The following is a 144,179-nucleotide window of genomic DNA, read 5'->3' as shown; positions in this document are numbered from 1 at the left end:
TCTTTATTTTCATTCTCAGTTAATTCTGAAGTCATCTTCCCTTTTTATACTAGATCAGAAGGTAAATCTGAAGAGGAAGAAAAAGCAGCAAACCTTTAACCCATCTCCCCCATTTAATTTCTTTTACAAATAATCAACCTCTGGTGAAATACTTCTATCTCCCTGCCTCCTTTCTGAGCTTCCAACTTTATAACTTAAGACATAAAAATTACATTTGCCACCATCCATACCTCAATGATTACAGATGCTATCGGCTGGAAAGGATTAACAATAATTGGTTCTGGGTCCAACTCAGCCAGACCACTGGTTCCATCGAGTTCAGCCTGCTCTCGCTCTCTTTGTTCTCTATTGTTTGAGGGAAAAAAATCGGAATTCCTTATGAGAAAATGCTGAACCATGTTTAAGAACATTTCCAATAGGTTTAAGGCTATTGAGTTCAGTAATTTAAACATCTGGACATGGTTTTGAATTACTGAGAGATTTTCAGATATCTTTATGCAGGTAACAGGCCACAATCCCCATGTAAAGATTAATTATTTGAATTTTAAAAGAAAGAAATGCTGACAGGACTTCCCTGGTGGTGCAGTGGTTAATAATCTGCCTGCCAAGGCTGGGGACATGGGTTCGATCCCTGGTCCGGGTAGATACCACATGACGCAGAGCAACTATGCCCGTGCGCCACGACTGAGCCTGCGCTCTAGAGCCCACGAGCCACAACTACTGAGCCCGGGTGCCACAACTACTGAAGCCCGCGTGCCTAGAGCCTGTGCTCCACAACAAAGAGAAGCCATCGTAATGAGAAGCCTGTGCACCACAACGAAGAGTAGACCCCGCTGGCTGCAACTAGAGAAAGGCTGCACGCAGCAATGAAGACCCAACGCAGCCAGAAGGAAAGAGAGAGAGAGAGAGAGAGAGAGAGAGAGAGAAAGAAATTTAAAAAAAAAAATGCTGACAAAATGACATTCCCTATGACTGAGTTCTTAACATCAGTGATGCATATTAATTATTTTTCTATGTAACAAAGGTTTATATTTATCAATTTATTAATTACCCTCCCAAACAAATGCTATCCTCTTCACTGATGTTAACCAGATAAATAAGTCCTGTTGTTAACCTTCATCTTAAGAGCTGTGTCTAGTTATATATCATAAATGAACTAGATAACAACTGTTGCTTTGCATAAGTAGAAGAGGCTATAGAAATAAGCTGCCCTATATCACTTAGATTAAATAAGTATTTCTATATTAGTTACTACTGAGAATTTTATTACTCTGTGATTTAAAGCTAATGTTGCCCCATAGATGAAGGTAATAAGTTACTAAAAGAAGCAGCTGAAGATAGAAACATAAGTATTGTAGATCTGCAACTAGACTGTATAACAATAGTATAACAATGTCAATGTTCATTACTATGGCACTTATTAATTAAGTTCTATGATGGAAAGATATATACTTTCATTCTGAACCTAGGAAGCCAAAATTTAGAGATCTGCAATTTGCTACTTCTGTGACCTTGGATATCTATCTGGATACCTGAGCCTCTGCCTTCCCATAAATGTGGATAAAATACATAGTTCATAGGGTTATTTCAGGTAAAGTAATATATGTGAAAGCACTCTGTATATAAACATACTTACAGGACAGTCCTTATTTTTTAATTTTTTTTTAAATTTATTTTTATTTTTGGCTGCGTTGGGTCTTTGCTGCTGTGCGCAGGCTTTCTCTGGTTGCGGTGAGCACGGGCCGCTCTTCATTGCAGTGTGTGGGCTTCTCATTGCAGTGGCCCCTCTTTTTGCTAAGCACGTGCTCTAGGCGTGCGGGCTTCAGTAGTTGTGGCACACGGGCTCAGCAGTTGTGGTGCATGGGCTTAGTTGCTCTGTGGCATGTGGGATCTTCCCGGGCCAGGGCTAGAACCCGTGTCCCCTGCATTGGCAGGCGGACTCTCAACCACTGCGCCACCAGGGAAGTCCCAACAGTCATTAATGTTACTCATTTATTAGTAAGCAATTTCAGGTATCTGGTATTAATATACTATTTTCAGATACCAATAATAGCTTGTTTTACTGTTTTTTCAAAAATATCCAAACCAACAAAAAATCCAAACCTATTAGATTGTATTTAACAATAAAAAGTTTTTTTTTAATTACTCCTGTCTAAATTTAATTATGCAGTCTCTGTTCAACAGAAGAGGACTCAGACCACAAGTGGCATGGCTAGGAGAAAGGAGGAAAGGCAAATGGGGTACCAGAAAAGCCTGCCATAACATGACCTGGAATATCTTTATGGAAAAAGTAAAAACTTGAAAAAAAATACTAATTAGATTTCTTTTACCCAACTCAATTTTTTTGTTCTTTTTGTTTTTTCTAAGTAGAGAAAAAGCAAAGAAGCCTTTAGAAAAGTATGGCCATATACTTTATTTTTATAAACACACGGAAGGCATATTTGTATGAATGACTGGTTGTACTGAGCTTTATATCATGAAAATATACACTAGAATAGAAAATAAAGATTCTCATAGGAACTAAAACCTCATATTGTTATCAAGAGAGACTGAGATGACTGACCTGCTCATGTTATTGAGCCCTTGAGGACAGAAGAGTTATCTCTCCAAATATTTTCCTTTAAGTCCTATCTCTGAATTAAATGAAAGATACCAGTAATCAGAGGATTTCCTTGACAACATAAAGGAGCACCTCACCAAGGGCAGTTAGTGGGTTCTTGCCTACCAGGCTGCAACTGTTAAAGCAAATGGAAGGCCAATATTACTTAGGTAGATGGAAGACCACTTTGGATCTCACAGGAGCTCACTTAGAAATCTTTTTGTTTCTTCCCTCCCCTGCCATGTCAGTGGCGAAAGAAAGAGAAATCTTGGGATTAAGAACTAAATTCAACTTCTAATCAAATCTGAGTACTTTCTTCTAGCATTAACATTATTATAACTGATTCTGTGGTAGAATTTACATAAACATTTTTTTTTAATTTAGAGTTTGCTAAACTTATTTTTTAAATTTCCCTTTAGGCAACATATTTTTAAAATAATTTTAAAAGCATGTTTTAAAACCTGAGATAGTGCAATTTAGTCCACTTTCAGACAAAACAAGTGTTGAAGATCAGATTTTGCTTCAGCTGGCTGATCCACTAACTGCTTACCTTCTATCTTTGCTGAGACTAATGAAGGATTTCTCAGTCTACTGACATATTCTTTGCTATGGGAAACTGTCCTGTGCATCACAGAATGTTTAGCAGCATCCCTGGCCTCTTCCCACAAATAGATGCCAATTGTGCTATCAACCAAACTTAGAACCCTATCAACCAAACTTGTGCAGGTCTACAGAAATAAAAAATTTACCTAGTATCTTCCTTCATACAAAAAGAGGAACCTAAATAGACAAAACTAAAAAAATTATTAATAAAAGTGTGGTGTTTTTGATTTTTCATATGCACTGTGCTACAAAATTAATCTACTTACCTTTCTTCTCGTAATTTTCGTACTCTCTCAGCCCGCTCTCGGTTCTCTTGTTCCTCAAGAGCACGTTGTTCTGCTGTGTCTTTTTGGATGCGCTCATTTAAGGCATCAAAGTCTCTTGCAATGATATGTAGCAGCCAATAAAGGCCTTTTTTAATGGACTTGTCAATTTTCTTTCCATATCCCAAGACTGCTGAACAAGGTTCCTTAAAAACAGCAATTTATTTGACTTAAACATTAAAACTAAAAGATCTCTACAAAAATTTATTGATAAACCATTAAGATATAATTACTGGCGAATCAAAATTAATTAACCCATTAAATTAATGATATGAAGCACCTGCTTCAACTTACAAAACACACCCTTGAAATGATCACTACATTAGTATGTACGTAGGAGTGGAAATATTTTATGGATCATATCTGTAAGTTTTGAGAGCGATTATGACACAAAAAGTTGACAGTTAAATTTTAAACAAACTCACTGACAAAACTGAACTTACAGAAGAAAAACACCCTTACTTATTAAAAATCGCAGAAAGTTTTAATTTGTTATACCAGGGAATTTATGGCAGTACGCATCTTTTTTTTTTAACATATATTTATTTATTTTTTGCGGTACGCGGGCCTCTCACTGTTGTGGTCTCTCCCATTGCGGAGCGCAGGCTCTGGACGCACAGGCTCAACGGCCATGGCTAACGGGCCCAGCCGCTCCGCGGCATGTGGGATCTTCCCGGACCGGGGCACGACCCCGTGTCCCCTGCATCCGCAGGCTGACTCTCAACCACTGCGCCACCGGGGAAGCCCTTTTTTTTTTTTGCTGCACCGCACAGCTTGTGGAATCATAGTTCCCCAACCAGAGATCGAACCTGCACCCTTGGCAATGAAAGTGCGGAATCTTAACCACTGGACCGCCAGGGAGTTCCCAGTAACCATCTTTTACGATTGACAGCCTAACAATCATTTTCTGAAACCAGAATAAATGATTAAATCCTCAGTCCATCTTCTCAAGACTGTATGATAACTCTCCTGATATAATTTTTTTAAATTCATTATAAACTTCCCCTAAGTATAAATTTTGTATTTATACTTTTACCATTTTATAAAATTTATAGCACGACATGTTTGTATAGCTTACAGGTCCTGTCAGCAATGTCTTAAACAAAGAGCAAACCTAAAGTCTTTGAAATCATGAAAGATAGCTTATAGAAGTCAGTAACAACTAAATAGAAAACAAATATCACTGTAATAAATAATATCAAATGAACAGTGAGAACTGTTAAAACACAGTGAGAACAGGTTAAAAAATTTTTTTAAAAACACTAATAAATTATTTTGTTAGCTACCTACCCCCTAATTGCTTATCACCTTTACAAAAACTAAGTTATACCGAACATAATTCATAGGGCAGAAGAACCCCCAAAACTTACTATTTGACATAAGCACTTGTGCTCATTGACCAGTTTTTCCAGAGACAGGCATTCAATCACATCAGCTTCTCCTAAAGCCCCTTCCTTATCTTGTTTATTTGCCAACCTAGAGAGACATAAGTAGTTTTATAGCAAATATATAATCAGACAGCCACTTAAAAGACGTTTTGACCATGTTCTTATTCCAAAGTTTTAACCCTACTCATTACAGAACATACTGGTTTTAGAGAGTAGTGTACAATTTATTTCTTCATTTTTCCTTTTTATTGCCGCTAAAGTAAGTCTGTAAGAATTGGCCTATAAAAGGGAAATCAGGTAAAGAGAACTGTCAAGAAAACAAGCAATAGGTCAACAGGCCAACAAAAAAAGTACAAATAGAAAAAGAAGTGGACTAGTTTCCACAGCACTCAGCCATCAATTCCAACTTTCACATTAATTATATCCTTCTCTTAAAATACACTGCATCATGATGTAAAGGCTCTTATCCCATGTCCTTTTCTTCTTAAATACAATCTGTATCATGTTTTAAATACCCAAATATTCATTCAGAGCTTGTATTATTTGAGCTCACCTGTATTTCCACCGTGTGAGTGTATCCACATAAATGTGCAATTTACTGGAGAAGTGAGGCCACTTTTATCTAATTTACTTAGCATAGCACTGTGCATAGAAAACCTTACACTCAATTAGGAACAAATTGAGGAACAACAAATGAAAAAAACAAAATAAGTTTAAAAAAAATAGGGGGCTTCCCTGGTGGCGCAGTGGTTGAGAGTCCGCCTGCCTATGCAGGGGACGCGGGTTCGTGCCCCGGTCCGGGAGGACCCCACATGCTGCGGAGCGGCAGGGCCCGTGAGCCATGGCCGCTGGGCCTGCGCGTCCGGAGCCTGTGCTCCGCAACGGGAGAGGCCACAACAGTGAGAGGCCCACGTACCGTAAAAAAAAAAAAAAAAAAGGAATTACCACAAAATACCACTATTTGCCTATCAGATGGCAGAGGTCAAAAAGTTGAATAAAACACTGTCTTGGTCAGGGTTTGATATATGTTTCAGGCAAATATATATTATTTAATAAGTACATAGTAAAATAAATCTAATGAACCCTATCACCTATCTTTAAAAATTATCAGTTTTGTACCATTCTTGCTCATCTACGTATCTTCCACTTCCCCCCATCAGTCATATCACGTCACCCCATAATTTAAAAATTAAAAAATATTACAATATCACTATCACACCTAAGTTCTTAAAAAAATTAATATTCCTCAATATCTTTTTACAAGTGCTATGTCCAAATCCAGATCCAAACCAGATACATATTACAATTTATTCTTTTAATTGTTTTTGAATCGGTATCACTCCCGACGCCAACACCTCCCATTCCTGCAACACTATGACCAACACTTCTTTTCCTCCCATGACTTCTATCTGTAAAACAAAACAAGTCATTGTTCTATAGAATCTCCCATGTTTAGGATTTGGCTGATATCTTCCTTATGAAGTCATTTAACATACACACCCTGTATTTCCTGTATCTAGTAGTTAAATACACAGGCTGGATGGCTTTCAAGTTGAAATATTTTGGCAAGCATATTTCATAGATGCTGCTAGTACTTAGGAGGCATTTAATATCTGAGTGCACCACTTTCAGTGATGGTTAAATGGATCCATGGATTCAGGCTGCAGTCAGCCTGATTTGTCCAAAATAAAGTTTTCCATTAAACTTTCATCTAATGGTTTTAGCAACCATTAATGACCTGTGTTTAATACCATTATCATATAAGTGGCTATAAAATCATGACTTTTTTAGTTCTGTATTCCATTTGCACTAACTAGCTGGATTTTTGCTAAAAAGTAAGTTTTCATTAACTACTTGGTGACTCAAGTACAATTCAGAGAAAAGTCAAGATAAATATTTGATCCTTTGCCTTCATTTCCTAATTTTCATAATAATGAACTGATGTCCTATTAACCTCCAAAGGTGATCAAGTTGCTTTCTTTGGTTTGTGGGAGATATCATTATGGACTCATGGATTTTTAAAATATATTAGATGTTTCAACTTATTATAGTTACTGTTCTTTTTGAGGCTTAAAGTTACCCATTTTTGGTCAGTGGGAATCCCTTTTGTGTTGGCTCCTGTTTTCTTTTGGTACAACTCCAAGAGTCTTTGATAGCTTCTTTGCTTTTTTGTAAGAAACAATGGTCCGGACCTGAACTCATCCAATTCCCTAAAGAGCCCTGGTTCCTTTTAGTATGAACTGGTATTTTAAAGACCACAATCTGGGCACTTCTGGACATTTATCGTTATTGACTTGCCATTGCTCCTAGACCATTTCAGTGGACAAAGTTAGGAAAAATATAGATTTTAAGAAAGAAAAAATTAAGTCATGAGGTCATACTGATTTTTCCATTTTAAATCAAATATTACCAAGTTTTTACTTAGCTTCTTAATTTGTATCTTTTTCCTTATGCTGAAAACTACAGTTCCTAATAACGCCATCATTAACTATTTGCTCTCTCCTATGAGTTTCAACATAATAATACCAACATTATTACTAAAAATAACACTACTTAATGCACATTAAGATCCCTTTGTGGTTATTCTTGTCTATAAGATATATCCCACAAGAGATGCAGTCAAAATACTGATTCTAGAATTATTTGAAGTAATCCTTCTCTGTGCCGTTATGCCACCATCAAGATACAAAACTAGGTTCATTTGTTTCAGGCTGCTTTTGTTTTTTAAAAATAGTTTTATTCTTTACGTTAAGATTTAATTTTTAAAACACTTATATCGTTCCAAATTCAAACTATAAAAACAAAATGAAATCAGAAAAAAATATTTTCCCTCTCTATCTCTTTTCCACTCTTCTTCCTAGTCTCCTATAGGTAACCATTTTCATTAGTTTTTTTTTCTTTATTGATTATTATACTATTTTTAATTGTGATTTACAATGTTTCAGGTGTACAGCAGTGATTCAGTTATACATATATATGTGTACATATAAATACTTTTCCAGATTCTTTTCCATTATAGTTTATTACAAGATATTGAATATACTCCCCTGTGCTATACAGTAGGTCCTTGTTTTTTTTATCTATTTTATATATAGTAGTATGTATCTATTAATCCCAAATTCCCAATTTATCCCTCCCCTCCTTCCCCTTGGCAACCATAAGTTTGTTTTCTATGTCTGTGAGTCTATTTCTGCTTTGTAAATAAGTTCATTTGTATTTTTTTTTAGATTCCACATATAAGTGATATCATATATTTGTCTTTCTCTGACTTACTTCACTTAGTATGATGATCTGTAGGTCCATGGTCCATCCATGTTACTGCAGATGGCATTATTTCATTTTTTTATGGCCTAATAACATTCCATTATTTATTTTTATATATACATATACATATATATATATGTATATATATATACATACCACATCTTTTTATCCATTTATCTGTCGATGGACATTTAGGTTGCTTCCATGTCATGGCTATTGTAAATAGTACTGCTATGAACATTGGGGGTGCATATATCTTTTTGAATTAGAGTTTTTGGTCTTTTCTGGATATACGCCCAGAAGTGGAATTGCTGGACCATATGGTAACTCTATTTTTAGTTTTTTGAGGAACCTCCATACTGTTCTCCATAGTGGCTGCACCAATTCACATCCACCAACAGTATAAGCGGTTTCATTAGTTTTTAATTCATCCTCCCACTGATTTTGTTTTTTTTAAATAATATAAACATGTACATGGGGGAAATGGTATTTTAAAGACCACAATTTGAGCACTATGGATATTCACTGCTATTGGCTGGTTACGGGGTGTTTATGTGCGTGTATCTCTACCCTCCTGTTCTTCCTCAAAAGTTAGATGCACTTTTGTGCATCACCATGCTTTTTTTAAAAACAGTAAATCCTAAAATTACTCTGAAGTAGTATAAAGAAATCTTATTTATTACTATACTCTTTATTAATGAACAAAATGTTCATTATATAGATGTTTCATCATGGGTTGTTCCCAATGTCTTGATTTTACAAAGAGGGCTGTGAGGAATAAAGTGTGTGAAGATGTTATTTCTTATTTTGGGAAAAGACTCCAGGAAGTAGGACTACTAAACCAAAGAATAAATACAGATGTTATTTTGATAGATATTATAGCAATGTCCCTCCTCTCACCCTCAAATCATAACAACTCAGGCAGAGAAAAAGGGAATGTAAGAAAATTTAGTTGTGTGAGAGAAATTTTATTTCTGATTTTTCCTACAAATATTTCACTCTGGTAAAAATTAATTTTGAATTGTTATATTGATATAATAAATAGCATAACATATAGTGCTGTACAATTTTAGTTTTTGATATGGAAAACTATGAAAGAAACTTAAAAATAGCAGGCATACTAAAAAGAAAGGTAAGGTGGCAGGTTTAAAGACATGAACTCTTTTCTGGCTGTTGTAGTTCTGAAATTTGGTAATTTTCTGAGTTAAGTTCTTGGAATTCCCTAAAATAAGATGGAATTAAATCATTTTAAAGTAAACTGAACAAAAAGCCTTTACCCAAGGTTCTTTCCATTCCTGTTTATTCCAAATTCCATACACTTAGCAAGTTTTCATACCTAAAGAAAACAAAGTAATCTTTGCTTAATTACGAACCCCCTCTTTTGTGAGTAATGTACTTTATATGTAATATAGGACTGGAACTACAGAGCCTGTGCCAAGTACATCTAGGCAGTTTAACAAGGACTTCCTGTTACCAACTAGCTCCACTGAAAACAATCTTACTTTAATCTAAAGAAAACGCAGCTAACAGGCAGAACTGGATTCTCCAGGGGTGAGGTAAGAAATTTGTTCTTCTCATTTGATATTAACAACAAAACGATAACTTTAACTTATTTGACTTCATTATGTGGCTTTCAATTAAGTTAACTAAATGAAAACCATACAGAAATTATCCTGTGAACTATAAGACAGAGACAAATAAAATTTGAATAAAACATTACAGATGGTACTCAGTTTTTCTCTCACAGGCAGGACTCTAACTGCGCAGGTGGAAAAGCAACAAAAGGAACAAGACAAAGGTAAACATACCACTCTTTTTTGTACTTTTTAATGTGAGACTTCCAGAGACTGAAATCTGTGACATTTAAAAAGAGCCCAACAGATAATTAAAGTTACCTGTTTTGCTCAGATTTGGACCAGGCTACAGGCAGCTAATGTGCTCATATATACTACTGATATGCTGAATGAGATCTGGGTTTAGAGTTCCTAGAAATAGACCACCATAAACAAAATCAACTTTTTATTTTATGTCCTTTAAAAAAATATCTTTTCATTTTGGAAACACTAGAAAGTCAGACCCTATAAAAACAAACTTAAAATTCTTCTATAAACAGACTAAATTACTCATAAAATGCTTGCTTTAGAGGACACTTTTCCATTTAATTCTGAAAAGAAGTTAATGCCCAATATGACCATATGTATAATGTTTAAAAATTTAAGATAATTTTCTACAAGGCCTTAACTTCTTCATTATAGTTTCCCAGAATCTTTAAAATTAACTTGAGGAAATTAAAAAATAATCTTGCTGTAAAAGGACTACAGTAAAATATCAAAGTAGTCAATTTTTTTTAAAGTACTCAATTTTGAAATGTTTCAGCTAGTGTACTGAAAGTACTTAAATTATAAAATTTAATATCAATATTACATTTGATTTGATAATTTAAAAAATTTAAGTCAACATCATTTAAATGCAACATACATAGGTAGGTCTGATACTTTCAAAATTAAACAGTGTATAGAGGCTTAACCAAAACATGTTTTATTTTTTGATATTTCTTCAAAGTTATTTTACAATTGTTATGTTAGATTTTAATATATAACCCATTTCAAATCAAAATAATAATTATTATTTATAAATGTTTTAAGGGTAAACTTGAAAGTTGGCTATGTAATACCTAGAACACATTATATTTGTGGCTATGTAGTTTTAAATTTAATATAAAAATAATTTTACATAAGTACAGCTTACTTTAATCAGATAAGTGAGAGTTCAAAATTACATGAGTCTTAGTATTTAAACAAAAATGGTCTTGTTACATTAAATGAGTTAATTTAACAATTAAGTTATTTACACTAAACAAAAAATAGAATTTAAAAAGCAGTGAAAGGCTGCATTACAAAAAACTGTCTGATAATTTAAACTTAGATAGAATTTACACAATTTGTAATAATTTTTTTTTAAGTTTGTTTTCTTCATTTAAGTAGCCAAAGAGGTGAATATTCCAGTAACAGCTGCTTTCACCTTGAACGAGGGAAATGTTGCAACATGTCTTCACACACAAAAGCAAAAGAATATTCTAGTTTACGTTAAATAAAAACTGGTTACATTTCTTAAAATATTTAATCATTATAGTAACTATAAAAAGAAATGTCTTAGTTTAAAAAATCTATAAATTTATAAAGTATCTATCCCAGGGCATAGTTCTTAAAGTACTAGATAATTTTTATTCATATTTCTGTTCCTGGAAATGTTCCCTGTCTATAATAGAGTGGAGAAACTTTTATTTGAGTCATACAAGTTTACTTTCGTATTTCCAAAAACAAATTGTCAAACTTGATTACTATATTTATAAATTAGTGTTCTTTTTGCAAATATCACATTTAAGCTCAAAGATACAGTTATTAACAGTAGAATTCAAAACTGTACAGCAAAGCAGTAAGTTAAACATGCTGAAAGATGGCTCACATTTGGATAGAACTCTTCGGATATTAAGAAAATAAATTTAAGGTAGAGAAAAGATTGCATAAAATGGTAGTATCATCAATTTCACTTGCCTAAGCAATTAAATGATTTCACAACTATGCACTTAATATTTTATGCCTTCTTGAACTCTGTCTCTTCCAACTTTTAAATTTTAATATGCTTAGATATGTCACTTTGCTTATAATTTATGAAGATAAAAGATTAAACAGTTAAATGGGAAATAGTTATACATGTAGCTGTGCGTATGTAACTACTGGAAAATGCAATTTATGTATAGCATGCACCTGAATACCTACATTAGGTCAGTTTCTGCACAGATGAATATAAGGATTTAGGGAACATTCTGAATTATGTTAACTCTGTAAAGATAATCACCTATGACTTTCAGTGAAGATGCACAGATACAGAAACTCCTCCTCTTGCTAGAAACGTAGAGAAGTGTTTGATATAATCTTAAGGGGAAAAAAAGACAAATTTCTAAACTACATCATTACATGTGAAGTAAGAAAGGGAAATTTCCAGGTGCCAGAAATGAAGAGGGAACACATTCATAGCCAAGGTGGAGAGTAGGAATTAAAGCTAACTCCATGGGCTACAAGAAGAAAACACTTTTATCTTAGAGGCTCGGGTTTAGAGTTTGTTCATAATAGGGAACTAAAACTGTGTTTCCTATATGAAATAGTGGACCAGAAAAAGAACAGCCTGTATACAGACACAGGAAAGTCTCTGTTGGCTTGTCCAGGAGTACAGCAGGGAGTGAGGGATTCACTCAGGCTACAAAATCACTACAGAAAATTCAGGCCCTTATTTATACTACCTGGGCTATAGAAATCACTAGAGAAAAATCAGGCCCATACAGTCAGCCCTATGTACCTGCAGGTTCCACATGCATTGATTCAACCAACCTCAGATGGAAAATACTCAGGCAAAAACCCAGAAAGTTCCAAAAAGCAAAACTTGAAATTTCTACGTACCAGCCACTATTTAGATAGCATTTACATTTTATTTACAACCATTTATATACCATGTACATTGTATTAGGTATTATATGTAATCTAGAGATGATTTAAAGTATGCTTTTAAAGTACGTAAAAATATACAGGAGGATGTACATAAGTTATATGCAAATACCGCACCATTTTATATGAGACCTAAGCATCCGTGGATTTTGGTCTCTGTGGGGGTCCTGGAACCAATTCCCCACAGATATAGAGGGAAACTGTATTTAACTACCTGGGCTATGATGGGCAAACTCCATGGGGCCCGAGTAGTGACAACCACAAAAACGCGGTTAAGAATGCATCCATAATGCAGGGCACTCAGGACATTCTTGTATAATATAATTCCCCACTGAAGGTAATCTGCTGACAAAGTTTACTAAATATACTTGCCCATCACCAAGAAAAACAACTGGTGGCCACAATAAACAAAAGGAATTATTTCTAAGAAACCAGAAATAACCTAATAATACAAAAGGATCTTGAACATAAATATATTTTAAATGTTCAAAAGAAATAAATGAAGACATACACCAAGATGAACACAGTATAAACTTTACAGCTGATTTTATATAAACATCATTAACTATAATATGCATGCTATGATATACAGCACTGAAAGGAAATCTGACTGTTTTTCCTTTAATATCAGTTAACATATAGAGATCTATAGAAAAAAAAGATTCAGAATATTTACTTTCTTTTTGCTACTAAATTTATTAAGATTAATGAATATAAAATACATATCAATATATTTTAAAGAGTTCTTTAAAGTATCTTTTATTCAAATATGAAAGGTGGTATTCCTTTAGGAATCTGTTATCCCAAGAACATAGAAATCCAGGATAAGACCACCTTTAGAAGGGAGAGTCAAATATCTTCATTTCCAAAATCAGTGACAGTAAAATTTACCTTCTCAAAAGCACTTTGCAAAAGTATACTGTGCTACAATATCAATTTTGAAATATTCTATTTCTTAAAAAAATGTTAAAATATGATGCTTCAGAAAAAGGCTTTTGATGACATTGTTCATTTATGTGTAATTAAAATGAAAAAAAGAAAGACCTAACTAGCCATAAGTATATTAGAGAGGGTTGTTTTGGGATTTCTTCCAAGCCATGCAACCAAAGAGAAAGTAAGAGACACTGTAGTTCTTGAGAACTGTGAAATTTAAAAATTGTCAGGCTACTTAGCATTAGATAAGACTTAAATCTCATGAGTAAAAAAATCAAAATCTGTTTGTTTTTGATACCTCCCTCATTTCTCAGCTAGGCCTCCAATACTATCACTCTTTTCTTTTCCCATATTATGAGGAACACAAGTCAATTAAAAAAAAACAGTACAACAAACATCATATCTGCTATATACATTATAGTTGTAAGAATTCATAGTAACAGGTTAGTATATGAATAGGAAACAGAAACCTGTGTACATAAATAGGAATGCAGTGTACCTCACTTCTTGTCTTATCTCTTTCTATGACTATGACATACAGCAGAAGAAAATACAAGAATCCCTATCTCTACATGGTGCCAAGGATAGGACTCAAATTTTTTTAGATTTTCCATGACACAGGTGTGTGGGATCAGAACCAATCATTTTTCTTTTTTTTTTTTTTTTTTGTGGGTGGGGCGCCACACGGCCAGCGGGATCTTAGTTCCCTGACCAGGGATTGAACCCATGCCTCCTGCAATGGAAGTGCCAGGGAAGTCCCTGAACTAATACTTTTTCTTTTTCTAAATTGTAACGTGCTTAATTTGGTCTGATTGTATGAAAAATCCTAATACAGCTGCTAACATAATTATTTTAGATCTAATATGCTATATTACCTACTGGAAGAACTTTTTTCTTTTAAACATAGCATTTATATTAACAACATAATACAATATTTGATACAGATCAACTTCATTTGTAGCATATTTCACTAGGATAATCTATATCTATTCACTATGAAATAAAGAAAAATAACAGATCTGCAGGCAAGTAGCTGTACATCTGAATGTAGGCTCTGCTACTTTTTAGTTGTGTGACCTCAGGCAAGTCACTCTACTTTTCAGATACTAAGAAAATTAGAGGAATAGTTAATAAAGTCAACATCCAAATAAGGGCAATTTCAAAGAAAACAATACAAAGAAAGTGGAGAAGATGAAGTTCTTTTAAAAGTTAGGATCCCCTCCAAAAGAAACCATAAGTACATGAATTTCCAAATTGGAAAGAGCCACTAAACATCTAGCAAATACATGCAAAAAGACGTTCCTAGGTCATGTTATTGCAAAATTTCAAAACATGAGGAAAAAAGAGAAAAGGCAAAGAATTTCATGGAAGGAAATTAAAAACAAACAAACAAAAAACCCCACATCTTATACAAAATATCAGGAATCAGATGGCAGATTTCTCAAGGGTAACAAAGAAACTTAAAAGAAAACACAGCAAAAGTTTCAAAATTCTAAGGGAACACAATTTCCAAGTAAGAATTACATCTGCAGCAAATATATCATTCAGGTGTAAGGACAGAATAAAAACATTTTCAGAAATGCAAGTTATCACCACACCTATGTATTAAAAGGAAGCTATGGTATGCCCTCAAATCAAGGGGATAAACCAAAAATAGAGATGAGGAAAGGAACGAGGAGAAAATACACAGAAGGAGAGAAAAATTCCAACACAACAGCTGTGTGGTAATCAGGTCAAGACAACAGCTGTGTGGTAATCAGGGTTCCAAGAAAGAAGCCGCAAAAGATAAAACAATAAAATGAAACAGAAAAGAATACCTGCTATATATACATTAAGAGAATATTTTCAGTTCAAATGAAGAGTTTTAGAATGAATTAGTGATGCATATGTACAAAATGAGGCAACTGAAAAACTTAGGTAATTAATAATTTCAAGAAAAATTTAAAAGTTACAAGGTTCTTGATCTGTGTAGTGGTTACATGGGTCTGTTCGCTTTGTGAAAAATCATCAAATTATACATTTATGTTTTGGGCACTTTCTGTATATGCGTAAATACTTCAGTGAAAAGCTTTCTTAAAATAAAAATATACATCTCCTAGCTCTATCCACTGAAAAAGCCTAGATACAGTGAAAAAAATTATTCTGAGAAAGGAAATATAACCCTAGTGGTGCTGGTATATATAATATGATTCTGGTGTGATTCTGGTATATATAATATGTGATTCTGGTAAATATAGTATTTGGGTAGTCCTAATAACGTAAACACATAATATTGACTATAACAAAAACTGTGATATAATTACATTGAGAGGAAAAATTTGAGGGAAGGATGGGGGTGTAAGAGAAAGTTAAATCCAAGAATTCCCTGGTGGTCCTGTGGTTAGGACTCCACACTTTCACTGCCAAGGCGCAGGTTCAACCCCTGGTCAGGGAACTGTCCTGCAAGCTGTGTGGTGCAGCCAAAAAAAAAAAAAGTTAAATTCATATCTTTCATAGCAAAGATTATTTAAAACTGAAAAAAGTGTAAACATCTACATAAGCAAATTATCAAGAAATAGGGAGTTTAGAAGCAACATATAGCTAAGGAGTTGAAAATGACTGCCTTTGGGAATGAGGAACTGGAAATAGAATGTGGTGGGGCAGGCAGGGGTCAGCTGTATATCTTCATAAGCCTTGAAGTGGTCTGACTTCTTAAACTGTGTATCTGTATTACTGATGAAAATAATCACATTAAAAACATTTTTAAAAGAAAAGGCTTTGTTCAAATCATGTAGGGGGGGAGGAGGGAAGGAGGGAAGGAGGGAAGGAAGGAAGGAAGGAAGGAAGGAAGGAAGGAAGGAAGGAAGGAAGGAAGGAAGGAAGGAAGGAAAGAAAAGAAAAAGCTTATGGCTATATCAAAAGCAACATGACATCCGTTTTAAACACTTCTGGAGGAATTTATTTTCAGCATCAATATGGTAATACCAGAGGGAGCATACAGATAAGGAAGTGATAAACACTAAACCAAACAAAGAACAGTATGGAGCTATTCAAGATAAATCATTAGGCTAACTGACTTTAGTAATTACCTCCCTCTATACTAGAAAGATTAGTCTTTATCAGAGGCATATAATAAATCATGGGTGGTAATTCTGCCTTCTCAAAGTTATCACATGAAAAAAAAGTTTCTACAATCACTTCCCAATGTTTGTAGGTGTTTTTAAAAATCTGTTCTAGCATAATCATCAAATATTTATAAAATACTGAATACAAAAGAGCATATAGATGATCCCAGCTTTACGTAACATATACATTCTAGGAAATTTATATTATACATCTTATAATGAAAAAAGCACTGGTCTAGCAGCCAGGAAGTTTGCATTATTATACCAGTACTACTACTAGCAAGCTCTGGGTAAAACACTTAACTTTTCTGATTTTCAATTTCCCCATAAGAAAAATGAGAAATTGATTAGTTAACCTCTAAGGATTATTTTTGGCATCAAATTATAATATTCAATAGATGCGGAAGAAACCAGGTTCACCTCTCCTTTGGAGAACAGGTGAGGACTACATATCACTACCATCCTCTTTCAGTTGGTCGAGGAGTCGCAAAGGAAAGTGACACGCATCATTTCAGGCTACAGCATTTTAATGTCTATGAGAGACTCTCCAGTACTTCCAACTGCGCTACCAGCCTACCACATTCAGAAAGGTGGAGCTTAGGTCTCTGAGAAACCAAGATGGGAACCAGTAGCCCCTGCTGACCCAACATGGACATGAAATGTGAATGAAAAATACATCTCTGTGGTTGTAATCCATCAAGATTTGGTGACTGGACATTACTGTGACATAACCAAGCATATCTTGACTGATTAAAATGGGACCAAGCGGAATTTTTCATAAACTGAATATTTAAAACTCACAAGAAATCCCAACCTAAATTAGTTTATAAAGCTAAAAATCTTTACAAGTTATCTCTTAAAATCTGAATTTTTATATTAAGGATTATATTAGGCTAATTACAATTAACTAATTATAAATAACTTAATTACATGAAATTATATATACATATAAATTCATCTGTTTATTATAATTTAAAAGGTGGGAAAAATATAAAAAATGATATCAAACTTTCTGCACGTTTAATTGGTTGCTCTAGTACTGAAATCTTTCTCAATTAAAACCACTTTGTTTTCACTTTAATAAAGGACTTAAAAAAATAGTATGCTAGGACTTCCCTGGTGGCACAGTGGTTAAGAATCCGCCTGCCAATGCAGGGGACACAGGTTCGAGGCCTGGTTCAGAAAGATCCCACATGCCGCAGAGCAACTAAGCCCGTGTGCCACAACTACTGAGCCTGCGCCCTAGAGCCTGCGCTCCGCAACAAAAGAAGCCACCGCAACGCGAAGCCCGTGCACCGAAGTGAAGAGTAGCCCCCGCTCGCCGCCACTAGAGAAAACCCGCGTGCAGCAACGAAGACCCAACACAGCCAAAAATAAAAATAAATAAAATAAGTTTATTAAAAAAAATAGTATGCTCACATGGTATTATATTTTCTCTAGTTTGCTTATTTCCTACTTGTAAGGACAAAGGCCAGTAAATGTCAATACTTTCCTAGAAGGTATGCCCAACACATGGATCAATATATTAGTGTTTTATACTGATCTAATTTCCTAACACCCAAAGTTTGCAATCTATATTGCCACCTTCTCATAGTCCTCCTTGACTAATCTTCTTTTCACAAATTTTCCAGGTTTAATATTATAGCTTATTATGTTTTCCCACAGATCTTAGTAAACCACTGGATCTGGTTAGTTGTGTTCCTAAGGTAAAGAAATTATTCTTTGCAAGTAAGGTAGAATACAGACAATGGAAAGGTGGGGAGACAGAGGGAATGAAATCCTTTCCCTACTTAGAAGTCTCTTATTTGCATAAATTGTACAGACTGAAGCTTTTTACTTTTAATATAGCAAATCAGTGGTAAAATAAAAGACTGCAAGCTATTTGAATTACATATTTAGATAATTTAAAATAAACAGCACAAAACTGTAAGTGCATTACAGGCAACAAAAACTTGCTGTTAAATGTTTCCAACCAGTACTTAAAATGCTCAGCAATACAGGTACACAGCAAATGTCTCTGAGTAAACTGTTAATATATATAAAAGACTTTTTCCATCAAAAACAGATTTCAAGGTCTTAGTATCCCTTGTGATCTGGCTTCTTTCCCAGCCACTTCACTACCTAATTGCCTCTTCTCAGAACTTATCTGAACTGGTCTCTATAGAGCATCTGATACCATTGAAGAAGGCTTTATAGCACAGTAAAGAGTGAGTCCTTCAAACTAGACTGCCTGAATTTGAATCCCAACTCTACCACGAGCTGATATCTTGGTAAGTTACTTAAGATCAGGTCTTAATGTCATCATCTGTAAAATGGAGACCATGGTAATACTTAATTCAGAGTTCTTAAAAGAACATACAACACACTTAGAACAGTGCCTGTCACATATTAAGAACTCAGGAAAATATGAACTATAAAGAGCTCAATATCAGAACTTGAATAAATAAGACTGGTGAAGGTGCTGGGAATACCAGAATGAATAAAGATCCTTGCCCTCATGGAGCTTGTATTTGGGGAAGAGAGCAGACAATAAAGTAAGATAAATAAGTAAAACATAGTGAAAAGTGCTAGGAAAAAAACTAAAGCTGGGAAGGGTGGTTGCAGTTCTAGATAGGGTGACCAAGGACAGCCTTACTGAGAGGGTGTCATCTCAGTAAGATTTAAAGAAGTTGGGGAAATAAGACAGCACTACATGGGGAAGAGCATTCCAAACAGAGAAGACAGCAAGTGCCAAAGCCCTAAGGCAGGATCCTGCCAGGTTTGTGTGAGGAATAACCAGGAGCACAGTGTGATTGAGGCAGAGGGAGGGGGAGTTGCAGGAGGTATGGTCAGAAGGGCAAAAGGAGAGGTGGAGAAGTCATATTGGACCTTGTAGGCTCTGGCTTTTCCTCTGAGAGATCACACTAAAGGAGGGCTTTAGGCACAGGAATGACATGATCTGACTTACATTTTAACTCTTGTTTCTGTGTTAAGACCAGAGGAGACGGGGATACAAAGGAAGAAACAAGGAGACCATGTAGGAGACTACTGCAATAATCCAGGTGAGAAAGGATGGTGACTTGAACCAGGGAGGTGGTTCCTGATGTACCCTGAAAAAGGGATTGACAAGATTCCCTGTTAGTTTGAATATAAGGGTGTGGGGGGGGAGGGGGGAGGGGGACACAAAACAGAGTAGTCACTTAGTCCAGAATGACTCCAAAGTTTTTGGTAGGGTGACTTGAAAGAAGACTGGAAGAAGAGACTGGAAGAGGTGCCACTTACTGAGATGGAGCAGCAGTTTGGGAGTTGGAAGATCAGGAAATTATTTTAGACACAGACATTCAAATGGAGCTGTTGAGTAGACAAGTGTTATGAGAACAGTCTAGACTTGAGATATAACTTTGAGTCATCAGCTAACGGACGGCATTTAACACTGTGAGGCTGGAAAACAACAGTGGATAAAAAGAGGACTGTGTGTGGAAGTATTCCAGTATTCAGCAGTAGGAAAGACGAGAAGAAACCAGGGAGGAGAAAATGATGAAGGAGGAGCCAAAGAGGCAAGAGGAAAGCCAGGAGAAACACTTAAAAGCGTTTCAAGAAGTAATGGTGGTTAAGTGCTACTGAAGGGTTAAAATCACCAATAAGTCCTGTTGCTTCTACCTGCAAAATATATCCCAGATGGTTCCCATTTATTCCATCTAGTTTCCATCCAGATCTCTCCTGGAGGTTATCAGGAAACTATTCTCTATACTGTGATCTTTTAAAAACATAAATCTTACGTCAATACCCTATTTATCCTTTCACTGTCCGCCACTGCATCTAGAATAAAATCTAAATTCCTTACTTTGACCTACAAGGGTCTTTGTGACCTGATCCCCACCTACCGTCCTGACTTCAGTCCTCCAGTGTTACTGCCCATATTAATTTCTATCTATATAAGCATTAATTTTGTTCTTAAAACATACCAGTCCTATTCACTGCCCTGGCACCCCATCTCCAATACTCAGGATGCACTTTCTTGGCTCTTCATCTTCTCAACATTTAGGTCTACACTCAAATAGCTCCTTAGAGAGGCCTTGCCTAACTGATCTATCAAGATCTAAAATTATCTCATTTATCTTTTTAATTGTGTATTGTCCATCTCCCCTCAGATATTAATTACTCAAGGACAGGTATTACTGAATACACACTATAGCACTTAAAACTTTGCATACAGTAAGCTTCAAAAATTATTTGACAGAATGTCAGTTCTTTAAAACCAAAGGAATATTATCAGGATATTTGTTTAACTTTTTATGTAATACAGGTATCATTTCTACAGTATCCTCGACTGGGTCATCATTCAAGAACATCTTGAACATCTCTAGTGATGGCAAGGTTTTTATCTCATGAAACAGTTCATTCCATCTTCAGACAGCTCTACTTGTGTGAAAAGTCTTCTTTATACTAAACCGAACCTCACTCCATGTAATTTCCACCCACTGCCCTTTGGAGTTACGCCAGGTAAGTCTAATCCCTCATATATACAGATCTACACATTTTAGAAAACAGTTGTAGATATTCCCTCGACCTTCTCTTTTTCAGAACAAATATTTCCATTTCTTTCAACAACTCTCCATATACTATGGTCTTCCAATCTCATCCTTTCCTTGACAGCTTGGAAATTCCCAATTTGTGGATTTTCATCTCATACTTAACACAGTCCCTCTCCCATTTGCTTTCACTAGCATAGAGTCAGTGGAACAAATATCTTTCTTAGTCAATCTAGACATCACATTATTATTCATGAAAGCATAATAACTATTCTGAGAGTTCTGATTAAAAGCTCAAAATTAACTAAAATCTCCAGTGATTTTTATAAGACTGCTATGAACTCAAGGGTCTTCCAGTTTATAGATGTAAAGGTGTTTTCTAAACAACTAGGTGCAATACTTTACATCTATCCAGTTAAACATGTTTTTGTTATTTTAGTATAGTGTTCTGTTCTATTTTAATTTTCAAATCCCAATTCTGTATTTCAACATACTAATGAACTCTCCAAATGTTGTGCCATCAACATGTTTGATAAGTATGCCTTCTACGACACCCAAATAACTGATAAAAATATTTGCATAAACATATCAAGAACTGAATCCCATAGCATAACAGCGTCACATTAGAGACCTTTTTCTCTAGTTGATACTATGTGTGGTTCAATGAGCTACTTGTAATTCCCTAACAGCTTCCTCTTATCCACAAAAATATCATGAAAGGCATTTTAAATGCCTTTCTAAAGTCAAGATGTGCTGTGAAAAGAAAGTATTTTATTAACAAGGATTTCTTTTTATTCACTTCATGTATATCACTATATAATTATGTACATCAAATTGATTCCATGAATAACTACCAACACAGCATACAATAAGTGTCAATATTATCAGTGTCCCCCAAATAAGATTTTATATATTCTCATGTTTGTAAAAACATCACTTATTATGAATTGACAAAAATTTTTTTCTAACACAGTCTGGATATCTTTGCAAAGGAATGCTAATAATGAGAAATCAGCATGATCAAACCAAGAATATGATTCTACATATATGCAATGGATAAGAAAATAAAGCTATGTCAAATAATGTGTTAGTCAATCCAGAAGCCTGAGAAATTCTGAGATAAATTCAACATTACCTATATTGCTTAAAGCTCTCATATGGAATCTGCCCTGGCACTATACTGGTTTTAGCTGAACTACACACATATAGCAAAATGAGTATGTTTTTTTTGACATTACATAGACCAAATTAACTGGGAACCGTATATTCAGTAATAAGGACACATTCAGAGTGACCTTTTAATCCTAAAAAGATATGGTCAAATCTTCCATTCTAAGATATAGCTTCCTAAATCAAGAAAAATCTATTCTGTGGCAGTATCGTGACACAGAACTTATTTGGGGGCAATTATTTCTCTATCACTGCTTACTCAGCTACTTTACTCAACTGTATGGGACTCATAGAAGCACTGCATTATGCAAAGTGATTTACAAAATATTTTACATTACTTTTGCTATTTCAGTGATCTTTATGAGGAAATTCTTATTGATTTTTCTAATTTTTAGTCATCTTTTCAGAAAACTAGGAGGATTTTTCCTGAGAGATAGACATAGCTATGTAAAGCCAACTGCTACTGGGAGGAAATACCAAATTTTTCTTTGTTCAACACAATCATTTTTGCTTTTAGGAGGACAGGGAAGATGAAAGACCGACTTCAAGAACTAAAGCAAAGAACAAAGGAAATTGAGCTCTCTAGAGACAAGGATGTGTCGACTACAGAACCAGAGGAACAAGGGGTGTTTCTGCAGCAAGCTGTTATTTATGAAAGAGAGCCTGTAGCTGAGAGACACCTACATGAGATACAAAAACTACAGGAGAGTATTAACAACTTGACAGATGATGTTCAAAAATTTGGGCAGCAACAGAAAAGTCTGGTGGCTTCTATGAGAAGGTTTAGTCTACTTAAGAGAGAGTCTAGCATTACAAAAGAGATAAAAGTCCAAGCAGAACACATTAACAGACGTTTGGATGATTTAGTAAAAGAAGTTAAGAAGTCAGAGGATGAAAACGGTCCATCATCAGTGGTCACAAGGATACTTAAATCTCAGCATGCTGCGATGTTCCGCCATTTTCAGCAAACTATGTTTCTATACAATGACACAATAGCAGCAAAGCAAGAGAAGTGCAGGACATTTATTTTCCGTCAGCTTGAAGTTGCTGGGAAAGAAGTGCTGGAAGAAGAGGTAAATGATATGCTTCATCAAGGAAAATGGGAAGTTTTTAATGAAAGCTTACTTCGAGAAATCAGTATCACTAAAGCACAACTCTCAGAGATGGAACAGAGACACAAAGAATTTGTTAATTTGGAGAACCAAATAAAGGATTTAAGGGACCTTTTCATTCAGATATCTCTTTTAGTAGAGGAACAGGGAGAAAGCATCAACAATATTGAAATGATAGTGAATGGCATAAAAGAGTATGTTAACACTACTAAAGAAAAATTTGGACTAGCTATAAAATACAAAAAAAGAAATCCTTGCAGGGTATTGTGTTGCTGGTGTTGTCCATGTTGTGGCTCAAAATAAAGAAGCTATTTTAGAAATTTCTCCAGCTTTAGAATGAAGGATGTCCCATAATTTAGTGTCTTGTGTCATTTTTCTTCATTTCATAGAGCCATTCACATACTTTCATCACTATTAAGTTATAATTTTCCCCTTTCGCCCTTACCCACTAGAGTTACAGAAATTTCTAAAGCAAGTGACATAAAACAAGTCTTCATTTATTAAACTAAAAATAGCATATTAGCTTTAAACTCATGGGTTAACAATTGAAAATGAGGTAAATGATCTTAAGTTTCTAGACAGGTATCAAGCTCTATTACATATTTTTGTAACTTCCAATGCCTTAACAAGATGAATGTCAGTAAGTGACAACTACTTAAACAATGCTTTAGGTTCATTTAAGAAAATTTTGGTAGTTAAGAATTGTATAAAACAAGAATTCAAGTGGTGCTCTATTAAAGCCAAATCAAACTAGAAGCTGCATCAAATCTTTTTTTTGCGGTACGCGGGCCTCTCACTGTTGTGGCCTCTCCCATTGCGGAGCACAGGCTCCGGACACACAGGCTCAGCGGCCACGGCTCACAGGCCTAGCCGCTCCGCAGCCATGTGGGATATTCCCGGACCGGGGCACGAACCCGTGTCCCCTGCATCGGCAAGTGGACTCTCAACCACTGCGCCACCAGGGAAGCCCTGCATCAAATCTTTTATGTTCAGATAGGTCAGTTAACTCAGTGGTCAACAAATCCTAAGAAAACCCAACTATGTACTTAATGAAGAGTCTAGTTGGTAACTAGGAGCTGCTTTTAGCTTAAGGCCTAAAAAGCTAAGTTAAGGCACTGTTTTCCCGAACTTGGGTCCATTCGGGACGCTGTATTACAGATTAAGAGGGTTGGCAAATAAAGTAAAAAATAAAAGGCAATGGTATGCTTGGAATTTTCTCCATCACTTTATTGTGAAGCCAGGCACTAGACCATGGGCTAGGGACACAGTCTGAACTCACATGGGGATAGAGTTTGGGAACTAACATTCTAGTGGAGAAAGCATATAACAAATACAAATATTAGACAATGTTAAGTTCTTGGCAGAGGTTTAAAATAAGGATGATAAGATATTGTCAGAGTGGCTTCTTTCGGCTGGGTGGAAAATATAGGTCTCTCTAAAAGGTAATGTAAGTGAAGATCTGAGTGATGAGGACAAGGGAAGCACATATTCCAGGCATATGAAACAAATAGTACAAAGACCCTGAGGAGGGTATAACTTACTCCATTCAAAGAAGAATGAGCAGTACAGTTGTATCATAGTGGGAAAAGAGCAGTGAGGTAAGAGATGAGGTTAAGAAAGGTCAGCAGGGGCTAGATGTAAAGCCCTGTAAGTCTGAAGTTTACAGCAAGCGTAATAAAGGCAAAGCTGTTTTGGGGCCTGGGAGTAATGTTATGTAATTTATATTTGGGAAAAAATCATCCTGTCTACTGTACGGAGAACGGGTCAGAATGGATTTGGGGCAGGTGAGTAGAGGACAAGCATATAAGTATAGAAAACAATTAGGCTAATGCAATAGTCCCAGTTAAGAGATGATGGAGGCTTGAGCTAGGATGGGAGTGGAGGTGGTGATGGTGGTAGCAGCAGTACTAACACTCAAGACTAATAAAAAAAAAAAAAAAATCCTTGCTATGTCCCAGCATTGTTCTAATAATTTTACAATTTTACCAACAAGAACACTGAAGTACAGCTAGGTTAAGTAACCTGACTCAGGTCACAGAAACTGTACACAGAGAACTGGGATTTGAACCTAGGCAATGTGATTGCAGAACCAGTTCTTAACTACTGTATACCAAGTTGTAGTGATGGAAAAAAAAATTAGACTAAAATGTGATAGATTTAAGATGTAGAATCTACAGGATACTGATTAGATTATGATAGCTTTTACTGAGATGGGAAAAGATAGGAGATGAATGTTTCAACACTAAGGGTGAGAAGGAAATCAAGAAATTCTGTTTTGGCCAATAGAACCTGAGATGACCATAAAATGTCAAAGTGGAGGTTTCTAAGGTATTAGCTACATCAGTAGGAACTCTTGGGAGATGTCAAAGCTACAGATTTGGGTCCTCTGAGTAAATAAACAGTATTTAAGGCCTCAAAAGTATATAGATGCAAAAAACTGCAAGCCCAGAAAAGAGCCTGGGATATTCTAAAATTTAGACTTAAAGCAGAAGAGGAGTTAACAAAAAAGACTAAGAAGGAACCATCGATGAAGTAGGAGGAAAATCAAGAAAAGTATGCTGTAATGCAAAAGTGCTAGAAGGAAAACAAAGTTGAGGAAATACTCAATTTTAGGTAAAATAAGAACAGCAAAGTGACAATGGATTTGGCAACATGGAGATAATTTGTTGACTCCAATAAGAGCAGTTTCAAGGAATTGTAGGAATGAAAGCACAAATGGAGCATGTTGAGGAAAGAGTGTGATATAAATAAGTACAGAATCCACTACAGACAATTCTTTCCAGAATTTTGAATAGAATACTATAAAAAGGAGTCAACATGTGAAGAGAGATGTAGAGCCAAAGGATTCCACAATACTTAAAGAAACACAAGAGCACATTCTGCTGATGGGAATGATCCAGAGAGAGAAACTCAGTATAAGAAAGGGGAGGAATAATATATTGGGTTGGCCAAAAAGTTCCTTCCATTTTAAAGTAAAAGTCAAAGACACATTTTCCATTTTTACCAAGAAATTTATTGAACAACATATTCACCATTTTGTTCCACTACCTTCTGCCATGTTTCAGGCAACTTCATAATTCCATCTTCCCAAAACTTTTTATCATTTTGGGCAAAGAATTGTTCCAGGTACCTTTTACAGTCTTCCAGGGAATTGAAATTTTTTCCATTGAAAGAATTTTGTAAAGACCTAAATAAATGGAAGTCCGAAGTGCAATGTCTGGTGAATATGGCGGATGAATCAGAACTTCCCAGCCAAGCTCTAACAGTTTTTGCCTGGTCATCAAAGAAATATGTGGTCTTGCATTATCCAGATGGAAAATTATGTGTTTTCGGTTGACTAATTCTCGACATTTTTGGTCGAGTGCTGCTTTCAGTTGGTCTAATTGGGAGCAGCACTTGTTGGAATTAATCATTTGGTTTTCCAGAAGGAGCTCATAATAGAAGACTCCCTTCCAATTCCACCATATACACAACCATCACCTTCTTTGGATGAAGACCAGCCTTTGGTTTGGTTGGTGGTGGTTCATTTCGCTTGCCCCACGATCTCTTCCATTCCACATTATTGTACAGTATCCACTTTTCATCACCTGTCACAGTTTGTTTTAAAAATGGAACGTTTCTGTTACGTTTAAGTAGAGACTCACACGCGGAAATACGGTCAAGAAAGTTTTTTTCGCTTAACTTACGTGGAACCCAAACATCAAAGCGATTAACATAACCAAGCTGGTACAAATGATTTCAACGCTTTATTTGGATATTTTGAGTATGTCGGCTGTCTCCCGAGTGGTATAATGTTGGTTGTTCTCAATTAATGTCTCGATTTGATCACTATCAGCTTCAACTGGTCTACCCAACAGCGGAGCATCCCAGCAAGAAATCTCCAGCACTAAACTTGGCAAACCACTTTTGACACATTTGATCAGTCACAGCACCTTCTCCATACACTGCACAAATCTTTTATTGCGTTTCGGTTGCATTTTTACCTTTTTTGAAATAACAAAGCATAATACGCCGAAAATGTTGCTTTTTTCCTTCCGTCTTCAATATTAAAATGGCTACACAAAAATTCACCAATTTTCATAAGTTTTTTTTTAATGCACCCTGATATGACAGCTGTCACACACAATCTAACAAAATTGCTTCGAATGAAATTAAAGACAACTAATAAGCGCTACTAGAGCCATCTTACGTAAAAAACCGAAAGAACCTTTTGGCCAACCCAATACAATAGTAGAAAGGGGTGGGATCTTGGACAGGAGCAGAAACACTTCTTCCATATTACAGGAGGGAAGACAAAGGAATAAAAGCAGATAACTGAGCAAATTTGGTGATGGGAAAATGAGAGAATTCTTATGTGAACAGGAATATGACTATATATGTGTATATATATATATATATATATGTCTCCTAACACTATTAAATAATTTTTAACTTATAAAATATAAAGAAATTGAAGAGTTTTCTACTGTGTCAGTTACAAGCATTACCAGAGAAAAAGATGTGTCCCACAGGTCAGCTTCAAATGTTTAAGGAACATTATAAAAAAAGATAAATTTAAAACTAGTGATAAACTCCCCAGCTAAATCAGGTGGTTGAGAGATATTTCTTCTGTTCCTTCTAAACTTGTGCTATATCCTTTAATGTAGTGCCTTACTGATACTTGTTCATAATTGTTCCTAAATTGTTTATCATGAAAACTGAAAATATCGAGTACTATTTAATATTCATTAGCATAATTATATCCAGATGGGTTCAGAAAATAGTAATTTTCTAGTAGCAGTTATATCTAAACATACTGCTTTTAAAGCAAGACTTAATCACAGAAAGATTCATAGTAGAGCAATATATCACATACAATTTTCATTGTTATATTTCAAAAGCACCCTAACCTAACCAACATAAACATATTTAATTAGCTGCTGAACATTTTGTTTATTCACACACAATAGGCACTAAAAGTAGCCATTTTTTCCTTAAAATTACTACCTTAAAAGAAAAAATTCTTAAGCATCGGAGGCACTCTATTAGGAATCTACTGGTTCAGAAAGTATGCAATAATTATTTTGAGCACGTGGGTTCCTATTCTTACCCACTAAGCCATGTCATTTTCTGTAATTAAAAGCTTCATGTAGCTTGAATTCACATATGCCACTTTAAAACTAGCTCTCCTAATTCATCTCTACCTAGACACAGCATATCATCAATAGTAACTATTCATATCCACCATCGCATGCACAGAAAACTAGTAAAGCACTGAATGAGATGCTTTAAATACATTATTTTAGAATTCACAGGACAACAGAAGTATTAAAATCCTTATTTACAAGTGGAGACATAGAAGCTGGGGAAGATTAAGTAACCTACTCAAGGCCTGGCTGACTTCAAAGCCCATGCTTTCCCCTGCACCAGTAGATCTCAGTTTCTGCTGTGCAGCAGAGAGATCTGGAGAACCTGTGAAAAAGCCAGAGGCATCCTTGGCCCCACCCTAAAAAATACAGCAGGTCTGGTCTGATGCTGATACAGGTGATCCCTGGATAACATCTTGCCGCCTGACGACACTGTCGACAGGTTTTTCTTCGTTATTTTGTTTTACAATAGAGTGTGCTGGGACAGGGGAGGGAAAGGATGGGAACCTCTACAGGCTCTTTGTGCATAAATTACCTAGGAAGTCAACCAGCTGAGAAGCTTTACTGTAAACTACAGCTGCTGTTAGTGAAGCTGGATGCCATTACAGACAAAAGGAAGCCCTCAGTAAGGAAATGTAGAGGTGAGTCAACAGTATAACTAAATGAAGTTGATGAAGATGACAGCTTGGTACGTTTGCGCTGAAAGAAAAGAAATCTTAAGACAATGGACCCTATAAATAAAGTGAGTAGGGGTTTCAGATGGTAAAAACAGTAAATTAAGGGACCCACCACTACAACTAAGATCAAGTGATTAAGTGACATAGGTAGTCCATACTTTCATACTTATGGGTTTCCAGAATTCTACAAAGGACCCAGGTTCTCCTATTTCTTATTGAAAGGTCTGACTCATGAAAGTCCATTTGACTCAAATTCTAAGAACAGTATTAGGATAACCCATAACCTAATTAACTTCTCTTGGGCACTTATAAGAAAGAATATGACTCAAAGAAACTTGCAAACTAACAGTTTCCTGTAATACTGTCTAGAAGAAAGGTGAGTCAAATAGGCATATAGAGGGTGGAGACAAAAGTCCGATATCAATAAAAAAAATTATTAATAATAAAACCCTGCTTATTATTTCTCCTAATATAAAAACTCACTGCCATGTTTTTTTTTAACCTCTTTGGCCATGAAATCCTTTAGGAATTTGATGAGAGCTAGAATCTACTCCCAAGAAAAATACACATGCACTCAGAATTGTGTATGTGATTTCAGAGGGTCTTGGGAAGCCACCCACGGTGCAAAGACCTCCAGGTCAAACTTTTTTTTACTGAAATGTTCATAACATCTAGCCAGATCATATATGAGATATTATGTTTTCTTCCCTGAGTGAAACTCCTATACATTTTTGTTGTGAAGCATCTAATTTGTGAGGTCTGACCAAAAGTTAAGTTAGGTCATATAACTCCACAGAAAAGCAGACAGTATATAATGAGAAAGTGGCATCACTCCAAGAGTTCAAGTATGCTAACACAAGTAGAATTGTTATTATCCTGGGAGGAAATTTTAGCCTATGGATCTCCAGAGTTATTTCAGTTATAAGTATTAGGAGATTCAACCACCAAAAATGAAGGGTAATTTACAATCGCTCTGACGGCAACTTTCAAGACTGTACTAGAAAGAAGAGATGCAGAAAGAACATGTGCCTTCTTATATAACATTGGTGTAACCTTGGGCTGCTGAAAATTTCAATAGGTTAAGATGTTTAAAATACCTCCTAGCTCCGCCCTTTCCACAAGGAATCAACAAATAGTACCTTGCATTATTAATGGAAAATTTCTACGGTGGATGTTGAGCTTAAATTTTGAAATTACTACTGATTTCAGTGCTACTTATACCACTGCAAAAGTTGTTTACTTTTTCTTTTGGAAAGGTCTTCTTTATCTGTCAAGACTATCTAGTATTAGAGCTTTTAATAAATAATTAAATTATAAATGGTTAAAGCAAGAGTATGTATGTGGTGGGGGGAATGTGAGGGTAGGTAATATAATTCATACCTTAATTAATCAGAGTAGAGGTTCAAGTTAACCTATAGTAGACATGAGAGAAAAAAGACTTTCTATTCTAGGTAAACAACTCAGCATGATAACAGAGCCAAATATTTGCATGGCATCCATTTTTACTTTCTTTAGAAGGAATACAAATCACTTTTACCTCTTTATCAAAATGGATTCTTGGCATTGACTATACTAAGGTCCACATTATAATACACAGCTGAATACAATCCCAGAATTACTATATTTCACAGTTACTTTTATTAAAGAAGAGTCATTTAACCACTGAGTCCAAAGAAGTAAAGTGACTTGTCAGGGTCATAAACAAATACACAACTTTTAGAATCCAGGTTTCAGATTCTCTGTCTTCTCTCTAAACCCATGTTTTTTCACCTTTTCACCATTTATTTCAGAGATTTTGACTGGAATATTATGCTGATTAAGCAGTAAATACTAGAGAACTGCCAAACAGACATTCCGAGCTAATAAAACACTGAAGCCTAGTGATCTACGACTCTGACCTTTCAAGAGAACCCTCACATCTGTGACATAAAGTGAAATGTGACTGAGGCTTCATTTGCAATGACACATGCTGTCAGACTGCTGTGCAGAATCAGGTCAGGCAGAGCTAGAGTGTCCAGGACCTGCTATCGTGGTCATCTACTCTGCTTCCCATAGCATGAATGAATCCTGCTCTACCAATTTGTAATTTCATGATTACAGACAAGATAATAATTCTTCAGGTTTTTTTCCTTCTGTTGAATGACTGAATCTTCTCAGAGGTCTGTTGTTGTCCTCTGTTTGCTCATTATTAGAGGGTGGGAAGAGAAAATTATCAAGGGGTTGAAGTGAGTTCTGAGAGGCTTTGTAGGTCCTAAATCAACTAGTTTAGGCTCAGACAGACAAGTGGTGATCGGTAGAAATTAGATGCCATTATAGAATTTCGCAGATGAGAGGTCCAAATGTCCGTGGGCAGGAAGGAAGCAGCTATGTGCAACAAGGAGGACTGTAGCCAGGCTCCTAATTCAGGTAGCCTCCACATCTCCACACCCACTAGCCCCTAGCACTCAGCTTACTAGGGCTCTACTGGACGCCCCTCCCACTTACTATCCAATGGACTTTTCAATGCCATACCTATTATGTGCTAGGTTCAGTTAAAACACAGACTTTCCTATCTGTGTGGAGCTATGGAGGCAACCTGAAGGACTCTGAGCAGAGGAAAAGTAAAATGATCAAATTTGGATTTAAAACAGAGCTCTCAAGTACTTTATCTATTCTTGCATTGTTTCACTTATTAAAGCATGTACCAATTTTGTAATTTGAAAAATATCAAATAAAGAAAAGGGCTCCTGCTAGCAATGTAGAGGAGAGCTTAGAGAATAGGCAAGACTGCTACCAGGGAGACTGGTTAGGAGAGTAATCAGTAACACAAGGGAGAAGTGAAGAAAGGCTGAAAGGAGGTAACATTAAAGGGAATAGAGAGGAGTAAAGAGACTCAAACGATATTAAGATAGTAACATCAAAAAGACAAATTAATTGTAGGTCAGAGAGAAAAAGGTAAACAGGAGAACTTCCAAATATGGGACTAGGGTGGATATTCAAGGTGGATTTATAAACAGAAAAAAGAGTGGGATAGAAAATTTTATGTATTATATGAACACTGCATACGTTACATGTTTTACAAAAATATGCACAGGAAACTCATCAAAATGATAGCAGTGGTTGGCTCTGCATGATATGTCAATCATTTTTTTTTTAACCTCATTCTTTCCTACATCTTCTAAATTTATTAAGAATATGTACTTTTTGGGACTTCCCTGACAGTCCAGTGCTTGGGACCCTGGTTGGGGTCGATCTCTGGTTGGGGAACTAGGATCCTACAGGCCGTGCAGTGTGGCCAAAAAAAAAAAAAGAGAATATTTACTTCTTAGTAAATTTTGTATATTTCTGAAGCACACACATCTCAAAAAGTTTACCTTTATTAATAAAAATTCTATGGTTGTAAAACTCCTTTGAGAAAAACTCATCAAATGGCAAACCATTCCATATTTCATAAACATATTATTGATCCCTAATTAATTCCCATGTCTTTGTGAGATCGCATTGACTATGAAATTATAATGGCGAGCAATCATCCTAGTTGTGAGTTGTTTTTTTTTTTTTTTTTTCCAATTCTGGAAATTCACTAGCTGAGAGAGGTGACAGAACTGAAAGCAGATATCTTGCTGACATTGGATTATTCAGTAAACACTGCAGACACAAACTGCATGCCTCTGCCTCAGGGCTTTGCCACATACATCTATCTGCATGACTGACTCTCTTACCTCCAGTGTCATGTTCTCAATATGACCTAGTATGATTATCCTAATTTTAAGAGTAACATGCCCCTGTCACCACCACCACCATAGGATTCCTGATCTTCTTTTACCTGCTTTGTTTTCAATATACTTATCACCTAATGTACAATTTATTTATTACATTTATTGTGTATCATCCCCTAGAATGTAAGTTCCTGAGATCATACATGGAGTTTTATTGTTTTTGTTCCCAAAGGTATCCCTATCACCAGAACAATGTCTAGCACACAGTGGATGTTCAATAAATATTTGTCGAATTAGTACATGTATGAATGAATAAATGCATGAGAGAATACATGAATAAAAGAATAAATTAAATAAATAACTATTGGGTTAAAAAAAGCACACTCAATTATTTTACAAATGAACATCAGTCATTAATACTTTTTGCTTTAGAAGTCACTGGTTCTATGCTTAAACATTTATAGAGACTAATTTAGTCTATGGGTTCAACAAAGTTTACTCTTTGTATACATATCTATTAAAATCTATTTCATATTCAATAAAGGTGAGAATTAATTATATATATATCAAATAACTTCTTTAATTAGTTAAATGTGTAAAAATTAAACAGTATAAGCTTAACAATAAATGATACAATAAAGTTTTACTTTTTGTAATCAGAGCTTCCAAACTGCCTCATTTAAAAATGTTCATTTATTACTGAGGACCACTGAGGAACTCTGTCTTACAATTTCTCAGTTAACCATGTGATAGGTTGCTTGGGGTTTTTTTTAATCGTTAGTAATGAAACACAAGAACGAGGGAAAAGGGACAAGAAGGCAAAACACACATTCCACTTACTCCAATTTTAAGAGCAATTTAAACTACTTTCACTTTACTATGTCTCAAAGTTATAGCACCATCTGGTGTTTACTATGCAGAAATGCTATGAGGGTGGGTCGTGCAAAAGTCCTTTGTCACTTAATTTTTTTTAAATGTTTAGTTAGCTGGACAAAATGATGCTAAGCATACAACTGAGTTGATAATGGCACAGATCACATGTTCAGTTCGGAAATATAGTAGTAAAAACTGAGAAATCAACATGGCATTAAAAGAATAAACCATCTAAATAACTTTCAAACAAGAATACTCTTCAAGAAAAAAAGGACAGAGGCAAAACATAAATAAGTTATTAAAAGAGGAAAATAAATTGAAAAACATTTTAGAACCGTGTTAATAGACCATTTTCAAAATCTGACAAAAGTAAATGATCACATAAAACAAAGAGTTTACATTTGAAAACCCAGGAGATCTAATTATAAGATTTCTTCATTACATAGCCTCTGTGCTTAACCTCTACAGATAGCATTATAATAAGGCCTTGGTATATTAACAACTCCCAGTAAATTACATACATTTTATCATACGAGGGTGTGACAATTTAGCTTATTCAGTATTTTGTAACTTGGGTAAATTTATTTAATGACTTAATGCTGCTGTCTCTACATTTACAATGACACCAACATTACTTACACCAATATAGGCTTTCCCGATATCCTAGGATGTCTTATCACTTCTGACATTGTCTCTTTTGTCTCTTCCATTCTCTCTTCATCACTCGAATCCACAACAAATATTACTCCGTAAGATTCAGCATAGTAATTCTTCCAGATTCCCCGAATTCTTTTTCCACCTCCCAAGTCAAAGATGGTGACTTCAAACTTTCCTTGTCTAAGGTCAATTTTGGAAAATCCAACGGTAGGTGCTACATCTTCAGGATACTCTGTTTCAAATGATATAAAAGAAAGAATCTTTAGACCTTAAATTAATAACACTAATTTAACTTCACAACTTAAATGACATAAATGTGTTATTCATCATACTCTAGTACTAAATAGAATGTTTATTATTTGCTTACACAATAAGCATTACATCTAAGCACATTGGTTTGGGGGAAAGGTAGATACTATAAAATATCCAACTAGAATTTACACTCCTTGCAGATAAGAATTTCTGTCTGTTTTTTTTGTTTGCTTGTTTGTTTTTATTGATATAACCCCAGTTCCTAAACTAATGCCCACCATATAACGGGTACTTAATAAGGATCTGTAGAATAAACAAATGAACTCTTGCCTTTAAGGCCACTGACTCCCCAAGTTACAAACAATAAAAATGTCAACCTTCAACACCACAGCCATCCCCAAGGACCATTACAACCTCTGTGGAGTTATAAAGAAAAACTAAACATTTAGAAAATAGTCTAGAACAACCAAATAATGGGAGAAGCTATGAAGAGTATAGGACCTTTCTTTTTTAATTAACTGAATTAAATCTATAATTGCAATAAAGAGACTTTTAAGGACAGCTTGCAAATACAAAGAGTAGATTTTATTTTCTTCTACAAGAATAGAATACAGGATATTCTCATAAATTTATAATTGAATTTCTTTGGACTTCTGCATATGACAGCACAAAGAAGAAGGTACAGGATGTATACAATTATAACTGCCAGAGAGGTAATGACAGTAAGAGATTAAAAAGATCACTAAGGTTCAAGACTTGAACTAGGAGCTGGGACCTAGACCTTAAAGCTCGGTAGGATTTAGACAGTCAGATGAGTGACCTAAGTAATAGAAATGGTAAAAGCAAGATGCACGCACAAGTTGAACACTGTAGTTGGAGCAAACCCTTAAGCCTGAATGTACAATGAAGAGGGTTCTGAAGATAGAGAATTGGGAGCCACGGAAGGTATTCTAGCAGACCAATAACATAATTAAGGTGACTTAAGTAGTCTTTCTTCAGATTCATCTTTGCAAAAGTCTCTAGAACGGACTGAAAATGAGAGTGATAGCCACTTTTTGGAGAGGTATGAAAATAAAAATAGAAGAATGGCAAGAGAGAACTCATGAAAGATTAACAGAACCAAGTGACTCAGTGGTTACAGAGAAGAGTTCAAACTTCATGTCTGTCTCTTCCATTCTCTCTTCATCGTTGGAATTCACAACAAATATTACTCCACTGTACTTTGTTTACAGCTGCACGGTCAATACAGTGGCCACCAAACTACATGAGGCTTTTAAAACTTAAATCAATTAAACTTAAATAAAATAAAAAAATTCTGCTCCTCAGTTGTTCAAGCTGTATTTCAAGTGCTCAAAAGTCACATGTGGCTGGTGGCCCACCCTACTGGACAGAGCCAATATAGAACATGTCCATCACTGCAATAGCTCTACTGAACAACACTGGTTTAGAAGGTCTTATTCCCACATTCAGCAAAACATTTGCTATTACAAAGATAAATTTGAGGGCTTCCCTAGTGGCGCAGTGGTTGAGAGTCCGCCTGCCGATGCAGGGGGCACGGGTTTGTGCCCCGGTCCGGGAAGATCCCACATGCCGCGGAGCGGCTGGGCCCGTGAGCCATGGCCACTGAGCCTGCGCGTCCGGAGCCTGTGCTCCGCAACGGGAGAGGCCACAACAGTGAGAGGCCCACGTACCGCAAAAAAAAAAAAAAAAAAAAAAAGATAAATTTGAGAGGCATTTTCTGTTAGGCTTAGGTGTGACAGAGAAACAGACTTGCAATGTACCATTCCCTTTCAGCAAGCATCTTAATGCAGTTTACACAGCTCTCTAGAAAGTTAATAGACATCACAAGTCAAATTTTTAAAAGACCTGCCTTATCTAGAAGGAGAAAAAGGCAAGTTTAGAAGCAATATAAGCAGCCATATATTCCAAAAACAGAATTAAACTAGATATTTAAAAATGTGGATCTAGTCCAGGCCAGAACTGGCTTCACAGTTAAAATAGGCAGCTGTCTTTGAGTATGATTTGAAACGTACCCCCAGGAAATTATCAGTGAAAATAAATCAACTATCCTGAGGAAGGGATAAGGGAAATAACACGTACAGAATACCTACTCAGTACCAGGACTTTGTTAGGCATTAGAATGCAAAGATGAATAAAAAAGGGTTGCTGTCCTCAAAGAATATCCAGTACAATTCAGAGAGAGCTGTGTTATTCCCATTAATGGGAATAACACAAGAACCTATATGTTCTACAAACAAGTCTGGAGAGCACAGTGTGAAGGTATTATGAACTGCACTTTTATGTCCCTGCCAAAACTCATCTGTTGAAACCCTAATCCCCAATGTGATGGTATTTGGAGGTAGGGCCTTTGGGAGGTAATTAGGTTTAGGTGAGGTCACCAGGATGGAGCCCCCATGATGGAATTAGTGCCCTTATAAGAAGAGACATAAGAGAGCTTGTTTCCTCTCTCTCTTTCCACCACATGAGGATACAAGTGAGAAGATGGCTGTCTGTAAACCAAGAAGAGGGCCCTCACTAAGTACCCGACCATACTGGCACCCTGACTGCAGCTCCTAGCCTCCAGAACTGTGAGAAATACCTGTTGTTTAAACCACTAAGTCTATGGTATTCTGTTATAGCAGCCCAAACTAAGATGGAGGGCATTCAAGAGAAAAAGGGTAAAGAGGAGCTAGAAGTGAGTCATGGCCTAGAAAGCCTTCAGAGAGGAAATGAAACAGGAGTAAAGTCTTAAAAGACAAAAAAATTATAACAAAGAAGGGAGAATAAAATTCCAAGCAGGGGAACAGATAAAATGATGGCACTATTCCCAGGAAACCAATTCATATTAAGTAATTTTTTCAAGGTTACATGGTAGACAGAGCCAGGACTCAAATTCAGGTATTCAGGACTTCAAAAGCTGTTTCTTTTGATACATGGAACACCCTCCCCAATTTCTCTATTCTTTCCTCTGGCTCCTACTCATGATTCTGTGTTTCAAGACTCAAGACTAAATGTTCAGGTTACGACCTTTTCGGTAAATCCTTCTCTGATGATTCCTTCCTACTTTCAGTATCACCTACACCATCTATTGTAATATTCTGTGTTCTTGCTGGTCTCCACAATAGGCTATACCTTCCCAATAGCTGGTAACTATCTTTGTATCCTTAGCACTCAGTACAAAGCATATAACTGCTCAATACTACAACACCAGACTGCTAGGACAGCTGAAGCTGCTATCGTTATGTCCATTCTTCCATATATTTACCCATCCATCCATGCTTATAATCATTTATTGAGGGCCTGTTGTAAATCAGGCATCATACAAGAACCAGGCGTTCAAACACATATGGTCCCTAATCCTGAGGATTTCAGTAAAGCATATGTGTTAAGACAATGCCTAGAAAGTTCAAGATAAAATGAAAATATATAATCAATAACTATTTATTGAGCTTATGTTATATGCTAAGTACTATGCAAGGTCCTAGATATACAAAGATTAATAAAATTTATTAATATTTTCTGATCTTATAGAGCACTTATATAGATGGAAAAAGAAGAAATATATACATAAACAAATAACTACAATATAATAAAGATGTGTTAATGTCAACAATGCTAGGGACCAATTTACACAAAGAATTTTCCCACCCAAAATAACAACAGTTCCTTAGAACTATTAGGAAATAATACTGGAAAGTCAGAGAGTCCTGGATTTTTTAGCTGAGCACATGGCTGTTCAGGATAAAGAATGCAACCCCCAGTCTCTATGGCAGCTAGGGGTGGCCATGAGAACAGGTTCTAGATAATGTGCTGGTGGTATACTGTTAAATGTTTAACTGGCTTTGGAGGCTGTGGAACTCTGATAGGTAGTGTTTTCCAATTGTCATGGTGTAAATAATCCTGCTGTGGACTATTTCAAATTACCAATATGAGGCACCTGAACATAGAGTTTGGAGGAGAAGTGCCTAACTGGCTCTCGTTGCCTGATATGAGCCAATAACAGCAAGTAGCAACCAGCTCTGGAACACCACGGGTTCTAGCTAATGGCCTATGAACTGCAGTGATGTGGTGGCTTCTGGTTCACATACTTTAAAAAAAGAGAAGGACAGCCTCCCTTTGTCCTTTACTTCTTCCTTCCAGCTGAAATGCACATGTAGTAGTGAGACACCTTGGACCAGGTAGGCAAGGGAGAACACTAGGAATGGCAAAGCAAACAGGAGAAGGAACTTGAGTCTCTAATACCAGAGAGCTGCTATGCCAGCCCTAGACTACTTTTCCCTGTGCTGTAATATGAGAGAGAAATAAACTATTTTATTAAACCACTGTTATTTTAGGCTTACTTGTTAGCACAACTGAACCTATATCCTATTAATGCAATCACTTTGACAGCCATGAAGAAGAGAAGCTGATTGAAGGAAGTGAACCTCAAGATAGGGAAAGTACTCTTAGATTAGGAAGCTATAATAAAATTATATTATATTGGACACAGACAACGGCAACACAGTAGGAGAGGAAGATTATCTCAAAAGAAAGGAGGAAATATACAATAAAATTTTTTTTTAATTTTTTAATAAAAAACAAAACAGAAATAAGCTAAGAGAAGCCATGGGAGAAATGTTTTAGGAAGACTGCCTACTAAGGCATGGCCTGAACTGGGACACCAAAATAAGTAAAACTGCCCTTGGGGAATTTATAGTCTGGAGAGGTAGAGTAATACATAAAAAGAGGGGCAATTAAGTAGCTATACAAGTAGATACAGATAAGAGTAGACATAAACAGAGGATGTGGTCAATTGTACTGACGGTGGTAAGGGGTGAGGGCAGCAGGAGATCAGAAGAAACTTCATAAAGAAGGAGACTATAAGACAAACAAGCATCTTTAGAGATAAGTAGATAACGTCTTTAAGGATAAGTTGATATTCTCTTTAATAAGGCAAGTGGGAACAGCATAAACAAAATCACAAAGGTATCAAAAGGCTCAATTTGAAAAACTTCAAGTCGTTCTATATAACTGGAATCTTTAAAAAAGAAAAATGGTAAGAAATCAGTCACTGGAGTAGGCTGAAGAGTAAATATGAAATGAAAAACAAAAACAGAGCCAGAGGGGAGCTCAAAGTTGAAGGCAGCTTTGACTTTTTGTTCATGATGTGACACTTTGAAGATTTTCTAAACTCAGAAAAAGAAACTAATGGAGGTGGGATTCAGAAGAAAAAGGCCTGATCGAAAGAGTTTGTTCTAAGTACACACAAATAATTAGACAGTCTGATTAGCACATTCCTGGATCCTGCTCCCTTGAACATAAGGCTTTGAAGGAATGAAAGAGAAAACGTTTAGATAAGGTTTCATGGCCTGCAGGCCAAATCTGGCTGGCCACCTGTTTTCACATGGCCCTCAAGCTAAGCATGTGTTTTACATTTTAAAATAATTTCCAAAAAACCCCAAGGATAATGTTTCATAACACATCAAATTTTAGGGTCTATAAATAAAGTTTCATTGGAACATGGCCACGCTCGTTTGTTTACATATTTTCTATGGCTACTTCTGCACTACTATGTCAGAGCTGTGTAGCTGGGAAAGGGACCATATGACTCTCAAAGTCTAAAATATTTACTATATGGATCTTTACAGAAGAAGTTTGCAAACCGTTGGTTTAGATGGTGACAGTGAGTGCTTTGCAAGGATATAACCTAGGTGACAGCATGAGGGGTACAAAAAGGCTTTAGAAGCCTCCTCAAACAATAATATATAGTTTGCAACTAATTGGGGGTGACAAAATGTTTTTCTCCAACAGCAAATTTTTCAAGGTGTCAATTTTCTTTCATGAATTTCCATAAATAAAAGCTCCCTATCTGTCATGCATGATATCTACTTGCAAAATCCATTTTCAGGAACAAATATATGTTAGGTTTTCTCCCAATTCATACCCTCAAGATGCCTGGCTCGTGCTACATCTTCTGGGTACACAACAAACTCACTAGTATAGTACCTCTATATTGTAGTTACAAAGCATTAAATTAAGACTAAATAAATACATCCAATGAGATGTAATATAAATGACATAAAACCCTTTAATGTATCTTTAATGTAACTGTAAAAATTACACATCATGTTGAAAAAAAAATCAAAAAATGCAAAGAGAACTGTGCTGGCTAACTGTATTTCTACCTCCCTTTCATTTAGCTGTAGCCCTGTGACTAAATTCTGGCCAAGAAAATGTAAGTAGAAGATAGGGATCCTTAAAGGCAAGGGCATGTCCTTTTTTTACTTTTTCCTTCCTACTGGCTAGAAGACAGCTGAGATCCCTCTTAGCTGATCAAAAACCTCGAGGAGCCTCTGCATTCATTCAAATCTGAAACATAACAGCTGGTACTATTAAGCCAGAGTCTATTCACCACATTAGCCTCAAGTATACTAAGAATATAAAGTAATAGAGTACACAGTATATGTACCCAATGAATATGTAATAAAGCAATTTAAATAAATAAATCAGAGTAATTTAATAATAAATTTTTTCAGCTTACCTCCTTGGATTCCCTTTGCTGTTGCCGTTTTACCAGCATTATCAAGTCCCACCATCACAAGAGTCACCTTTCTTAAAACAATAAAAATTAAAAAATCACTTTGAGTCAATTAAGTATTGAGGTAAAAATAAAAGCAAATTCATTCATCCAAGCAACACTTAAGGAGCATCTATATGTACAAGACAATCTGCTGGATGCTAGGGGGTACAATGATGAATAAAATATATATTCAAAAAGCAAAATTCTTGAAAAATACCTGTAAAGTATCATCCTTTTGTTCACTAAGCAAAAAAAAAAAAAAAAAGGGAAACTGTACAGTAGATAACCTGAAGGATAGAGAAGAAATAAGGGAAAGAAGAGAGAAAGCAAGGAGGGAGATAGATCCTAGCATGAGTTATCTATCAATCATTCTAAAGACTCAATTTTCTAGTTAACTGAAGTCTAAGGATTAGCACAAATTTGTTTTTTCTTGTGAAATTACATAAGAAAAGAATGATTGTTAGGTTCTTGACACTACTAGTATGCTCAACTGTTTTTATATATGCAGCACCTTACCAAGTATAAATCTTAAACATAGTATAGTAACATGATTATTAACCTAAGCGCTAACATATTTTGAAAGAGGGTTCCTAAATTATAAAGCTTAAAATGTTTCTGATGATATAGCTAAACTTCACAGAGTTAGAAACAAAATACAATCCAGTTCAATTTTACTATTGAAGAAACATAAGTCCAGAGTCATAAGATAAGACAATGAATTGGTTACAGTCAGAACCAGAACCTAATTCACCTAACTCCTACGAACTTCTCAAAACTGGGGCAGGTTATAAAGGAACAAACCTACTATACTGGTCCTATTATCTCAGCGATTCACTCCACCACTAAAGCTCATTTCTGTTCCAGGCTTAACTACTGCTTAGTATAAATGATGAGACCATCTATTAACACCATTTTGGGAATATAGAGAGAAAGCCACAGCATAACTGGGCCACATTCCCATGGGGTAGAGTCAGGGTTTCTACCAAGTACAGTCATTCTTCACTGGCAATCATTCCAAGAAGGGTTAAAAAACAGAACTTAGATGGCAAGAAAGGGTGTTTTTTCATCTGTCTAGGCCTGGCTTTCTTGGATCTGGACTTCTTTATTAAACAAACAGTTACTGACCATCTTCTGTATACCATACACCAGTGTTCTAGGTACCTGAGATACACTTGTTTATTTAAATAACCACAACAACAATGAAAAACAAAAACTGATAGAGAAACCCTTCCCTTATTAAACTTACATTTTAGTTACAGGAGACAAACAATATAATACACATAAGAAATAAGTAAATTATAGGTTATATCATACGTTAGTGGTGATTAGGTACTACAGAAAAAAGAATAAAGTAGAGCAGGATATGGATTGTAGTTTTACATAAGGTGATCAGGGCAGGCCTCACTGAGAAAGAAGGTAAAGTCTGAGCAAGGCCTTGAAGGAGGGAGTTACTTATGCAAATATCTGGGGCAAGAGAGTACAGCTGGGGCAAAGGCAAGGAAGCCAGTGTGGTAAAACCCAGTGAGACAGGAGCAGGGAAGAAGGACAGGAAGTCAGAAACGCCATCAGAAGCCAGATAACGTAGGGCCTTGTAGGCCATGGTGAGGACTTTGGTTTTTGTAAGTGAAATTAATTTACTCTTCATGTTAATTTCCTTTGTTATCCAGGAGCCTTAGTCTTTTGTAAATGCTTCAACCATCCCTATATCCACCATGAAGAATAAACGAAAGTACGTCTCTGCTCCAGTCATTGGTAAGTCACAATTAGCATCCCCACACCCCATTCCCAGTCAGTCAGTGGTGGGGTCAGTGGAAATGCCAAAGAGGCACACAGCAGATTATGAATTACGGATCTGAGGTAGAATGTGAGGTCTGGGTACTTCTATCCACAGGAAAGTTTTACCTGTATTATCAACTTTGAAAAATGTTTACTTCTTATGGAAGCTTTGAGATATGTAGAGTATAACTCTACTATTTTGTTTGAAGAATTCATAACTTCCAAATATCAAAGAACAAAATTTAAGTACAAAATAATTTCTTAAATAAAATATAATAAATGACTATCCAAAAAAGATGGATTGTATAGCATTTAAACAATATTTTGGATAACTGAAGTTACTAGATATATAATGAATTAGACCATAATAGTAAAGCTAATTCAATTGCTCATTAACAATTTATTTCAAGATCTACAGTGCTTCAAACATCACCATGACCAAAACAATTACTTTTGGGGAACAAATCCCCATTTTCTGCTTGTTTGCATCACTTATTCTGTAACTATTGATTAGGCACCGATTACACAGTAGCAAACAAACATCCACAATCCCCAGCCATCATAAACCTTAGAGCCTAGAAAGAAAAGAGGCATTAGAGATTTATGTGTGATGACTGTTGTAAAGGGAAAGCACAGGCAGGCACAGGAAGAGATAGCAGCTGACCATGCCTATTCTAGAAGTCACAGGAGACCATACTGCAAACATATATCAACTGAGTCAGCAGTTCCTAGGAACATCATGGATCCTTTTCCCATCCCTTATGAGCCAGAGTAAAAAATCTCAAATATACCTTTTTAAGGAAAATGGCCCTTCATTCTCTACTACAAAGGTAGCATTTTATGTTTCCCCCGCTCCATTCTTGTCAAGATTTCAGTTAAAAAAAAAAAAAAAATCACTGTCCAAATAATTACTTTTACACACTTTGAAACATTACTCTTAAAGCAGCTATCAAGGAAAAATGTTAGATTTTACCTTAAAAGCTTTCTTTTTTTAAAACAGAATATTAGGTTCAAACAAAAGAAGTTCTTCAAACATGAAAATCACTTTGGAAAATTATAATCATGCTGAGACTGGCACGAAATAAGTCTCTCTGGATTTCTATTTTTATTTTGACTACACTTGCAAGTACACAGTTAATCTTTATGATCATTATGCCATATACTTGAAAACACAGCTTTAATTAAATATTTGAGGTAATTAAAGCCTTAATGAAAAAACATAACATTAGCAGTACAAATGAAATCACAGCATGAATTACTGCAATGCCTGATAACAAAGCATTAAATTTATACTTTCAGAATAGAATGGGTTTAAAAGGCTAACAATCACCTAACACTCAAAATTCTATGGAACTCTTTAACCACTGAATATATTCAATCTAACACATTTTAAAATGTACATGTCATTATAACTTTTAAAAATAAGATAAATTATCACTGATTGGGAACAGTTTGGCTGTGATGCTATGTAACAACAGAGAAATAAAAAACTGTTTTTTAGTCTTATGATTATTGATCAAATACACTAGTCCTTCAATTGAAAAAATAATAAACAGTGTTATTAGGTTTATAGTGTCTAGAAAGTTGACACTAGCAATAAAAGCAATCATTTAGTCATTTGGTCAGGCAGTAATTCAATAAAAGTACATAAGGCATTTGAGTACTATGGACACAAAAATGCCTGAGACATCATTTCTATCCCAGAGTGCTCATCATCTAATGAGAATGACTAAAATGTAAACAAATATTTGTACATTATGACACTAAGACAGTTTAAAATGCTTATCGATATATACAAGACGCTAAAGGAATACAGAGCAAGAAGACTTTATTCAGCCTAGAGATACAGGAGAAGGTCTGGGAAGCTTCTTACACAAGGTGATGATGCCTCAGCTAAGTTCTTAAAATGTAGAAGTTTGCCGAGCAAGGGGAAGGTGAAAATAGGAGGAAGGATGAAGAGGTTCCAGACTAAGAACACTGCCTGAGAAGACACCACACCAAGGAGGTAAGAACTGGCAGGGTGCTGAGTTGCTGAACCCAGGCATTAAGAGCACATCTCAGGAAAGCAGCCTTAAGCAAAAGGAGAACACGCTTGTTACATTCATACACAATCACAACTCAATACAACTGTGTATTGAGTCTAAAAGGAACCCGATATACTTCTACTTAAGGAACCAGTATCATAATATAGGTAATAATGTGACCTTCCCAGAAGTTGAAAGTGATCACTTAGCTCTTATTACAGTTATCCCTGAGTCTTGAATTATATACCAAACTAGAAAGACTGACATGGAAGGACTCTATTGTAAGATGTACAGTATGTTTCTACTAGTAACAAGTAACATATAGGGATTATGGGTATTCTGATAGATAGCCACAAACTTGGTGTTAGAGCAGGCTGTGTTCAAATCCCAAAATTGCCATTTCCAAGCTATATGACCTGGGACACATTATTTAACTTCTCAGAATTTCATCAGTAAAATGGGATAATAAAAATATCCATCCCATAGGGATGTGGTGAAATTACATAAGACATGCAAGTAAGGTGCACAATGCTTGTGGCACACAGTAAGTGCTCAACCTATAGCTGTTCTTATTACAGAATAAAATTCAAGACAGGGAGTCTACAAATGAGACCAGCGAGATGGGCAGGGACCAGATTATAGAGGAGGATTAACGGGTTCAGTTTTGCACATGTCGACAGTAGTGCTTGTCTCACAATGAAGTCTGAAGCTGGAGGAGAGACCTGGACTGGGATTATGAGACATATACGTGGTAGTTAAAACTATAAGAACAGATGAAAGAGCACAGAAGGAAGAAGAGCCAGGGGACAGGGGACACAGAACCCCAAGAACCTTTGAAGAAACCCTTAAAATTGTAGCCAGAAAGAAATGACACCAAAGAAATGGCAGCGATGGGAAAAGTTTCCAGAAGGGTTAAGAGATGAACAATATCAAATACTACAAAGTTTTGTAAAATAAAAGTATCTTTTTGGTAATTGCCACAAATTAAGTACCTCAGAAATAAATGCTCTCAGCTTTTCCCAAACCCTGCAATACCAACGCTTTGAATTTATATGGCGTGTCTTGATAGTTCAAAGCTATTTTACCCTATCATTTGTCTTCATGCTGTCCCTGCAAGTAGAGCAGATACAAGTTACCCAAGGTTACAGTGCTAATAAAAATTAGTTAACAGCAGTTTCCATGGGAAGTTTAAAAACAATGGTTTGTAAAAATAATAATTATTATTTTAAAAGGCAACTTGAACCATCTCGTTTATTGTAAAATTTACTCACATTTATACACACACACACACACACACACACACAGATACAAACCAGATAGCCAGGTAGTCTGGCTCATTTTCCTCAAAATATTTTGGAATTTTTTCCCCACATTTCAGTCTATCACAATCATAACCTACTTCCTAGAGCTAAGAGAAGGTAGATTACCTAGTAATAGGTAGATTACTAAGGTTATGAATTGCATGTTGTTAATAAAACCTAACCATGATGTTAATGAAAATCTAACAATGGCATTTTTCTGTTTAAAATCCTTAAACAGAATCAAATCCAAACTCTGCAGCCTCTTCTTCTGCCACTCCCCAGCAAGCCTTTAAGGCTGGGGTTTCCCCCAGTCCTTCTTGACCATGCATGTTAACACAGCAAATAAACCTTAACTTTTTCATGCAACTTTTCATACAGTCTTCTCGACTAGAACTTGTCTTAACTCTGCAGCCCCAGGATCAAATGTGCTGAGCATACATCATGCATCTTTACTGAATGAAACAACAGAAACATACTTTCTGATCCCCCATTTACTAAGTAAACACTAAGTAAAATTAAAATATATAACTTTAAGTTGAGAACACACTATAATGGATTTAATTTATATAAATCTTCACATCAAAGTAACAGTTCAATATTAGAGAATGTTATTAAAATTACCTATTTTCTTACATCAAACTGACTGAAGTTTTCTGAATAAATTTACATGCTTATGGTTTCAAGGTAATAATTAACAGTGAGAAATATTTTTAAAACTAAAATAATTCTGAGTTTAAAAAAAAAAGTAGGGATTGATTAAGAGAGCCAAAGACTGTTTTACATATTTTATCTCAGGGTCCCTTTTTATATAACAGATATAGAAATTAATATGTCTAAAATATAAGCCACATAACATTAGCATTTTGAACTCAGAAAACATTTGTATTGTGAATCTTTTCTGAAAGACATTATTACAATCTTTTGAACATTTACAACTCTAAACTTCCTCATCTGTCAACTAAGGAAGACAATACTTCAAATGAGATAATTACATTAAAGCTATTTCTAACTTCAAAAATGTTATGCAAGTTAAAATAAAACACTTCACTGAAACACTATGAAGCAAAATTTAACACATCAAAATTAATATTTATTACTTAAAATATTTAAAACTACATGGAGCAATTTAACAAATAACAAATACATATGAAAAGGGACTTGGGAATACTGTTTTATGATATATGTGTGAGAAAACAAAAAACCTACCACAAAAAAAATTAATACAATGAAAAAGTTTTACCAAAAACATTTATGGTGCGATTTTATTATACAAATGCACTATTTTCTGACATTTTAATTCAGATTGTAGAGTCCAGGATAATACTGCATCAAAATAACTCCAAATTTATGAAGCACCTGGACTGCCCTGGTGGCGCAGTGGATAAGACTCTGTGCTCCCAATGCAGGGGGCCCAGGTTTGATCTATGCTCAGGGAACTAGATGCCACATGCATGCCGCAACTAAGAGTTCACGTGCCACAACTAAGGAGCCCGCCTGCCACCACTAAGACCTGGTGCAACCAAATAAGTAAATAAATTTATGAAGCACTAAAAAGAGGGCAAAACTTGGGGTTATATGTTAGCTTTGAAGTCCTGATCAAGTGAAATTCTTAGTATCAGTTTGTTCATTTCTAAAATATAAAGGGATAATGTAAACTATGAACTTTAGCTAATGATATATCACTGTGTTCATCAATTGTAACAAATGTACCCCACTAATGAAAGATGTTAATAATAGTGGAAACTAGGTGGAGGGAGGGTATATGTGAGCTCTCTGTACTTTCTGCTGAGTTTTTCTGTAAACCTAAAACTGATCTAAAAATAGACTATTTTTTTAATTGAAAACTAAAATAAAATATAAAGGGGTAGAATCAAAATATCTCTAGAGCCCTTTCCTAAAATTCTGAGATTCTTACTATGAATAAACAACAAGCTGTAGGGGGATAAAAAGAAGTGTAAGATATTCCAGTTCTGCCCATGGCACATCAGATAATCCTTGCTAATCTGTATGTACAGCTTAATTAAGAAATTAAGAACCAGCAATTTCTATAAATAGTCTAGGATTTACAGTTATATTTACTTAGACCAAGAAAGATGGCTAATAGGGTGCTGTTTCCCCACTGAAAAAATTCCTAGCAGAGATAACATACCACATCATGGCATGTTTTACCAGATACCATACTGATACACAGAAAGCACCAATCCACATTGCTTACTGTGACATGTGAGCCTCTTCTTTTAGACTTGGCCACAGTGAATAACAATCTACTAATAAACTTGAATTAAAGCATTGGTAGGCTGAATTGTGACAAGGAAAAACACAGATGGGTAAGAAACTAGTTTTAGCTAGTGGTTACCTCAGGGAAGGGATGGTATGAGACAAATAAGGTGCAGGGAGCTTCAAGGATTTATCCATTTCTTCAGAAAAAAACTGAAATGTGATGACCAAAGGTTAATATTTGTAAAACCTAGGTAGTGAGCACATGAGTACTTACTATATTTTTCTTGTTCTTTAAATACTGGTAAAAATATGTTTTTACTATTTTAAATTATACTACATAATTCTTGCTGCCAAAATTAGTTCCTTTAAATTGATGTTAATTTTCTGCCTCTCTAGGTGGGCTATTCCTGAAATCATGCTCCTGGAAAGCATAGGAAGCACAAATTTCTTCAGGACCCAGGTAAAATTACACCCTTTCCAAAATTCTGCTTCCAACCCTTGCTAGAATCTTGGAAATCATCTTTAAACTCATATATTCTATCCTATGTTATATTACCATTTCATCAACTAGATGCTACTTGGTATAAATAATCAGAATTCTGAGTATGTAAATGATAATATGTAAGGGTGAGGACCTGCTGACAGAGTCCAGATATTTACTGAGAACCATGACTTGACAGACCTTGTGCTCCGTGCCCTGGATGAAGGCTGCTCCCTATACACAAAATAAATTTCAACAGAGATTCAAATGTTAAAAATTAAAACATAAAAGTACTAGAAAAAAAAGTATAGGTGAATATAATCTTGGAGTGGTGATGAACTTCCTAAATATTACACTGAAAGAATGATATATTTGAATTAAAAAAATTTAATGTTTATGCTTCAAAAACCATCAAAAAATTTAAAAACATAACAAAAGAAAGAAAAATATCTGCAACATATAGTAGAGTGAAAAGGTTACTAGTATAAACACTTAACAACTCTTTTAGAAAAATCAATAAGAAAATGGACCTGTGCCAATAGAAAAACAGCAAAGGGAATCACTGGGAAATTCTCAAAAGAAAAAATACAAATGTCTAAGGGAAAAAAAATTTTTTTTTGATGTTGGGGGTAGGAGTTTATTAATTTATTTTTATTTATTTTTGCTGTGTTGGGTCTTTGTTTCTGTGCGAGGGCTTTCCCCAGTTGTGGTGAGTGAGGGCCACTCTTCATCGCGATGCGCGGGCCTGTCACTGCCACGGCCTCTCTTGTTGCGGAGCACAGGCTCCAGACACGCAGGCTCGGTAGTTGTGGCTCACGGGCCTAGCTGCTCCGCGGCATGTGGGATCGTCCCAGACCAGAGCTCGAACCCGTGTCCCCTGCATTAGCAGGCAGACTCTCAACCACTGCGCCACCAGAGAAGCCCGGGAAAAAACTTTTAACCTTACCAGTAATCAAGAAAATAGAAAATAAAAGCAGATAACATTTCCCCCATAACCTGGAAAAAATGAAAAAGTGATGGCTCCTATTTTTTGAGGAAAAAAGCACTCTCTTAACACTGCTGGTAGGAGTAGAAACTGGTTTAAAAAAACAAGAAGCCTTTCTGAAGAGCAATTTGACAATATATATCACACACCTTAAACTTTTTCATATAATTTGATCTAGAATTCCATTTCCAAAGACACTTATATAAGGGTGCTCACCAAGGCATTGCTGATAACAGTAAAAAAAAATTTAAACATTCTAAATATTTAATAACGGGAATAATTAAGAACACTTTGGTGAATCTATTCAACACATTACTCTGCTGCTATTAAAAATATGTTGAACGAAAATATGTAATGATGTAAAATGATGTTAATTATACATTAAGGCAAAATAAATAAATAAAAAACTATGAAATAGCACTTTATTTTCTCATTATTGTTTAAAAAAATTTACATGTATGTAAGAGATTCTACACCAAAATACAAAAAATGGTAATCTCTGGTAGGTGACATTGTGAGTTAACTTAAATTTGCCCCTTTCTGCTTAACTGTGCTTTCAATGTTCTACAATAAACATGCATTACCTTTAAATAACAATAAATATACATTACTTTTAAATGTTTTAATTTTTTTTGAATTTTATTTTTTTTATACAGCATGCTCTTATTAGTTATCTATTTTATTAAATGTTTTTAAATAACAGCAGCTCCTGTCCACAAGACATCCTGTATGACTAGGCAAACTGAATAAACATTACAATACATGGTAAGTAGAGACCAATACAAGAGGCTAATAAGCAAACACAATGCAAGGTAAAGAATCTAGGCTGGAATTCAAAGAGTTTCCTGAAGGAGAGAATCTCCCAAGTGAGATTTAAGTATGATTAGGAACAGTCAAAAGAGAGAAGGGCATTCAGGGAGGAATGGAGGGACTAGAGAACTTAAATACCCCAAACCTGGAATGACAGGAAGAAAAAGAATGGCTTATGATGAGTCCATATAGCCAGGCTCGGGTCAAACTGCAAGTATTCTGAAGGCAATTAGGAAAGACTTAAGGTTTAAAATCAGCTGCATACTAAAAAGATCATTGACAGTATGGAGCATTAATCAGAGGGGAACAGTGGAAAGTCTGTCAAAGAGATCTGGGAGAGAAATAATGGAAACCTTATCTAAAATGGAGCAGTGGGTATGCAAAGGCTGAAAGAGTGCAAGACACACAAATCGTATTAAGTAGGTATAAACCAAAGGATTTGATGATTTGAGATAACAAAGCACAAAGAGGTATGCAGGATTACTCTTGGCTTCTGATGTAGGTAAAAGGAAGGCAGAAGCAATTCGGCATGAGAGAAGATGTAAATTCAGTTTTGGATGTGTTTGGATTGAAGATTCTGTGGTAACTGGATATGTAAGTCTTAAGTGGTGGATGAGTGTTTGCGTTGGAAATATGGACTTGAGAGTCAATGTTGAGGTGGTAGCTGAAGTCTCTCTATATGGTGCGACTGACCATAACGGGAGAATAGGTAGAAGAAGAAAAGAGAGTTGAAGACAGAACCTGAAGCAAACTTGGGAGTCAGATGAAGAAAGGCTAACTGGCAAAAAGAGATAGAAAAGGAAAGAGGCGGAAAGGTGAAAAAATTTTAAATTCAGGAAAAAGAAATAAGAGAATTCCAAGAAGAGAGTGATCTTAAGTGTCAACTGATGCCAAAAGATTGAAAAGCATCCATTGGATTTAATAACCAGGCAGCGTCTGGTGTAGCAAGAAAAACTGAAGGGTCTGGGTGAAAGCCTTCTACCGCAGGAAGTTAAGGAATGCTTGAGAAGGGAGGAAGCTGAGAAGGTACCACTCATACATTGCCAATTGTTAAGTGTGGAGTAAAGGGAAGGAGGAAGGGTAGTGGCTGCAGGGACAGGGTTGTTTAGGATGGTAGACACAGAATAACAACCTCCCAAAGATGTCCACATCCTAATTCCCAAAACCCGTGACTATGTTTTCTTACGTGGCAAAAGGAACTTTGTAGATGTGATAAAGCTAAAGGATCTTGGATGGGGAGCTTATCTTGGAATATCCAGGTAGGCCCGATGTAATTACAAGAGTCCTTCCTTATAAAAAGGAAGCAGGAGCGCACAGATGAGAAAAGACATTATGATAAGACGTTATGATGTTGGCTTTGAAGATGAAGGAAGGGGGTCACAAGCGAAGAATGCAGGCAGCCTCTTTCTTTGCTGGAAAAGGCAAGAAAAACAGATTCTCCCCTAGACCCTCCAGAAAGTATGCAAGCAATCCTGCTGACCCATTTTAGACTTCTGATCTCAGAACTGTAGGATTATAAACTTGTTTAAGTCACTAAGTTGATAGCAATTTGTTACAGCAGCATTAAGAAACATTTAATTTGGTTTATTTTTTAGGTAAGAGAGGCTTGAGCATGTTTACATACTAAAGGAAGAACAGAAGCGAAGCTCTGAAGACAGAAGAGAGAGAGATTTTGTATTTTTGATGATAAAATTGGACAATAAATTTTTGGATAAAAGTGTAGGTTTATTCTTGTATCCCAGAAGTTCTTTCTGTGATCTCTGACTGAATGCTGAACCCCTAAAGTTCCCAGGAAATGGGAAGAAATGGAATTAAGTGCACAGGTGTAAGAATTAGACTTGGAAAGAAAAAGGAACCCTTCTTCCACTAACAGAAAGAGAGCAAAGGAAGGTTATCTATACTGATAAGTATAAAATGAATTGAAGAAGGTAACCTACTAATCAGCACTTATCTCCTAAGATCAGAGGTATTATTTACTGAGTAACTACTATGTGCAAAGCATCAAGTACTTGCATACATTTTCTTTCTCAAAATGTTGTAAAACAAAAATTATCCACACTTGACTGGGGGGAAAGTGCCAAAACTCCTAAGATTCAGATGCAAATCTGTTTGACTCAAAACACTATATTGAGAAATCTGGCAGACACCACAATAACCAAGTGACCAAGGTTAACAGCAGCAGTAATAAGAGATATCAAAATCATGTACCCCTTGATATGACGTACTGAAAAGGACATTTCACCTCCATGGTATTTCCTTTACCCATTTATGCAGCAACATCTTTGTAAGGGGTATTCTACAAAACAATTGACAGGTACTCTTCAAAGTCTCAAGGTTATGAAAGACAAGGAAAAACTACATAACTATTATAGATTGAGAGAGAACAGAGACACAACAAAGCAATGTGGAATCCTTGATTAGATCCTGGACAGGGAGAAAAAAAGCATTAGATGTTAAAACGAGTGAGCTCAGAATAAAATCTATAATTTAGTTAATAGTACAGTACCAAAGTAAATCCCTTAGCTTTGATCACTGTATTATGATCTCAAAATAAAAAGTTAAAAAAAAACACTATAGTGCACTGCTTCTACAGGAGCAAGCCACTTATCTGTGAGTATAGCTTTTAGTCTATTCAAGGTTAATTTTACATAGCTGCAGAGCCTACGTTAGGTTCTGTCTGGTGGTTAACAACAGCAGATACAGTGTTCCTGAATTCCCTAGCATCCTGGTCTGACTCCTGACCTAGAGTGGTACTTTTAACTCTTGACCTCTGACTCCTGCCTTGTCCCTATCACACGTTCTGAATATGCCATCTAATCCCTGATCCCAGTCCCTAGAATAATATACTCGTTGGGAGAGGATCTAAGTGAGAACAGGTGGGTAAATTCAAAGGGTGCAGTATACAGTAGTTAAGTCAGCAAAGTAATCTCAGAACATAGTGTATTAATAATGATCATCTTCTCTCTTACACACACTCACTTCTCACACTTACAAACATATCTTCATAAAATATAAACGTGGGGGACTTCCCTGGTGGTGCAGTGGTTAAGAATCCACCTGCCAGTGCAGGGGACACGGGTTCAATCCCTGGTCAGGGAAGATCCCACATGTCATGGAGCAAGTAAGCCCATGCACCACAACTACTGAGCCTGTGCTCTAGAGCCCGTGAGTCACAACTAATGAAGCCCACGCGCCCTAGGGCCCGCGTGCTGCAACTACCGGGCCCACGTGCTGCAACTACTGCAGTCCGCGTGCCTAGAGCGTGTGCTCCGCAACAAGAGAAGCCACAGCAATGAGAAGTCCACACACTGCAACGAAGAGTAGCCCCTGCTCGCCGCAACTAGAGAAAGCCCGCGCACAACAAAAACCCAATACAGCCAAAAAATATATATGCATATATATGTATAAAAACATGAAGAGGAATCTCAATAAGGAACAGCACAGCCTAAAACTTAAAAAATACAGAACAAATACCTAAGCTCACAAAATTTGATATATTTTTTAAATCAGCTTGCTCACCTCTTATTTATTCCAGTAAATGGACTACTTCCTTAATATTTACTTAAGGATTTGCTAAAGAGTAATCAAACTACATAAAATACTATGCAAATATTATTCAGCCACTATTATGAACCAGGTATTGAACAAAGGTACTTAAAAGATAAGTGTAACCCAATTTGTTTTTAAGTCCTTTGACAGTAGTTAGCTCTATCCAACATTGAGAGATTTTACCCATGTCCTTCATATTATGCCATGATCTAGATCAGTGAGGTCCAATAAAAATACACTGCAAGCCACACATATAAGTTTAAATTTTCCAGTTTAAATTTTCTAGTAACTGCCTTTTAAAAAATGAAAATAAAAGGTGAAAATAAAGTACATATTATATTTTATTTAATCCAGTATATGCAAAAGTTATCATTTCAGCATGTAATCAAACTGAAGAAAAGACTGATAATTTACCTTTTTCCCTTCTGCATATTAAATCTTCAAAATCCACTTTGTATTATACACTTACAGCATCTCAATTCTGACTAGCCACATTTCAAATGCTCAACAGCCACATGCAACTAGTCACTACCCTATTGGACAGCTCAGATCTTGATGCTACTACTTATTAAAGAAGAAAATAAACTGAGTTATAGGGTTAAATTTCAATTCTGCTTTATTAATCAAATCCAGTTATCTGTTCTACTTGGAAATCAATACATCCTCTGTTCTCTGAACTCTGTCTTTTCTTTAATCATCCCAGAGACTATTATACTATAGCTACTGGGAGAAGCAAACACAAAGAATGATAAATTAAATTGAAAATCCCTTTGGAGTGCAAATTTTTTGAGTGTTTTTAGTTAAAAGGACACATGCTACTACTGTGCTCTCTTACAAAAATAAAAATATATTTTTTAAAATATAAAAAATATATTTTTTAAAAACCAGACATAGAGAAAAACATAAAGGGCCATCTATTATGAACCCTCCCATCTTAGTAGAGACTGGGCAATCAGACCAGAACATGATTAAAACAAATTAAATCAGAGTCTACACACCCAAACACATCTTTGACTCTTAAAAGTTGATCACATCACTTATATCTAAAAGATTCACATCCATTTAAGAGTTAATAATGGGAGAAGAATTCAAAAGTTTCATTTAAAGCAAATTTCCAAATATAGGCATATAGTTTTCCTTATAAGTGTAGCTTTTCAGAACCATTCTTTAAAGGATAGTTCACCCTTATGGCAAATACTTATTTGAAATGCTAATGATTGAAAAACCCAAAACTTTTGCTATAATTTACCCTTGGCCTAATTCTAAAGTAGAATTATAAAAAAATCAACATTATTTATAAAGACCAACGAACTTAAGGTTTCTTTATTGGTTGAGCAGCTCAATTTTAAAAGCATCATTTTCACTGACTTCTTCCTAGCATAGTGCCTGGCACATGGTATTTTCTCAGCAAATCAATGAATAACAAGTAGCAGGCTCTAAATATTAATACATCTAGCATTCAAAATGAAACATCAAGAAGTGGACTCTTTCAAATAAAGGGCTTAATCTCATATAAAAATTGAAGCTACACTACAGTTAAGAACACTTTCCATCAGTTATTCTCATTTAATACAAAACTCCTAAAGCATAAATACTATCATTCTCATTCAATATGAGGAGGATGGGGCCAAAAGTGGTTAAGTCATATAATTATTAAGTAGTGCAGCCAGATTTCAAGCCCAAGTTCTCAAACAAAATGTGTGTGTTGGTAAGGGGTTTGTGGATGTTATGAAAACTATATTCCATTCTTCCCTATTAAAAAAAAAATTCCCATTACAAAAGTTTCAGAGGAAAAATATACACAATTCCACACACACACACACAAAATCCACGACTTTTTAAGAAATTAGTACCCATTTAAATTATAACAATAATAAGCATTACAGACGAGAACTTAATTGCAACTAAACATTAAGTCTACGTTCTCCTATCGCTCCCTGAGGGGATATATCAAACTGGGAGGGAAAGCATCCCCTGCGGCCTGGGAGACTCGTCCAGGCGCAGATAGGACAGGCGGCGCCCCGTCCTACCCCTGGGGCGCAGCTGTCCCCCTCCCCTAGGAAGACACCCGGCCAACCGGCTCCAGCCTACCTGACGGGCTCCCGCCACCGCTTGAACCAGCTGCAGCAGTTGGCCATCAGACTGAACATCCCAGGCCGCTCCTCCCGCCACCTCCCATCCGAGCCCGGAGCGGAGATGGGCCGCTAGTTGTCCTGGGCCGAGTCTGGGGGGCCGCCGTCGCTGCGAGGCGCCCCTGACGAGGATGAGCCCGGAGGAGAGGCCGGGAGGGAGGTGAGGGCGGTCAGTCCGAGAACCTAGGCCAATAACCGCGCCGACCAGCGAGCGGAATACTGCGCTCCTCGCCCAGGTACAGCGAGGCCGAAGGCGCAGTTTCACAGACCCGGGAAGGGTTTGCGGGGCCGACCAGAGAAAACCCCCGCGTCAACGTGCTGACGTTCCTCCCAGGCGCGGAAAGCCCTCCCCAAGCACCGCCCATGGACTTCTCCAATCAACATTCGACGGCCCGCCGCAGAGGGCTCTGAGTGGCTAAAGCGGCCCGGCTCCCCGCCCCCGCCGGAGAGGTGGGAGGGAGAAGGGGGCGTGGTCTTGTAGACTGATGGGGAGGGGGAGCTGAAGGTGGTTCTCGTAACTAGGCAACGGAAGCGTCTAGAGATGAGTTGAGGCATTTCCGACAGATCTTAGGCTAAGACCGATCTGCATACCCATCCAAACTGTGTGAGAGTGCTGCACCTCGTCTGTCTCCAGCCCCAACTGAGATCCAGAGATCTCAGGTCTTGTGCATGTTTTGTTTTGTTTTGTTTCATGAAGCAAGGATGAGGATCCTGTGGAATTCCAGCCAACTCTGGCTGCACAACTACAGAAACAATACACTGGGGCAATTAAGTTAAGAACGAGGGGAAAACTCATTTGCTAACTATCCAATAGTTCAGATGAGAGTGAAGTTTTAATCTCTATAACGTTTATTGCTGTTTGTTACATAAACTGTGAAATGGAAATTTATGATATTTGTTGTGTGTGGGGTTGTTTATAGAAGAAATAATATGCTCATTGTAGAAAGTGTGAAAAAGGCTGAAAAAGGAACAAGATGAAGAAAATGAGATCTCACACTCACCACCCAAAGATAACGTGTTAATATTTTGATGTATATTCTTTCCAGGATTTTTAAATACATAGATTGCTAGCTATTTGGTTTCTGCAAGATGGAGAGCATGATCTACTGGCTGTTTTGTAACATGCTTTATTTTATTTAAAGAGATATGTAATATCTGCTTTTCCTTTATATTGTTTGGAAATAAGTAAATGACAAGTACATTCCTATAGAAAAAAAAAGAATGCATTATATGTAGGGACCCGTGTGTCCATTTAGTCTCCACTTAAATATATATTTTCAAATCCTGGTAAAAGGAGAGAGGGCCCTGGGAAGCCCAGTGTATCCACGAGAAAATAATGGTTTGGGATTAAGGTAGATCTAGTTTTTAAATTATTTTCTGGGCTTCCCTGGTGGCACAGTGGTTGAGAGTCCGCCTGCCGATACAGGGGACACGGATTCGTGCCCTAGTCCGGGAAGATCCCACATGCCGCGGAGCGGCTGGGCCCGTGAGCCATGGTCACTGAGCCTGCGCGTCCGGAGCCTGTGCTCCGCAAACGGGAGAGGCCACAACAGTGAGACGCCCACATACCGCAAAAAAAAAAAAAAAAAAAAAAAAAATTATTTTCTGTCTTTTACTAATTCATGTAACCCTAATTCAAACACATATACATCTCTTGCAGCTTACTGGCTCTGAACTCAAGTACCCTATCTGTAAAATGACAATGAAAATACCTACTTTGCAGGGTTGCTAAGGTGATGAAATGAGAGAAATAAAGCTCAGGTGCAATTTCTAACAAATAATAGCAGATTTTTGAAGTTGGTGTCACCTGTCCCATAAATATTTATGGTATATATCCCCCTACCTCTGTCTCCAAACTGCTAGGGATCTTGTTCACTATTCTCATTGTCCTGCCTTGATAACTTCAATTTTCTTTCCAGTTGCTCAAGGCTGTATGACCTCAAATGGTTTTCCTAACTAAACCGGCCCTTCCTCATCAGTGCTAGACTGTCTCTGCCCAGACTGTCCTGTCCAGACACTATAATACCTCTGTAACTACATTTAATATAGTTAACTCTTCTAAAATTCTTTCCTCCCTTGGCTTTTCACAATTATATACTCTTATGGTTATCTTCTGATCTCACTGGTTATTCCTCTTTCATCTTCCTATATGTATTCTCTAAGATCTGGCCTTATCCCTCTGTTTTCCCTTTTAAAAAACATGTTCTCTTGGAGGGTCTAATAACTATTTCTGTGCCTGAAGAGCCCTACTATACTTACTATCCTTGAGCATTTCTGGAACTATACTCAACCCCTGTTCTACTTCATGTCTTCCTTAATTCTGTTAGTGATACATTACCAAACATTTCTGGTACCAACATACAGTTGGTCAGTTAGTTAACTAGCTGACTATTAGTTTTTCAATATATTAAGTGGTTTGGTAGACATATGTGCTGCTTACTATTTCCAGTTCTCTTTTTCACATGTGATAGTTATTCCCACAGTCACATGTGATAGCACATGTGATAGTTATTCCCACCTTCTTGAAGTCATGGGACCTGCTTTGTTCAGTGAAATGTGAGTGTAGTGGTTATATCACTTCTTGGTGAAAGCATTTAAGAGCTGGTCCACAATTCTCCATGTCCTATCATCCCTTGCAATGGTAACTGTGGAAGCCTACTTTAACTCTGAAGTACTACAATATAAAAACAGCACGGGGCTTCCCTGGTGGCGCAGTGGTTGAGAGTCCGCCTGCTGATGAGGGGGACGCGGGTTCGTGCCCTGGTCCGGGAGAATCCCACATGCCGCGGAGCGGCTGGTCCCTTGAGCCATGGCCGCTGGGCCTGCGCGTCCAGAGCCTGTGCTCCGCAACGGGAGAGGCCACAGCAGTGAGAGGCCCGCGTACCGCAAAAAAAAAAAAAAACAGCATGGGATGCTGAGCCAACACATGGAAGACAGCTGCCTAGAGAGTCCTGTAGTAGACTTCCTATGAGCAAGAAATAAACGCTTGTTTTAAGCTGCTATAATTTGGTGGCTGTTTGACTACAGTACAACCTAGTTTGTTCTGAATGAAAAACACAATCTTGCTGTCATCATCCTAATTAAGACTCTTGTTTCATCTCCCAGAGTTTGTTGAATTTGCATCCTAAGTGTCACGTGGTTACTTTTTTTTCTCCAGTTTTATTGAGGTAAAATTGACAAATAAAATTGTAATATATTTGAAGTGTACAATCTTATGCTTTGATATATGTGAAAATGTATGTATACATGTATACGTATATGTATACATTGTGAAATGATTTCTACAATCAAATTAATTAACACATCCACCACCTCACATAGTTACCTTTCCTTCTTTCTTCTTTTTTTTGTGTGTGAGAATTTGCTACTCTCTTAGCAAATTATACTGTATTCAATACAGTATAATTAACTATAGTCACCATGCTATAGGTTAGATCCTCAAAACTTATTCATCTTATAACTGAAAGTTTGTACCCTTTTATCAGCCTCTCCTCATTTCCCCACCCCTCAGCCCCTGAAACCACCATTCTACTCTCTGTTTCTACGAATTTTACTTTTTGAAAACTCTACATGTAAGTGATTACATGCAGAATTTGTCTTTCTCTGTCTGGTTTATTTCACTTAGCATAATGCCCTACTGCCATACATAAATGTGCAACATAGATAGATAGATTTCACATGTTCCTTATCCATTCACCTGTTGATGGACACTTCGGTTGTTTTTTCCATTGTTGGCTCTTGTAAATAATGCTGTAATAAATTTGGGAGTACAGATGTCTCTTCAAGAGAGTGATTTCATTTCCTTTGGATATATAACCAGAAGTGAAATTGTCAGATCTGCTGACTGGGAAATAACCTCACAACATAACAGCTGTGAGTTGAGTTTTATTCAGGACTTACTGAGGACTGTAGCCCAGGAGACAGCCTCTCAGATAGCTCTGAGGAACTGCTCTGAAGAGGTTCATATATATATGAATTTTTTGGCTGGAAAATACATGTAGTCAAGCATACATCTTGGTAAAAGATTACTGCTAATCACATAAACATATATCTCCAGTTAAGGATTTTAGTGCTCGTCTATATATGGGAAGATGCAAGAATCTGGGGTCATTGAAATTCTTCCTTAGATACACTTCTTAACTATCTAGGGGCCCATAGATCCAAAACACAGACCACTTTATCCTGAATTCCTTTCAGCATGTATTTGTAAGTCAGTGAGTGTAGTGGCTAATGACTTGATCCTTGTAGAACTGGAATCGTGGGCAACACTCTATGTTTACAGATCATATGGTAGTTTTATTTTTAATTTCTTGAGAAACTTCTGTACTGTTTTCTATAATGGTTGTACTGATGTGTACATTCCCACCAACAGTGAACAAGGGTTTCCTTTTTTCCACATCCTCGCCAACACTTGTTATCTCTTGTATAAATGTTACTTGGTTTCTAATCTGATCCATTTTGTAAGCATTTAACAAATAACATTCTTAAAGTACAACCATAAAAATCACTCTATCTAAAGCAAACAAACAAATAAAACAAGACAGGTCCTCAATGCCTGTGATTTAACTACTTTAGTATTTGTTTGTTTTTACAAAGCAAATATTAAAAGATTATTGTAGAAAAGTAAAATACATAAATCAGCAAAAAGAAAATGATCCATAACCCCACGACTGAAAATGATCACTGTTGATATTTGGGCATAAATATTCCCATATATATATATAATTATATATATTATATATATATTATATATATATTATATATATATATTTTGGCTGTGTTGGGTCTTGGTTGCTGCACGTGGGCTTTCTCTAGTTGCAGCCAGCAGGGGCTACTCTTAGCTGCGGTGCACGGGCTTCTCATTGCGGTGGCTTCTCTTGTTGCGGAGCACGGGCTCTAAGCACATGGGCTTCAGTAGTTGTGGCATGAGGGCTCAGTAGTTGTGGCGCATGGGCTCAGTAGTTGCGGCTCACGGGCTCTAGAGCGCAGGCTCAGTAGTTGTGGCACACGGGCTTAGTTGCTCCGCGGCATGTGGGATCTTCCTGGACCAGGGCTCGAAGCAGTGTCCCCTGCATTGGCAGGCAGTTTCTTAACCACTGTGCCACCAGGGAAATCCCCTCCCAGACTTATATTGTTAAACTGAATTTTGTTGAATGTTTATGTACCAGTCACTGTTCTAGGCACCAGGAATATAGCTGTGAACAAAACATTAAAACATTCCTGCCCTCATGGATTTTACATTCTAGTGGTTGTTGACTGAAAAAAAATGCACAACATGCGAGTTGCAAGTTAGGTTTTATTGGGAGCAAAATGAGTACTATAGCCTGGGAAAGAGCGTCTCAGATAACTCTGAGGCACTGCTCCAAAGAGGCAGGGGGGAAGGTCAGTATTATATATGACTTTAGTGAAGGGGGGTACATGCAGTCAAGCACACATTTTGGCAGAGGCTTGCTGCTAGTGACGAGGAGCAGATGTCACTGTTAATGATTTTTACTGCTTTTCTAGATATGAGAAGATGCAAGAATTTGGGCTCATAAAATCTTCTGAAATTATCTAACTATCTGAAGGCCTGTTCTGTCAGTTTTTCCCAGAGCACAGAGTGCCTCACTCCTGATTACCCGGAACTCCTTTCAGGGTGTGTTGAAGGTCAGCGGCTGCAGTGACTAGTGACTTAATCTTTGTAGAGGCAGATGGCTAGTGCCAATATTTAGTTGACATGGTGGAGAGAGATGAGGATGCAGATAATAGACATAATAAGTAAATGGGACAATATATCAGTAGAAGATTATATGGAGAAATGTAAAACTGGGTGAGGGAATGGGATTAGAATTAGGACTAGGAAAAGGGATTAGATTAGCAGTTAAATTTTGAATAAGATTTAATGGCATATTTAAAAGTATACTGAAAACAAATTTTGGCCAAGTGAAATTGACCAAATGTTAATCAATATTGAGCTAAAGGCAAAATCATCTTCACAGAGTGAACTTATGCAATAAATTAAAAACTTGAAAATTTTATCCAAAGATGTATTATTAAATTTCATTTTAAACATTTCAGGGTATTGTTTTTCAAAGTTCAACATTACAGTGTAGGTAGGACACATTGACAACTATTATTAGCACTGTGATGTACATTTGTAGTCTTAAAATGACTTAAAACTTCACATTCAGTTGGAGTCTTTGAAAGATCAAGATTTTTCTTTTAGGTACCTTGCATTTCTCCAACATTTCTTTCTTCATACTCTTTATATTTTTTAATGTCTGTATGGGAGATGATTTGTTATGAATGCTGTTGATTCATGATTTTGGAAGTTTTCACTCGTGAAATTTTGAGAACTCAAAATTGATATACTACTTCTAATTCTTCCTAACAAGTGAGGAAAGACTCATGGCCTAAATGCATTTAAATATTCAATAATTAAATATAGTATTTAAAGGTCGTTTTGTTTTATGTTCTGATTACTAGCCCACCGAACAATTCTACCGAGATTAGAATTATATTTATAATTAAATCATTTGGGGTGGGAATAAAGTGGTGAATAGATTGACATGTAGATTCAGACATAGCAAGAAGGAATAGAATTTAAAAGAGGGAAGAATATGGATATATTCAACAATTCCTTTGCAAATTTTCTTAGAAAAAGTGACTCTAATATCAAATTCCAACCACCTGGATCATAAAACCACAGAAAGCTAGAGCTGGAATACACTCTTGAAAGATCATCAGCCTATTGACTTTCACTCACACACATAGGAAATCAATTGATATTGTTCACTGGGCAGAAATACTGGAATGATAGTAGTAAGTGTGCCTTAACTATGTGCTACTCTTTAACACACTAATTGCTTCACGTGTGTTATCTCTTTAAATTCTTCTGTCAACACCGTGAAAACCTACTACTATCTCCATTTTACGGATGATACAACTAGTAAGCTGCAGAGCATTGCCATTTGAACCCAGGCGGTTTAGCTCCAAAGGCAGCCTTAAACATTAAGTAACATATTTCAAATGCACTGCCTAAGCACAAAAAAGCAGAGGTAACACGCAAAAACCAAAAACGAGCTGTTTGAAGGTGATAGAATTTGATACATTCTCTTTTTTCCCCAAACATTTTTTTTGCTATAGTTCTTTTACGCTATAAATTCAAGAACAAAACAAAAATGTAGACAATCAAAACTATCACATTTGATTCCATTATCTCTGTTCTCTGTAGCCTTCCTAGAGTTCTCATTTCGCTTCTAGGTTTTGGTTAACATCTTCATCCCCAATGTCAGTCTCTCAAGATGTTTTCCTTCTAAGCCAGGTCTGAGTCCTCAAAGTATTCTTGGCCACTCAGCCTTCCACTCCGGCTCGCTGGAGGTTGTGTTTTGCGTGTGTGTGTGTTTTACTGCGTTTGCTTCCCCTTTTCCTTGGCAAACTTCACATTGCGGACACCGAAACGAAACGCTGGAGTTTGGGAAAGGGCGAGGAGGATGTCTCGACAGTGTTTACTAGGCCTTCAGCGCTCTCCCTGAGCCCTGCCCCCAGCTCCGAAAAGAAAAGCTTCCAGGAAATGTCCTTGTTATCACTTCCCCGTCGGGCTGGGGGCTGGGAGCGGGCCGTCCCCTCCGCCCCCGGCTCGGCTGCTCTGCGGGCGCGCTCGCTCGCAGGCGCCGCCGCGCCGCAGTTTTCAGACAGCGGCGCTCCAGTCGCAGCCTCGCGGCACGCCGAGCGCAAAGGTCCCCGCCGCGACGCTCCACCGTCCCCGCCCGCGCCTCCGCGCGCTTCGCCATGAGGGTCCTGGGTGGGCGCTCTGGGGCGCTGCTGGCGTGCCTCGCCCTAGTGCTTCCCGTCTTGGAGGCGAACTGTGAGTAATTAATAGCGTCTTGTCTTCTTCTCTCAGCATTGCCAACTGAACTCCGAGCCCTGCTGGGAGGATTTTCTTTTCTAGAGCTGCAGCCTCCTAGAAAGTTTCCAGCAAGTGCTTCCATCAGCCGTGGATCTAGCGGGCAGTGTAATGGTTGGAGGCAGGGTCAATAGTCACCCTGCTCTGGGAATCAACTGTTGCCCTACAGGACAGATTCTAGAACAAGAGTGATACTAAATATCAATGAAGGAATTAGAACACGTACCCATTTGCCCCAAACAGTTGAAGTTCCCAGTCATAGGACAAGGATGAGCACATTACAGTATAAAAGTAGAGAGGAAAGTCAGCCCACTCTGTCTTCTCTTTGTACTAGCTCCTGTCCCCAACCAGCACCCCCTGCTGCAACCTACCTCCGCTCTGCAGTGCCTGGACTTTGAGCTTGGTTTCCTTATCTCAACATTGACACACGAATTATTTGGGGATGAGTGCGGGTTTGCGTAGCAGTACGGAGATGTCATTTTTTTAACCTTGAAATCAAAAGGACTGTTAAATATTGTAGTTCTCAGATAATTTCGTACTGAGGATTTTTGACGGAGTGCCACTGATCTGAGGTCGTCGCATGAGTTCTTTGTACTTTTATCTTTGTGTTTCCTGTTCTTTATGTTCCCATGCCTGGATTCAAAGCAGGATATTGAGTTCTCTCTCTCTCTCTCTCTCTCTCTCTCTCTCTCTCTATATCTATATATATATATATATATATATGGATATCAAGGCATTTAGTACATCTTAGTTGTCAGTTAATTAGTTTGTTCTTTAAAGGTTAGGCATGCTCACTGGTGAAAAATGCTTACTTGTGCTATGTTTTATTCTCAGGAAATGGCATGGGAGAGATAAACTCTGAATTACACCATAGCTTTTAGATTGGTTAAAGCTCCAATGTAAACTTTCCAAAGATGACAATGTCAGGAGACTTAAGTAGGAATTTACTAACATTCTACTAGGTTTATTAGTTTTTATTGGTTACAGATCAGGATGAATGAGGTGTTTTAAAATTCTAATTTAAAGGCTAAAACAACATTTGTTGATTTTATATTAAAGATGCACAATAGCAGAATTTCAACATACAAACCTCTATCATTAAGCCTATATATAGACCACATACACTAACTCATTAGGTATATAGTTCAGTAGGACAAACAAGTATTTGTCTGATAACCAGTGTTTTTATTTTTTAAAATATTTAGTCGTTTATTACACACCTGCACTTCTGACCTAGTATACTATGAACATTATATTACGTATATTTAAATGAGTTTTTAAAGGATAAAGTCAAAATAAATCTGAACAGTAGCACTGGTGTTTTCTTTCTGTACCTTAATGAATTATCTTGCACACTCTCCTGGAATGCAATCATTCCATTTTGGAAGTCACTAAAATATTCTACCAGAATGAAATGAAAGTTCATGAAAGTGAACACCAACAAAAAAACACTGAAGAGAGAAAAGAACATTTGGAAATGGAGAGAAAAAATAATCACAGAGGGGATAATTAAAACATGAAAAACTACTGGGTCTAAATAACTGGTAAATTATAATCAATATGAAAAGACTAACATAGGAAATAATGTGAACATCACAGGGCAAGGTGTTGGGAATAACACTTAAACATATGGAGTATGCTCTCATCACAGAAAGGTTTTTATTGACCCCTACACAGACTGAGACAGCTTCCCTATTGGGAAATATGATTTTAGAGTGTACAAGTGAAGCCAACAAAATACAGAGAATGCATCCTCCAGAGCCAACCATGACCTTCCCATCCATGGGAGCCTAGAGTACGTTTCCACTGATAATCATTTATGGACTGGACGGCCGTGCATTGTCCTCTCAGGGGTCTGCTTGTTGAACTCTGTACCAGAGAACAAGGTTGTTAATTGTGCTTACAGAGAAATATATGGGTAAATACATAAAACATGATAAGCAGTGTTTTAGAGAGAAGAAAAAGGCACAAATGGCTTGCTACACGTACTGCTTGTCACCACAGGAATTTGCTAAACCCTTTCTTTTTGTAGAGATTGTTACATGTTCATGGAATCTAGGCAGAGTTAAAAAGTGATGTGTGTGTCTGTGTGTATTATACAGAGATAATCAAACCATACATATGGAGAAATCTTGTTATATATAGACACTGATAGTGTATATAAATTAGTTCTTTAATTCTAGTTTAATTGGATTAAAAATCATTTCTGGTTTACTGATGAGAAAACCGAGATACAGATGGAATGTGTTTACTCCCTAAGATGGTAAATTTGAGATAGAATTAGAATTCCAAATATTTGATTTATTGTTTAGTCCATAGAAATACAGTCACTATTTAAAGAAAAAGTTTAAAAATCACAGCTTTAGGTTTGAGAGAGTTGAGAAATCATCCAGTTCAACTTTTTTGCAATTGTTCAGAGATGTGAACTGACTTTTCACACATGCTTGTATCTATATCTGTATCTATATGTATATGTGTATCTATCTATCTATAGATTTAAAACTTATACTGCCTATATATTGTATACCACACTAAAGGCTGTGTGAAGAAAAATAGAAGAAAGGGGATGTCCCCTTTGGCTGTGCTAATTTGGCCCTTTCCAGACTTCCACTTCTGCTTAGGTGCAGTCTACCCTTGACATTACTGACTCATATTTTCCTTCTCTTTTTTGCTTTCCTCTTTCTGGAGAGATTTTATCAAGCTTACGTTAGAGTTGGGGTTGGTGCTGGAAGAGTTAGAGACGATATCTGATGTACAGCATCATCATCATCAACAACACCATCATCAACAGCAACAACAACACCCTATGCAGTATTCTCTTGCCATTAATCCTATCTAGGATATACAGTCATGCTTTTCATAATAGACCTTTTCTGTCCACCAAGTTCAATATCCTCTTTAATAGCTAAATGATCTATATGCATATTTAAACTTTCAAAATACTGTGAAAAAAAACATGAGAAGCCTGATAATACATATATTAATTAATCTTTAGCTACAAGCAACAGTAAAGACTCTTGCTAACTAAAGCAGAAAGAAAGAAAGAAAAAGAAAGGAAGGGAGAAAGAAAGGAAGGAAGGAAGAAAGGAAGGAAGAAAAAAAGAGGAAGTGAGAAAGAAAAATAGAGGAAAAAGAAAGCTGAGTGGATTTATTGGAAGACCTACTTAATGGCATGTTGAATAACCAGGCCTAGGGAAGCCAGGGACTTGGGCATTTAGGTGATCTATATAGTGGGAACTCATGTGCTCACTATGTGAGGAGCTGCCATCAGATGACTCAGTTCTAACTGCCTTCTAGTTCTGTGCATACCTGTTCATGATTGAATTCTTAGAAAAGAGAGCCTGATTATTTTGGCTTAGCTTGTTTCTGGAGTCCTGTGGTTGACAGCTCCGTAGAATCAGGTGGAGTGCCAGAAGGACAGCTCCCACAAAGGAATGGATCTTGGGAAGGAAGCAGAAACAAGAGAAGTCTACACATTCCAATTACTGGCTGTACAACATACACACATGCCCTTCTTTCCATGAACACCATTTGAAAAACATTTCAAATATAATGCAGATATTTCTAATATAATGCAAATAACTAATGTACAACAGAAAGGACCTCCTCTTCAAGAGATTCCAGTCACCACACTCAGAGAGGAAGGCTCAAGGCTACCATTTCCTAGTTTAGTATCACCAGATGATGTCCTTGCCTCCTCTAGTTCTGTCACAATTCTGTGTCAATGTGCTGTGCTCTATGGATGAAATGATACATTGTAGTATACCAACACATCCTATATTCCAGAAAGTAATTTTAAAAAGACAAGCAAGGGAATACAGGTACTGGCTTTAGGGCTTGCCTGTCTCTCTTGGTTTGAAGCTAGAGCTGGTATTTATGACTTCTTCCTTCACTACCGAATTCATATGTCTCTTGCTTTTAGGCAGTTCCTCATGTGTGATCTTTTTGTCTACTCAATGAGATGTACCACACCCTTATTCAGGAAGAACCTGAGCCCTGTTGTTCCCACCTATGGATGATTGTATCCATCTCTTCTTTACAATTTCTATTGTGTATAGTAGTCATCCTGGAGAGGCAACACTTCTAACCCTGATTTGTATGTGGCAACTACACTATTTTGCCTTGATTATTGTCATTCCAGCATAGTTCTCTCTTTTTTTCCAACAGGAGTAAAGAACTTGAAATGGCTACATAGCAGTCTCAGCTTCTAATTCAGTGGAAAATATGTTAGGTGCATATTGTGAGAAGAGCCACAACTGACAATCATTAAGTGGGCCATTCTGCCCCCTTTTATAATTAAGAACCTCCCTGATATGGGGCTATCCACTTGGAACACAAATATTCTCAGCTCTGGGGCAATTCTTGCCCAAACTTCCTTGTTTCTAGGCCTAAGATCTAACTCTTTACAGGTCTCTGAACAACTGGACAGACCAGTTGTAACTATTGAGAAAGTAGCAAAGATTCTGATCTCTGATAATTTCTCATTCTAAGCAAAGTGGACAATGAGAAATAACTGCTTATCTGTCCGCCCCTTGTGAAGATTTTATTTCTCCTGTGCTCTTCAGGATCACCCTTGAGAGAGGCTGTAGTTCATTTCTGGCTGTAGCTTTGTAGCATGTCTACCTCTGGCTCATGTTGGTACATCACACTGAGGTATCTTTTCCTTTTCATTCTTGGTTGTAGGCCTTTCCTCATGAGTCCATAAAGGGAGGTGGAGGGAGGGAAAGAAGTCAGGAGAATGAGAAACTGGCCCAGGCCACTTAGTGGTGCTTTAGGCTCATCCCATTCATACCATTTGAACATTTCACAATTGAACTGTGTCTCAAGAGTACCCTGATGTCCTATGGACCATTTAAGCCCAATTAGATCTGATGAGTTACTGGCTCGGCTACATGACAGACTGTTTGAAATGAACTTTGAACTAGCTAGAGAGCATTCTCTTATTCTGGTTTCCACCTGCACTTGGCAGCTTTTGGACTCATAGTAAAAAGCTCAGAGTAGAACATCTAAAAGTGGAATATGCCTCAAAAATAAGAGGTCCATCAAAATCTATTCTTCCATCTTAGTAATGGACAGCCAGGTATATAACAACTTGTTTCTCACTTGAGCAGGAATATTCCGACATGACCAGATTTTTTTTTTTTTTTTTTTTGCAGTACGCGGGCCTCTCACTGTTGTGGCCTCTCCCGTTGCGGAGCACAGGCTCCGGACGCGCAGGCTTAGCGGCCATGGCTCACGGGCCCAGCCGCTCCGCGGCATGTGGGATCTTCCCGGACCGGGGCACAAACCCGCGTCCCCTGCATCGGCAGGCGGACTCTCAACCACTGCACCACCAGGGAAGCCCGACATGACCAGATTTTTGCTGAAAATAGTTCAGTGCTCTTAGGCCTGGGGAAGGAATGAGAAGGAATCATAGTTTTAAGATTGAGTCTGATTGGGCCTATAGTTTCAGGACAGAACTCCCTTTATCAACTGAGCCCCATAATCCTCAATTCTGAACAGCATACCTTAGATCTTAGGTGTTTTGATCTTAGATCTTAGGCATCTAATAATGAATAAAGTTTTGAGAGTCTTTTTCCTTAGTGCAGTTACCCAGTACATTTATTTTGCTTTGGAGAAAACTAGGAGAAAAGTTTACAGATGCTTCCTCAAGGGCGTCTTTCTTCTCCTTCATTCAAGAGGTTCTGTATTCATCCACTAATTCGACTGGTAATTAAGGCGAGGTGGTGATTTCTTTGTATTGTGACTATACAGCCTCTATTTGCTAACCCAGAGAGTTTGGGGTGAAAAACTCAGTGAAGAATTTGTGGGTTGTCTTTCCATCTAATTTTGGGAGAGCTTTGCCTGTTAATCCTTTCTCCAAGATTTGATCACTGACTTTGATTCAGGTCAGTACAGGCTGCTACCTAAGCTCAGCCACCCAGGTTCCTCCCATCCCACCTGAGATCTGGGAGCCCATTTTCATTGCAGCCCCTCCCAGCAAGATTTCCTACCTAGGGAGAACAGCCAGTACAATGCTTTTTAAAAATTCTGGTGATTTCCTCAATAATCTATGATAGTCATGAAAATATATTCTTTTCTTCTGTTAGGGAGTAGGGTGGGTAAGTGAGGAGGTGAACAGGTAGGAGTCACATGAACAATTCAAGCCAGAACATCTGACTCCTATTCTTTCTTTGATATTATGTCAAGGAATGTCTGGCGTTTCAGTGTTGTTCAGTGTGTGCCAAGATTTTGTCTGTGATAGCATTAGCTAACCAAACCAGCTGTTAGAACTGAAGCTGGGGCTCTAGCTAGCACATGGAACAAAATTAGCAATATTAATACATTCAGCCTAATTCAAAATTATATATGCCTTGAGTATTAGTTTTCTATTGTTGCGTAACAAGTTACCACAAACTTAGCATCTTAAAACAACACAATTTATTATCTCATAGGTTCATAGGTCAGAAGTCCAGGCACAAGTTCAGGGAGCTGCTCCAGGTTCTCACATGGATAAAATCAAGGGGTCCACCAGAGCCGAGATCTCATTTGAAGCTTGGAATCTTCTTCCAAACTCACGGATTATTGACAGAATTCTGTTTCTGGCAGCTGTAGGACTCAGGCCCTCAGCTGCTGAAGGCACCCACAATTCCCACCATGTGATCCTCTCCACAAAATGGCGGTTTGCTTCTATAAAATCAGTAGGAGGCATCTGCGGCTGCTTTTTGTCTCTTCTATTTCTGAAGTCTGAACCTGGTGTACAAGGCTCATGATCTGGAGGCTTCCAAATCTTTTCCTCCAAATGAGCTTTCCCTGCCCCTCTTCTGAAAAATGGTCCTTCTCTGTCCTCTCTCCCTTGTGGTCTTTTCATATGCCAGTCCTCCTTTCCTGACGCGCAGGCTCGGTGGCCATGGCTCACGGGCCCAGCCGCTCCGCGGCATGTGGGATCCTCCCGGACCGGGGCACGAACCCGCGTCCCCTGCATCGGCAGGCAGACTCTCAACCACTGCGCCACCGGAGAAGCCCAGTCCTTCCTTTTGAAAGACTCTTTCTCTTTATTGTCCTCCCCAACCATACCAGGTGATCTGTCCTTAGCTTTCTCAGACTTTAGGATATTTTATAAGATTTTGTTCCTTTTTTTTTTGGATCATGGATTGATGTGTGATAAAGGTTTCTAAGGTCTTTACTTCCCCATTTATATTATAGGGTAATTTAGAAAATTGATATTTTCTTGGTGCTATTCTCTAATATTTAAATATATTTAGGGCTTTTTTTTCATTCTTTTGCTTTATTGTTTATTTTATTCAAGGAATAAGCTGAAGTACTCTGTCTTATCTATGTGTTTTATGCTTTCACTAGAACTCTCTTATTTTTAGAATTAATAAAGGAGAAAATTAGCACATTTTTGAATATAGGCATTAGTTTAAATTTTTCATAATCTTACGTTAATTAGGGTAAGATATGCTATGGTGTGATAACACTTTAATCCACAAATCTTCAAATTAGTCTCCAAATCACTGAATCTCAGTGACTTAATAAAATAAGAGTTTATTTTTTAGTCATGTAAAGTTCAATGTGGTTTGTGTAAATCTCTTACATCTCTAGTTGTACCATCTGGAACACATGGCATCCAATGTACCCACAAGAAAGGAAAGAAATGGAGGAGGTGTATTTGTTCTTTTTTAAATTTTTTTAACATCTTTATTGGAGTATAATTGCTTTACAATGGTGTGTTAGTTTCTGCTTTATAACAAAGTGAATCAGCTATACATATACATATATCCCCATATCTCCTCCCTCTTGCATGTCCCTCCCACCCTCCCTATCCCACCCCTCTAGGTGGTCACAAAGCCCTGAGCTGACCTCCCTGTGCTATGCGGCTGCTTCCCACTAGCTATCTATTTTACATTTGGTAGTGTATATATGCCCATGCCACTCTCTCACTTCGTCCCAGCTTACCCTTCCCCCTCCCAGTGTCCCCAAGTCCACGTCTGCATCTTTATTCCTGTCCTGCCCCTAGGTTCTTCAGAGACATTTTTTTTTTTTTTTAGATTCCATATATATGTGTTAGCATACGGTATTTGTTTTTCTCTTTCTGGCTCACTTCACTCTGTATGGCATATTCTAGGTCCATCCACCTCAGTACAAATAACTCAGTTTCGTACTTGTTCTTAACCGTCTTAGCGTGGAAGTAACAAAACTCACATCTGCTTCCAATGCAAGGAAGCACATGGAATATTTGGTCAGCATTGTCTCTGTTACAAACATTTTTCCTCCAAGGTTAAGATTACTGTTTCTTCCTCTAAGAGAAGCACAACTACTTGTTGCCCATTTAACCCTTTGGTGATGTATATTACACAGTGTAAGGTTGCTTTAACTATCTGAATCAAATTTGTGATAGAGAGAGAGCATAATTAACATGCCTACGAACAGACCAGCCGATGACTTAGTATAATGACATTAAGTTGGCTATTAATGTGGCAGCTTGAAAAACATATTGTAGCAGTTGATATTGAAATTTTTCCTATGGTGAGAACTGTTATTGTTTTAGAAATTGCCTTGAAAATGGCTTTAGATTTAGAAAGTAAAGTCCCCAAAACATGGTCTATAGCTTTACTATTCAAGTGTAGCCCATGGACCAGCAGCAGCATTACCCGGGAGTTTATTAGAAATGAAGTATCTCTGACCCCACTTCAGACCTACTGACTCAGCATACGCATTTTAACAAGACTCTCAGGCAATTCCTACACTTCGAGTTTGAATCATTCTGGTCTGTAAGGCCATAGCAGAGAAGATAGATAAATGATTCTGCATAAGAAGTGAACAGAAATTTGCAGGGGTGGCAGTAGAGAGTGGCCAGGGACAGAGAAGGGGAGAGGATGTCAGAGAAGGGAGGAAAGAAGCTGAGCCCCATGGCAGGAGAACGCAGCTGTAGGGAACGTCTTCAGTAAAAACTTATTAGATGTGAGGGTAACAGAGGACCTTTAGGAACTGGGGTTTCTAAGGCTAACTTTAAAGTGCAAACGTTGCTTTAACTTTTTAATGTTGCAGTTTTGTTTTTTCTAAACGCAATAAATTGTTATTAGGTCCAGTATGGGGAAAACCCTTTCATTTATATTACATTGTTCCAAATATAGAAATTGAAATCTCCAGGCTTGAGGGAAAATAAAATAAGGATAATTTATCCACATAGATTCTGAGTCTTTCTACGGAGGAGTGGTAACAGGAACTGGCTCTTACTGGTTCTAGGACATTAGCATAATTCTTCTTAGTCCTCTGGTCCATTTTTTGGAATGGACTTTAAAAGGACACATTCAAGAACACTGGCTTTTAAATCTCCATAAAAATGGTAAAATTGTAACTTCTTGCAATTATATGATATTTTCCATCTTTCAAAATAGCATATTTGGCATTTTCTCATTGAGTTTCACAGCTATTCCGTGATGTACCTTCCCGACTTTAGGAAAACGTTATGTTTTCTCTGCCTCTGTTTAAAGTTATCACACCCACTCTTTCTCTTCCTATTCTCATTTGCTCTTCTTGAAGAAATAGTTTATTCTGGAGGTCTCCTCTCTTCTCACCCTCCCACTGTATTGGGGACTGAGAATGTTAATGGTGATCCTATTGTTAAACCAACTGTATACATTTTAGCTCTCATCCTAAATAATAGTAATTATTATTAATAACTTCTTTGCAACATTTGAAACTTATCCTTTTGAAATTGACCTCCTTTATGTCTATAAGCATTATCTTCAAATTTTCTTTCTCTCTCTGCATATGTATGTGTTACTAATTCTATTTCTGTCGTTTTGATGATCTCTCCTTTTCCGTAAATGTTAGAGTTTCCTAGGGTTCCATTTGACCTTCTGTCCTTTTTGGACATCATTCCTCAACTTAGACTACCAGCTATATCCTACTATCTCCTTACATTTTTAAACCATTCAAGTAATCCACGCTTAATATAATGTGCTAAAAAAATGCATCTGTAGTTTCACTAGCAAGAGACCTATGTAACATTTTGCTTTATATTCTTCTAAGCCCCTTTGTCTGTGTATATATGTTCTTAGAAATTAAAATATATAAGCGAAAGAATGGAATTTTGCTCTACATATTATTTGTAACTTGATATTTCATCTAAAAATGATAATTGTTTTTATATCAATAAATTAAAATCTATGTCACACTTTAAAGTAGATTTATAACTTTCCTTTATATATGTTCATCATAATATATTTAACTAAAATCATATTTTTGGACATTTAAATTATTTCCAATGTTATGTCCATGTTCATTTCCTCAGTTTAATGTCCTAGCAATTGAACTGTTAGCTGAATATCTAAAGAGTGAGCCTATTTTTTTTTTTTTAACTGGTGCAAAATCTTACTCTCAAATGTAATGAAAAATTCTAAAAATATCTACCCAGGGGAAAACCACAATATCAATAACAAAATACAGGAAACATCCAAAGGGAAAAATCATTTTGGCCTGTGGTAGACAGCCTCCAAGGTGGCCCCCAATTACTGTTTTTTTTTTTAATTGTATTGAAGTACAGTTGATTTACAATGTTGTGTTAGTTTCTGGTTTACAGCAAAGTGATTCAGCTATATATACATATATATACATTTTCTCTCATATTCTTTTCCATTTTGGTTTATTACAGGATATTGAATACAGTTCCCTGTGCTATACAGTAGGACCTCATTTTTTATCCATCCTATATATAACAGTTTAAGAGTGCACCTATTTTGATGGTTTTAGACACATGTTGTTAGATTTCCCTTGGGAATCTGATTTTAAAAGAAGATTTTAAGTGTCTGATTCCTCTCATCTTTGCCAACATTGGATATTAACTTTTAAAATCTTTGTCAGTGTGATAGGAATGAAAAAGGGCTGACTTTTTGGGGGGTGGGGAGTAGTCCATTCTATTTTTCAGTTCATCCATTAAGTTTTTTTTTTTTGTTTTTTTTTTGCGGTACGCGGGCCTCTCACTGTTGTGGCCTCTCTCGTGGCTCCAGACGCTCAGGCTCAGCGACCATGGCTCACGGGCCCAGCAGCTCCGCGGCATCTTCCCAGACCGGAGCACAAACCTGTGTCCCCTGCATCGGCAGGCGGACTCTCAACCACTACGCCACTAGGGAAGCCCCATCCATTAAGTTTTTTATTTTGAAATCATATTTTAGTTCTCTACTTCTTTTTCATAGCATACTTTTGTTTTATGGATGCCAGGTTCTCTCAATTTATTTAGGATATTAGTTATATATTTTTTAAAGTTATCTTCTGTGTCTTCAATTACCTTTATTTCCTTTGGAGTCTGTATGTTCCTCTTGACCTTCTCTTTCATGTTATTAATTTTATGCAAATATTTACTGATTTTTAGCTGTTATTTCATATTTTTTGAAGACAGTCCTAAGTTGATTAGATTGACTAGGTAGCTGGCTTAGGGTTCTACTGTGGTTGTTGAGGTCTGTTTTTCTAACAGGACATTGCTTTTGGGAAACTTGTTATCAGTCCTAGGTAACTGGGCAGGCTTCTCTTTAGGAGACTTTGTGGGAATTGGTCGAGGGCAATTGTCAAGGTAAGGAGGACATTGACTCTTTAAAAATAACTCTTTCTAGTTGTGCTACTAACCTTCTCCCACATGGTATGTGTTAAATGCACCTTTCCTTATTACTTGTTTTCTATTCCTCGACTCCTTATCCCAATCATTTTCTCTCCTTTCCTAAGGTATCATTTTACTCCATTGTTATTTAGACTGTGTCTTATGGCCTTTTAGAAAGTCAACAGGGAGTTCTGAAAGGCTGGTAGAAATTATATTGCATTATAAACTCCTACTCGATGCTTTACGAATATTCCAAATAATCTCATTTCCAGATCAGCACTTAAAAAATAGTAATATCCTAAGAGTCAAAAGGGAAGCCATTAAGATCTAGAGTCTTTCTAAGCCTCTCAGCGTGCTTCAGACTTGCTTATTGGGGAGATCTGGGAGATGTTGCCGGAAGTGGGGTATTGCAGAATTAGGCCAGCTCTCTTATTGTTGCCTTTTGCTTTTCCAAACGTAAATACAGACACAGGCCAGTGAACTAATTATATTAATTGATGCCACCCTAACAAAATAGGTCAAATAGAACAACAAGACATTTACTGTGCTGTAACCTCTTGCTACGTGACATCGAATCAGATAGTGTTTTGGTGTACTGATGTGTAGGAGATAAAAAAGACAAAGCAAGCTGACTACATGAATACCTTGCTGCACATCCTGAAAAGAGACCTCCCATTGTAGCCTCAGAAAGTGTAGCCAGTGTGCAGTGTAGTGGTCTAGAGAAGAAAAGACAGGGCTCTAGAAATTTCCTCTTCAGACCTTACCAAAATCTGAACTCTGAATTCCTTCAAAAGAAGTACCTTAATTTATCACTTACCAAGAACAAACACATGACATAACAGAAATGGACAATGTAGTCCTTTTCTGGGTAATAAGCTGCCTGTTCTATCTTTTGGGTAGACGTATTTGTTGTTTTGGAAGGAATAACTATTGAATAAAATGTACTGCTTTCTCTACGGCTAAAGCAAAGGTTTAATCTTTGGGGAGAATTGGTTAGAGTGTTTGATTTACTCTTTTTTTTCCCCTAGACTAGGGGCTGTAAATTAGTTAAAATTAAATCTTCAAGTAAGGAGAGGTCCGTTTCACTTCTGTTGTGGCTGAACAGTTCAAGCATTGTTTCCCTACCCATTCATTGATCTGTTCCAGAATGGGGGTCAATGGTCACATTTTTTAATGACACTGGCTTTCCTACTTCTAAATAAATGCCAACCCTCATCCTTTCTAATCCAAATGTTATAGAACTCACCTTTATTTGTGCAACATATAATTCACAGATTATATCCTCTTTTTGTTTCCCAGATTTAAACCTATGCAGATCTACCTCTTATGATATTTGATTCTCTTAAATTATTTCTCATCAGCCTATTTATTGCTTAGTCCTCTTGAAGGACAAAGGCATGGTTCACCTTTACAGAATACTTTTTCTAAAGTTTTTCTAACCCTTAATATAATAATATGAGAAGAAACAGTTGCTCAGCAGCATAGTCCTCAATACTAAACAAAATGTGAAATGTAGAGAAGTGCATTAGGTAGTATATTAGTTCTCTTTTAAAAAAATAAACTTTACTTTTAAAAAATTGAAATATAACATACATACAGACATAGCATTTATTTCTGAAGGCTAACACAAGCTTTTCTTAAAGTTGGTAATAATTATGTAGGCTGATGAATGCCTAATTAAAAATCTATTTTGATTTTTTCTTAGTCCTTGCAAACCACATTTTTTAATATCCCTCCTCAATTATAATCTTCTGTGGTATAAATCTTTATGATAAAAATGAAAGATTTTATACTTAATTAATATGTGATTATTTAAAATAAAATTGTAAAATAAAAATCCCCTCATTATTAACTAATGGTTTTCCTATATCATGCGATTCTATTTTTATCAGTCTTTTTGTAAGCAAAACATGCCATTTCAACAGTTGAGACGTAGGAGGCATGTCTCAAAGTATTATCTAATTGTTCTATTTGTACATTGAATGCCATTTTCCCTGACCCTGTCCCACAGTGAAGAAGAAACAAAGATTCAAACACTGCCAAACCAAATGCTAGCCTAAAATTCCCTTCTCAGACACATTCTTTTAGGGACAGTTTTTCATTCTTGGGTTGCCAAATAACAAGGGCCAAAAGAGAGACAGAAAGCAGAATTTAAAAAGAGAAGAGCTCTTGGAGGGAGGAATGTGAGAACCATCTTTGCAAAGACAAGAGAGCAGAATGGAAGAGATTCAGAGGATGAACTATTCTAAAGCTTAGACCTCCTCCTCTTAGACCCACATCTGACTGATCAGTTTTGGACAACCTGCAGCTCTGTGGTCCTGACCCCTCTGAACAGAGGGTGGCAAGCTTGGACAACTAAGTGGGAAAGGGGCTTTTAACATTTTTCATTAATCCTTGACCAAGGTCGAACTGAATTGAACTGTGAGGGAATTTTCCTGTGAGTAGAGGCAATGCTAACCCCACTATCCTTATGACAGATGCTTAAGTGAAGTACCAACAACAATAAATTACTTTCTGTTATATAGTCAAATTTATGTTGGAAAAAAAATTGGTCCCCACAGAAAATATTGAAGGGAACATGTGAAGGCTGTGAAGACAATTTCAAAAAAGAATTCTAGTTAATGTTTGCATAATGGTTTATGTTATTGACATAATTGTTCAACTTCTATGGTCACTGTTCAGATTGTTAAAAAAATCAAGCAGATTCAGTCATATTTCTAATCTTGAAAGACTCATAACTAAACATTATAACCTAAAATTTGAATCTGAGTGTAACACTTTTCAAGCACATAGTTGTGTTTTCACAAGGACTTTCTTGAAAAACTTCTTGATCTAAAGAAGTGAAACAAATAATTAGAGACAATGTGGTAATGTAGAAAGAGAATGGGTTTTGGAGGCAGGCTTGATTGACTGTTCTCAGTTGTGTGAACTTGGTAAGATTAAACTCAACTTCTCTGAGTTTCAGTTAGTTCATGTGTATAACAGTTGTGATAGGATTAATAGGAGATAATGCAAAAAGAGCATTTATGTGCTTATGGTGCCATAGTTATTACTATGATAAATAATGGAACTTTTTAGACATTCCTGCATGCCAGCAGGGTAGATATTTTTGGGCAGCTTGACTTTGAGTCAGCTGATAAAAACACTTTGGAACATATATTTGCCTCATCCTACAGTTCTGTAGTTCTTAGTTTGGATCTGTGATATCATGTTTGTATCTTTTTGACAAGGAATAGTAGACTCCTTTGGAAGCACACTCTGTTAGATGGATGGATCTTTTTTATAAAGGACAGTAAATGTCTTATTTAAGATACCAAACATGTCCACTACACAACCACATAATTAATTTTTTTAGATCAAGTACATTGTGAGCATTTAAGTGGCAGAATACATAGAAGAAAGAGCGTTGGACTAGGAGGATGGGTACACTTAAATTCCTGTCCCGGTAACACAACTTTGAAAAAACCATGTAACCTCTTTTAGCTCCAATTTCTTCAGTAGGAAAATGGGGATGATAATTCTGTCCTGTAATATATTTCATTATTTATGTGAGGATCAAATGAAATCATTAATATACACTTTGAAAATTTTTAAGTATCATGCCAATTGGAAGTATTATTGAGGTGAACCCAGATGAACTAAAACATAAACGTTCAAATTCAGGCAAAATTTATTTAGACAAAATTATTTTTTAAATTATTAGCTTCATTATCCTTTAGGTCAGAGGTGTAACAATTTTCATTTTTAATATTCCTCTTATCATCTGAGACAGTGAAACTTCTGGGTAATAAGCTGCCTGTTCTGTCTTTTGGGTAGACGTATTTGTTGTCTTGGAAGGAATCACTCTTGAATAAAATGTACTCTCTTTTTTGAAAAACAGCAGCAAATAGTAATGGATGGTTGCAGGTCTGTGCATTGGGATGCCTGTGATCTAAGTTGTACTTTTGCTATTTATTAGCTTTATAACTTTGAGCAAATATCTTGACCTTGAAATATTGAGGTCATCTCATTTTCATCATCTCTGAAATAATGGAAGTTACTTTGTTTCCTTCTAGTTTTATAAATGTATGTGAGCATTCCTTTAAACCACACCTTGGTTCTCCCTGGACAATTGAGAACTTCCCCAAACATGAATATAGGATGTGTTATTACAGCTGGTCTGTGTCCTGCAGTGGGGGCCCTTATAGGGAAAGATATATTCCTAAATATTAATATTAACCTCTGCATTCTAAAACTTAATATTCTGTAAGGAAGAAATGCCAAGGAGTGATGTTTATGTTTTGTTTTCCAACTGCATTTGACCTTGATTGTTTTATTATTGTATCAAAATATTTATCTTTAATACAAAGTGTTATTGTTTCTCCAGAAAGACTCACATATTTGCTTTGAAGTTCAGAAGGGCCAAGTTTTTGCTATATTTATTATCAAGTAGCATGCTTAAAACTATTTCAAATAAATGAGATAATTGCAATGGCAGACCCTTTCATTGTTGATTGGGCTGCCATTTATCAGTTAGCAATACACTTGGCGGGTGGCATGCTCACAGAATAACATCTTTTTTTTTTTTTTTTGCTGTACGCGAGCTTCTCACTGTTGTGGCCTCCCCGTTGCGGAGCACAGGCTCCGGACGCGCAGGCTCAGCGGCCATGGCTCATGGGCCCAGCCGCTCCGCGGCATGTGGGATCTTCCCGGACCGGGGCACGAACCCGTGTCCCTTGCATCGGCAGGCGGACTCTCAGCCACTGCGCCACCAGGGAAGCCCCAGAATAACATCTTTTAGACGCACATAGCCTTGATTTGATCTTGAGCAGTGATAAAGATGGTGAGAGGTAGGGTTAAAAATATAACTCAAACACTTTTGCTGGTTAATCATCCCATTTAAACTTCTGTCTTGGTAAGTGAGAAAACCCATATAAAATTAAAATAGATAAATAAATAAATAAATGTAATTCTCTCTTGAAAGATGTTCAGTTGTTCAACTAATAATTATGGTGAGTGTTGATTAATTAGTCCTTTTGCTTTTCTTTTTCTTCATTCTATTGTCAACTTCTGATTAATTCTTCTTTACAGAGTTGCAAGAGAAATAAGAGAAAAATAAATTTAGCTATTTATATTATTTGCTTATCTTCCTAGTCAAAGAACCATTTGTGGTTAAAAATCAGGATTAAAAAAAGTTATTTGTAGATTTTACTTGTAATTTAAAATGTTTTCATTAAAAAGCAATGTTCCATTCACATTCTAAAATGATAAGGCCCAAACTTCATACTCTCCATTCTTTTCTTCAAATATAATTGCAGATTGTAGCTTGAGAGTCTTTTCTCTGTATTTGTCCACATGATGTTTACATATCTACAAGTGTGGCTGGTATATATAGGATTATGCTATAGATGTAGCATCTACAATTTGCACTTTTAAATTTAATACTATATCTTGGAGATCTTCAATGCAAAAGTATCTTCCTTTTTTTGAATAGGCACATATTATTCTACTGTACAAATGTATTATATAGTTTATTTTTTCATTCCCTTCTTGATAGGTATTTAGGTCATTTTTTTTTTTTGGCGGCGTTGGGTCTTCGTTGCTGTGTGCGGGCTTTCTCTAGTTGCAATGAACGGGGACTACTCTTCGTTGCGGTGCACGGGCTTCTCATCTTGGTGGCTTCTCTTGTTGTGGAGCGTGGACTCTAGGTGTGCGGGCTTCAGTAGTTGTGGCTTGCGGACTCTAGAGCGCAGGCTCCGTAGTTGTGACGCATGGGCTTAGCTGCTCCGTGGCATGTGGGATCTTCCCGGACTAGGGCTCGAACCCATGTTCCCTGCATTGGCAGGCGGATTCTTAACCACTGTGCCACCAGGGAAGTCCTCTAATTTTTGGATAATACAAACAATCTTCTTTTTTTTTTTTTTTCTGGTTGCTTTGGGTCTTCGTTGCTGCGCGTGGGCTTTCTCTAGTTGTGGTGAGCAGGGGGCTACTCTTCATTGTGGTGCATGGGCTTCTCATTGCAGTGGCTTCTCTCGTTGCCGAGCACGGGCTCTAGGCGCGCGGGCTTCAGTAGCTGCGGCGCAGGCTCAGTAGTTGTGGTGCACGGGGTTAGTTGCTCTGCGGCATGTGGGATCTTCCCGTACCAGGGATCAAACCCGTGTCCCCTGAATTGGCAGGCGGATTCTTAACCACTGTGCCACCAGGGAAGTCTCCAATCTTTCAATAAACATTTTATACATACCTTTTTCAGCAACATTTGCATATCTGTAGGACCTACTTAGAAGCAGAATTGTTGAATTGAAGAGTATATGTATTTTTTTTTTTTTTTTTTTTTTTTTTACGGTACACGGGCCTCTCACTGTTGTGGCCTCTCCCGTTGCGGAGCACAGGCTCCGGACGCGCAGGCTCAGCGGCCATGGCTCACGGGCCTAGTTGCTTCGCGGCATGTGGGATCTTCCCGGACCGGGGCATGAACCCGTGTCCCCTGCATCGGCAGGCGGACTCTCAACCACTGCACCACCAGGGAAGCCCCGAGTATATGTACTTTTAATTTTCAGATACTACCAAATTACCTTCAAATAATACCTATCAGTTTATATTCCTATCACCATTGTACAAGAATACTTGTTTCCACTTACACTCACCAATACTTGATATTATCCGTCTTTTAAATTTTTGCAAATCTATTAGGCAAAAATCCAATTGGTTTTAAAAATTTGTGTTAAACATCTTTTCACATGTTTATTGGCTACTTTAATTTTTCTCTGTAGTGATGTGTAAATGGTATTGCTTTGTTTATATTTTATTTATATTATTTATTTTGTTTTTAACCTTGCACATTCCTGTATTGGTTGGCATATTGTTGTATTACTTTTTCTTTAATTTGCAAAAGTTGTTTATAAATTCTGGATGTAATTTTTTCTGTTATATATGATGGAAATATTTTCCTGCAATCTGTTGCTTGATGTTGAACTTTGTTATTTTTATCATCGTTTGTCAACTGCTTGCAATTTTTTATATACTCAAAGTTACTGATTTTTTCTCTTCTGTATTTTGTGCTTTGCACAAGGTCTTCCTTTTGCCATGGAATTTTATTTTCTTGTTTGTATAAATAACCAGGTGTTTTAGCCTATCAAGTTTCTTTCAAATAGCTGATTGGACTGTACTCCTGCATTTCTCTTTCTCCACAGAGATCACACAAGTTTTCCATTAAAACTGAGAAAGTTTGTTACTCTAGCTTTAAAGATGCTGTGGCTATGACTTTATAGCCATTTCAGCATGATGCTTTTACCAATGTAGTCATAACGAGGTAAACATTAAATTATTGTTTGGTATGTTTGACCTCAAGCATAAGCTTGAATAATTTGTGTAGATCATTAGACAAACGCTGTAGCTACACACCAAACCGCTCTTTGAGTTGTTAAGCAAAGTGCTTATGTATCCATGTGTTTTCCTCAGTTCAACCCTACTGAGGCAGGCATAACTTTAATTTTTATTTATTTAATAAATTTATTTATTTATTTATTTTTGGCTGCATTGGATATTCGCTGCTGCGCGTGGGCTTTTTCTAGTTGCGGCGAGTGGGGGCCCCTCTTCGTTTTGGTGCGGGGGCTTCTCATTGTAGTGGCTTCTCTTGTTGAGGAGCACAGGCTCTAGGTGTGTGGGCTTCAGCAGTTGCAGCACACGGGCTCAGTAGTTATGGCTTGTGGGCTCTGGAGCGCAGGCTCAGTAGTTGTGGCACACGTTCTTAGTTACTCCGTGGCATGTGGCATCTTCCCAGACCAGGGCTCGAACCCATGCCCCCTGCATTGGCAGGTGGATTCTTAACCACTGCGCCACGAGGGAAGTCCTGAGGCAGGCATAACCCTAAATAGCATACTAAGTTTAAATGGCATACAATTTACTGGCAGAAAATGATTTATATAATATATCATTGCTTAATATAATATTTTAGGTGGAGAAATGAAAGATTTGTTCATGTAAACTTTTTTTGTTTTTCTTCAGTTTTGTCGAAGCAACATGCTTCACAAGTCCTGGTTAGGAAAAGGCGTGCAAATTCTTTGATGGAAGAAGCAAAAAAGGGTAACCTTGAAAGAGAATGCATTGAAGAACTGTGCAATAAAGAAGAAGCCAGGGAGGTCTTTGAAAATGACCCTGAAACGGTAAGAATTCATGAAAAGTGGTAAGTTAGCATACCTAGACATACAGTTACAGACGGAATGTTTGCAGCTTGAGTCTGTGTTCCCTTGTGTTTCTTTTTAAAGTTAATGATTGTGTATATCACCTTCCACATGTACCCACTGAAGTGTTTCAGGAGGAATTACCTTCAAAGGAAAGTGGGCTTATTAGGGAGACACTATGCCAAAACCAATGTGCTCTGACCAAACTATAATTCAACTGTACCTAATTATCACAAATAGTATGAACCTCATGGTTTGTAACTACTTTCTGCCAACCAGGATTTTGTAGTGTTGGGTGAGGGGAAGGCACCTCAAGTGTGTATGTGTGTGTGTGTGTGTGTGTGTGACTACATTGTTATCACTATGCTTCATTAATTCTCTCCATTGGCATTTTTAACCAAACTTTAGAAAACAGAGCCTCTAATTCAGAGCTTGGTACATAATAGTTACTCAGTAAATGCTTAATAAAGGATTCATTACAGTACTGTGTTCCCTGAGAATACTTTTAATTTATTCCATAAACTGTTGGGAAGTTTCCTCAGCCCACTGTATATCATCAATAGTCCCTGCGGTTAGAATTTATACCTTTAGTGTATAAATTTCTCCAATTTAGTCTAGAATAAAATGATCACAAAGACCCCTAAATATCATACAGAAATATGGGGCCCCTACATCTGATCTTTAGTCCCCTAATTTTCCTAGAGAAGGGGGTTCTTTAACATGTTCTGTGGGTAGCAGGAATATAAATAGTGCCTCTATGAATTAGGGTGAAGAATTCAAGTTTGATAACCTTCAGGGTTACCTCAGATTTTTTTCCCTGAGATGAACTGTATAACCAAAAGGAAATGAGGGAGAAAACATACGCAAAGTACCTCCTTTACCCCTGCCTTAGTTCCTGGAACCATGAGACTAGATGAGCCATAACGAGCAGGAACCACTTATCTATAGTTAGAGAACTTGTCCAAGACAGTAATAACTTGTGTTTTCTGGGATTGCCCTTTAATCCTCTTACCTCCACCTACTCTAATAGGTTCAAAGGGAATTTTTCCCAGGGTACCCGAAGATTCATTTTTAACACTCTCCAAGATTGAATCAAAATGTTTGTCTTAGTTTTGTTGCCTGTTGTGGAAAAGCAATTAAGACAAAAATATTTTATTTCACACAATATAACAGTGTACTCATATTGTGTAGGAAACAGATAAACACACACACACATATACACAAATTTCTTTTTATTATGGAAATGGTAAATATATCCCAAAGTAGGGAGAAGAATATAATAAACCCCAATATACCTACTTTCCCTTTCAATGATTATCAACAATCTGCCATTCTTGTTCTGCCTATTCTCTACCCCACCCACTCTAATTTTTGTTTTGTTTTGCTGGAACATTTTAAGGCAAGCCTGCATGCTCAAGATTTTATTTGATTATATTACCCATAAATACTTGAGCATGTATATCTAACACTGTAAATATGTTCTCATAGCTTAGCCTCTGAGTAGCAAATGGGGAGTGAGACAGAAACCATATGGAGGGAAGGGAAAAGGGTAGAGAAACTCATTTATGTGCTTCCTCTCCTCCACTCATTCTGACAGTTGTGTTATTGACAGAAGAGAAAGAGATGATGGAGAGAGTAAGGAAGAAATGGGAGACATGAAAGAAGAAAAAAACCCATTTGTTATTGCTTCTCGCTTTCTATCCTGCTCCAGACACTCCCTGCCCACATCCCTCATACCCTAGTCCACACTCCCAGTCACCACCTTATTGCTTGTCTCCCCACTGTCCCTAATATAGTCCTTTCACCATTACATTATCTCCTTTTGAACCAATTCATCATTGTTTATATCCTGGCTTTTGTTCTGTAGATGACAACACTGATGTCTGAATTGCTTAGTGGGAGATCTCATCTTATAAACTAGTAGCTAAGTGTTGTGTAGGTTTATATGTGAGAGGAGGAAGGAATGAGGTCTTTAATTGTGTCCTGGATGAAAGTTATGTTCTGTACTTGAGGTTGTTTTTGTGTAGAAACACTGGTTTCTCATGAGGAGTTCTTATGTTATTAATGCTGCATATTGGATGTATTATGGCTTAAGAAGGCTTTTGCGAACTAGCCTGGGAACCTTACCATCAGAAATCATTTTTAACATTTTTCTCCTTTTGCTGAAGTGCTTTCCTTAGTCCAAATTACTGATTTACAGAAAAATTCTTGGTACATAACCAATTTATAAGTAAGGTATTACATGTACATAAGATGCTAAAAGGTAAATGTCCACTTTAATTCAATTCAAATTATGTTACTGTTATTCAGCAATGAATCTGGTGTGTGTACTGAGCATGATGTGAGATGTATCAAATGGGTATCTAACCATCTTGGAAAAATTAAAAGATTTACGTAAAGGGGGCATATATAGTCACATTTAACATCTTCAGTGGGGCCTGTTTTCAGTTTAGAAACCTTTGAAACATGATTTAATTGATCAGTATTGCTTTAAGCCTAAGCATCTTATGGCTTAATGTTATTAGTCATCTACTCCTGGTATATATGTTACTATAGAAAAAATGCTATAATGTGGAAATGACAGTTATATGTAATTTATTGCATCTTTAATATAAAAACACATTTTAAAATCGTTTTAACTTTCTATGAAATTTAGATTTGCTAAGATATATTTTTTCTTTTCTTTTTTTTTCTAGGAATATTTTTATCCAAAATATTTAGGTAAGTTCAAAGGACCTCAATCATATAATCTTAGAAATGGAAGAAAACTTAAATATGATGAAGTCCAATCCTCCACTCATATATATTCCATCCAGTACAATTTCATTAGCCTTGGGAGTAAGATCTCTCTCATTCTATGTGCAAATTTTCTGTCCTTTTATTTAAAGTCACGTAGATGAATTTGGAATGGTTCTTTTAATTACTATGTGACATTTTGTCTTTTAGTCTTTTTCATTTTTTTGTCTTTCTCATAAAGAGTCACTGAGCTGATGCAAAGTTATATTTAGGTAACAGAATATTCTCTATAAGTACATGAATTTTCATGGGTTATCTTCTCTTTTTTTTAACACCTTTATTGGAGTATAATTGCTTTACAATGGTGTGTTAGTTTCTGCTTTACAACAAAATGAATCAGTTATATATATACATATGTTCTTCATGGGTTATCTTTTAATGAAAGGAAAGATCTCTACACTCTCCAGAGCTTGTGACATAATTATCATTTAAATATTGATAGAAATTATTAACGACTTCCCACTTTGCAGCACCATTTCCTCATTTCCTACAATATCCCATCCATGTTTTGCCTTTGGATACAAAAGCAAAAGGAGTGAGGTAGCATTTCCATATCTAAAGAGATTAGATGATTTCAACTAAATGTCAATTAAAAGGCTACAGTTTGTTTTAAATAAATATAAAAATATTTTATTAATATTTTTTGGAGACTTGTCAGCATTTCCAAAGAATGGAAGTGGAGTAGCATTTGTACACGTCTTTCTGATGAGATTCTCTATAGGTCCAGCCCACAGAGGTTTGCTCTCCCTCTTCCTTTGAGCTCAGAATAGTCCCCATCTGTGCATCTTTCTACCCCACTCTCATGCCAGCCAATGTGAGACTCCAAGGCCTGCAAAACTGAAAAGTAAATCTTCCTTGAAAAAAAAAAAAGTAGGAATGTACTCTGATATACAGTAATAACTATGCAGTTTAGTGTTAATATAATTTAGCAAATAACTATTTCTATTAAACTCTCATTTCTTTTGAAATTTTAGGGTTTAATTATAGTTTAGGGTATTACACTTTGCTTTTGTTTTACTTCTGAATACCCATGCAGAGATCCCAGAGACCATCTGTAGATAGGGGACTATATATACCTTTCCCCCTTTCCTAGGGAGCCTTACATTGAATTGATGGTATGTACTTACATTTACCCTTCAGGACAATTAACAAGATAAGAGCCCAACATCATTGGGAGAAGACCCTTTCTGAACCAAGTGCTCTTTTTCATAGTTCCTAAAGTGGTTACTCTTCCCTTTTTTGAGTGTCCACGATGGTGTGAATCTTATTTTTGTGGCAAATCCAGAGTCAAGGAGACCCAGCTATAATACACTGCCTCTCATTTCACCCTCTCATCAACTGCAGGACATCGGTTCAATGGTATCTCTCTTTAGAACTCCATAGCATGACCCTTTTCTGTTCTTGGGCTGCTGGGTGTTTTCCAGTTGACTTATTATAATTTTTTTTTATTAATTCCAATCGAACATTTATCTCCCACAAGATCTTAAAATTATTTAACTTCTATGAGTTATAGTTTTCCAATTTGTCAAATGGATAGTAACAATTTACCTAATAAGTTTCTAGCAAGAAACAAAATGAGGTAATGTTTTCAAAGCACTTAGTAAAATATGTCATGCTAGTTCTCTTCATTTTTTTCCCCTAACTTCTCCTCTAGTCACATTTTCTTTTCTTTCCTTACCTTCCCTTTTCTAGCTGCTAATAACAGACTTAAGCAGTTTCATTCAAATTTGGAAAGAGGATACTATAAAAATTATGTAGTGATATTATTTATGACTTTAGATATGAAGATTCAACAAGATTTTCTAAAAACTTTAGCTGTCATATCTGAGATATACATCCATGAAAAATATTTCTTCTTTGTAAAGTTATGCTTTGACTCCTTACTTTCTAAAGCAAAAATTAAAGGTTTATAGTCTTAAAGTCAAGAAAAGATAGACTATCAAGACTATTTCATTCTCTCCATTTTAGGTAGGAATTTAAATATTTTGTAATTAAAATAGACAATATTTAGCTGTTAAAATTATAAGCTTACATTGAAATATAGTATTCTTAGGTCCATGTAATGAGGCTGTGTTTCTGCAGGCATCAATACTCTGGAAGATAATGTACCTTTGATCACAGAGTACATTTGGATAAACATAAATAACATTTTAATACAACATTATGTGTTTTGGAAAAGTTAGATAAAATCTTTTTCTTTTTTTCCTTCCATTCCTCTCAACTGCCTCTGTTTGTACCCAACTTTCTCTTTTATTTGCCTATCTTATTTGGAAGCATGATAGAAAAGCCAAGTCCTAAAAAAAAAAAAAATAATAATAATATGATGTGGACTCTAGTCTCAGACATAAAAATTTCTACGGTGTCGGTTTAGGAAACTTATTTAACTTTTGAGGTTCTGTATTTAAGTTACACTATAACTATATTTTCTAACTTCAGAGCTGCTGGGAATATCAAATAAGTATATGTATGTAGATAGATATTTTTATGTCAAACTTTCTTCAGATGTAAAGTATTATTATTAATTGACTTATATAGTGAAACAAAAAATATACTTTTAAAAATATTTATTTTATTTATTCATTTTTGGTTGTGTTGGGTCTTCATCACTGCACACGGGCTTTCTCTAGTTGCAGTGAGCGGGGGCTACTCTTCATTGCGGTGCGCGGGCTTCTCATTGCGGTGGCTTCTCTTGTTGCAGAGCATGGGCTCTAGGCACATGGGCTTCAGTAGTTGTGGCATGCAGACTCAGTAGTTGTGGCTCGCTGGCTCTAGAGCGCAGGCTCAGTAGTTGTGGCACACGAGCTTAGTTGCTCCACGGCATGTGGGATCTTCCCAGACTAGGGATCAAACCTGGGTCCCCTGCATTGGCAGTCAGATTCTTAACCACTGTGCCACCAGGGAAGCCCCCAAATATACTTTTTATTATGATATATTTTTTGATTCACATTTTATATTTTGGTCTTTAGTTACAAGCATATGTGATGAATTCCACTGTTGAAAACACAAAAGAAATACTCTAAGTTAAGTCTTTCTGTCTTTTGATGTGTATATCCTGTAGGCCAGTGGTCCTAATTGGGGGGTGGGGGGAACCTTTATAATTTTGTCTCTGATAAACCCAACAGTAATTTTACTAATTACCACAGCTCATGCTGGGAGCTCCTTACAGTGAGATAAGATCACCCAAGAAATTAGACCACTAATACTAACCCATACTTTTTGGCAGTGTTTGGATTTAGAATTGTAAGTGTTCAGAAATCACATTAGTCTATCCATATACTGCACTGAAAACATGGAATTTGGGCAGAAATACTCTGCATTTCATTATATAAAGATAAGTTTTTAAGTTGTGTTCTTTTCCTTAGAAAATGGAATAAACTCTGCCATCTATGTAGGGCTTTAAAATATCACCCACTAGAATGGATGATTAAATTAATGGGAGAAAAACTTCTTGGAAAGAATGTTAAATTCTGAGCCAAAATGTAAACATCAGAAATAGTTTTTAGTTTCTAGTTCTTGCCAAATTGGTGGATTAGCTCAGACTGCTGACTTCTCTTAAAATCATCTCAAGAGAAACAATAGCATTCCAGGCACTAATAATAACAAAATAAAATGAAAACAACAAGAAATGTGAGAAACCCATGGATAGACTGAAGGCTGTTTGACCTAGTATGGGGACCTGGGGTTCTGACTGCTGAGGCAGCAGTAAGAGGACAGATTGGATAGTTAAAAAAGAACCTAAGCTTTCAAATCAAGCAAATTTTTAAAAGTACAACAGAGCAAGCCCTGAGTAACAAAAAATAAGGAAATAACACAAGTAGAGATAGAAATAAGTTAAATGGAAAACATAAGAGAAGATTAACACAAGAAAATCTCATTCTTTGAGAAGGTAAAGTAAGGAAAGTAAGTTAGACTGACCTCTGGCAAGAATAATCAAGGAGAAAGAAAAAAGGGAAAGAAGAAATGCCAGAACAAAAAGTGTAGGACAAAAGGGGGAAATACTATAAACCCAGCATAGATTGGATTTATAATCATAAAATAAAGATTATAAAATAAAATATAATCATAAAAAGTTACAAAATGTGATCATATAATAATATGGATATAGGAACTGTTGTAGTCTAGAACCAAGATTTCTTTCTAGGATGTTCTGTCCTGACCACTGGAACCTCTCCTGAAAGTGCCTCTTTCTTAGGCTTTCCTCCCTGATGGCCCAAGTTTCTATTTCTAATTCCGTTTCTTAGAAGAGCTTCTGCTTCAGGCTACAAAAGCTATGGCAACCTCTCTCCAACTCTCACCTTCCTACTCATTCTCTCCAACTTCCTCCATTCCTGTTGGGCAGCAAGAAAGAGAAGTGGGAAGGTAAGGGATCGGGACTGCACTGCTTTGGAGTAGCCATGCAACTTGCTCTTCTCACTGTAATTCTAAATGCAGGTTTCCAAAAAAACATTATCACATATATTAGTATGGACTCATATATAAGGTGCTTTATGGGTTAAGCCTACTTTGTAATCTTGCCTGGGGTCCTAATCACCATATGAAGTCATTTCAGCTGAATCTCTAGCTTAAGGGTTTCAAATTTTAGCTGTCAGATTTTTCCAGAAGTGCAAAATGATGCTTTCTTACAAATGAGAATCCTAATGGAATGTTCACACTAGAATAAGATAATTCTGGCAGTGGGTGATTCAAGAGGAGGGACAAATGGATTCAGGGAAAGAATACTCAAGACTTAAGATTGCCTAGGTCTGACTGGGCCTCCAGAAAGACCACAATGATGTAAAGTATTGTTTCTATGGGAAAATATTATAACCTACTTTGGTAGGCTAAATAATGACCCCCTAAATATGTTCATGTCCTGTCCTCAGAACCTCTAATATTACCTTAAATGTTGTCTTTGAAGATTAAGTTAAGGATCTTGAGATGGAGACATTATTCTGTATTATCTGGGTGGTTTCAATGTAGTCACAAATGTTCTTAAACAAGAGAGACAGGAGGTCAGAGTTGGTAGTAGTTCATATGACAATGAAGCAAGAGTTGAGAGTGATATGAGGATGGGGCCATGAGCCCAGGAATGCAGGTGGCTTGTAGAAGCTGAAAAAACTGAGGAAATAGATTCTCCTTTGGAGTTCTAGAAGGAATGCAGCCCTAACAACACCTTAATTTTAGACCTCTGATCCCTGTAACTGTAAGATAATAAATCTGTGTTATTTTAGGCCACTGAGATTGTGTTTGTCACGAAAGCAATCGGAAAGGAATATACCCACTGACTTCAAATGAGCCTTTAAACCCCTCTGTGATAAATTGCATTCTCCAAAGGTGGCTGCAAAAATATCTCCCATCTCACATACTCTTCTGCAATGTCATCTTGCCACTTCCCCAACACTATGTGGAATCTATTCTTTTCTCCCTCCTCCAAATCAGGGTGGACCCGGAGACTGCTTTGATCAGTAGACTATGGTGCAAGTGATACAGTGCCTCTTAAATGGCCTGGCAGCTTCCGCCTTCTTCCTCTTGCAAGCTAGGTACCATGAAAACAGTGCCACTTTAGGACTGCATACTCAGGGAAACTCAACCACATGGAGAAGCCCTGAAGCATGGCATACCATGTGGAGATAAAGATGCTAAGGAACCTGAGCTGTCAGACATATGAGTGAAAAGCCATCCAGGAGGTGGATCTTCCAGACCCAGCCACCCTGGCTGATCCCATGTGCAGCAGAGACAAACAGCTTAACCAAACCCTTTCTAAATATTTGATCCACGCATCATGAGCAAAATAGAATGATTATTTTAAGCCACTAATTTCGGGAGTTGTTTGTTACCCAGCAAAAGTTAACCAAAACACCACCTTTTTAGTGAGTTGGTGACTATCTGTCCAATGAACTGATACATATAATGTCTTCAGTGGCTATTAAGAAATGTTATGTTGTTGGCACTAAATGACCCCTGGTTAAAGTCTGTACATAATTTATCTCTATTATTTCAGCTGTTATTTCTGCCAGATTGCTATATCTAATTTCACAGAGTTCTAGTAAGAAATAAAATGAATAAAGTAAACCTGCTTTGTAATACTGGGGCATTATACAAATATTATTTTGTTAGTCTCTATGCAACATTGGAAGAATTGGAAGTTGCCTATGGCAACCAGAAACACTGACTTATTCTACTGACTTAATTATGGACAATTTCTAACTTAGGCTCTGGTCTATAGATTTGAGGGTGACTTTAGGTCTCTGCTACAGAATTAAGAACATAGATTTATGTGGCAATAAATTTCCCTGCTAATTCAAAATATTTTTCACTTCTGGCTTTAAGGTTCTTTTCCAAAGAGAAGCCTCTATAAATCTATTTTTCATGATTCTGTGTTTATTGCAATCTTGCTTGTAGATTTTTAATTTTTCAAAAAGGTGGATGGAAACATTTAGGATTGACATTTTGAATGCTGAATCATGTAAATCTACAGAAGCATACCACTTCGGATAATTTCTACCATGATTTCAGATCAAGTAAGTGTGTCTGCTCTAAGATTACACTTGTTTGCATTTACAGGTTGTCTTGGCTCCTTCAGAGCTGGATTATTCACTGCTGCTCGTCTGTCAACTAATGCTTACCCTGACCTAAGGAGCTGTGTCAATGGTAAACACCTCTACCATCAGTTTAAAAAACAAAACAAAACAAAAACCTGCAAGTAAAGTACCCCCATATAAATATAACTAATGTTTAAAAATCAACAAATGAGCCCTTGAAGGGCTGCAAGGCCCAGCAAGGAGGTATTCTCAAAATGCATTTGAAGGAATGTTTTTAATTTTTTTTAATTTTTATTTTTTTGGCCATGCCACATGACTCTAACACTGGATCAAATTGGCCAAATAATTATTTCTTTCAGTATTTATTTATTTGTTTATTATTTATTTAGTTTAAACTTTTTATTGAAGTATCATACATATATGTATGTATGTGTACAGCAATGTACATGAAAGATGAATTTTTTTCTTTTTTTTTTTTTTTGACCACATCGTGTGGCTTGTGGGATCTTAGTTTCCCCACTAGGGATTGAACCTGGGCCACAGCAGTGAAAGCGCTGAGTCCTAACCACTGGACCGCCAAGGAACTCCCTGAAGGAATGTGTTTTAGATGTAAATGCTGCTGTTTTACTTAAAATGAATTTTCCACCTAATGTTTAAATTGAAGTGTTCCTTGTTTGCCAAGCTTTAGGTCATTGACTTCAGAATTTTATTCCCAAGAGCTTTAATTTGGCTGTTGTTGCATAATCATGTACTTATGACCAAATGTTAGAGTTGATTAATAGGTCAAAGTGGAACCACGTTTATTTTTCTGACTTTTGGCATCAACAATATAAATGTGGAAAATCTTGTGATATCAAATTAGCCTTTTCCCCCTGAAGTTCACATAAGGTTTAGTGATAATTCTCATAGATTATTTGTCTCTAGTTTATCAATTTCCTGACTTACAGTCAGAGAGAAAAAGGTGAAATGGCAACATGTAAATTGGGATGTTTGTCTAGTGAATATTTTAAATGTAGCATTGGCATTATTGAGATATTCATTCATGTGCATTTTCTATAATTCAAAGTTAGTTGTAACTACGCAAGTAAAACAGTTTGCCTAAACGTGTATATTTAATTCATACTTTATTTTTTTAATTTACCAAAGGACAGAAAAATAATTTGATAATTTCCTGATTAACCTGTTTTCTGTCATTTTAACTAATACCTAATTTTCAAAAATTTTGATTTTATGAGAACTTTTTTGAAAAGTTCAGTAATTAGGTTTTAATTAGATTAAAAAATTTTTTTGTTTGCAAGTAACAGTTTGCTTTGCTAACATAAGCAAAGGAGAATGTAAAGGAAGGATGGAAGGAACTTGCAGATGAGCTAGGAAGGCTGGAGAAACAGGTGTGGAATCATGCAGGAGCCAGGGACCGTTGCAGTGTCTAGTGAGGTGAGAGTGACCACAAATAAGTCAAGACACGAATGGGCATATCATTTAAGATAGTGATAAAGTGCTGTGACATTTTATGAAGAAAATGTCCCTCCTTAGGAATCACAGTATTCTGCTACCTGTTGCCCAATGTCTGAAAACCATTTGACTAGAATTCTATTTATTTAAAGCAGGAGAATAAATCTGGTCCCTGTTATTCTATCTTAGCCCAATTTGGAAGTTCCAACTTTTTCTATTGATACTACACTATTTCTATTGATATTGAGTAGTTTTACTGTCTGCCTACCTCATGGAATTGTTTTAAGGATCAAATAAGGTAATATATGAAAAAAATATTAAATTACAGTTATAAAGTACTGTATATATATGCAAATATAAAAGTAGCTCCCGTTTACAAAATATAAAGATTTGTCTAATGGATCCACTTTTCTTAATGAAAAAGTATTTGAAGGAATGAGTTGTAATTTTTTTCCATTGACCATAGGCTTTGTGCACAGGATTCTATTAAAGGGTGTATAATTCTATTTTACCATGGCATGTGGTAAAAATTAAATAGATATATATTTCCTTCAGCCATTTCAGACCAGTGTAATCCCCTGCCATGCAATGAAGATGGATATATGACCTGCAAAGATGGCCAAGCTACATTCACTTGCATTTGTAAATCAGGTTGGCAAGGAGAGAAGTGTGAATTTGGTATGTACAATAAACCCAGCTGGCTCATCTGGATTGGCCTCCTGAAAAGTTCTCTGAAGGTTTTATTACTTTAAAAGTAATTTATTTCCTCCTTTTTAGATATAAATGAATGCAAACATCCTTCAAATGTAAATGGAGGTTGTAGCCAGATTTGTGATAATACACCTGGAAGTTACCACTGTTCCTGTAAAAGTGGTTTTGTTATGCTTTCAAATAAAAAGGACTGCAAAGGTAAGAGTAAGAAGGTAGACTAAAAAGGTATTTACTATGTGAGAGCAAAATTCACTTAGAGGAATTTCCCCAGGAAATTCTTGGAAAACTCTTAGATGGTAAGTGCTTGTAATAAGTATACATTATTATCTACCTTGAAACCTTGTGATACAAAGGGACTGCCTTTGGTTTATTGTTTATAGAGTATTTTTTTACTCACAGAGTATTTTGTTGTCTTCTTATTGTGTGTGCATGTGTGTACATGCACGTGTTTTAGTGAAGAATTTCATTATATGGTGATAAAATGAAGTTTTGGTGCAAGTCCTTGCATACTATGGTCTTTGCGAAATCGTCGTTTATCCTTTTTCTTCCAGACACTATAATATTATATCCTTTATTCCAATAAGATAAACGGTTTACAAATAAATCACCACAATCCTTAATAACTTATTTCACTGTATTTTATATTTTCTTGTCAGAAATACCTTTCTAATTTCCAATGTAAACCCTTCATCTTGCACCTCATTTCCTGTTGTGGTTTTGAAAAAGATGAAGCTCTGGTTTTCCTTCTCTTTATACATCTAAGATCACATCACTGGTCATAACTTTTTTTCTTTTTTAATTTCAGACTTAAATAATTCCAGTCAGTTAGTTTAGCTGTTTAAGTCATTTTACTAGTGTATTTCTTTTTTTTTTTAATTATGCTTCTCTTTCCCCCAAATTTTACCTTTCTTTTTTCTGCACAATGTCTTTTCCATTAGACTGCTTTAACTACCTTTACTAAATCTTCAAATATAAGTGCTAGGTACATGGGTGACTAAAAATGAAATTCTCCAGCCTGGAGTTAAATTTTGCCTTTAGAAAATGGGAGCAAGTTATTCTTTCTTCTCTCCTTTCCTCCTTCCCTTCCTTTCTTCCTTCTTTCCTTCCTTCTCTTCCTTCTTCCCTCCCTCCCTCTCTTCCTCCTTCTCCCCCCTCTCTTTTTCTTTCTCCCACCACTTCTCTTTTTGTGATGAAGTAAAAAATTTAGTAAATTAAAATGTAAAATTTTCTTTTTCAACTCTATTCATATCTGCTTTGGTAAATCCTTAAATTGAATTCATATTCAAGGAGTGGTCTGTCCCTCACTGTATTGTAGTGTTTAGTCTAGCATAGTTTACTATAATATCATTTAAAGTGCAATTGAGTGACTCTAAGGTGAACTGTATAAGCTAACGATTTATTATAAGCAGTTATCCAATTTCAGATTATATATGTTTCTTGTTTGCCTATTTGAAGGTGTTTGAGGTTAGAGATTTAGAATATCAATATCATTAAAACAACAGTTATAGAAAACCATTATAATGAAGGGGTACCATATGCATTCCACAAGCAAATAATACCCATTAAAACTTCTACATCTAAATACTTAGATAGTCTATACTGCTAAAGAATTTATGATTTATATTTTTAATTAATAGGAATTTAATCCTTATCCATTGAGTTAATACACCTTAACAAAAAGTTCTCTTATAAATGAGTGTCTCTGATGATCAGAACATATGTTCTTGTATTCTTCATTTACATAATCTTTTATCCATGATTCCTAAGTAGTAAAGTACAGACCTAGAAGAAGAATATGTATACAACTGTTACAGTAGGGCCTTTGCTAAAATGTGGATATGGCTGGGATTAAGCTGCCAGTAAATGTGCAAAAATGCAAGAATAAAAGTTTTCATCAGACATTAGATGTCAGTGTAGAGTCATAAAATGTACGTGCTATAACCAACACTCATATGATTTAAATGAGTCCTTGTAATATGCCTCAAACCAAATAAATTTAGTCATATGTTTTTACTTTCTGTTGAAAATATGGATTTTATAGCTCTTTTTAGAAAAGTAAGTATTTTTTGAAGTAATTGTAGATTCACATGCAGTTGTAAGAAATAATAAAGAGATCCCATGTACCCTTTTCCCAATTTCTCCCGATAGTAAAATCTTACAAAACCTTATAACACCCAGGATATTGTCACCAATACAATCAACATACAGAAAAATTCCCTTACCACAAGGGATTGATTCATTTATTTTTGTGCAGGTCATTTTAAATAGAGAAATGTCTGAAAATTTGGCCATTAGTCTGTGGAAAAATTAAACTATCAATATCAACTTTTTAGAGTAGAAAATATATTTTTCATCCTGAGCTCACCTTTCCTCAGAGAGTACAAATGAAAAGAGTTCACTAGTAATTACACCTCTATTGAACTATTTCTGTCACTTGTTTTGTTTTTCTCACAGGTGCTTATTCAGTAGCTAGTTGCAATCAATACTTCGTCTCCTACTCTACTATGTAATATAATAAACGCATCTGAAATTTCTGGAATAGTAATTTAACACTAAAATTTACGCTGAATTAGCTGCACTTTATAAGTACTTTAACACCTTACCCAATCCCATTTTAAATTTGAATCACTCTTGAATACTTTAAGCCCCAATAGTAGTATGCAGATTTAGCTATTGTCCATTTCCAAAGCAAAGGTGTAAGACTGATGAGCCATTCATTTTTACTTTTTATATTTGTGATAATACAGAGTAAGTATGCTGTTAAGACCATATTTCAGAAACATGTATTTAAGAATACATATTAAGAATATGATGAGTCTCTTCTTCCATTTATTTTCATACTGTATCCTGGTAGATAAGAAAAAAAAAGCGCTTTTTTTTCTTTTACGTGACTACAAAGGAAATAGCAACCATCAATCAAATTCCCTATGTATTTGTATAAAGAAATCATATTTAGTGAACTAATATATGATGATAGATTTAATATTTTGTTGTTCCCAGGCCACTTTGTTGTCTCATTAGATATATTAAACTAGATCCAGGAAACACAAATCAAGGGGTCTTTGCTAGTATCTTCTGGTATGGGAAAAATGTTTTTTAATATACTGGTTTCATTTATAGATGTGGATGAATGCTCTGTGAAGCCAAGCATTTGTGGCACAGCTGTGTGCAAGAACATCCCAGGAGGCTTTGAATGTGAATGCACTGAAGGCTACAGATACAATCCCATATCAAAGTCTTGTGAAGGTAAAGTTCTGGTGGTGTCATTGGTGGTGAAGAGGGTGTTTGCACCCTGTTTTGATATGAGAAGCATTGGTTCTTTAGTAGTATGCAATCTGATTGGCCCTCTAAGCTGTATATGAATTGGAGACCTCCCATATATGACAGAAGCAAAAGAACACATTTTTAAAATTATTTATTTATTTATTTATTTATTTACTTTTGGCTGCGTTGGGTCTTCGTTGCTGTGCACGGGCTTTCTCTAGTTGCAGCGAATTGGGGCTACTCCTCATTGCGGTGTGTGGGCTTCTCATTGCAGTGGCTTCTCTTGTTGCGGAGCACGGGCTCTAGGCGCCCGGGCTTCAGTAGTTGTGGCTCATGGGCTCTAGAGCACAGGCTCAGTACTTGTGGTGCACGGGCTTAGTTGCTCCGGCTTGTGGGATCTTCCCGGACCAGGGACTGAACCCGTGTCCCCTACACTGGCAGGCGGATTCTTAACCACTGTGCCACCAGGGAAAAAACACATTTTATAATATTCAAAGATAAAAAGAACTTCTAGCTCGAAGGAAGAACACACGCGCAAAAAGAAAGGCAAATTTAAAAATCATGTGGGTGTTACAACAAGGGTGGTTAGAAACCTTCGGTTTTATACCAACCTTTTCAATGATTTTCTGTGCATATATCAGTGTGCCTTTTATTGTAAAATAGTAAATGACCTAGTTCTATTATAATTAAATACATGTAAAAGAAAATCTCTTCATAACCAAATGATAACCAAGCTCTAAAACCTTGAGAAGTACTGATTAGTAATGTTAGTGCCTGTGGTTTTGGGAGAGCCCCTTGGAGCTTATGATTACTTCATTTGGCTCCAGTGGTGCTGCCATGTGTGCCTCAGGTAGCTTAGATGTGTTAGAGCAGGGGTCCCCAACGGCCGGGCCTACACCAGTCCACGACCTGTTAGGAACAGGCCACAGAGCAGGAGGTGAGGGGCGGGTGAGCAAGCGAAGCTCCATCTGCCGCTCCCCATGTCCCCCCATCACTCACATTACCTCCTGAACCATCCCCCCACCGTCCGTGGAAATATTGTCTTCCACGAAACCAGTCCCTGGTGCCAAAAAGGTTGGGGACCACTGTGTTAGAGAGATTTTTTAAAAAAGCATGGATATATATAAATTATCTCCTTTGAATTTTTTAAAATTTCAAAATGAATTTAATACCATGACTAAAACTAATCAAATCAATAATTTTTCTATTGTGGCAAAATATATATATAAGATGTGCCCTTTAACCATTTTTAAGTGTACAATTCAGGGGCATTAATTACATTCACACAGTTATGCAGCCATTACCATATCTGTTCCAAAACTTTTCCAAACAGAACTCTGTAACTGTTAAGCAATAAATTCCCCCTCCTCCCTTTCCCAGCCCCTGATAACCTCCAACTTACTTCTGCCTCTATGAGTTTGCCTAAATTGATGATAATCTTAGAATAGTTTTTTTTCAACTATTTGTACTCCTTTTGAGATTTTGATGTGTTATATCCTTATGCACTCACTGAAAAATATCCCCCCAACCCACCATTTCTACTCTCCCACCACTCCAGGTGGAAATTACTGTAGTAAGCCCTAAGCATTTGCAGACTTATTATTAGCCAACTTCATCATCAATATTGTAGTTATATTCAACGAATGACAGATTTTTTTTAAAAGATATAAATGTGAAAATGTAAATATATTTATATATAAATATATATTACTTTATTACTCTAGTTATACTATTCAATTTTTATGGTACTGAGGGTTCACTAATTTGGGGGGGTCTATTTTAAGACATTTTAAGGGAGAACTTATATGCTATAATAGTATTTGAGTTTGGGAATTTTCAAAGATCACAGGGTGTATTCATCAAAAAGGTCAAGGATGGTAGGTAGCTCTGAAGTGTACTTTAGCTGAAGTATCTTATTACAGCTTTTCAAGAATGATTTTCTTAAAATATGGAGTAGGAACAGGGACCATATAGAAGATTTCACAGTATGGGAGGTAATAGCACAGTGAGGTTTTTTGTTTTTTTTACATAAGAAATAAATATATGTCCTTAAATTTATTGTCGCCAGTAATCGTTGCATTATGGAAAGTGAAATTTTCTTGATATGATCATTTAATCTCCAATTACATTAACCTTCAATTAAAAGGGATCTTTTCTTCCTTTCCCTTCCCTATCTTCCTGTCCTCCCCTCCCTCCTCCTCCCCTCCTCTCCCCTTCCCTTCCCTTCCTTTTCTTTTCTTCAAAGCAAAGAGTTAAGAAGTAGTGTCAATGGAATTCATGTGATCAGATGTGACAGTTACATGGAGACTCTCAGTCTTTTTTTCTTCAAAATCATAAAATTAGTATAATTGTTATATCTTTATTAATTATTAATTACTGAAAGTTATTCATTAAATTTGTTGGTCAGGTATATAAATAAATAGAAATTACACTTGTAACTCACTTAAATTTCCATGGCAAGTGATTTGATGTCAAAGGAATGTGATTTGATGTCAAAGGAATTTCTTTCACAAAGGATTTATTATCATTGATTATCTCATACTAAAATCAACATAGTCCTTCTTCTGTGGGATTGAACATTTAGGAGATATTAAAATTTATGTTCTCTTTTACCCCAGATGTGGATGAATGCTCTGAGAACATGTGTGCTCAACTTTGTGTCAATCACCCTGGAGGTTACTCTTGTTACTGTGATGGGAAGAAAGGATTCAAACTTGCTCAAGAACAGAAGAGTTGTGAGGTAACATTTTGCAAGGCTAATCTTCCCATCTCTTTTTTAAAATGAAAGAACCAGGTACTTATTTCCACACAGTTGAGGTAAATCAAGAGAATACAGATGTCTATTATAACTGCTATAGTTCAAAGCAGGCTATGAGTCACAATCCATTTACTAATTTTGGTCATGTAAGTGGTAAACATTGTGGATAATTAGTGACTGGATTAAAAAAAAGAAAAGCTGCAGGGCCACAGTTCAGAGAGTGCTCATCTGTATAGCCTGTACATTTATAAAATGCAAAGTGTATGTTTATTTAAGAAACTAAGAAAAGCTGAGGTTTATACTCCTCTTTGTGAGAAAAAAGTCTTTCATAGAACTTTAGAGAAAACATTTTCCAGTGTCTGCTTTTCTTTATCTCACTCTGACAAGTTTGATCATGCCGCAGGCATGTTAGTACTTGCAAGAGTGCTCATAAAATCTCAGGTGGAAACAACTCTGTCAGAGTAGGATTTAGTTGGGGTTTAAGTATATGGAAATTCAGAGAGGTCAATTTTGTTAATTTGTATCTCTCAAAATTGCTTTTAGTTACTAAGATTCAATTCATAATTGATCCAGAAATTGAATGTTGGGGGTAGGTTCTAGTTCTTCTTCCATTGTAATAAATAGGTCAACATTTGAAGCTCTTTTTTTTTTTTCCTAAATAAGGATCACATGTTAGTGATCTTTAGTCAAATTCTTGAATCTCTTTTAATTTTTAAAAGTTAAAGTGAAATTTCAAATGCTTATGAAGCAGACAGTAAAAAAAGCCCTAAACTATATAATGATTTAATCATGAATTTACACATACCTCTATATCTGCTACCCAGAGAAAGCTGTGTATGTCCAAAAAATGTAACATTTCATGTTATGCCACCTACTTGGTAAAGAAAGGTAAGGTAAGCTAGTTGGCATATGTAATAACGTTGGTAGTACTTCATTGGACTGTATTGTGTTCATGTCTATTTTGTAATTTGGTTTTCTATTATTTCAGTATTTGTTGTAGTTACACATTACCATCTACCTTGGAATAGATTTATGGAAGTTCTAAGAGGAAATGAGATATTATTTCTGGACCTAGATTAAATACAGTGCTGTTTACACAGTTCCCCCCAGAATATCCCTGTATGTATGCCCAAGAAATTCTCCCTTAAAAAACTTTCCATTTTAATATTTGTTTTTGCTCTTAGAAGGAAAAAAACTTGATGTTACATCAGATGACTCTAAATCACTTTTTTTTTGGTGAATTCCTTGGAGATTACAGTGATATCTTACTTTATATTTAATCCATTCCGGTTTTCCAGCATTCCCTTTACTATCTAGATAGCAAATTTTTGCTCAGAAAAATTTTGGCTTAATAAGACTTTAAAACGTGTATTCTTGGAGATTATACTGATAGACTATACAAGGAAGTAAAAGATATTGCTTTATTATTACCATGGGTGTTCTTAATTTATTTTAGTGTATCACAGAGGATACATTTGACAAGAACACTAGGAAATAGAGAAAGGATGATACCCTGACACAAACACCAAGCAGTAACCTATGCTTTTTGTTTGTTTTGTTGCCTTTTCTCCAGGCTGTTCCAGTGTGTCTTCCTTTGAACCTTGACAAAAATTATGAATTGCTTTACTTGGCAGAGCAGTTTGTAGGGGTTGTTTTGTATTTAAAATTTCGTTTGCCGGAAATCACCAGGTGAGGTACCAATGTCAATGATAATTTCTAGACATAAGCAGGTCAGGACATAAGAAAAGAAGTGACTGAAAGGTTTAAAATGTATGAAATTTTATTATCAGATAAGTTAGGTGTATTATCAGTCAGATGACATGAGGTACCCCAAAGTTCATTTTTATCTTTACACGTAATTTTCATGCTTGAATCATTTGGGGTCGTTCTAGGCTGATTTTCTCCAATGATCATTTTATCTTAATCCATAGTTCTTCCTTTTCTAGTGAATACGTATTTACTAAGAAGCTGGGAAAGTGGATTTAATGTATTTGTGAAATGTTCTTTCTTTATACATGTTGTTAAAAATTAAGTAATGAGAAATATTCAAAATACTGCTTTTAGAATATAGTTATATTCATAATTATTAAGGAAACTATATATGATTGCTTAAGTAGTATTTTAAAGGAATGCATCACATGATTTTAGTTGACTATCTGGGTACTTTATCTGCCATTCCTGTAGTTAGGCTGACTTTCAGGAGGGAGTAATTTCTTCTATTTTTGAGTCATGACTCTAATTATCAAATTTTCTCAGAGCCATACATTGTTGGAACTAGGAAAAGAATTTCAGAATTTTGTTGGAATAAGGGAAAGGAAACATTTGAGACTGATTATAGAGTACAAATTTTAAAATATTTTAATTAGATAAGCATGAATATTTAATTCATTAGATATATGAGTGATTATTCATTAAATAATTCAACTCAATCCATAGAAATTTTACCATTTAGGAACATTGAAATTTATTCACTGATTTAATTGTGCTCTTTTGACACTCTCGTTTCCCCCAAGTTGTGGTTTTCCCCTTTAACATCTCAGAGCAAATAATATCTTCTAGTGATTTGATTGTAGACAACCTTTCCTTGCTATGAGAGTAATGAGAATGAGAGAGAAGAGTTCATTATTACATACCTTCAGGCACTTTCAGAGGTATTCATTTTTCACAATTCACAAATGCTTGGGCTGTAACATTGGATCAAATTGGATCAGTTATTTCTTTCAGTATTTATTTGTTTATTAGTTGTTTAGTTTTAACTTTTTATTGAAGTATTATAAATATATATATATACATAGAAATATACATGTATCTTACATGTAAGCTTGATGAATTTTTATAAGCTGCCACCTGTGTAACGAACACAAAGAACAGCTAACACTTTTATATTTATTTTTTCTTTTTTTGCAAATTCCTTCAGCTCTGTTTCCCATGATCAAATACTTACCCTACCCCAAAGTTAGCAGATTCACTTTTTTTCACTCTACAATGCTTCTGAAAAAGAATGAATTGTTCCCCAATATAATGAGTCAGTATGCTGATGTATTCCAGACAGAAAATGTGCAGAACACGACTCTTTGAATGACTGGTTTAGCATGATTTTACAAAGAGAAGGAAATTATCTCCATAATAGGATGAACTTCTATAAGGTCCTGAGAGTACATAGATTTGGGTTTTGGCAAGATAATATATGCTTCACATCAGCAAAATGTGATGAATATGAAAGAGAATAGAAGTCCCTACTCGAAGCAAAATGGTTCTTTTTAATATGAGTTCAGTAAATTCCTACTACATTGTTATCTACCCAACATACTTTACTCCACATTTACCTCTTTGTAATATTTTCTTGAAATTCTAAAGACTAAAAAGTTTATTCTATCACTTTTTCTTTTTCTTTTTTTTTTTTTTTTGCGGTACGCGGGCCTCTCACTGTTGTGGCCTCTCCCATTGCGGAGCACAGGCTCCGGACGCGCAGGCTCAGCAGCCATGGCTCACAAGCCCAGCCGCTCCGCGGCATGTGGGATCTTCCCGGACTGGGGCACGAACCCGTGTCCCCTGCATCGGCAGGCGGACTCTCAACCACTGCGCCACCAGGGAAGCCCTATCACGTTTTCTTTGTTCCATTTGAGGTAGATTTGTGCCCCATTGCAAGTGGTGCCTCTATCACTATACTATTATATGTGGAATAAGAAAGAGTGTGGGATTCTTTCTTGCCTTATTTAGTAATTATCTGAATTCTTGATTTTTTAACTTAAATTACCTTTATTTTAACTTGACTCAGATGACTAATAGTTATACAACTATTTTTCCTATTCCCTGTTTATCTTTTTTCAGTCATTTTGCTTTGCTGGTTCCTTGGAAACTTTAATGCTAATTCTCATTAAAGTATCCTAAGGGCACTGAATTGATATATATTATTTTTTAGTCCAGCATAGTTAAGATTTTTTCCTCCCCTGTAGTAGCTACATACATATATGTGCAGAGTCTTAACAGCAACAGGTGTTATCAGAGCTCAGATAGCCCCAAACACATGACTATATCTTTTAAGCTCTCCTTCCATGTACTCTAGTATAGTAATTTATGCAATTAGAGTTTGGGAGAGCTTTTGAAATTAAATGAACAGATATATTTAAAAGTCTTTGACTTTACCTTCCTTTACCACACATGAAGTCTTAATTATGCTTGCAATCATCCAGATACTACCTTGTGTATCTCTGTGAGTGATTCCTTCCTGACATATATGAAATCATAGGAAAATATGTTTTTGATGGATAAACTTCAATCATGGAATTGTAACATCTTTTACTAATCACGTATGGATACAGCAAAAAAAAAAAAAAAAAGGAATCTTAATGTCAGATTACATAGTGTATAAAAGGCTCCAGGAGAGAGACAATATGCCTAATATTTGTACATGAGTATTCCAGCATTTTAAAGAGTGCCTTCAAAACAAATGCCAAAAGATGAAAAATTATCAAAGCATCTTTTCATTGGGAAAAAAGATTCCATGAATAAGCAAGAAGGTATAATAACTTGATTTTAAACACACATGGAGCCAGAGATAATACAAGAAAAGCTTAGTCCTGCCCTTCTCTTTTATTTTTTTCAGGGAAAGAGTTGACTCTTTCAACGTATTGCTGTTTGCCAGTACAAGAAAACAAAAGAATAACATAGTCTTCGATATTTCTTACTATTAAGGCTCTCTCTTTGTCCATTGTTTAGATTTTCAGCTGAATTTGATTTCCGGACATATGATTCAGAAGGTGTTATCCTGTATGCAGAATCTTCTGATCACTCAGCTTGGTTCCTGATTGCACTTCGTGAGGGCAAGATTGAAATTCAGTTTAAGAATGAATATACAGCCAAAGTCACAACTGGAGGCAAAGTTATTAATGATGGTTTATGGAATATGGTACGTTTTGCTGAATTCATGAAGAATCTTTCCACTTTGATACAATTTGTGTAAAATCATTGATCATTTTTTAAATAGTAATACCAAAGCAAAATAATTTTGGGTTTATCTGATGTTGTGTGAAGTATATTCTACATGCTGTAAATCCCTGAAACAGCCTGAGAAGTTATTATCTCTCAATATATTGCAGATTTCCCATAACTGAAGTTGTTTTCAGTTATTTGCTTTGTTAAAGACAACTACTCTGTCCTTAACTTTTTACCTTTTTTAGTGGCTGTCACTGGGTGAACAGTGATATTGCTCCTATAGGTCAGGGGTTATTCTAAGACAACACTGATCAAGGACAACTACACTGGATAGCCATCAATATTTTTAATGTAAAAGAGAAATACACATAGTAACAAAATAAAAAATTTAATTTAATTTTAAATATTATCATGTAGGTATAATCAGTTTGTACAAACAGGATACACTAGCTGGTACCAATTATAGTGCTTAGAAACTAGCATTTTTAGATAATCCCTAAAAGTGAGTCTTTATTTTAATAATCAAGAACAGCACTTTAATTTACTGTATTAAAATGGAACTTTTCTTGGAGAAGGAATTACTTGGAGAAGGGATTACTGTTAGTCCACAGAGGGGAGAATTCCTTTCTGCAATTAAATCAATGCTACTTTCAGCAGAGAAGAGCAGAGAGAAGAATGTTGTGCCCCAAACAGACACTACCTAAGCCTGTGGGAACTGACAAGAGATCCATGTTGAGCAGCCATGTAAAGTCATCACTAAATTATTTCATTCTTATATTTATCCACTCTTGCAGTCATATACTCAATAAGCTTTTAGTGAGCATGTTTAAAGTGCTCCATCCCTGAGTTCAAGACTCTAAAACTATAGCAAGAGTTTGTCCTTGCTCGAGGTTAGTACCTCACAGTTTAGTAGCTGATGCTGCATTATGAACTAATACAATATAATGTGAAATATGTTACAGGAAGGTGGTAATAAAGAACAGTTGGGTGCAGATACGGTTCACCAAAAAGGGGGCTGTCTGTCTTTTGGCAGCCATGGATTTTGGGCTCCTAACTCTAAAAGAATAGTGTCTTCACAAGATCAAATGCAACTGTCAGAGAAGTCACTAAAATTCTCTGACTTCTAATGCTTATTAGTGTATCTTTGTTACTACATCTTTCCCACTATATCTGTATCTAGAATATTTGATGCATACAGCTATACCTCCAGTGTGCTGCAGAATACATTTTAATGCCTAACGTCCCTAAATCACCTATCTAAAACTGCTAAAATCACTTTTGCAGCAAAAGAGAGTGAACAGAATTTTTTCTAATGAGTTTATACAAATTGAAAATATCAGCTGTTTGAAGGTGAATTTAGATAAATTTCTAGGTAGGATATAATATGTATAAAGAAGAAGGTAAATATTTATCTGTGAAGTTATCATGAGTTGCAAGTAGTGTTTGTTAAAGAACTGTTCATGAGTGATATTATTAAAGACAGGATTCGAGGGCTTCCCTGGTGGCGCAGTGGTTGAGAGTCCGCCTGCCGATGCAGGGGACACGGGTTCGTGCCCCGGTCTGGGAAGATCCCACATGCCGCGGAGTGGCTGGGCCCGTGAGCCATGGCAGCTGGGCCTGCGCGTCTGGAGCCTGTGCTCCGCAACAGGAGAGGCCACAACAGTGAGAGGCCCGCGTACCGCAAATAAATAAATAAATAAATAAATAAAAAGAGACAGGATTCGGGATGGATGGAAGGTAGCTGTTCAGTTTCATTTATTTGTCTCCTATGTTTATGATTCTTGTTAAAAAGAAACTATTATTTAACGATATGCCCATGTTTTAACTAAAACACTTAAATTAGAATCTCCCTCTATAAACTGAATACAAGTTTATATAAAAAGTAAAGTTTAAGAACAATAAGCAAGTCAGACAAAAACTTGACTCTGGTAATAAACTTGGTGCTGGCTGTTTTTCTTTAAATTGTAATTCAATATTGTAACAATTTATGCATTTTACGTCCCCGAGCATGGTAGTTTTACTAGCTTTTAATCCTGATGTTTTATTAAAGAATTATATACTGTTTCAAACAAATTTATGCAGCACAGAAATTATTTCAAATAAATAAATACTTTAAATAAGTATTTTAATTTTAATTAATGACAAAGTGGTTAAGTTAAATTAATCTGTAAACTGGACTATGGATTATTTTAAAATTTTAAATAAAATACTTTAAAAATAAGAAATTAGAATTAAAGCATATAACAGAATTGTTTTGTAATTCAGATTAAAAAAATTGAATGTGTAATGATTAAGTCATTAGAATGGCTACAACCTGTAGGAATAAATATTGCTACTTTGTAAGTGATTATTATATTTCATAGTTGGGTATAACCCTAATATTGGTGGGAAATATATAATTTGTATAATAATTTCATTTATTCAACAAAATATTTATTGAGCACTTTATGTGCTATTCCTTCTTCTAGGTGGTGGGGATACAACAGTGAATAAAACAAAGTCCCTGCTCTAATGGAGCTTGCATTGTGGTGGTGAGATGAAAACCACAAATGCATCAACAAATAGACATGTCAGATAGTTATTAATGCTATGAGATAAAAGAAAAGCAAGGCCAGGCAATAGAGAATGATGATGGTGAGTGTGCATATGGAATCAGGAAAGCCATCTCTGATGAGATTGCATTAGAAAGAGACTTGAGGACACAAGACCGGAGAACTTTTTGGGGAAAGGTAATTCTGTCACGTGAACAGCAAATACAGAGTCTTAGGCTAACTTAGATGATTTTGAGAAGTGACATAATCTAATTTGCATGTTAAAAGATAATCCTGGTTAGGACCTAATGGCTTTGTGGAAACCAGACAGTAGAGAGTAAGGACAGAATAGGATGTGGGGTTAGGAGACTATTGCAATAACACAGTGGAGAGAAGATGGCAGCTTTGACTGGAGTGTAGATAGTGGGAGTGGTGAGAAGTGGTCAGATTCTGTATATATTTTTAAGGTCCAGCCTTCAATTTAAGGTAGCTAAAAACTTTTTGGTATTCAGCACAAAGAGGGCTTTAAAGGCCCTGAGACTGGTTATTGTCAATCTGTCGTTTTAAACTCTATCACATCCAATATAATGCTCTAATTATTATATAAAAAAGAAAATAATTTTTAGAAAGTAATATGTATTTCCATATGTAAATACTCAAGTTCAAGTATAATATTTGTCAAAGCTTACTCCTATACATAGAATAACATGAAAGCTACAACTGAAGACATGCTTGGGGGTGTTGTATTGGCAACTCAAAAACCATAAGTGCATAAATGGTATTGCCATTAGTAATAGTAATTTTCCAAAATGGTGAGAAAATCTTGATAAAGATCCAAACAAAACAAACATCAGTCTGTTCTTTGTTTACAAGATTATTACATTCTTGAAAAATTCAGTGAATGCTGAAGTGGTGCAACAGATATTTAGTGTTTATATTACACACAAGCACAGGTAATTATAAGCATGAGGATACCCTACATGAATATCTACTAGGAAGGTTCAGAAAATTTGTAGGATATTGGATATTTTATTATTTATTTTGCATGACTATCCTGCATATTGCAGGGTGTGCCTAGCATCTTGCAATGTCAGCATACCTCTTACTGTGAAAACTAAAAGTGCCCACCACCCCCAAATTTGCCCTAGAGTGGGGCAATAAAGCCCCCTTTAAAAATATTTGCATGACTAGAGGGATGAACTCTGGGGCTTATTATAGAGGTTGAGAAGAAGAGGATCCAGCAAAGAAGACTGAGAAGGGGTGTGAGGAGAAGCAAGCCAGACGGAGGTCCTGGAGGCTAAGTTAAGAACATCTTTCAAGGAGGGAATAATCATTAGAATAAAATGATGGTGACTGGTTATATTAAGGACAGAGCCTTGACCAACTTTAAATCTGTAAATGTTACCAAATTTATTTTATTTACTTGAGAGCATAGTTTTTTCCTTCCTGTAGTAGTGCTTTTAATATGCCTATTGTTTGGCTTCCCTGATTGATAAGTAAACGAAGAGTTTGCATTTTGAGTCCTACAGTTTTACATAAGGAGATTGCAGCAGTGGTTCTTCAAATTGCCTTTATGGGAAGATTTTTTTTAAAAATATTTATTTATTTTCCTTATTTTTTTGTCTGCAACAGGTCTTATTTGCGACACATGGGATCTATGTTGAGGCATGTGGGATCTTTTTGTTAAGGCGCGCGGTCTCTTCGTTGCGGCGCTCGGGCTTCTCTCTAGTTGCAGCGCGCGGGTTTTCTCTCTCTAGTTGTGGCTCGCGGGCTCCAGAGCCCGTGGGCTCTGTAGTTTGCGGCACGCGGCTCTTGTTGAGGCTCACAAGCTCAATAGTTGTGGTGTCTGGGCTTAGTTGCCCTGCGGTATGTGGTGATCTTAGTTCCCCGACCAGGGATCAAACCCTCGGTCCCTGCATTGGAAGGGGGATTCTTTACCACTGGGCTACCAGGGAAGTCCAGGGAAGATTTTTTTAAATTGTTGGTTACCACTACTTCCAACCTTTTTTAGAAATCCAAACTACTTTCAAAATTGGAAAAACCCAATTTAATTTAATGTGCTTTCTTATGACCTCAACTATTTTTGAATTTTGAAATAAAATATAATTTGTGCATAATGAACAGAATACTGAATGTACTAACTTCTCTTAATTTATATTAAAAACTTATTTACCTTATTGATTTCATATTTATACTATCAGACAAATGCAAAATAAGGGCACTTAAAAGTTTTCTACGATTTTTTTTTTTGCGGTACGCGGGCCTCTCACTGCCGTGGCCCCTCCCGCTGTGGAGCACAGGCTCCGGACGCGCAGGCCCAGCGGCCATGGCTCACGGGCCCAGCTGCTCCGCGGCATGCGGGATCCTCCCGGACCAGGGCACGAACCCGCGTCCCCTGCATCGGCAGGCTAACTCTCAACCACTGTGCCACCCGGGAAGCCCCCACTTTCTTTTTTTAAACTGTTAATTTTGGGCTTCACTGGTGGTGCAGTGGTTGGGAGTCCGCCTGCCGATGCAGGGAACATGGGTTCGTGTCCCGGTCTGGGAAGATCCCACATGCCACGGAGTGGCTGGGCCCGTAAGCCATGGCCGCTGAGCCTGTGTGTCCAGAGCCTGTGCTCCGCAACGGGAGAGGCCACAACAGTGAGAGGCCCACGTACAGAAAAAAAAAAAAAAAAAAACTGTCAATTTTATGGCACACTGGTGTTGAAAGATCTATATTATAAATGGGTATTTAAATATAATAGAAAAATATTGATTTTTAAACTTTAAAATATGGTATTGATTTAATTTTCCATCAAGAATTACCACACTAAAACACATTTTTATCACCTTTATACTAATGTGACATTTCAAATGTATTGGAACAAATTAACAAGTACAGTAAAATGATTACTTTGGAAAATTATATACTGGAATAATAACAGGATTTTTCAATCGTGGTGTTTCAAATGAAATGCAGTAATGTTTGGTTGTTTGATAATTTTTGTCTTTTTAATTATAGGTCTCCGTGGAAGAATTAGAACAGAGTATTAGTGTAAAAATAGCTAAAGAAGCTGTAATGAATATAAATAAACCTGAAAGCCTTTTTAAGCCTACCAATGGGTTTCTAGAAACCAAAGTATACTTTGCAGGAATACCTCGGAAAGTGGAGAATGCACTCATTAGACCGGTAACGATCCAAGCTTATATCATTCATCATGGATGAATTCCTTCATCTGTAATAGATTTGAAAATGTGTTTTTCTGAGAGTCAAATGAAGTTATTTTGTTGAACATACCAACTGTGAAAACTTGAATTGAACATGGAAAAATAACATTATCAACCCTTGAAATTATATTAAGGAAATAAGAAAATGAATGTAGTGTTTTTGAGCCCGTTTAAATTCCCAGCATTACTCATGGAGGAGTAGATTTTCAAAAATTCTCCGAGTATCAGTTCAACGTTAACATCATAATAGTCCATACTCAGCCATTAAACATATAAATACATATATTTGAGTCCAAAATTACATGATTTTGTAGAAGCCTGTCAAAGAACTTTCTTAGGTCTGTTTTAGGACTAAAATTTGGGAGATAAGAATAGCACATAAGGTGGAATGTTTTAAATAGAAAAATCTTTGGTGGGAATATAACTGCAGCCTGTCATAAATTGAAGTTAGATATAACAGATGATTTTCTGTATGTGGTATTTGACTAACTACCATGGAAAAGGTTTCATGAAGGAGACTAATCAATGACCTTGAAGAGTTTAAAATTTTTCATTTGAAGTCATGGGTCTGCCAAATTTACACTTGCTGATTTAACTTAAATATTGACCATTTTGTATCCATCTTTCAGTTACCTTAGCTTTTAAGAGATTTCTATGATATGATATAAAACCTGAATTAGTTAACTCATGTCAGAGTGAATATACCTGTCCTTTGAAATTGATAAATCAAGACATTTAAGAAGTAAAATAAATTATTCAAAAAGAATCAACTATTTATGAAATGGCTGCATGTCTTGAATGTGGCTGGTTGCTTTGGTGAGACTGAAGAATGCAAACACTTTTGTTCCTGAAGAGGCTTAGTATCTGATGGCAAGACAAACCTAGTTGTAAATGCAGTTAAAGAAAAACAGAAAGCAGCTTAGAACTCAGGGGCACAGCTAGAAGCATATGTGGAACTCGAGAGCAGAAGAGTTAGTGCTGGATGATGCAGAAGAGGCAGGTGGGGCTTGAGGTGTTAAAAATCATTAGGATCGCAGTGGAGGTCTCTGATGGCATAAGCTCACTTTTACTGAAAAAGACTGTCCATCTGAAGGACACCTTGAACAAAATTTAGATAAAATTCAAAATATGTTAAATACTTTAAAATGTCATCAAAGAAAGAATTTTGCCTCTAAATGAAAACCTGTATCTATAATCAATTAAGCCACTTCACTTATGAGTCTGTCTTTTTCAAGTTTAAAATGCTTTCATTGATCTATATTTTAAATTGTTAGATTAACCCTCGTCTAGATGGATGTATTCGAGGCTGGAATTTGATGAATCAAGGAGCTTCAGGAGTAAAGGAAATCATTCAAGAAAAACAAAATAAGCATTGTCTTGTCACTGTGGAGAAGGGTTCCTACTATCCTGGTTCTGGAGTTGCTCAATTTAGCATAGATTATAGTAAGTGATTTCCCATTTTATCTTTCTTTTCTCATTACTGTTTAAATTTATTCATTAACAAACAGCAATAATTCCTTCAGTAAACATTGTTGAGTACTTACTATGTGCCAGATATAGTGTTAGGCTTATTCATACTGTTATATATTTTAAATAGAATTTTTCCAAGTATATTGGGAGAAAAAAATGTGGTTGAATATGCTTATGTTGTTACTTAAAGGTTATTGGCACATAATCTGATTAATTTTGGGTAAATTAAATTTACCTGTTTTAAGGTTCACCAGTTTCTCAGTTGTATTGAGTCTAATGATTAATGCATCAAAGGTATTCATCTTTATTTCTAGCATTTCCATTTAATCCTTTCCTAAAATATCAACCTCTTTGTTAAAATTTCCCATCTGTTCATGCGTGTTGTCCATCTTTTCCACCCAAGCCTTCAACTTATTAATCATAATTAAATTCCTTGTCTGACAGTTCCAATATCTGTGTCATATCTAAATCTGGTCATATTGATTGCTTTTTCTCTTGACTATGGGTCATTTTTCCATGCTTCCTTCTGCATTTAATAATTTTTGTTTAAAGGTGGGTGTCAGATAAAACAGTAGAGACTGAGATAAGTAATATTTACATTTGGAGATGAGCACAGCTCTCCTTTTGCTAGACACTTAATGAGGGGACTTGAATCAATCTAGTCAAGAATTGAGCTGCTTCGGTTTTCTTGTTTCCATGACTACCCTTCAAATTCCTTTAATATACCTTGTGCTTAGGGTAGTGGCCAGAGGATTTTTCTTAATAACTGATCCACCCTCAGCTTTAGATATTGCTTTCATTTGCCTCAAGAAAGTGTCTCTCTCTGGTCTTGTTTCACTCCCAGAAGTGCTCTTAGTTGTTACTTGACATTTGCTAGCAATTTAGAGGGGTCTGGGGGGTCAGAGGAGCATTCTCTAATGTTCTGGTGCAGATTCAGTCTTAGACAGGTGTTAACATTCCTGTGTCTCAGGGGTGTGGACTTTCCACTGTCCCCCCTCCTGCCCACCAGTAAGGGAGATATCTAATGGTCAGGACTCAAGGTGTATTCCTGCTCCTTCCCCAGGGTAAATGATTTTTTGTTGTTGTTTTGTTTTTTGCTATTTTCATTCCCTAATCTGTAGGTGTAATGGGACTTTGATGTGACCTAACAGCAACAAGGTTTTGCTGCCTTTCCCCTAATGCTTTAAGTCTTGCTTAGAGCAGACAAAGAATGATCTGGGTGAGACTTTGTGCCTTTCCTGCAGGTTGCTGTTCCTCTCCCCTTGGGCTTGTACTAGGAAGGAAACTTTCTCTAATCTCTTTCTCTTCTCCCAGTTTTTCTCTTGAGCACCCAGTAAGATCCTTTGAATGGGTATGAATTTCCCATGTGTTTGCAGTTTCCCTGGCTTCTATATTCTCACACCAACCCCTACTTGGACTTTAGCGTTTTGTTAAGATTTTTACCTACATGCTTTTTACCAAATTGTATAGTGTTTGTTGTCTGCCTTGGGTAAGAGAGTACTCTCCCCCTGTTTCTCCCTCGAAGCATCTGTCTTCCTTTAGGTTTCTAGTCAGTTGTTCTGCAACCTCGGCTCTTGGTGATAGTTCAAGAAAAGTTGTACTTATATAGATAATTGGTCTTTTGTTGTTTTAAGAATGGGAACGAGTACTCTCCGCAGTTTTCTATAGTCTAATAGGAACAGGAACTCTTGCCAAACCGACCCCAGGTTTTTACCTTTACAAATAATACTTCTGGGATATCCTTGGACATTTATCCTTGTACCCTCATGTGATTAATTCTGTAGGAGTGAATCTCAGATTCTCTCCATCAAAGGTTATGCAAAGGTATAATTCCTACTGTTCAATCAGATTCTCTTCCAAAGATGATTTATCAATTTGTACTTTTACCAAGAGAAGAAAGTTTATGCTTGGGATTTGTTTCTAATTTGAGAGTTGAAAAATTAAATCTTGTAGTTCTAATTATTATCCCAGTTTCTACTGAAGTTGAATATCTCACCATATGTTTATTAGGTATTTGTGTATCTTAATTATTTTATTGGCGTCTCTGTCTTTTTGTGTTTTAGGAGTTCATTATTTGAGCTACTAACAGTTTGTATTATAAATTTAGTGTTGATTTGATATCTCTGATTTAAGAAAAAAACATATTTTAAATTTTTTATTTTCAGCCTTAAAAAGTATTGCTACAGTTTTAAGAAAGCATCTTACACTAGTGCTTTCTGTTTCCTAACGTAAATTAATACGTCTTTAACTTTAGCTCTGTTCTGTATATGAAGGTATTTTTAAAAAAAAAAAGTTTAAATTGAGTTGATGACTGGACATAGGCAAAAACTAGGCCCACAATTTGTTCAAAGGACAAAAAAAAAATCTCTGGAAAGAAAATGAAAATAAGAGTTTTATTGCACCTGAAAGAAATTACTTTCATAAGTAATTAGTTATTTCACAGATAATATGAAAGTGACCTACTTTATAATTAATATTTAATGTTACATTATAATTTCTGTACATTTGCATGTTCATTTTAGTTTGAGTTTGTTAATATCTTAGAGTAAATTTACTTACTTCAAAATGATTATATGCATTTTTTTTCTCTTGCGTGGGAATTAAAGGATTATAGTGAAAAACGTTATAGTATTAGATGTGGCTAAATGGAAGAACATCTTGTCAAAGGAAAATTATTTTCTCCATTCACATTCACCTTTTTAAAGCCTCCAAGTAGTATTTGGGCTATTGTTATACATTACTTTATGTTGAGTGACGAAGACTGCATTCAGATTGTAAACTAATATTTTCAGAAATCAAACTATTTTGAAATCATATTAATTCAATAAATATTTGTTAAGGGACTGCTGAGGAAGACAGTGATGATAGAGACATGTAGAGCGTGCACTCTAGTTGGGTAGACAATTGACCTAGTAATTAAGAGAAAGAATGTTAAGTATTATGTAAGAGAATCACACAAGAGTTCCTATTAGAATTTCAAAGTTAACTATTGACTTCAGAGTATGTCTCTACCATTACACCATCCCACACCCCTATGTATAGAAATCATACTTTGCTTTCCCACTGCTCTAATCTGACCCCTATATGGAAGAGAAGTGGGGCGGGGGGTGGCAGCTATACCCAAATTTTCCCTCAGAAATAGTACAATAAATGTGTTGAACTTTCTTCTAATGTGTACTTTAAAATACAACCACTCTGAGATTTGACCATGGGAGAATATATAAGACAGAAGGAAGAGCTATTAAAGAGCAAATGGAAAAAATCGTAGTAATCCTGAACACCACAATCCAGAATTCTGTTGTAGGAAGAAGAACAAAAGGATGAGGCTCCATCTGTGTTTTTTGCCTGCATTAAAAACTGTTTTTCTTTTGCTTTGTTGTGCCTTGGTTATATGGATCATTGAAAAAGAGGACTAAAAGCTTTAGTATCACACAAAGATGGCTTTGAGTATTGATAAGATTATACTTAATTCCTTCTGGTGCACCTTAGGAGGACATTGATCCTGCTTCTGTTTCATTGTTTAAACAGAGAATGTATCCAATCCTGAGGCTTGGCAAGTAAATGTGTCCTTGAATATTCGCCCATCGTCGGGCACCGGTGTTATGTTGGCCTTGGTTTCCAGTAACACAGTGCCCTTTGCCTTGTCCTTGGTGGACTCCGCCACTGAAGAGCTTCAGGTAACTTTAAACCTTTATGATCCTTGGTTTGTAATTTTTTTTTAATCCGTAAAATGGATAAAATTGCAGTATTTACCTCAAAGTGCTATTTTGAAAATTAAATAACTTATATAAGCTATTTGGCACAGCCTCTAGCACATCATTAAAGATTCAATAAACATTCATTATTGTTACTTTTTTGCTGGCTTATTTCCAAGGTTTGAACCAAGAAGTAAAGGGATGGGAGAGGGGAATGGAAAAGCCTATTGCATCTATAGCTCCGATTAGGCAGACTCACACAAAGGTTGCTTGGTGTCTTCTCTGAGTACCCAGAGATCTGCCCTTATTCAGAATCTTTGAAGTATCATGGGAATTTGTATGTATTAACAAAATAGAAGTGAGTCTGACTGCAATCCACTCTGAAATGTTCAGTGCCTAATTATAATGTTTTGTGTTTTCTGGCACTCTTAATCTTTTCTCCCATAAGTAAATTAGGAAAGACTACAGAAAACTAAAACCAGTCTATTTGGCTTCCTGCTGGCAACTCTGCCTTGAAATTAGGAGAAAGCACAGGAAAAAACTCTTGGATAAAAGAAAACATGAGAGTTATCAGATCTGTATTATTCAACTTCTATTAGAGGCTAATAGTTCTGTCCTTGTGTCATCCACAGTGGGGGGATTCCAAGTTACAGCAAGCAGCTTTCGTTTGGTCGCGGTTGGCTTGGATGCTCTCTGTGGCTTTTAGAAAGAGACATATAATTGAATAATGCCTGTAGTGATCAAAAGGGATGCTATTTGCCACTTAAAGGATGGATGGGGGCAGTTTCTGATGGTTAACTGTAAGCAACCTAAAAAGATCCTGCTGAGCTTTTGTCTCCAGTGACCACAGGAGCTTGCTACATTTGGGTTTCAGCTTTTTTTTTGCTTGTTTGTTTTGTTCCTTAAGCAAAATGGAAATCCTGCCTTCAACACTACATTCACACGGTAGAGGAGGTTAACAAGTGCCATGTCTTTGATATTTATTTTATCTTTTCTGTGTTTGTCTTCATGGCCACAGCTCCCTTTTTTTTGGTGTGTCAGATTGCCTTCTTATGATCTGTGAACAACGTTTCATAACATTATTCCACATAATATTGATCATTCTGGAACATTTTCTCAGCTGACTTTTCCTGAGTTCAGGATATGCATGTGTATAACACAGTAACATTTCCTCAGCTAAGCTGTATTTGGGAAGTATAGGCTTCATTTAGCATTGGTATCTTGGATTCCTAAGTAAACACTTCAGACTATCTTTCTACCATCTGGGAAGCATCATAACAACCGTCTCCCTCGTTTTGATTTTATTTTTTCTCTCTTTTTATATTTCCTCTACATGCCGGGAAGCTAGATGTATAGATGACTCTCAACAAGTTGAGTAATTTAGTGTATCAGCAGTTAGAAAAGTTCAGAAAAAAAAAAAATATATATATATATATAGAGAGAGAGAGAGAGACAGAGAACCTTCTGGTAAATACTCTGTAACTTACTGCTGGCAATCCTGGTTTTTCTTTCTCAGAGACTTCATAAAATTTGTCCCAAGTCTACAGGATTTCTTGTGTGGCACAGATAAACCTTTTAGTCTTGCTGGCATGTGCTTACTAAAGCACTTCAAAATTTCCAAGTCTTTTCCCCAACAAAGAATGATTCAACTCCTTCCTTTTCCATATGTAGGTTTTGAAATTAGGAAGGCTCATAAACAGAAATGTATTGCTTAAGACACTACTTTGGTTCCCATTGTTGGTGAGACAATGCTGTTTATTGAATTTTCGGAACCTGCTATACATGTACATCTTAGCTAAACCTGGAGTTTTTAAAACTAATGTGTATTTTAAAATTATGATTACGATAATAGTAGTTTTTTCATTTAAATAAATTTGAAAGCTCTATCATACTTTTCCCCACCTCATTGAAGTTCTGTTTTTGAATTTCACAAACTAAAGTCTCTCTTAAGCAGCATTAACGTTAGTACTTGTTTATATTGAGTCTTTGCTCTGTTCTTCAGGATATCCTGGTATCTGTTGAAAATATGGTAATAGCTCGGATAGAGGCCCTAAGTCTGTGTTCTAATCAACAATCCCTTCTGGAAATCAGAGTCAACAGAAACAATTTGGAGCTGTTGACTCAAAATAGAAAAGACAGCTTCCACTCTGAAGACTTTCAAAGACAATTTGCCATCTTGGACAAAGCAATGAAAGAAACAGTGGCCACTTACTTGGGTGGCCTTCCAGGTATCTTCTTACTTTTTCTTCAGTTTTAAAAAGTATATTTTTAATGAAATTGATAGTATTTTAAATATGTAATTGTAGTAAAACAGCATCTATCTATCTATCTATCTATATATATATACAGCATATGTAGAGTAAAGGGGCATCAGAAGGGAAGAGAAAATTCCAGTATCCATTATTCTTTTTCTGGGGGTTTGCATGAACATTTTATTGGTACATTTTTATTTAATTTATTTAATGGTAAACTGAAACTAACCAAGCTTTGCTGCATTTGACTATCCTAGCCAGAAATGGTTTATTATTTCATTTTATCCTCACAGTTACCTTCTGAGTTTAATATTTATTCTTCAATTCAACCATCAGTCACCCAATATTATTAAGAACCTATGTCTCAGGCAGTAGGGACACAGCAATAAACAAATGGATATGATCTCTCCTCTTAAGGCCTTTACAATCTAGCAGCAGAGGTACATATTAAACAAGTGATTAGGAAAATATAAAAAAAAATTCATAACTTCTATGAAAAAAAAGTAGGGGTTGCTATTAGAGCCTGAAAATGAGGCTTGATCTGGTTATGGGGGCCAGGAACAAGCTCTCTGAAGAAGGCAATAAGATACAAATCTGATATTTGAAGGATTAAATGAAGTTAACCAGGTGATGAGGGTGGAGACTGGAGCTAGTATGCAGGTAAAAGTGTCCATGGCAAAATGGAAAGGGGTTGACATGCTTGAGGAATATATAGAAGACCAGTATGGTGAGAGCACATTGGGCAAGGGGGATGGTACTGCAAGAGGAGGCTGTGAAATGGGTGGGTGGGTGGGAGGTTTGTAGACCTGGTTCAGGATCGTGCATCTTATCATTAGAGCCTTGAGAATCATTAACAAGTTTTAGACAAGGAAGTGGTCTATCAATAATGAAGTTTAAAAAATTCCCCTTCATAATGGATGGAGATGGACAGGTGGGAGACAAAAGTGGATGAGATGAGTTGGGGGCTACTGAAGTAGCTCAGATGGAGAAGCAGTAATAATAACAGTAGTGACAACGATACTGCCATCGTTCATATTTAGTGCATAATAAACAGTCTGGGCGTTGTTCAGAGTGCTTCAATTGTATCAACCCATTTGATATTTAAAGTAGTCCTGTGAGGTAGGTACTATTGTTATCTCCATTTTGCAGATGAGGAAGCTGGGGAAGCTGCTGGACTAGGGTGATGGCAGTGGAGATAATATACAGTGAATAGATTGGAGATGTATGTGAGAAACAAAGTTAATAGAAATTAATGATTGAAAGAAGCTCTTAGGTATTTGGCATGAGCAGTTGCATGGGTGAAGATTCCATTTACCAAGATGGGCAAAACTGGAGGAAAAATAGTTAATATTGGAAAACATAAAATTGCCATCAACACTTTTCTTTAAATGACAAAAAAATTGAGGCAGAAAATTTTTTAGAAGCATTTTCAAATACCATTTGCATGTTATTCTCATGGGGAGAATTCTGAGTTTGATGTCTAGACTTCTAGTAACCTTCATTAAGTTACTTTAACTGCTCGGTGTGTTCATTTCCCATATATGGAAATTTTATCTGGGTTTTGGGGGAATAGAAGTAAATAGGCTGTAGGAAAATTCCTTGGCGGTCCAGTGGTTAGGATTCAGTGCTTTCGTTGCCATGGCCCGGGTTCAGTCCCTGGTCGAGAACTGAAATCCTGCCAGTCATGCGGCGCGGCCAAGATATACAAAAAGAAAAAAGAAGTAAATAGGCTGCAAAAGTTATAAATCGATGGATTGATAGATCCATGGATAGATATAGATACATAGTTACATTAACGTGATTAATTATTAGGAAGTAAAATTACAGTTCAAATGAATGAATTCTGCATTGAAATCCACCTACTACCTGATTCACAAATTAGTTGAATGCAATTTTAGGAAATCAAACAAACAATGAAAGAGTTCAAAAGAAGTGAAAATATCAGAATTTCAGTGGTTCCAGGACTTTGGCAACAGCGCTGAGAACTGACTTTAGGCAAGACGTGTTTAGAAAAAGAGTGAGGGAAAATTGAGGAGAACTGGAAATTGAGACATTGAGAGTGTGAACTGTGGGATGGGTAAATTAATTGATATGCAAAATAGGCATGTTAAATTGCATGTTATGAATTAAAAATCAGGGGAAATAGATGATTCTGAGGATATTTATAACAGTGGTATAACCTATGATAGTCAGCCAGACTTGAAAGGTTTTCTTAAAAAATGCTATGAGCCCATAGAAAAGTATGGACTTATTCACTACATTGGCAAGTTAGAAGTGGGACATTTGAAGTATATATATATATTTTTGCATAAGACACTGAGGAGGAAGAATAAGGGCTGAAGAATATCCATTGGGATTAAAATTTATGGAGATGAGATGCCAAAAAAAGAGGAAGCAAGTAGAGAGATGGATGTTTTGAAGATGAACCACAGTTCTTAGGAATCCAAGGGTGTCGCCTAAGTATTAAGTTTGATAAGGAGAGTGAAAGTGTAGAAAGGCCTAGAGGCCCTATTTACTGAAGTATTATTAAAACTGTTATTTTTCAGAACACCAAACATTACATAAAAGTGAATTCCCTATCACGGCCTGCTATCATATGCTCAGCAAGACACTATTTCGTTGGAAAATATAGAATTCCAGCAAAAATAAAAGAGATATATTTATTGTGGCATTTAAAAAAGATTTCCAAGTAACTATAATTTTGAGTTGAAAAAATGACTTAATAATGCTTAAACTATTGCTCAGATTTAAAGAGGAAATAATAAAGTAGAACATCACAAGGAAGAATACGCTATTTTCTACTCTTTTTAAAGTATGTTTCTTTACCTAAGGTTTGGCTGGAACTGTTTACGCAATCATAGGAACTCATGCTATGCTGAATTCAGTGCCAAGCACAATACCTTATATACACAGGAGTCACTTAATATGAATTTATTGAACAGAATTACATTATTAACTTTTCCTTTAGGATTAGATTTTGGTTGGGAATGGGCAGTCTGAATAATTCCTCTAACTATAAGCAAGTAAGATGCTAATCCTGGGCTAATATTTTAATATTCTGTTTTTACAGATGTTCCATTCAGTGCCACACCAGTGAATGCCTTTTATAATGGCTGTATGGAAGTGAACATTAATGGTGTACAGTTGGATCTGGATGAAGCCATTTCTAAACATAATGATATTAGAGCTCACTCGTGTCCATCAGTTTGGAAAAAGACAAAGAATACTTAAGGCATCTTTTCTCTGCTGATAATATCTTTTTCCAGTGTGTAATTATACTTATGTTTCAATAATAGCTGAAGGGTTCTACCTGTGATGTGCAGACCTTGATTATTTCGTGGTACTTTAACGTGGAATTTTAAAAAGGTCCTTTTTCAAGAAAACAAGATTCTCTTGTGATACAAATTGCATTAAAAAAATTCTTCTGTTCTGTCTAGAAATTAAATAATGAAACCTACAAAAATTTTTAATTTGAATTTTTTGCTACAAATGACATTTCTTCATTTTTATGTTTGTAAAATTTAATTTTATCATCATGAACTAGTGTTTAAATATCTTTTTTGTGTGTGTGTGTGGGAAGGCAAGGAAGTTAAACCTTTGTTGGAATCCAAACAAAAGTACACGTGACTAAATACCACTGTTACCAGTCCCTCTCAAGTCAGTCCCCAATAAAGGACCTTCTGCCTGGTGTATCTTGAACCAATAGAAGGAGACTGAGTTGGGTTCAGAAGCAAAGGAAAGCTTTGTTCTCTGATGAGAGAATGGAGAGGTGGGAGCTCCCGCTCTAGAGCACACGCAGCACAAGCTCTCCCGACAGGCCGTGGGCGGGGCTGCTTTACAAGGATCTCAGCAGGAGGGGGTGGGGTTCTCCCCGGGCCGGCACAGCTGTGCTGCTCACGCTCCAGATCGCAGTGCCTGGCGTAGCATCTCTGCACATGGCCCGCCGCCGCCATCTTGAACTGAGGGTCCTGCTCGGCGCTTCTGCACGTGGGCCCCTAAACTAAGGTGTTGGCACGGTTGTTTCTTAGGAGGAACTCTGGTCTGAAGGGCAGGTGTGAGGCCTCAGCATGCGGCCCCCTGTGAACAAGTGAAAATTGAGCACAAAGGAAAAGAAAAAGGTTAGACTTTATTTTATTACCGAGAAATTGTTAATGGGCTTTGCTGGTGACACTATTGATCAGAGCAGATACTTTTTTGTTTTCGTTTTTTCCTCATGAAGGCAGAAGAGACATTGGCCTATTAAGTATGAATCAAGTGGAAGCCCTTAAAGCTTTATTCCAAAACAGTCCCTCAGGGGAACCAGCTAAGACTTCATCTTTCTTTCACCTGGTACATTTGAACCAGTAGCTTTACTGAATTAGAAAATAAGTGGGACAAATTTTCATGAGAGCAACACATGAATCTTACTGTTTGGTAATTGGATTTTATGAGGATGAGATTCTAGATTGTGTTAGAATGTAGAAACCTGGGATGGGTACTTTCCTTAAATTTGGTTGTGTGGGTCACACAAGCTATAGATTAGAAAAGGCAGAACCTAAGGATGGAAAGAATGAATGAGAGAATGAGTAATGTGGACATTCATAGTTTTTCCTGAATCAAACTTCAGTTGCCAGAGTTAGTTCCTAGAATGTGATTGTTGAAGAACAAAAGGAACTATGAAAACTAGAACAGATTTTAATGAGAGGATAACCACAGAGGGACACAGTTAATTTTGTCTTTGTAATATCATATCTTTAAAGTAAGGAGGTAAGATTGCTAGGTACTTGCATTGGTAATGCATTTCAGGTGGCAGTTTTAGCCCTCTCAAACCTACCATTCACATGAGGTATGCAGCAGATGCTTCACTGACAGTTTTAGAAAATAAACCTTTTTCCACTATAGATATTTTACATCATGTAAAACATAATTAATTGCTGATATTTTTAAAATTTATATGAATAATATCTCTTTTCTATCACGTCTTTGAACAGAACATAAAATTACAAAAATATACATGCAACTCTTCATGCAGCAAGTAGTTCTTTAGGAAAGACAGATAAAGTTCAAATATTTGATTAATAGTTATGGTTGAGTTGTAGACTGATGCTCAGAAAGAGAAGAAAAGCAAAAGTAACATGTATTGAGTGTTTGACATGTGCCAGAAATTGTGCTAGATAATCTTTTTTTTTTTTTTTTTTGCGGTACGCGGGCCTCTCACTGTTGTGGCCTCTCCCGCTGCGGAGCACAGGCTCCGGACGCGCAGGCTCAGCGGCCATGGCTCACGGGCCCAGCTGCTCCGCGGCCTGTGGGATCTTCCTAGACCGGGGCACGAACCCGTGTCCTCTGCATCGGCAGGCGGACTCTCAACCACTGCGTCACCAGGGAAGCCCTAGATAATCTTATTGGATGTAGCTTCTCTCCTGATAACCATCATGTACTATGGTTGATGAATTTCAGCAAGCAACTATTGATAATTACAGTGGTGTAAAAAAGCAAGGAAGTAGTAAAACTGAAAGTAAATGAAAATTTTAAAAAAAGGAAGAAAGGGAAAAATGAATTTTCTTTGGGGAGGAGTTCTCTGATTCTCATTTAATTATGCCCAGATACAAGGATAGCTATGGAGATCAATTTCACATTTCCCATGAAAAACAGAAACTTTCCAACATGCAGTGATCTTCATAGAGGCTCCAGAGACTCATTTATAAACTATATCTATCTTGAGATGCACTTACATATGACTTAGAAAGAGAAGGGGTCTAGACCTTTGATCTTGATCTTTGCCAAGATATACAGATTCCTACTTTTAAAGAGTAGTAGAGAACAGTGGTTTCATGAAGGCCAAACAGGATATTTGGTGCTATTTGAGCTTTGCGTCATGAAAAAAATCTAAGTGACAGGGTCATTGCAGACTTCCCCTAGACCTTACCATTTGCAGAGATGGGTTACATATTAGTGAAAATAATGGTTAATTTGTGAGAACAGAGTTATTCACCTCATTCTCCTGTTGGAAATTGTACTTGCAGTCTCAGTCACCATATGTGAGCCTTACAGAGTATTTCCAATTTTCTTTTCATTCTGGAACTGGTATTATTGCTGGAGAGAAGACTTTTTTTGTATGTCTGTTTAATAATTGCCTTTATTTCTTCTGGAAATCCCTTAGGCCTTTAATCTTTATGGTCAGTATAGAAGAAGACTGTGATATTTAAAATAATTTCACTTCAGATGTCTTGATATTGCTATTAATAACATGAGTTTGGGAGAAGACAGGGACTCTGGAACCTCTAGGGATAAGTGTGATAAATTTCTAATTCGTCCAGCAACAAATATTCATCGAGCACCTACTCTGTGCATGTGGAGTCAAAGGTAGTAAAATGTCTGATGAGCTAAGTTCAACTGAATAGGAAGTGATAATACTCAATTAGGCCCATGGTAGACCTCAAACTCCTGTTCCTTGGAGTTACAAAGCTGGTCCTTTTTAGGTCATCCTCAGAAATTGAAGCAATAAAACTTAATCATTGCTCCTATATAGGAGTAGTTTGTTTTTTACAAATGAGACTGAATTGACTAATCTTGCACATGAGTTACTTGCTATACCAGGCTTCAAGCTTTAGCAGAGAACTTTTATTTGAAAATTGGATCTTCTCCTATAGAAGAGGCATTTGTCAGAGGTTCATCCAGTGATGTGCTTGGGTCCAGTCCCAGCCCATGGCTATCTTGTGTTCATGTTTACAGAGTGTGAAGGTGAGGGGCAGTTACATGGGAGGCACCCTATGAGGCTTTCTGGTACCTATTAATATAAACAATGCAAGGCCAGATTACCAAAGCAGATTGAACCAAGATATGTGAAGCTAAGAGGGTCAGAAATAGAGGGGAACTGAGCTTAGAGAGGTTTGAAACAAGTAGCAGAGCACTGAGGCTGTGAGGTGTTTCCTGAGCCACAGTCAACCACTTCTGCAGTGCTCTGGACCTGCCATGGTTTAGCAATTGCCTTGTGGATAAGAATAGCATCCAGTGGACTTACAGACTCATTTTTTGCTAACCTACTTCCCACAAGAAGCCCTCTCCAAAAATAACCCTAATTCTAAGAGAGAAATAATATGATAAAATTTGCAGTTTACTAGTGAGACATTCTCTTTCTTGTTCAAGTTTCAAATGGTGGAATTTGAAATCTCATTCTGTAACTAGTCTCCAGATGGAGAAACCACTTGCTTAACTTTGATGTTTCTCTAAATTGGTTTGAAGAGAAGGAAGATTGGGACAATATCTAGCTGACGTAAGAAGGATCTAACATTATTATCTGGAGTTCACAAATAATAAATATAAAATAATAATAAATTATATAAATAATAAATATAAATGTAATAAGTATAAAAATGTAATTAAATAAAGCATATTGAACACTGGGACTGAGGCTGGAGCCTTCAGAGATGAGTATCTTCATGAGCCAACTTGGCATGTACAAGGTAGCCACAGAAATTAAGAGCTGGGTATAGAAAATAGCACAGTCTTAGACTTTTTTGTATATGTAGCAAGTTGTCAGGGTAAGATTCGAACCCAGGATGTCTGGCTCAAGAGTCCACGGCCAAATTCAAAACTTTATAGGGCACCTGTATTCTTACTAGTTATCCCATCATTTAGTAAATGTTATATTGTTGGTGTGAACAAATTCTGTCTCCAGCTCTACATATAACCTGGTGTCTCATTGAGTATTAGCTGACAATATTATCAACTTAATGGTTTTGAGACAAATGTGTATTATTTAATTCAATTAAGCAAATGCTGATAATGATTCTGAAAACTTACATGCAGTGGGCCCTCTGTATCTGTAGGTTCTGCATAGGCAGATTCAATCGGCCAAGGATGGAAAATATTCAGGAAAAAATAATTCCAGAAAGCTCCAAAAAGCAAAACTTGAATTTGCCACACTTTGGCAACTATTTACATAGTATTTACATTGTATTAGGTACTACAAGTACTCTAGAGGTTATTTAAAGTATACAGGAAGGTGTGCATAGGTTATATGCAAATGTGAAACCATTTTATATAAGAGACGTCAGCATCCTTGGATTTTGGTATCCTTGGGGAGCTTCTAGAGCCAGTCTTCCTTGGATACCAAGGAACTACTGTAATTAGAACTCTGGGCTAATACTGTCCTAGGAAAACAATGGAGAAAGTGCCCTACTCCTGTTGTCAATATATTCACAGTCTAGGGGATAGCAGACAAATGGAGAAGTAATTCAGATATGGACCCAAGTTTGGCAAGAGCTTCAACAAACAAGCATTTGCAGGGGGTTATGGGGAGGAAGAAATGAATTTCAAATGGAAATCTAGTAAGGTGCTATTTTGAATTAGGCCCAATAAGATAGATATGAATTTCCATTAGTTTCTCTGCTTCCAAGTCCTGTTCTCCACAATGTTTTCAGATGATCTGTCACACAGAGATCTTATTTCACTATAATCCTCAAAACCTCTTTTGTTTCCTTATCAGTCATTGCTTGAAGTACATATATTTAATCCTAGCTTTCAAGGGCTTTCATCTTTAAACCAGTGGATCTCAACCCAAATGCTTATTAGATTCACTGGCCCCATCCCAGACAACTAAATCAGATGATTCCCCTGGTTAGCCAGAGTAACAAGCCACAGATCCAGGCTCCGAGTACCTCTCTAACCTCATGCACCCTTCTCCCCATTCTTTTGTCACCTGTGTGCATGTGGATGTATACACACACACACACACACACATGCGTGCAAGCACGTGCACACAAACATAAAGCAAAACAATGAGTTTGAAATAGGGACAGAAGAAAAGGATAGAGAGGAATAGGGGTATGTATGTGTGTATGTGCACAAAGCCAGTAGGAGAGAAAAAGACAATGAAGAAAAGAGAAAATGAGAGAAGATAAGGATACAAAAACAGAGTCAGTGAAACATTTGGTAAGATACAAAATAAAGAATAAAGGAGGGGAAAAAGAGGAAGCAAAGAATACAAAAAGATACTGGGTGAAGAAGGTAAGGTAGAGATAGAGAAAAAAATACAAAAAGAAGTATCTACTTTTCTGTAGACACTTAAATAAAAGTAGGCAGTGACGAGATCTACAAAGAGATTAAAGAGAGACAGAGATAATGAAGTAGCAATAGAAATTTGAAAGGAAAAGGTGAAAGAAGAAAAGGTGAGAGAAGAACGAACGGAGAGAGGAAAGAGAAACAGAGAAGAAAAGACCAGGTTAAATACAGAAAGAGAAAAAAAATTAGGTTGAGCAAAGGAAGATGAGCCAAGCATACAGAAAGAACAAATTACAAAGGGAATGAAAGAGGGAAGGAGTGCCAGAAGCAAAAAGAAGAAAGAGAGGCAGACATAGAGATAAATAAAAGATGAGTATGTCTGAGAAAACAAAGCAGGAAATGAGGAAAATGATAAAAATTAAAAGGGAAAAACGTTAAAGAAATGAGAAAGGAAAATTATAGAAAAGAGAGACATAGAGACAAAGTCAGAAAGAATAAGAGATAGAAAAACACAGAATGAGGCAGGAAGAAGAAGAGGCTGCTCAGCTAGTTTATCCAAGGTGAGGATGGTGGCAACCATAACTTGGTGTGGAGATGATGTTCCGTGCCCTGGAGTTGGAGCTCTTGGCCAGGTAGCTGCTAGAGAGTGTACACCCCAAAGTGTCCCTGAAATCTGTCATCAGTAATCCTCTATAGAAGTAGATAAGGGTGATGATCTTCTGACATTCTGCCAGGAATGGGGCTGTCAGTCAACTCTGTTCCCTGTAGCAGGTTCTCTTGAACGTGGTCTAAACAGCACACTTCCATGTCTGCCACAGTCAGCTCTGACTGTTAGATAGCTCTTTATATTAAACAAAAATCAGACTCTCCATACTTAACACTAAATGCTGCACTGCTACTGACATAAATGAGTTAGGACCCCATTGGTTGCAAATAACAGACTCAACTGGAACTAGCTTAAGCAAAAAGAGAATTTTTTGAAAGGTATTTGGTTAACTTATGGAATTCAAGGGATGAAAGACTATTCCTGGAGCTTGGATTGCTATAGTGAACTAAGGAAATTTCCTTAGTGTTGTTTGTCTTTGCTGTTTCTCTCTGAGCAACTACATTTTGCTCTAACAATACCTACTGGTGTCTTCAGTTCTTCAGATACATTATGGAACATGGCTGCCAACTGCTTCTGAATTTACATGTTCAAGTCACATACAGCTCAGACGTGGCAGAGTAATAATCATTATTACCTTTCAGTTACAGTTTCAGAATTCCAAGGGAAGGATCTGATTGGCTCGGCCTGGGTTAGGTGCTCAATACCAAACCAATCAACAATGGTGTGAAGGCAAAGTGGGCTTACATTAAACTAGTGGTTCTCAAATTTGGCTGCATAGTGAAATCACCTGTGGACCTTTAAACACACTGACCACTCACCTCCTCTCCTCCACCCCTACCCCCAGCCTCTAGACTCCAGCCTTCAGCCTCCAGGCTCCAGCCCAGGATTCTCTTTTAACTGGTTTTGTGTGCAGTCTGGGCAATAGAGAGTTTTAAGACCCTACGGGTGATTCTAAGATGCATCACAGAAATCTGCATCTCCCATGAAGCAAGGTGGGTGGGATGGGGATGAGAGTCCAGGCAACCTCAAAGAAGAGGTCCTGGCAACCCCTTGTAGATGCCCACTATGAAATAAAATTTCCTGTTGTTTTTCAGGAGTGTTCTTATTTAAGTCATTCAGTAAAAGCTATATTTCTAAAACCTACTTTTAAAGTGTCTTATTTTGCCATGTTTTTGATAAAAAGATTTTATGAAAAACATACCCCAAATTCCCCCTTCTACCATAGGAAAAGTAACTTATTCTAGTATGTAATATACCTTTTATACCTTATGAAAAATAATGGTTGTATAAAAAAAACTCACAGTAAGTATACTTTTCATACAGAAAGTAAAAGTCTGAAAATGTGTATGGTTCTAAAACAAACCAAATTTTTGGCGTAAAATATAATCTGGCAGATAACTCTTTTTTCTAAATCATCTTCTTCCATTGTTAAGAAAATACTGCTTTGGCAGTGGATCTGCTGAGGCAAACTCTTCTATGAGTTTCATGCTGTGCTTGTTATGGCTCTTAAAAATGTTCTAAAAACAACCCTTTTTGGATTGAAATATCAAATTTTCTCTTGAATTTATCTTTATACAAGTTTAGAGAGTCTTGGTAAAACTTACATAGTTCTTTTGCAAATTATCATACTTTCTGATTTTATTGTTTTATTTGGTTGTATCAGAAGTTTGGGATATAAACAAGTGCTGTCTGTAGTATTGCATAGGTATATGTACATGGATTTCTAGATGAACTGGACTATGTTGCTGTCAAAATTGTGACTTTTAAAAACTTCCTGGGAACTCAGCAATCAGATTTTAAAGATTTTGGCATGTAGATATGAACGAATATCTCAAATCTGCCATTGACGAAGCTGCAATCGGAAACAAAATTACTTTAGATGATCTCCACTAAACATGAATGCTCTAAAATTGAGGGAAAATAAACAAACCTCTGTACTTCCTACAGATGTTTTTATTGTAAATACAATATATGGTGACATAGTGTTGGAGGAGGAATCAATAGGATGTGACCCCCATTTGATCCGAGAGCTGGACCTGGCCAATTGGAGGCTCCTCATGCCCTCTCCTGCGCTTAGAATATACACTGTCCACTGTTCCCACAGTGGGAGCCATTTGCAAGAATGCAGCCTTGAGAGATCAATGTGTTGTTGAGACCATCTGGAGGGTACACATGACTGAACCCAGTTGAGGCCTCTTCAGACACTCTTAAGGTTTTGGCAGGTGGGTGCAGAAATCACTTGTCTTGCAGCTGCCTGGAACTATAAGTAAGTAAACTATAAATAAGTTCCCTTGCTTATTAAACCTCCCACCTCTGCTTATTAGACCTCCCACCTACCAATCTGGAGTGGCCTGCCAATTTCTTTGGTGTATCCCTGCCCTCCACAAATGGGGCCAGTTTCAGATTTCACCTGGACAACTCCCTCCAGTTATTGCTAGTTAGAAACCTCCTTATTGAGGTTTCTAACTAGCAATTGGCAAGCTAGGCAGGAGACCCAAGAAACGAATGCTGGGAGAGAGGCATTGTTGGGGGAAATTCTGGATTGGCCATTGACCTCCATGTGGGGTAGTGGGGGTGTTCTGTATGTTAGATGCTTGTGGACTGCTATGTGAGTACACGGGTGCCCTTGAAAACACCAGCTGGTCTAGTGCACTTGTTTGAGGAACTGTGTAGAGTGCACTGCAGCAGAGAAAATAAATACATGGCTGTCCAGTGAGCTGTCCTCTGCTGTGGGTATGTCGCTGAATCCCGATGCCCAACTAGAGGCTGAAGCTCAGGTTAGAAAGTTGGAAGAAGAGCTAAGGTTAGAGAAGGGGATGTGCAGGTGTCCACTGCTCTGCTAGTTTAGGGGCTGGCAGACAAGGTGAGAGAGCAGGATAAGAAGTTGGAAACCTTAGTGTGTGTTTTGCAAAGCTAGGAGGGTGCAAACTGCCATAGATTAAGGTCCCAGACCTTGTGATAAAGCCTGATTAGGACCCTAAGGGATGGAATCCCTGGGAAAGTGAGGAGAGTGAAGAGGAAGATGTTGTGGTAATAGTGAAATGGAAGAAATATGCTATGCCCATCTGACCCCTAATACAAAGGAAAGCAAAAGCACAGCAACAATGATCCCAGCCAGCAGGACAGCCCCCAATTCAAGAAACATTCATGATGAGAAAATATTTTCCCTCTGAGCTTATTGATATAGTTGCCAAGTTCCAGCAAAAGGCCAGGGAAAGTATCCAGGCATGGTTAGTGTGGTTATAGGATATGGGGGGTGATGGCATTTCTTTGACCAGCAGGAAGCAGAGAAAATGAGCAGCATCACCTGCCCTCCAGCAGCACCTGCACGGTGCTGGGTGGGAAAGGTGTTCAAGGGACTCACTCCCTTATAGATTGGATTATTCTGTCCTGCAGATGCTTGGCTCAATGAGGGGGAATCCCTGGTCATGTGGGGCCCTGGAAATATACAGAGGAGGTACAATGAATTCTTAGGGAGTTGGGAATGAGACAGGCCACCTACATCCCTGTCTTTGAAGGCCTTCATAAGTCCACATTCACTGCAGAAATGAAAGCCAAGCTACTCCAGTCCACCCGCAGTACGCTGATGTATACTGATGCTGTATGGGACTCTGATATCCACACTGAGTTCAGGTGTGGGACAAGACATTTATGATGCAAAGCTAGGAGGGTGCAAACTGCCACGGATTAAGGTCCCAGCGCTTGTGACAAAGCCTGATTAGGACCCTAAGGAGTGGAATCTGGGGAAATACAAATTCCAAGAATGGGTATGGGCTAGGGGAAAGACCAGAGACAGAGGGAGCTCGGAAAGCCAAAAGGCTATCCTAATCGGCTGTAAAGGGTCTGGTAAAAGTGACCCAGAAGCAAATGTGGTTTGACTTCATTGCTGTCGGGACCACAGCTAAACAGATAGATTGGTAACCCAACACTGTGCTGGTCAGCCTGTGGAAAGTTCAGACCTTCCCCACCTGCCTCTACCATCCCTGATGCTCTGCTTGCTCCAGCCTCAGGGATACAGTCCTATTAGAGGTGGGTGCCTCCCATAGCTTGAGTATAGGATGCAGGCCAGCACTGCCTCCAGGTGAGGGCCACTGAAGCTGAATGTACTCTAATACACAGTCTCCCTCAGAAGTTTTCTAGCCCCTTCTGTGCCATTGATGGTTATCAAGGGCAAAGGGTTAGTCAGGAAGATCCCTTTACTAATGAAAATTGGGCATTCTCCCCCATGAGAATGCCCCAAACCAGAGAAAGTATTGGACATTGGTATCCTACAAGGTCTAACCCTGCAAACCTCTATTGGTGGGTTACAGCAATCAAACCAGTGCTGAAGGAAAATGCCAACTGGGAACATAAGGAATAGAAGAAACTATCCAGGAACTGCACCGAGTGGGTATTGTACACCCTGCCCCTAGTGCTTTCAGCAGCCCGGTGTGGATGGTAAAAAGCCAGATGGCAGTGTTGGCAAGGTTTGGTTCCTGCTAAGGGCTATGAGGAGAGAATCTGTTCTAGGCTTCTCTCCCTGGCTTGTAGATGACCATCTCCTCCCTGTATCTTCACATCTTCTCCCTTCTTACATGTCTGTCTCCAAATTTCCCCTCCTTCGAAGGACAACAGTCACACTGGATTAAGCCCCACTCTAACAACCCCATTTAACTTGATTACTTCTGTAGAGATCCTGTCTCCAAATAAGGACACATTATGAGATAACATGGGTTAGGACTTCAACATATGAATTTTGGGAGAGTACAGTGCAATTCATAACAGAAGGTGTTCTGTAGCCGGGCATTAGGTAAAAGTTTTGATTTAGAAAGAAAAGGCATAGGGTAAATCAACAGCCATTCAGGCAGTAGAGTCATGTTTTTAGGTTTTAGGCAGTCACCATACCCCCAAGTTTTTAGTTAAAATGTCTTTTGGCTTGAGAATGTCTGATCTCAGTAATTATTCTATAAAAATATAAAATTAATGTTAGAGTAGAAGTATGTATATGAGATGGGTAGAGAGAAATGGTGGTGGTGGGGTGTTGAATATACCCTGCTTAACTAGCTTTTTAAAAATTAAAAAAATTTTGGCTGCGTTGGGTCTTTGTTGCTGCACACAGGCTTCTCTAGTTGCGGTGAGCGGGGGCTACTCTTCATTGCGGTGCGTGGGCTTCTCATTGCAGTGGCTTCTCTTGTTTGGAGCACGGGCTCTAGGTGCGCGGGCTTCAGTAGTTGTGGCTTGCAGGCTCTAGAGTGCAGGCTCAGTAGTTGCGGCACATGGGCTTAGTTGCTCTGCGGCATGTGGGATCTTCCCGGACCAGGGCTCGAACCAGTGTCCCCTGCATTGGCAGGCAGATTCTTAACCACTGCGCCACCAGGGAAGTCCCTTAACTAGCTTTTATAATAAATCTATTATAATAAAAATCCTCATGTTTAGCAGCTCTTCATGTTCCTATCTTGCTTTATCCACACCTCTTCCTATCCCTATACATACTACCAATAGTAATTAAAACTAGCTATAGGACATAAGATGCCTTTCCTAATGAAAGGAAGACATTTCCTATTGTTAGAGTCTAGAGGCTACTAGCTGCAGTGAGTGAGAACTGAAGACACTGGAGACCCAGGCTAAGAGTGAACCACCTTAGCTCCCAAGACTGCTTAAAGTAGAGGTAGTGGTGAAATGGGAAAGTGACTTTGGGGGGCGAGGGGACCCCTGATTGGCAGCAGTTTAACAACCAGTTGGCAATATTCTTCAATACTCAAAAATCGACTCTTGCCAGCCTGTCCGAGCTGGCTCCAGAACATCACCCTCAACAATTTCTCAAAATGTGTTTCCAGTGTAGCCATCCAAAGCCAACTCATTATTTCTTGTATTCATTTCTGGAGGCTGCTGTAACCAATTACTACAAAGCTGGTGGCCTGAAACAGCAGAAATTTATTCTCAGTTGTAGAGGCCAGAAGTATGAAATCTGGCAGAGCTGTGCTTTCTCTGGGGGCTCTAGAAGAGAATCCACTTCTTACCTCTTCCAACTTCTGGTGGCTGTCAGCATTCCTTGGCTTTCTTGGCTTGTGACCATATCACTCCAATCTGTCTCCATCTTTACACTGCTTTCTCCTCTGTGTATATCTTTTCCTCTGTGCATCTGTCTCTTTCAAGGATGGATTTAGGGCCCATCAGGGTAAGCCAGGGTAATCTCATCTCAATATCTTTAATTTAATTACATCTGCAAAGACCTTTTTTCCAAGTAAAGTAACATTCATAGGTTTGGGGGATTAAGACATGGCCGTACCTTTTTCTTGGGGGGGGGGTGGAGCACCATTCATCCCATTACATTTATTATATTTCTAAAATTCATATTAAATAGGTGTTAAAATTTGAAAGAACAGAGAGACTGAGAGGAATATCATGTTAGTATTATGAGCATGAATTCTGGAGTCATACTATTTGGTTTAAACGCCAGTTCCATCACTAACTAGCTGTGTGAACTTGGGTAAGTTACTTATTGTCTCTGTGTCTGTTTCCTCATCTGTACAATGTGATAATAATTGTGCCTAGCTTACTGGGTTGATGTGAAGATTAAATTGCCCATAATAAGTGATATATAAGCATTTGTTATTGTTATTTTTATTATTGTTATTATTAGAGGAAGTTTGGGTGAATTCATAGAATTTATTAAAATTGTGGCATCGCAATGGTTGAGCCTTACAGGACCAGAAACTTGCCATGTGAAAGTCCACAAATAGGTTTGAAAGGAGTGATTTCTACAGATCCAACTTTATTCACTGATACATTCCAATTTTGTCTCAGGCCTTTCTTGAAAATGGTAACAGGCTGTTTTGTTTTACCTGGTTCCATTTTTGTGCTGAAGAAGAGACTGTACCTTCCACTTGATCGAAATCTGTCCCTTTGTTTGACAGTGCCAGATTTAGAAAAAGGGTAAAATTTGAAAAGCTTGAAAGATGTATTTAATGCTATGTGTCTACACCATCACAGTTTTCACCAATACCATTAGAACATACATTCAGATTCATTGTGGTGCAAGAATAGAAATGCTAATCTACTAAGCACTCATGTTAATGTTCATTTAATAAAAGAAATAGATTCTGACTCTCTTGTAAATTATATGAGGGGGAAGGTAAGGAACCTAGGAAATAATTAACTAGCATAATTCAATTAGATGCAGTTCCTCTAATATTGCTTCCTGCAGGAATTACTTTAGAACATTGATATATTGTGGTTCTTCTATATAATTTTCAGATAGCTGATGGTGTGGTTTAGAGAGTAGAAAGAAGACTCTAGAATTTCATATTCAAGATAGCCCTCACTTGTAGACCATAGATTTATTCAAATAAAAATTATTTTCCATGACCTAGTCCATTATATAGGCAGTTATTATTCAATGCTTTGTTCTTCTGCTTTTTAATTTTTAAAATCACTTTTATTAAAAACAAATATAAGGCCTCGTTGGGTGGGTAGAATGGGAGATGCTAAATAACTCAAATAAGGAAAAAAATCAGTTTAATTAATAAAGCTGTGTTTTTGATAGTAGTTTTTAAATCTGCTTTATTATTACTTACATGTTCGACTGGAAACTGGAAAACAAATTAATAAAGCTGTGTTTTTGATAGTAGTTTTAAAATCTGCTTTATTATTACTTACATGTTTGACTGGAAACTGGAAAACATCAGGCTATTAGATTTAGAAAAGTGGTCTCTTGGCCATGTTGAGGTTAAGTCAGGAAAAAAACGTGTATTTCAAAATTATTCTGGTGACTTTCTATTACTCTGCATTCATGAGACTACTCAGTAATACTTCAAATTTAAGAAATATTTACTAATTTCATGATAAAATGTACCACATATAAAGTGTATCTTAGGGCTGAGAAAAGAAGCACAAAATACTTATTATGAGTTGGCCAAGTTTAATAATATGATTAAATGCTTTCCTTTTTTGTTCTTAACAACTTAGATTTTAAAGTAGCACTTTGCATCCACTTTCTCTCCACTCGTGCTTTCAGTTTAGTGCATAAATAAAACCCATGGTAATGAGGGACAGATGTGACAAATTGCTACACGTCCTCAGTTCCTTTTCCTGACTTCTACCTTCTTCCTTACCTGCAAAATTCTCCTGTCAGAGGACAAAGAGTAAATCCTTATTATAGACAAAAAGGGCTAGTCCTATTGTTAATCTCATTTTGAAACAGACTACTTCCCTGGCCAGTCATTGCTTTATGTTTAAGTTCTCTGGAGGGTTCCCAAGATCCTTCATAACCTTTTCCCCTCCTACTGGCCCCAGCCATCATCTCTACCTCATCAGGTCATTTATTTTGTGGTCCTTCACAGGTACCATTTAATCATTTGTCTTTCTTTTGCCTTTGCTTATTATGTTTTTCATTCCGCTATGAGAGTCCTCCCCATCTTTATTCAGACTTTCCCAAATCAATCCATCCATTCTCCCTTGTAGCACTTAACCATATTTGTATATACTTCCGTGTATACTATTTATTTACAATGTCCTCCCATGGACTATAATTTTTATGAAAGGAGGGATATTACCTGTACCTTAGTACCTGGCATTTGGTAAGAAAAACATTTTTTTTTTTTTTTTTTGCGGGACGCGGGTCTCTCACGGTTGTGGCCTCTCCCGTTGCGGAGCACAGGCTCCGGACGCGCAGGCTCAGCGGCCATGGCTCACGGGCCCAGCCGCTCCGCGGCATGTGGGATCTTCCCGGACTGGGGCACGAACCCGTGTCCCCTGCATCGGCAGGCGGACTCTCAACCACTGCACCACCAGGGAAAACCCCAAAACATTTTTTTGAATAAATAAATTCTATTGTTTATATGCACTTGCTTTACTTTCTTTCCAACTAGGTTGCAAACATTTATGTACAGGGAAAACACTAATCTTTTTGAATCCACAGCTGCTTCTAGACAACCTCCCTACCTCCTAAAATACCAATGACTTCATGGATACTTGAAAAAGCTAGGCTCATTAAAATCATTGCATCAATGAAGGTTAAAGGGAGAACAAGGAATAAGGTAAAAAGAATGAGGTGTGTGAGCTTTAGTAAGTACTTTTGTAGCATGCTGAGATTAGCTATATCATGCTTCACCATCATCTTGTCTAGAAGAGAGAATATCTTGACAAGGTTTTTGGAGCTGAGTGTTTGTAGCAGAACATTTGCAGGAGATGGAGGGAAACATTGAAGACTTCTGTGTTTGTGTTCTGTCCATAAAGAAGCAAGAATGAGCCATCCTTACTCAAATGCAAACAAAATGATTTAGGGTAAAAGGCATTGCACTCTAAAGAGATATTACCAATTTACGGAAGATATTGACATGCAAAGATGCACCCTATTTTCCTCCTCATTCTTGGAATTTCATGTCCCAGGCAAAACACATGACTCATATTACAGTTGAACAGCCCACATCCACAAATCTTGCCAGAACTGTCTCAGAGGAAATCCTCAACTTTTATATCAACCTGCACATGTCATTATTTTTCAAATACTTTTACAAAAGGAGTGTTTCATCATTACTTTGACATCCTTGGGAATAACTCAAATGAATTCTACTCAGTCACACACACACACACACACACACACACACACAAACCCTCCAATTATTTACATTTAACAGACTTGTTTTTTCCCCTCCTGACTTAAATGCCCAATATCCAACTACATTTTTTCCTTTTGTATATTTTCTATTTTCTATTCTATTTTTGCCTATGATACTGCTTTTTCTCTCTTTCTACCTTTGAAGATAAACTCATATTTCAGTCAATTTTTTGTCAAGTCAGTAAAGTCAAAACAGAGCTGTAACACATTTAGCAGAACACCTCATGTTCTTTGAGCATCCTACTTCTCTTCTTATTGTCTCATACTAACCTTGACTACCTGCTTTTCAGACTTTCACTGTTGCTCGCTACTTTTTTTTAAATTGAAGTAAAATTCACATAACATATAATTAGCTACTTTACAGTCATTCAGTGCCAGTTAGTGCCTTCACAACGTACTCACTAATTCTTTCACTTCTCTCCAGTTTACCCCCTTTGCCACAAATTTAACAGCCTTCTATTATCTCTTCATGCCTGAGCTCAACACTGCACCTTCAGCCCTCACCTAACGTCTAAATTCCCTGAGAAGACAGAGACCCCACAGTCTTCTCAGCCTACCTAGCTTTCCACTCTCTCTCATCCCTTTCTTCCCAATGCAGAGGGAAAGCAGCGTTTCTCCTGCCCAGGATTCATCCTGTCCAATGTGCTCCTTTCCTATTTCCTCCACTTTGTGGGTACCCTATGCCACCAAAAACTGCATTCCTGGCATTCTTAATCAGTAATATTCTTCTGCCTATTTTCCCTAGTCTACAAGCTTATTTATGATTTCTCCATTCTGAAAAAGACCTTTAATCAAGTCTTATCTCTTGGCTGTTACCTGTTTTTCTCCTTCTCTTCATCACTGCTAAACTTCTCAAGAGAGTAATCCAGATTCTCCTGCTCATTTAAAAAAATCTTATGTTTACAAGGTAACCCGCCACCCAACTCAGCTATTCCACTAAAACTGCTCTTGTGCAAACCACCATTGACCTCCCATTTGCCGAACTGAAGGTCTTAATTATAATTCTCAAAGATTTTTTAACCAAATTTGACCCTGTTGACCAGGGCCTCCTATCAGATCTGAAGCACTCTTAGGTTTTGGATTTTGTGTCATTTCTCTCTCAGGATTCTTTTCCAGCTTCTCTGAAAAAAAAAATTTTTTTTTTTTTTTTTTGGCAATTCTGGTAAAGTCATCCTTTCAATGTGAATTTTTCCAGATCTCATCTTCCGTGGTTGATGTCATAATTTCTCATGGCATCTCCTGTCTTCTCTTTTAGTTGATTTGCAAACTAGAAAATCAGCTCTGACAGCATAGGAGAGTGAACTTGTGTCTTTGTGGGGTTTTGGAAGCATAACCTGAAGTTTTTCACCCTAAGCAGAGAACCACTTTGAAGTTCTGAGTTTTATCTTAATTCAGGTAGATTTTATATTCTAGTCAATATTATATCCACCATCTTTTAATTAATAAAAGTTATAACTAAGATATCAAATGAGGTAGTCTGTCTTTGGGAATTATTAGTATTATATTATTTTGCTTGAACCTCATCCCACGTCCTATGAGTCCCTCTCCATCTCTCTGGGACCTGGGGGTGTGGTATGTGTGGGTCTTAGGGAGGGTGTTCAAGCTTTCCTTAGTCACCTCTGACTTTGAGTTCCTGCTGCTTCTGGTGTAGTTCATTTTATATATTATTACATTATCCTTCTAGGACCATCTGTACCTGTGAGGACAGCATCAACCAGATGATATAGAAGAGGAACTCTTTTTTCCAAATTTTCCTGAACATGGCTGGTACAATGAATTTGTAAGTGTCACAGAGTTACTAAAGGTTTGGTGCTATGGGGGAGGAAAATAAAACCCTTTCCTCTACGCTTCTAAGTTTTTCTGGCTGGTCTAAGAATTAAATTGACATAAGAAATGATAGCAGGAAAAATCAAATTTAATTTTATATGTACAGGAGTGTCACATCCATGGGAGGGTTAGAGACTCCACATGTATGAGGGGTTCAAAGACAGAAAGGTAAAGTGAAGTATATATGCCACCCTGAGATAAGAAATGGGATAGGGGCCTGGGGCTTTCAAGAACAACTGGGTCATTCATAGGGTGATAAGTAGAAGAGCAGATGTTGGATAATTAGATGTTTGCCCTGCCATATATATGGGCCACTTGGATAAAATTTATATCTGATCATAACTCTTAATCTGGGAAAGAGCAATTTAAATTCTCCTACTTAATTAAAGAAGGGGCAGAAGTTTCTCTTGAACCTGCAGGGTCTCAATGCCTTTAGCTCGAAATAATCCTCATGCAAAAGTTTTGGGGCACATTTGGGGGAGGCTTGTTTTGAACCCTTTCAATGCACCAGATGTCAGTTAAGTGTATCATTAAAAAAATAACTACAAATTGATACTAGCCATTCCTATTCATAAAATTTCTCAGTTAACTCAACATATGATACTTTTTCATTTGCCTCAGATTCTTCTCTCCCTAATGTTTTTTTTTCTTCTTCTAGATATTTCAGGAATCATTTCCATAACCTCTTCTTGAAAACTAAATTCTTTCAGCAAGAAGTATCTACCGTGAGGTTTTTAATTATTTTTTTTCATGGCAAATGCTTGAAATTCTTTACCATAGAGTAAAATGGATGCTCCAAGAGAAAACCCCTTTTATCTCCTGTGACTTAGTGTAAATTGCTGCACTGCTGAGTTTACTCATTTTGTGCTTATTCCATTTGGAGAGTTCAAACTCTTTAAAGATGGCTTCCAAAGATTTATCTCTGGCCCCAACTTATGGTGAGCTTTTATTCTGTATCTTTAGCATATCCCCAACACATATCTGGCACTGCAAAATTAAATAGAGCCCGAAATTGCACTTTTATTAATTCCTGCAAGTCTTTTTTTCCCGTTGTGTTCTTATATCTTAAATAAAACGATCATCATTTACTTAGGCACTTTCTCTAAAATCCTCATTCATCTGTGCCCTCATACTTCTTTCTCCCGTGTTCCCCTCATAGTTTATTCATTTAGTTACCAAGTCTCATCAATTCTACCACTAAAATATTTGGGGGATTTTTTACCTCTTCTCAATTACCACTGTAGTTCTCCTGCCCTAGGCTCACATTGGTTATATATTTGGGTTATGCATTCACCTCTTAGGTGTCTTTTTGCCTCAACTTTCTAATCTCCTTGTATTCGATTCACTGTTTTTTTCTTATTATTTATATTTCGAAAATGAAGATCCATCAAGTTATTTTTGTGCCTTAATACTGTCTTTGACTACTACCTAGAGGAAGAAATTCAAACTCATCTTCTTACCTGTGTTTCCACTGTCATTCTCTATCTTGAATTTCTTCTGTGCAGCGCACAGTTCAGCTACTCTGGATGTGTTTATTTTCTGAACACATTCATTGATTGAACAACTTGTGTATGACAAGCATTATGATAACTGTTGAGGACCAAAGGGGAAAAAAAGCACCAAAAAGAGTTGCTACTCTCAAGAAGCTTCATTTTAAGCTTCCGCTGATTTGATCATGCTGTTTTCTCTGCATAAAATATCATTCCCTCACTCGCCCCTGCCAAACTTCTATTCACTGTTCAAGTCCACACCTAATGCTATTTCTGTGAAGACTTTCTGTTTTACTCTAGAAAGGATGAATCATTCTGTCTGCATTCTGACCAAACATTTTTATGCTTTTGTATATTTTTGTTGATATAAGCTCCTTGCTCTTGTATTGCTGTAATCATTTGCTCTCTGGTTGTTCATTATCCACATGCTTGCTCTTTTTATTTGTTCTACTCGGTGATCTAGTCTCCACTCTCTGACTGAAATCTCTTCAGTGGCTTCCATGGCTCCTAGATGAAGATCAACATTTTCACGTTAGGATTCTACTTTCTGCACAGTCCGGCCTACATTACCAGACTAGTCTCATACTTGCTATGCTCCCATTCTTTGCTCTCAAGTCACTCACTCAAATGCCTTCTCAAATGGTTACTCACAAGACTTTAGCACATGTTATTCCTTTACTCTAAAAATCCACCAGAATCCTCTTTTCACTTTATTTAGCTCACCCTGACTCTGTCATCAAATCTCAGCTTAATCCTCATAGATCAGTTTCTCCTATTATATACTTCATAGCCTTACCTATTTGTAATGATTATTTATTAATATCCATCTACCTTACTAGTGTACAATGTTAAAGCAGAAACGGTATCTTTTTTTCCCTCACCTTTGATCCCCAGTTCCTAAGAGAATGTTTCTCTCCTTCCATCTCTCTCTCATTCAATATGTACATTGAATGAACAAGAACTTATTTATTTTGTAGCAAGATTGTAAGCTCCCTCCTTAAGAACAGGACCCATGGATTCCTCACATGGGTATCCTCAGAATCAAACTCAGTGCCTGAGTCAGAGTCAAACATTTATTTCAGGCATACTGTACTGAATTAGGCTTTAATTATTTAACACAATCATGAATGTGTAGTCAATGACAGATGCATGGTGTTTAGGGACCTGTAAATGTGGTTCAAATTAACCCCCTGAAGTACAAATAATAAAATAACTATGATGCAGATTATAATGAAGTTTTATATTTTTTTCATTAATTTCTATATCTTAGTTAATCTTAATAGTTTAAAGTGTATATTGTTATTTTTCTGGCTTTCCATAAGGTGGTAGTTTTCCACTGTACTGTCTTTTCTTAAGCATTAATCTCTGATATAAAGCTTCAGTGGGACAAAGCCATATTTAATTTCCCATTTTCACCAAAGACAATCAAGACCTATTTCCCTTCTTTAAATTATTCAGTGGCTTCAGTTATAACCAGTCAATTTTTAAAAATTAAATAATAACAATGGAATGAGGGATCATTTTGTGTATTCTTCTGCATTGTCTAATTACATTAAATTCATTCTGGAGTTAGGAACACTTAAGCTTGTTTGAAAGTCCTCCCATGGAACCAGATGAGGGTTTTCTCCCCACCAATGCAAAGGACATGTGTGCATGTTCTGAGAAACTGGATAGGGCATGCAATAGAACCTGTGCATATGTGGTATACCTTACAGTCTTCATGGATCCCTTCCATTAACACCATAACACCTGAAGGGTGGAAATGACTTGGACTTTGGTAACAAAGGTCTAGGTTCGCCTTCCATGTTACTAGCTATATGACTGTGAGT

The 144,179-nt window shown here is 36.8% G+C and overlaps 3 protein-coding genes across 19 annotated transcripts in view; 2 read left to right on the top strand and 1 right to left on the bottom strand.

Annotated features, from left to right (window-relative positions):
• ARL13B (ARF like GTPase 13B) overlaps positions 1 to 57,049 on the bottom strand; it is a 75,784-nt gene extending 18,735 nt beyond the window's left edge. The window contains exons 1-7 of one of the 4 annotated variants that reach the window (XM_089910403.1): positions 56,589 to 57,049; positions 41,313 to 41,383; positions 34,523 to 34,772; positions 31,631 to 31,706; positions 4,896 to 5,006; positions 3,469 to 3,671; positions 231 to 345 (exon numbers count right to left, since the gene is read on the bottom strand). In XM_089910403.1, the coding sequence (XP_089766529.1) occupies positions 231 to 345; positions 3,469 to 3,671; positions 4,896 to 5,006; positions 31,631 to 31,706; positions 34,523 to 34,772; positions 41,313 to 41,383; positions 56,589 to 56,647 (885 nt within the window). In that variant the 5' untranslated portion in view covers positions 56,648 to 57,049. Of the gene's footprint in view, positions 1 to 230; positions 346 to 3,468; positions 3,672 to 4,895; positions 5,007 to 31,630; positions 31,707 to 34,522; positions 34,773 to 41,312; positions 44,043 to 46,143; positions 47,510 to 56,588 lie in introns of those variants that run through there. The other 3 variants (XM_022581414.2, XM_089910402.1, XM_089910401.1) reach the window with 3 other exon arrangements.
• STX19 (syntaxin 19) lies at positions 9,580 to 58,186 on the top strand. 14 transcript variants are annotated; one of them, XR_016392974.1, is made up of 7 exons: positions 9,740 to 9,975; positions 18,826 to 18,986; positions 19,690 to 19,757; positions 21,002 to 21,198; positions 40,972 to 41,006; positions 43,019 to 49,132; positions 50,842 to 58,186. XR_016392974.1 is itself a non-coding variant. In XM_089910404.1 (6 exons), the coding sequence occupies exon 6, from the start codon at positions 22,928 to 22,930 to the stop codon at positions 23,810 to 23,812; it is 885 nt and encodes a 294-aa protein (XP_089766530.1). In that variant the 5' UTR covers positions 9,580 to 9,733; positions 9,900 to 9,975; positions 18,826 to 18,986; positions 19,690 to 19,757; positions 21,002 to 21,198; positions 22,915 to 22,927; the 3' UTR covers positions 23,813 to 23,832. The 14 variants fall into 14 exon arrangements, 10 of the variants coding, with proteins under 10 accessions (XP_089766530.1, XP_089766531.1, XP_089766535.1 ...); XM_089910404.1 differs by lacking the exons at positions 40,972 to 41,006; positions 43,019 to 49,132; positions 50,842 to 58,186 and adding exons at positions 9,580 to 9,733; positions 22,915 to 23,832 and having other exon boundaries at positions 9,900 to 9,975; XM_089910405.1 differs by lacking the exons at positions 40,972 to 41,006; positions 43,019 to 49,132; positions 50,842 to 58,186 and adding exons at positions 9,599 to 9,733; positions 22,915 to 23,832 and having other exon boundaries at positions 9,925 to 9,975.
• A 6,140-nt stretch (positions 58,187 to 64,326) lies between these two features.
• PROS1 (protein S) lies at positions 64,327 to 124,864 on the top strand. The gene is made up of 15 exons (XM_022581298.3): positions 64,327 to 64,475; positions 84,076 to 84,233; positions 86,948 to 86,972; positions 93,591 to 93,677; positions 95,576 to 95,698; positions 95,798 to 95,929; positions 98,852 to 98,977; positions 101,614 to 101,735; positions 103,327 to 103,442; positions 106,473 to 106,662; positions 112,224 to 112,391; positions 113,704 to 113,872; positions 117,428 to 117,576; positions 119,597 to 119,822; positions 122,917 to 124,864. The coding sequence occupies exons 1-15, from the start codon at positions 64,400 to 64,402 to the stop codon at positions 123,075 to 123,077; spliced, it is 2,028 nt and encodes a 675-aa protein (XP_022437006.1). The 5' UTR covers positions 64,327 to 64,399; the 3' UTR covers positions 123,078 to 124,864.
• The last annotated feature ends 19,315 nt before the right edge of the window (positions 124,865 to 144,179 follow it).

The sequence above is a fragment of the Delphinapterus leucas genome, chromosome 4 (genome assembly GCF_059928025.1).
Source record: "Delphinapterus leucas isolate spDelLeu-1000000601 "Yukka" chromosome 4, BTC_Dleu_Yukka2, whole genome shotgun sequence".
Classification (NCBI taxonomy): Eukaryota; Metazoa; Chordata; class Mammalia; order Artiodactyla; family Monodontidae; genus Delphinapterus; species Delphinapterus leucas.
The sequence above is the reverse complement of the archived record's forward strand: the minus strand, read 5'-3'. Positions and strand labels throughout refer to the sequence as shown.

What these genes read in the sequence shown, in the direction of transcription:
- PROS1 (XM_022581298.3), top strand. Translation starts at nt 64,400, where the DNA reads ATGAGGGTCCTGGGTGGGCGCTCTGGGGCGCTGCTGGCGTGCCTCGCC. An exon ending in TTTTTATCCAAAATATTTAG is followed by an intron (nt 86,973 to 93,590) that starts GTAAGTTCAAAG and finishes TTGCATTTACAG; the next exon opens with GTTGTCTTGGCTCCTTCAGA. An exon ending in CCTAAGGAGCTGTGTCAATG is followed by an intron (nt 93,678 to 95,575) that starts GTAAACACCTCT and finishes TATTTCCTTCAG; the next exon opens with CCATTTCAGACCAGTGTAAT.
- STX19 (XM_089910404.1), top strand. Translation starts at nt 22,928, where the DNA reads ATGAAAGACCGACTTCAAGAACTAAAGCAAAGAACAAAGGAAATTGAG.